A 144,179-nucleotide genomic window follows, 5' to 3' on the forward strand; every position below is an offset into this window, starting at 1 on the left:
CCAGTGGCATCTTCCTTCTCTTGGGTGAATACTTTCCACCTGTTTTCTATAATTAAATCCAGGCCTGCGACTGCTCTCAGGTCTCATGAAAAATGTTCTTGAAATGACGTCTAATTGATTTTGACCAGAAAGGTTGATCTGCTGCCCTGAATTAGCTATGGGTCTCAGCTTTGACTTTGCTGTTTCATGAGTCCCTCCTTCTCCCTTTCTAGAACACCCTGCTCTGATCACCCCCATAGTAATTACCTTCTGTGAAGGCCTATTTACAGGCTACAAAACACAGAGAAAGCACAGCAGTGTAAACACCAGCGATTCAGAATACCTGGATCAATCGTCACTGCCTTGGTTCCTTTCCAGTCCTGCTTGGTGTATGATTAAGTGTTATAGTCGCATGTTAGCACAGCAGCTCCATCCCTCCGGCTAATCTGAGTTGTTTATATCTTGCCCATTTCACAAGAAGAGCTGTTAATGAGATGCTGGCAGATGCTGAAATGTGAAAGAACCTTTGCACTAACAGCAGAGAAAACGGGATCTTGTTTCAGCAGCTGCACACGTCCGCTCAGAGATGTCCACCTTTCAGCCACAATTAGTTGATGCGCAACAAGCTAAGCCAGAGGCATACATACAGTCACTCACATCACTTTGTGGCGGCTAGAAGATGCTTGTTAGCTTTTTGAAGATTTTGCACCTGCAGCTAAAAAATGGGATGGGCCTCCAAGATGAAAAATAGCATGCACAGAAAGGGTGAAATGCTCTGAAGTCTGCTACCGGTTCGTTTTGCTGCCGGTTCACTTCACATGCACATGTGCGTTGTGTACCAAATGCGCGCTTTGCACGCAGGCACTATCATGCAGCACTGAAAAAGGAGGATTAAGAAACCTTTTCTGAGTCTGCAAAGATAAGCAGAATAGCGAGGGGGGGGGAAGACAGCTGTGCCGCGCGATTTAGATTTGCTAGAATCGTGCGGCACAGCTGATCGTCGGAAATACAAGTTTGCTCGAACTGGTAGCATTTTTTTTACTACTGGTTTGGGCGAACCGGTCTTCTCGTTTGGATTATTGCAATGCTCTCTACATGGGGCTGCCCTTGAAGTGCACCCGGAGGCTGCAGCTAGTCCAGAATGCAGCTGCGTGGGTAATAGTGTAACACCACTCCTGCGCAGTCTGCACTGGCTTCCTGTGGTCTTCCAGGTGCGCTTTAAGATTTTGGTTACTACCTTTAAAGCGCTCCATGGCTTAGGGCCCAGGTACTTACGGGACCGCCTGCTGTTACCTGATATCTCCCACCGACCCGTACGCTCACACAGAGAGGGCCTTCTCAGGGTGCCGTCTGCCAAACAATGTCGGCTGGCGGCCCCCAGGGGTAGGGGCCTTCTCTGTTGGAGCTCCCACGCTTTGGAACGAACTTCCCCCTGGTTTACGTCAAGTGCCTGATCTTCGGACTTTTCACCGTGAGCTGAAAACGCACTTATTTATTTATTTATTTATTTATTTATTTATTTATTTATTTATTTATTTAATCAAATTTATATACCGCCCTATCTCCCGAGGGACTCAGGGCGGTTAACAGCCACGTAAAAATATACATAAATACAAATTAAAACCCCAATTAAAAAACTTATTACATACAGCCGAATATTAAAACCCCAATAGAATAATAAAAACCCCATTAAAACCAAATTTAAAATTTAAAATCCTAATCCAGTCCTGCGCAGATGAAAAGATGTGTCTTAAGCTCGCGGCGAAAGGTTCGAAGGAAGTTGGCGTAGTCCTGGGGGAAGTTCGTTCCAGAGGGCGGGAGCCCCCACAGAAAAGGCCCTTCCCCTGGGCGTCGCCAGCCGGCACTGCCTGGCTGATGGCACCCTGAGGAGTCCCTCCCTGTGAGAGCGAACGGGTCGGTGGGAGGCAATCGGTGGCAGTAGACGGTCCCATAAATATCCCGGCCCAATGCCATGGAGCGCTTTAAAGATAATTACCAAAACCTTGAAGCACACCCGAAAGGCCACAGGTAGCCAGTGCAGTCTGCGCAGGAGAGGTGTCACATGGGAGCCACGAGGGGCTCCCTCTATCACCCGCGCAGCCGCATTCTGGACCAACTGGAGCCTCCGGGTGCTCTTCAAGGGGAGCCCCATGTAGAGAGCATTGCAGTAATCCAGACAAGATGTCACAAGGGCATGAGTGACCGTGCATAAGGCATCCCGGTCTAGAAAGGGGCGCAACTGGCGGACCAGGCGAACCTGGTAAAAAGCTCTCCTGGAGACGGCTGTCAAGTGGTCTTCAAAAGACAGCCAACCATCCAGGAGAATGCCCAAGTTGCGCACCCTCTCCATTGGGGCCAATGACTCGCCCCCAACAGGCATTTATTCAAGCGGGACTGGCTTGAAAGTCTTAAATGTCTTATTAATTTTAATTGGGGCTATTTATAATTTTATAATTTTAAATTTTCGGCCATTTGTAATATGCTTGTTTTAGTTTTGTTTTTAATGTGTATATTGTGGGCTTTTTAATATTTGGCTGTCCACCGCCCTGAGTCCTTCGGGAGAAGGGCGGTATAAAAATCTAATAAAATAAATAAATAAAATAAACTGGTAGCATTTCACCCCTGGCGCACAGCAACAATAGATATAGCTGATCTTCCCAAAGTGGAGGAGTTTCCCAGGACTGTTGAGTTTAATACTATGAAGTGATTCTGAAGGTCTTTTGCCCTTGAAACAATATGTGCTTGACTCACATCTATTTGCATGAAACATAAACTTCCCTTAGGAAAAAAAAAATTGATGTAGCAATTAAAGCAGCAGGTCCATCAGGCATGCTGAGAACATGCATTCGCTGGGTCCTCCTTCAAGTTAATGTGACACTTTGTCTAGGGCAGGGGTTTGCAAACTTGGCTCTTTTAAGACTTGTGGACTTCAACTCCCAGAGTTCCTCAGCCAGCTTTGCTGGAACTCTGGGAGTTGAAGTCCACAAGTCTTAAAAGAGCCAAGTTTGCAGATCTCTGGTCTAGGGGATGGAAGCTCCCTCTGCTGTCTCATGGAGAAAGTAAATTAGGGAAAAATTGGGGATAGGGAATGATCAGCGTCCACAATGGGTATTTTAAGCCGGTATTTGATGTATAGCAACTTGCCTTGTGTGCTGACTACCAGTCTTTTGGATCATCTTACCTGAGCAGATGAAAGAAGTGAGACCTTTTTAGGATGGTTCCTTACCCTAAAGAATCAAAGTTTTGTTCAAACAAAAATAGAATGTGCCCTGCCAAATGGATAAAACTAATGTGTGGCGCCAACCATCTCAGGCTAAAAGATACATAGCAGTATTTGTAGTGAAAGAAAATTGATATTATAGTGGCAGAAGACCTTCAGGCTAAAGGCTCTGGGGTAAATTCAAGCTAGTTCTCATTTCACTATTTTCTATTATGCACCATAGATCAGTGCTTAGTTCTTCATCATATGATTGAAAAATACATATCAAATAGACCTGTATCATTACGCGTTGGTTTTATATCTCTCAAGGCAGCCTTCCCAGGACTAAGCTATGGGAGAAGCTGGAAGCTGCCCCTATTGACCAGAGGCTTCTTCATCTATTACGTGCCCTACATACTAAAACATCCGTCAAGGTGAGGTGTAATATGCAAGGGTCCCTCTCGAAGTCAGTTGAAACTCAAAAGGGGTGCCTTTTGGACCCTCTGCTTTTCAACTTTTACATAAACAACATGGCGAAATGGCTAAACAAACCAAGTCACCCCCCCCCAAAATAGGTGACCGAAGCATCGCCCTCCTGCTCTATGCAGATGACGCTGTGATCCTCTCCAGGACTGCCAGTGGGCCTTAAAAGAGCCTTGCGAACCCTTCTCCAGTATTGCAATTACAACAAACTGAACATAAATTATGAGAAAACAAAGATCACGTCCTTTGCAAAAAGGCCAAAACTTTATTCATGGTATCTAAATGGCCACAAAATAGAGCAGGTAACCACTTTCAAATACCTGGGTTGGTCATTCAGACCAATGGTTCAAGAAAAGCACCTGGAGAATATGCAGCTGCCTTGGGCCAAAGATCAGTGAGCACCATTCTTAAATTTTTCTGCACAAAGGGAGGATGTTACGTCCCTGCTGCAATTAAGCTTTTTCTGGCCAAGTTGCTAGCACAGCTCCTTTATGGGACCTTGCGCGGACCGTCAGCTTCATGTCTTACGTCATTAGAAATAGTTCAATCCAAATTCATTGGATCCATTCTCCAGATGCCACGTTGTGTTTCAAATGCACTTCTGCACCTGGAGATGGGATTGACAAAAGTCGAAGCAAGAATCTGTATAGCGTCCTTAAATCTCTGGCTAAAGCTCAACTCCTTTCCGCAAGGTCTTGCTCCGTTACTCCTCCGAGACAAATTCTCTTCATCATGGATCAAGGCTGTCGAGTCCAACTTTGCCAAACTAGGCTTCTCCCCAGCTTTAATAGTCAAGATGGACTATGATCTAGCAAGACAAACCTTGCAACAAAGGATGAAGGACATTAAGAGGCAGGCAGACTTAGGAAAAACTCTGCTGTTTCTGGCTCTAGATGCCATTAGATGTGTTGTTGCTCCTGCCAGCTATTTTAGTCAGTTGGAATCAGCAAATCAGTGGAAAGCATTTACACTTGCATGATGCCATGCGCTTCCATCATCAGTCTTGTATGGCAAGTATAAAAGGATATCATTCGATGAAAAATTCTGTCCCCATTACAGCAGCCAGGATTGTGTTTGCTAAAAATTGGAAAAATGAGAAATTACCTTTGCAAGATGAAATAATTAGGAAGATGATGGAATGTGCAGAGAGGAGTAAATTGACATTCGAAATTAGAGAACAAGAAAATAAGCAATATTATAAAATATGGGATTTATTTTATTATTGGCTAGAAGGAAAGATATGTTAGAAAAGATAACATAAGATATATGTATGAAAGAGATGTTTATTTTGAGATTGCACAAGAAGATATGTAAACACCCCTTCAGCACATTTGTTTGATGAGTTTTTTTTTGTTGTGAAAAAAAAAATAAAAACTTAAAAAAAAGAAAGAAAGAAAGACTCTGTCCCTGCAGCTCAGGAGAGGTGGAGACTGTGGGTCACATGCTCCTTAGATGTTTCTTTTATATGGAGATTAAGAAAAAACATATTCTCCCAATAGCTGCTAGGTATGCTGGCCTTTCCGACACTACCTATCTTCAGTGGCTGCTTAAGGATGAACAGTCCATAAGTACAGCGCAGGTAGCCAGTTTCCGCGCAGCAGCACTGGGGATTCGTTGCAAACATGTGTCTTCTCCACCATAACGATGTTATATAACAATTATTTATACATGGGCCGTGGTGGCTCAGGCTGTAAGATAGCCTGTTATTAAAACACAGCAGCCTGCAATTACTGCAGGCTCGAATCCCACCAGGCCCAAGGTTGACTCAGCCTTCCATCCTTTATAAGGTAGGTAAAATGAGGACCCAGATTGTTGGGGGAGCAATAAGTTGACTTTGTAAATATACAAATAGAATGAGACTATTGCCTTACACACTGTAAGCCGCCCTGAGTCTTCGGAGAAGGGTGGGATATAAATGTAAATAAAAAAAACAAACAATTGTGGCAAAGCCTTTGCACTGCTTAGTCATTTTCCTTTTAGCATTGAATCTACACTGGGCCACACAGTTTAGGGATTGCAACTATAGTATAGTCAGACCATGTATAACTGACACTGGATTTTATTATAGATTTTAGTTGTTATTTATTATTTTATGCTAGAATTTTTAAGAGTATATATATACTGAGTGCTTTTATTTGTTCTGGTCTAAGGTCTAAGACTGTAATAATAAATGGAATTGAATATTATGTAGTGCTGTTATGAGGAATATATTAAAAGTCATATTGAGCTTTGAGATATACATATAAACACGAAGAGATACAATATACAGATACACCATTATAGCGTTGAGAGCAGAACCAGATAATGATTGCATGCAGTCTTTGACTTGCAGCAGTTCATTTAGTGATTGTTCGAAGTTACGATGACACTGAAAAAAGGGACTTATGACAGCTTTTCGTATTTATGATCCTCATGGTGACCTGATCAAAAGTCAGAAACTTGGCAATTAACTCATATTTATGACAGTGGCAGTGTCCAAGGGTCACGTGATCATCTTTTGCAAACTTCCGACATGCCAAGTCAACGGAGAAGCCAGATTCACTTAAATTTGGGGTTTGGGTAACCTAGTAATCTAGTAACCATGTTACTAACTTAACAACTGCAGGGATTCAGTTAATAATTGTGGCACAAGGAAGAATGTAAAACAGGCCAAAATTCACTTAACAACTGCCTGGCTTAGCAATAGAAATTTTGGGCTCGCTTATGGTCATAAGTCAAGGACTAACTGTAACAAAGAAGTCACTTGAGATTTACTTACATCATGGAATGGTTATGCAAGTGGGACATTGGACAGGTCTCTCGTGTTCTCTGTAGCTATTCAATGTGAAAGGGAAGTTACTCAACATCCCCACCCATCTGCCTTGAACTGATTTCACTGACAACGTATTTCCATGTTCACATTATGCCATTCCCTCTCCTCCAGCTTCAACAAAGACAATCGGTATAATCTTCCTCTAAGGAATTTGGCTTCCACGGCTCCAAGAGGTCACAGGTCACAGAGGAACCAATAGAAACAGGAAACAGAGTTTCCTCGGTCTACTTTCCAATACTCAAAAACCTGTTTCCTTTGTCTCCCGCAAACACAAACCTGGCAATCTGGTGTTTGGTTCAGATCCGTCGTGAAAGCAACAGCACAAAGCAAAAGAGTTTAGGCGGCCTCTGCTGAGGACGATATGAAAGGCACGCCGAGGTCCTTGCAAGCCAAGAGAATGTGGGAGATATTTTCAGTATTGCTTTTATTAACCTTGGGACGAAGTGGCGCAGAAGACAATTCAACAGACCCGGCCTTGGTCACAACTTCGGATTCCAGCACAGTGGAAATAAGTCATCCTGGCTTTGCTGTTCCTGAAATCCAGAGCCTGGGACGTGTGGAGCCAACATCATCGATACCAGATTCTTCTCAGAACCCCACTTTTGTGCAGACTATAAAACAGGATGGGCAAGACATAAAACGTAGCATTTTTACAACCCAGGAGGAAATTCAAAGCTCACCAACTCCAGCTACAACCCGGCAAGGAGAAAATATCGCTCTTAAAACTCCTAGCAGAGAAAAGGACCAGGATGCTAGTGTTACAAATGCCAAGGCACCGATCCTACCTAAGGATGGAGGAAATCCAGCACAGATCCTGCCCCGAAAGGGTCCTCTTGAAAAGGAAACACTGAAAAAACCAGTTGTGGGCAGAGCTTCCAGACAATCGGGCTATGGCAGCAACAGCGGCCAGCAGGCTAAAGATAACAGGAGCCCCAGCTTTGATACTACCAGGGGAAAGTAAGCAGAAACATATTACCTCTATTTTTTCTTTCTTTCTTTCCATAGGAAGATTGGCACATTCTTTATAGGATCCTAGGTAAAATTTCCTTCTGTTCTTCAATAAGAGCAGAAGTCATGAGAAAGATGGGTGATTGACTGAAACCACCCAACGGCGTCACAGGTAGAAAAGGTATAATTGTGTTGAATAAGACACTGCAGTGAGGATTGGGAAAGCAATTGTGGATAGGTTGGTCACAGATAGAATTAGAATAGAGCTGGAAGGGACCTTGGAGGTCTTCTAGTCCAACCCCCTGCTCAAGTAAGAAACCCAATACCAATTCAGATAAGTGACTGTCTAGTGCAGGGGTCTCCAACCTTGGCAACTTTAAGCCTGGAGGACTTCAACTCCCAGAATTCCCCAGCCAGCTTTGTCCACCAGGCTTAAAGTTGCCAAGGTTGGAGACCCATGGTCTAGTGACTAGACACTAAAAACCTCCAGCGATGGAGCACCCACGATTTCTGAAGGCAAGCTAGTACACTGGTTAATTGTCCTCACTGTTAGGAAGTTTCTCCTTAATTCCAGGTTGCTTCTCACCTTGATTAATTTCCAACCATTATTTCTTGTCTTGCTTGCTTTGGAGAATAATTTGACCCTCCCTCTTCTTTGCGACAACTCCTGAAACACTGGAATACTGCTATCATGTCAGATAGTTTGAGTTATTTAAATTACACTGATTCTTGAGAAAAGTAAAGCAATCTGCATGTAGGATTTCTAGCGTCGTCTGCAACGCAAAATGTCCTGGTCTTTTATTAAAGTAAAAAAATAAAATAAACATAAAATATTTATTTTTAGCCATTTTAATAGCCATTTAGGAAACCATGGCTGCAGATAGCATATTACTGCTTTGAAATTAAAGGTGAGCAACTTCAGTAAGGCATGTCCATGAAGCTATTGCTGGGAAAAAGTGGCTCATGGCATTTTTGGTGTCAACGAGCTGTTGCTTCCATTAAATGTTGGAAGTCTTCCTGATCGGCTTCTTTGCTTCTCGCTAGTTAATCCCTAGGCTCCTTTGGCCGAGACTTTGGAGGATAAATCGAAGGAATGTTGGCTGCTATTTTGGCTCAGGAGGTTATCAGTTTGTCTTTTTGCTGTTAAATGACTGTGTGGCCCCACACTGTAGTTTTTATATTGATTTTATTGCAAGGAAATTTGATTGATGCAATATTGTTCTGAGCCATCCAGAGTCAAGAAATAAAAAAAAAAAAGTAAATTACTAAAAATGAACCAGTGAGGCAAAGCAACATTATGGCTGTATTTTGCTTCATTTTAATGGGCTACATCAAGAAAGCAATATGCGCCTTTGAAGATCCATACAGCACTACTAATGACATTGGCAAAGAGAGAGAGACAGAGAGAGAGAGGGAAAGGGAGGGAGGGAAGGAGGGAGAAAGAGAGAGAAAATCAATCCATTGTTTGGGGCAAGCCATCATTTAAAATGCTGCAATTAAATTCCAGTATCACAGCTATGTAGGGACGCGGTGGCTCAGGGGCTAGGTCGATGAAAGGTCGGCAGCTCAACGGTTTGAATCCCTAGGGCTGCTGTGTAACGGGGTGAGCTCCTGTTACTTGTCCCAGCTTCTGCCAACCTAGCAGTTTTGAAAGCACATAAAAATGCAAGTAGAAAAAATAGGGACCACCTTTGGTGGGAAGGTAACAGCGTTCCGTGCGCCTTTGGCGTTGAGTCATGCCGGCCACATGACCACAGAGACGTCTTCGGACAGCGCTGGCTCTTCAGCTTTGAAACGGAGATGAGCACCGCCCCCTAGAGTTGTCAACGACTAGCACGTATGTGTGAGGGGAACCTTTACCTTTACCTATCAAAGCTATGCAACCAGTTGTTGTCAGGAGTAAACTATGATCATTTCTATCTATTCCCTTTGGGAAACCTTCTGCATTTACCTGACGAATATAAGAACAGGCTGAATTGACTCCACAATTGTCCATCAACTGTTACCAACTTTTTTTCAAGTGTATTGGTCTAGTTCTTGATGGATGGATCCAGACGGGGAAAGGCTACCCTCCAAAATGTCCTTGACTTATTTAAACTAGGCAAGCTTTAATATTTCCTAATGCCATGGAGAGAAAGAGAGCTTATTTCCTCAGTCTGGTCCCTTCTCCTTTGGCGCATCCTGCTTCCTTTGGTGATCAGCTTTTCAGAAGTGTCTCATCAGAAAAGAGAGATCAAAAGCCTATGGAGGGAACAGAAAAGAAGAGTTGATGATGACATCTCTCACCGTTTCATAAGGTTAACAAGTCTGTTTGACACCCCAGATAATTGGAAACTTTTCTTCAGATGCATTGCAGGGAGTAGAATGTATTCTGTACTGATTGCATTGAGTCAGTCCTGGCATTGTTTCCTCTGATTAAAATGAAACCAGGGGTGAAATCCAGCAGGTTCTGACAGGTTCTGGAGAATCGATAGCGGAAATTTTGAGTAGTTCAGAGAATCAGCAAATACCACCTCTGGCTGGTCCCAGAGTGGGAAGGGAATGGGGATTTTGCAGTTTCCTTCCCCTGCCACGCCCACCAAGCCACACCCACCAAGCCACACCATGCCCACCAAGCCACGCCCACAGAACAGGTAGTAAAAAAATTTGAATTTCACCACTGAATGAAACTCAGAGGCTGTGATGCTCTAGGTCAGTGACGGCTAACCTTTTCCGGACCGAGTGCCCAAACCCCCAAAATTCAATGCATGCGCCCCCTGCACATGCGCCCAGTGGTGGGATTCAGCCAGTTCGCACCTATTCGGGAGAACCAGTTATTTCTAAGCAGTTTGGAGAACCGGTTTGTTGGAAGAAATCTTATTTTGTTTTTTTCCACTTTACAGGGCTAATCCTGTAAGGAAGGCAGGAAGGAAACATTCTGGTGGTGTTTCTAGCCTAATCTTTATTGCCCTGCTTACAGAAACTGCCTCTCTGGTTAACCCTTAGTACATTGTAACAGCTAAGGCGAAGCGCCCATCGACGTGAGTGACGTTGAGTTGGCCACGCCCACACAGTCACAAGACCACCAAGCCACGCCTACCCAGCTGCTCATTAGGGCAGAGAACCAGTTGTTAAATGGTTTGAATCCCACCACTGCATGCGCCCTGTGCATGCGCTCACAGAACCTGTATGTGTCCCGCCCTCCCTGTGCATGCGTGTCTTTCCCCACACATACCCTGCACACCGCCATGCGTGGCAGGCCCGAAGACCAGCTGGTTGGAGGGAGGCGCATGCACAACACACACACATGCACAGTATATGCAGCACGCGCGCATGCACAGTGGGGCTGAATTGGAGTGATGACTCATGTGCCATCAGAAAGGGTGCTGTATGCCACCTCTGGCACACATGCCATAGATTCACCATCACTGCCATAGTTTTTTTTTTTTTTAGAAAGACTGATATAAGATAGATAAAAACAGAAGCTGCCAATATCTTTCTACCCAACCTTCTTAATTTAGCAGCCACCAGATGGCTTGCCTGATACAGGTACTCCTCGACCTACGACCACAATTGAGCCAGAAATTTCTGTGGTAAAGTGAGGCACTTCTTAAGTGGGTTTTGCCGCAGTTGTTAAGCGAATCACTGCGGTTCATAAGTTAGTAACCCGGTTGTCTGGCTTCCCCATGGACTTTGCTTGTCAGTAGGTCGCCAAAGGGGATCACACGACCTCGGGACACAGCAACGGCCCTAAATATCAGGCATCTGAATTTTGATCACAAGATCATGAGGAAACAAAACAAAAGGTTAAAAAGTTGATATTTTTGTAGTTGCTTACCAAGCACACCTAAATCATATTAAAGCAACCAAAATATCTTTACAATCCCCAAGGCATGTCACAACTTTTGAGTACCCCTAATCTTTGGAAATTGAAAGTTGAAAAATTTGAGACGCCCTAAACTGTGCAAGGGTCATAACTGACAAATAGTCATAAATCACATTTTTCAGTGCCATTATAACTTTGAATGGTCACTAAATGAACTGTTGTAAGTCCAGGACTACGTGTACTTCCCAGTGATGGGCTGCTGTCGATTCGGACCGGTTCGGGCGAACTGGTAGTTACAAACTGCAAGTGGGCCTGCTTCCACCCACCCTCTCAGGTGCAATCCCATCCTATATCACTGTGTTTTTGACGCTGCACGCAGCTTGGTGGGCGTGGCAGGGGAAGGACACTGTAAAACCTCCATTCCCTCCCCACTCCAGAGGAAGGTTACTGCAAAATCCCCATTTCCTACCGATAAACTGGAGAACAGGAGGCAGAGAATAGATTGGGGCGGGGCCAGTCAGAATTTTTACTACCAGTTCTCTGAACTATTCAAAATTTCCGCTACCGGTTCTCCAGAACTGGTCAGAACCTGTTGAAACCCACCTCTGCACTGGCTGCTAATTCGTTTCACTGCAGGGGTGAAATGCTCCTGGTTCGGACCGGATCACCTGATCTGGTAGCAATGGCGGTGGGTAGTTCGGAGAACCAGTAGCAAAAATCCCTGCCACCCCCACCCCAGCTGAGCCACGCGATCATCAGAGTTTTTGTTTTTTACTTTTAAAAGCATTTTTTCTTCCGCTGAAAAAATGCTTTTAAAAGTAAAAAAAAAAGCCTCTGATGATCGCGCGGCTCAGCTGGGATTGTCAGAACTCTTTAAAAGCTTTTTTTCCTCTGGCAATCCCAGCAGAGTTGCCTGATAATCAGAACCCTTTAAAAGCATGTTTTCTACAGGCTCTTTGGCCAAAGAGGTTGTAGAAAAAATGTTTTTAAAAGGTTCTGGCGATCAGGCAACTCAGCTGGGATCGTCAGAACTCTTTAAAAACATTTTTTCCTCTGGTGATCCCAGCTGAGTTGCCAGATTATTAGAACCCTTTAAAAACATGTTTTCTACAAGCTTTTCAGTTGAAGAGGTTGTAGAAAAAAATGTTTTTAAATGTTAAAAAAAAAAGTTGGCCATGCCCACCCAGTCACATTACCCACCACCAAGCCACACGCACAGAACCGGTAGTAACAAATTTTATATTTCACCCGTTTCACTGCCATATATAATCTGATGTATTAGATTTTTATCCCACCTTTATAACTTTATGAGTAACTCAAGGTGGTGAACATACACAATACTCCTTCCTGTTCCTATTTTGTCCATAACAACAACCCTGGAAGGTGGGTTTGGCTAAGAAAGAGTGATTGACCCAAAGTGATCTAGCTGGCTTTCATGCCCAAGTTGGGCCACAACATCAATGGCCTACTTCCAAACCTGTCAGAGTTTGTTGCAGAAATCAAATCCAGAAAGCACACACAAGTAACTGATTCAGCAGGATTCATTAACTTCTCTTTATATATAATAACACATAAAATAAATATACAATACCAATGGCAGATTCTCCAACATAATAGTAGTTACAAGCAAAACACAAGCCGAGGAGAGAAGAGATTTTTGTTCCAGCAGCAGACTATTTTCAGTTTTTATTCAGCAGACTAGTTTGGAACTTTTTTACATGCTCAGAGATGAGCCATGCCCAGCCTCCAAAACTGTTTCAGTTTCCAAACAGGCCCCATTGGCTGACCTCTTATCATGTCTATCCAAACAGTCCACATTGGCTGATTTAATTGCTATGCCTATTCATTAGCTAATCTTGTTACCATGTCTTTCCAGTCATGAACTCTCATACATACTGACAAGACCCTCCCTCCTGCCTCAGGTCTTCCGAGGAGGTTCATCCTTAGCTGCTACAACTTATCTAGTAAGGACTTGGGGTGGGGCCTTTTCTGTTGCTGTCCCAACTGGTTGGAATACCTTCTTGTTGAAAAGCCCTTGAAACACTTTTGATGTCAGGTGCAAGGAACAAGAAACAACACAATAAGCTGCTGATCCGAGTGATATGTTTCTTCTTCCTTACCTAGACACAGGAATCTTGCCAGGCTAAAGTACACATTGCATGACTACAAGGTAAATATTTCAGCCTCTTCCTCCCCAAAAGTAGACTCAAGGCTACTCAGTTGTCCCACTCCTCCCCTTAACTCAGTGCCAGATTCCACCACGTTTGCACATTTTTGTTTGAATTGTTAATGTTTATATAATTTTATGTGCAGTACTTGTTTTCATTGATATTAATTGCTGGTTTTTTTTAAACATCTTTATTTTACATTTATTTTTATTATTATAACTGTCAAGAGACTTTATTAGCTGGCAGCATACGAAGCATGGAAGCCAAAAAAACAAACCATTGAATAAGTAATATTAAACACAAAGTAATTTTCATGATGAATATTCATAGGTTTGGGGAGTTTAAAGTATATGCTGCTACTTGCTATTTGTAAAAGATATAAATAGTTCTCCTTTAACCTTCTGGATTTTTAATTTTTGGAATGCAATTGCTTGAATAGTATAGATAACGATTCTGGGCAGAATTAAGCTATTTGTTCAGATGGTATTCACAGAGACAATCTGTACAAATTGTAAGAGCGTTAAAACTCTTAGTTCTCTCATCCCCTGCTCCTTGCTTTATCATTCCCATTCAGTCTGAAATAATAGCAATTGGCTACTGGCTAGCTTTATATTACAGCCATAAATTGAATAATAGGAACCAGAAAACACTTGACTTTAGTTTACAACAGGGTCTTAAAAATGGTTATGAGCTAGGGACCAAAGAATATAATACTGGAGCTTGGAAACCTCAAAACAATACTGTGCCATTAGTTGAGGGTTTCCTTCCTTCCTTCCTTCCTTCCTTCCTTCCTTCCTTCCTTCCTTCCTTCCTCCCTCCCTCCCTCCCTCCCTCCCTCCCTCCTCCTGCTTCCTCCCTCCCTCCCTCCTGCTTCCTCCCTCCCTCCCTCCTGCTTCCTTCCTTCCTTCCTTCCTTCCTTCCTTCCTTCCTTCCTTCCTTCCTTCCTTCCTTCCTTCCTCCCTCCTCCCTCCTCCTCCTCCCTCCTGCTTCCTCCTCCTTCCTCCTCCTTCCTTCCTCCCTCCCTCCCTCCCTCCCTCCCCCCTTCCTTCTTTCTTAAAGGAATATTCTTCTTTGCATCTATCACCTTAGAAAGGAGGCAGTTATATAACCTGCAACTGTTATTCGTGAGCTATAAATAAACATGTTAATTGCTGACAACATACACAGGAGTTTATTAAAAAATCCAAAGAACTAGATTTCAGTACAGGTTTTCCCAACCTCCTTCATGCTGTGAAGATTACGGGGTATCAGTGTACAGCAATATAGTGTACAGGGATTGTTGGAAGAGGGTGGGTAACGGCATCTAAGAATGTAATGCTTTCCTCTCACACAGAATTTCTTTTCCTGTCAAGATGAATTTATTACATGATTCTTCCCACTGTGATATACAAATATTTGTCCTCCCAGTTGGCAGCTCTGACCAAAAATCTCCCTGTTCTGAAAAAAAATGCTCTTCTATCTAGAAATGTGGCCTTAATTTTTCCTTTCTCTTCTGCTTCCTTATTCCTGCATTCAGTTTTGGTCACCACAATGTAAAAAAGATGTTGGGACTCTAGAAAGAGTGCAGAGAAGAGCAACAAAGATGATTAGGGGACTGAAGGCTAAAACATATGAAGAACAGTTGCAGGAACTGGGTATGTCTAGTTTAATGAAAAGAAGGACTAGAGGAGACATGATAGCAGCCCCTGAGATAGTTCCAATATCTCAGGGGCTGCCACAAAGAAGAGGCAGTCAAGCTATTCTCCAAAGCACCTGAGGGCAGGACAAGAAGCAATGGGTGGAAACTAATCAAGAAGAGAAGCAACTTAGAAGTAAGGAGAAATTTCCTGACATTTAGAACAATTAATCAGTGGAACAACTCGCCTCCAGAAGTTGCAAATGCTCTAACACTGGAAATTTTTAAGAAAATGTTGGATAACCGTTTGTCTGACGAGGGGTAAGGTTTCTTGCCTAAGCAGGGGGTTAGACTAGAAGACCTCCAAGGTCCCTTCCAACTCTGTAATTCTATTCTATTAGCAAAGCTTCCTGAATTCTTACAATTTTTTACTTATTGTATTAGCCGCAAGTCTTGAGAAACACTCCTGTGTGAAGTATATATTTTTTCTATACACAAGTTAGTTGTAAGGCAAGGCAGATGATTTTCAGGGTATGCCTGAATCCAGTTGTCTAAATAATACCTCGGAGGGAGACAATGAATGCACAGAAGGACATTTTTAAAAAAACCAAAAAAACCAGACAGCCAAGAAAGACATTTAAAAAAACTACTTTCTGTATTTCCTGTAAAGCAGCCTTTGACCAATGAAAGCTTTATAAATAGCAATTTTCAGATCAAGGATCTGAAGTTCTGCTAACTTGTTTCGCTATGAGTTGAATGTTACAGACTTGAAGATGGGAAAGGAGCTTCTTAGATTGCTATGAACCTCTGTGGAGATTGGGAGACGGGACGTCCATGTATCTTCAGTCATCACCTCCATTCTTACCCGTCTTTTCTGCCACTGCTTGATGCAAATTCTTAAAAGGGGATCCTCTAGTTAAATGCAGGGGTGGGCTTCAGATCTTTTAGCAACTGGTTCACTGCCCTGTTGCTGGGTGGGCGTGGCCAAGGTGGGTGTGGCCTAGTCAGCCGCCTGCACCACAGCGAGTGGGGGGGCATTTTTTGCCCTCCCCAGACTCCAGAGGCTTTCTTTGAGCCTCTGGGGGGGGGCAAGAACTGTTTCCCTCGGAATCTGGAGGCCCTCCGAAGGCCAGAAAAAGGCCCGTTTCCAGACTTATGGAACCTCCAGTACGGTGGTGGGATTCAGCCAGTTCGTACCACTTCAGGAGAACCGGTTGTTAACTTTCTGAGCAGTTTGGTGAACTGGTTGTTGGAAGAAATCATTAGGGCAGAGAACTGGTTGTTAAATTATTTGAATCCCATCACTGCTTAGGACTAATTAACATGTGCAGCCACTTGAGGATGAGAACTTCTGAGGCCATCAAGCTTCATTGGGGATTCAGTCTTGGGATATTTTGTGTTCTGCACTCCTTTATATGATGAATGGGACACGTGGAGACTCCTGGGAGGGGCAGGGTGGGCGGGGCCAGCCAGGGGTGCCATTTGGGGGTTCACTGAACCCCGGCAATCCTTGGCTAGAGGATCATCTGAACCCTGCTGAACCCCCAGGAGCCCACCCCTGGTTAATTGCTACTTCCAAGAGTCCAGAAGGCATGTGGCACACAGACAATATAGGTAGTCTTCGACTTACGCCCACATTTGAGCCCTACATTTCTGTGGCTAAGTGAGACAGATGTTAAGTGATTTTGACCCCCTTTGGTGACTTTTCTTGCTACAGCTGTTAAGTGAATCACTGCAGTTGGTAAGTTAATGATACGGTTGCTTCCCTATTGACTTTGCTTGTCAGAAGGTCACAAAACGGAATCCCATGATCCTGGAACACTGCAAACGTCATAAATATGAGTCAGTTGCCAAGTATCTAAACTTTGTTCAGGTGACCATAAGGATGCTGCAATGGTCATATGTTTGAAAAACGATCATAAATCCCTATTCTCAGGGCTGTGGTAACTTTGAACACTCACTAAATGAACTGTGATAAATCGAGGACACACACACACACAAAAGGTGGTACTTCCACTGCATGGAAACCCTTCCATACTTCCACCTCTCACAATACTAGACAACACAGTATCAACAGTAGAAACCTTTAAATTTCTAGGTTCTATCATATCGCAAGATCTAAAATGGACAGCTAACATCAAAAACATCATCAAAAAAGGACAACAAAGAATGTTCTTTCTGCGCCAACTCAGTAAGCTCAAACTGCCCAAGGAGCTGCTGATTCAGTTCTACAGAGGAATTATTGAGTCTGTCATTTGCACCTCTATAACTGTCTGGTTCGGTTCTGCAACCCAACAAGAAAAACACAGACTTCAGAGGATAATTAGAACTGCAGAAAAAATAATTGCTACCAACCTGCCTTCCATTGAGGACCTGTATACTGCACGAATCAAGAAGAGGGCCGTGAAAATATTTACAGATCCCTCACATCCAGGACATAAACTGTTTCAACTCCTACCCTCAAAACGACGCTATAGAGCACTGCACACCAGAACAACTAGACACAAGAACAGTTTTTTCCCAAAGGCCATCACTCTGCTAAACAAATAATTCCCTCAACACTGTCAAACTATTTACTAAATCTGCACCACTATTAATCTTCTCATCGTTCCCATCACCAACCTCTTTTCACTTATGACTGTATGACTGTAACTTTGTTGCTGGCAATCCTTATGATTTATATTGATATATTGACCATCGTTTGTGTTGTAAATGTTGTACCTTGATGAACATATCTTTTCTTTTATGTACACTGAGAGCATAGGCACCAAGAAAAATTCCTTGTATGTCCAATCACACTTGGCCAATAAAAAAAAAAATCTATTCTAATTCTATTCTATTCTATTATGATGGCTGCCATCTTGATTTTTTTAAAACCATACCTTGTGGATACTCCTGCTTGGTTAAAAGTTGTGTAAGAGAATTAGGAAATACTATTCCATAGGCTAGATTGGGAGAAAACCATGACAAACCACTTGTGTATTATTGGCACAATAATTATTGTGTATTATTGGCAATATATGTAGGCCAGCAGTTAAATTAAATTTGAATTGGAGGCAAATTTACTGGCTGTTAGAAAGCCAGATTAATCTTTCTTTGAGCGCAATGGTTAGAATGTAGTACTGCAGGCTACTTCTGCTGACTATCGTCTACTGACTACTGTCAGCAGTTTGGCAGTTCGATTCTCACTGGCTCATGGTTGACTCAGCCTTCCCTCCTTCCGAGGTCATAAAATGAGGACCCAGATTGTTGGGGGGGGGGCAATAGGCTGACACTGTAAACTGCTTAGAGAGGGCTGTAAAGCATTGTGAAGCAGTATATAAGTCTAAGTGCTATTAGTATTTTTTTTTCCCCAGCAGGCCTTAGGAACAGAGGTACTCTGTCTGTTTGTACTGAAATTTGTTTATTGTCCTTGGTGTCGGACTGTGTGCTGCATGTAACTTATTTGAATTTTGGGACCATTTGAAATCGTATTTTATAGACTAGAACAGGGGTCTCCAACCTTGGCAACTTTAAGCCCGGTGGACTTCAACTCCCAGAATTCCTCAGCCAGCAAAGCTGGCTGTGGAACTCTGGGAATTGAAGTCCGCCGGGCTTAAAGTTGCCAAGGTTGGAGACCTCTGGACTAGAACATGCAGACTACTCAGAGTTAGTTACAATTGGAGCAACAATACTAAATGAAATAATAAATAAATATTTCCTAAGGTCAAACAAGCAAGCAGGTGGAAAAGTACAGCTTGGACAGAAGCGTCGGATCCTTCCCTATCCAAAGATTACAGAAGCTTCATGTGACAAAGGAAAGAAGTGATGATAGACAAGTACCTGCCTGAAATGGGTAGTACATAATGTCAGGGCCTCCATTCCGGAAGACAACAGATATTATTTTCCCTGATTAGTCATGCCTCACGGCATTTGAGGACTATTTTTGAGAAGAAAAGCATGGCCTTGAATTGTGCAAAACAGGCCAATCATGAAAATCCATATTTTTAAGCCTCTAATCCAGGGGTAAAATTCAATTTTTTTTTACTACTGGTTCTGTGGGCATGGCTTGGTGGGCATGGTGTGGCTTGGTGGGCATGGCAGGGGAAGGATACTGCAAAATCCCCATTCCTACCCCACTCCTGGGGAAAGGATATTGCAAAATCCCCATTCCCTTCCCACTCCAGGGGAAAGATACTGCAAAATCCCCATTCCTTTTCCACTCCAGGGGAAGGATACTGCAAAATCCCCATTCCTACCCCACTCCTGGGGAAAGGATATTGCAAAATCCCCATTCCCTTCCCACTCCAGGGGAAAGATACTGCAAAATCCCCATTCCTTTTCCACTCCAGGGGAAGGATACTGCAAAATCCCCATTCCTACCCCACTCCTGGGGAAAGGATATTGCAAAATCCCCATTCCCACCCCACTCCAGGGGAAGGATACTGCAAAATCTCCATTCCCACCCCACTCCAGGGGAAGGATACTGCAAAATCCCCATTTTGCAGTAATGGAGAAAGTAATGGGGAAGGATACTGCAAAATCTCCATTCCCACCCCACTCTGGGGCCAGCCAGCAGTGGTATTTGCCGGTTCTCCAAAATACTTAAAATTTCCGCTATCGGTTCTCCAGAACCAGACAGAACCTGCTGGATTTCACCCCTGCTCTAATCTGCTTTATACATGATCATTCATCCATAGGAGGCATTAGTTATCTTTCGATAAAATCTACAAATGGATGAGGATTCCAAGGGTCAGGCAGTCCTCGACTTGCAACAGTTCATTTAATGACCGTTCAAAGTTAGAACGGCCCTGAAAAAAAAATGATTTATGATCATTTTTCTCACTTACAACCTTTGTAGCATCCCTATGATCGTGGGATCAAAATTCAGTCAGCTTGGCAACTGACTCATACTTACGACCGTTGCTGTGTCCTGTGGTCATGTGATCGCCTTTTGCAACCATTTGACAAGCAAAATCTAGGAGGAAGCCAGATTCACTTAATAACTGTGTTACTGATGTATCAACTGCGGTGATTCACTTAATAACTGTGGTAAAAAAGGTCATAAAATGGGGCAAACAAATCTCTCACTTAATAACATAAATGTTAGGCTCAATTGTGATTGTAAGTTGAGGACTACCTATACTCTGTAGCTAAGACCTTTGTTGGGCGAAGTCTTAATTAATATTAATTTTGCTTTGGAAAGGCCCTGTGTTTGATAAATATCTTTGCGTTGTCAAACAACATCCTTTCAATCTAGAATTGATCTTGAGACCGTAAGTTGTGCTTGTATGTGCACGAAGGTCAACAGAATGTATGATATTTCTGGGCTGAAATAAACTTATCTTTTATATAGTAACACGTTATTCGTAGGAAGCAGAAAGCCTTTGGATGAACAGAAATAATCTGATGAATAAAGAATCTGAGAATCTTAACTTGATTTAGAAGTGAGAACAGGCTCTGGAGAATCAATATGACATAAAGCAATTCTTAAGTGAAATTTTCAGACTGTATAGGACCATGATGGCGAACCTGTGCGGGCACATGAGCCATTGCCCCAGCTCGGCTCCACCGCCCATGTCCATGCGCCTCCCACCAGCCAGCTGGTTTTCAGGTCTCTGCCGTGCATGTGTGGTGGTAGGACACACACGCATGCGCAGGTGGTTGTGCACACATGTGTGGGGGCGGGGCGCATGCGGGGAGCGTGGGCATGCATGGGGATGGGGTGCATGTACCTGCACGGGGGGTGGGGCACGGGGTGTGTGTGTCGTGTGTGCATTGCATTATGGGTGAAGTTTGGCACGCAACAACAAAAAGGTTAGCCATCATTGGTATAGGACGGGGGTAGTCAACCTTTTTATATCTACCACCCACTTTTGTATCTCTATTACTATAAAATTTTCTAACCGCGCACTGGTTCCACAGTAATGTGCCGTGTATTGTCGTCTGCGCGTGCCTCTCGCGCATCGTGGATTGGGTTTGGGGGGGAGGCGTCGGCTACCAGCTCTGCTTGTCTGTTACAGCTGGGTGGTGTGGGGGGAGATGCGCGAGCTATTCTGGGATGAGCTCTTTTGTTTGCGGTCGCACTATAGCGCCATTTAGTTTCACTTACGTAATGTGAACTAAACTTATGTGCGGGCGATACAAATAGTATATTTTCAGAAATTTAAATTGTCACGTGGAATTTTATGAAAACCTAATGAAAATGTTTTAAAATAATGCTATAAAGTCAATTAAATTAAAAAAAAAGGAAAGTACTTCAGTATCGGACAAAACCCCTACCGCCCACCATGAAAGTTGGAACGCCCACTAGTGGGCGGTAGGGACCAGGTTGACTACCACTGGTATAGGACTTTGTATCTCAGGAAATAAGAACAGAAATACAACATTCTGTATACTACATTTATACCTCCGAAACTAGTTGGGAGATACTGGGTGTAAAATTCACATATTTGGAAGGTGCCTGCTTTGGAGACTTCCTTCCTTCCTTCCTTCCTTCCTTCCTTCCTTCCTTCCTTCCTTCCTTCCTTCCTTCCTTCCTTCCTTCCTTCCTTCCTTCCTTCCTTCTCTTCAAAACCAAATGGGCCTCTGACATTAAATAAATAAATAAATAAATAATGACTCCAACCTCTTGGTGACTGTATTTTGTTTCACAATGATGCTGGAGAAACAGGCTAACTTTCCTACATGCCAACCTTCAGGGTATTTAAAAATGAACAAGTAAAGACAGCATAGTGAGGAATCTGGTCGTTGCCAAAAAAGTGTAGGCAGGAACTTGGGTAATGAAACTTCAACTATGACCTCAAAATTTTCAGTAATGAGGTCAGAAATGGGCCTGATGGAAAGGAACGGAATCCTTCTCCCTGGTATCTTGGTAACCAGGCAACCATTATGCTAAGCACATGCATCATTTGGACATGTGGCCTTAGGGACTAGAAGAATGTATTTCCTGGTGTTCCTATATTAGCTCTGGGGCCTGTTCTATATAGACGTACTGCACATATAGCACAACAGTTACATCCAAGAGGCTCATACATTTTCACCCATTTAAATGGTCTTTTAATTTTTCAGCTGCTGCTTAATGACCTTTATCATACCGCTGAGGCAATGTTTTAGAGTTCCAGTATGCGTGGAATGAATTAGATTTCAACAAAAGTTCCATTTTAAATCTGCTTCTCCAAGTCTTCCAGAACCGACTGTAAAAGCAATGCCTGGATGATATGATACGCTCCTAAAATTACGTTAATCAAAGGGTTGTGATCAAACTGGCATGCGTTATCATTTCCGGGGGCCAGCCCAGTTAATAATTCATGGTGGCCAAACATTTTTAAAAGGAAATTTTGAACCTTACGTAACACCCTTTAAATTATTAATTGCAGTGCGGTCTTATTGTCCATTGCCCCCCAGGATACATAAAAGGTTGAGAATTTAATTTCCTTTTTGTTATTTGCTGCACAGTGGAAAACAATTGATTTATGAATCAATTATATTCAGGGATGTGGGAAATAACACTGACCGAAAGAGTGCTAACATTGGGCAAAAAGTCATGAAGAAACTTCCATTTATCTTTTATTTGCATTTTATTCGCATTTGGCCTTCTGAATAGATTGGAGGTCAATATTCCCTAGAACTTTCTAGATCAACATTTCTCAAACATATTGGTGTCAGGACCCCTTTACATTGTTAAAAATGACTGAGGAGCCTAAAAAGAGTACAGGTGATTTTTATTTATCAGTAGAATTACGTACAGGTATTCCTCGACTTACAACAGTTCATTTAGTGACTGTTCAAAGTTACTGTTGTGGTCCGCCAACAGCCTGCGAAGCTGGCAACAGACTCGGACAGCGATGTGGTTGAGGAAGAGCGTGGGCCAGTCCTGGAGGCTGGGGAAGGCCTGGATGTGGGCTCTGCATCAGAGGCTGAGGTGGGGCCAGGGCCACTGGGGAGTGAGGTGCGGACTCCAGAGCCTCCAGAGACTGACAGTAGTGAGGCAGAGGAACAGGAGGAGCCTGTTCCTAATGCACGCATGAGAAGAGCTGCCAGAAGGCAAGAGCAGCTCAAGCAAAGAGGACGACTCGGGAGTAGGGCCAAGAGATGATTGGCCCCTCCCATACGGCTTAAAAGACAAGCAACGGTGTTTGGGCTCTTTGCCGGAAAACAACATTGATAGCTTTGTCTTGTTGCATTAATTTTGTATTGGTGTCTTCTGAACTTTTGCCAAGAAAGGCCTTTGGCAGTTTGCCTAATTGGACCAAGGTTGGTGATAGGACTGAGGAATTGTATTGGGAGGAATTTGCTTTAATTTAGTTGGACTACGCTGAGAATGAAGTAATTCTCAGCTCTTCAAATAAAGTTTGTATGTTTTTACACTGACTGAGTTTCCTACTACCTAATTGGACCTGGGTTACAACATCACTGAAAAAAGTGACTTATGATCATTTGTCAAACCGAGGACCATTGCAGCATCCCCATGGTCACATGATCAAAATTTCAGGTAGTTGGCCACCAATTCACACGTATGACAGTTGTGGACACCCAGGATCACGTGACCTTCTGGCAAGCAAAGTCAATGGGGATACTAGATTTACTTAACAACCGTGTTCCTAATTTAACAACTGCAGGCAAGAGAGGTCGTAAAATGGGGCAAACCTCACTTAACAAAATGTCTTGTTTAGCAACATAAATCTTGGGCTCAAGTATGGTTGTAAGTTGAGGACTACCTGTATTAGAAATTAAAACTGAGAAATGTTTATACAGTAGACTTGGTAGATCATTGAGAAGGTCTTTTTCAATCTGAGATCCTCTGCCAGAGGCCTGGAAATTTGAGGATTCTGCACAATATCTTCTATTTTTTTTTCTTGCTTGCTTTGCTTTCTTGCTTGCCTATAACTGGCCTTTATTATTTTTACAAATAGGACTTAGAAACTGGGCAACTCAAGAAAAACTTTACAGAATGACTGTACATTATCTTAAGTCTATCTCTTTGCTGGCCTGTGAAAAGTCTTGGAAATGTGCCTTGGGAAAGGTTGCCATCTGCTGATTGATACTGAGAATTTATGAAAGATAAACTGAATCATATTTGCAGCCTTAGACATTAATTTCAGTAGAGGGATTAAGCTGTCTAACTTTTACTTATCACATACCTGGTCCACTTCATTCAAGGAAGCTGCTGAAGTTCTAAACTGGATTTTGATGTCACTCATGGGCTGGAGGAAAGGAATGATTTAAAATTAATCCAGACAAAACTGAATGCTTGTATTTTAAATGGTACTTTACTTTCTTGGAGACTCCAATAATTCTTAGGATGTACTCCTCAGTTAGGTGGCTGAATGTCCATGTTTTAAGGGGGGATAGTGCACAGTTGCAGAGTAAAATCAGAGCTAGTTGCAGGCTAAATCAAGAAGGCATACAAGAAATCTTTTTCCTATGGGGAAACAACACACACATACAGACTTTCCCCAGCTTTCCCTCCTTATAGATAAAAATAATTTAGTAAAAAGTCAGGAGGAAGGTCATGAAGAAGGAACAGTCGTTTTCCTGTGGCTTTTACCCGCCATGAAGCTGACGCAGTGTTGTATAGCAGGGGTCACCAACTGGTGGTCCCTGGACCACTGGTGGTCCATGAAAAAAATTTGGTGGTCCGCAGAAAAATTATTTGCATTTTTTAAAATATTGCACTAAATCAGGGGTCCTCAAATTAAACCCCCTGGGCTGGATATGTGCAATGGACGTTTGTGTTGCTGCAGAGAGTCTTCCCCTTCGGGGTCTTTTTGTGTGGGTCGGAGGGGGGGCAGAAATTCCGACTTGGGGTCTGTTTTAGCCTCCTGGTGTGGGGTTTTGGGCAAAGGCTGGAGGGAAGTGCTGCTGGTGGAGAAGAGCCAGAGGGCCTTGTTCCAGTGGGACTGCATCATAGCCTGGAACTGGTTGACCATCTCAGCCCACTGAACCTCCTGGCCTTGCATTCCCGCAAGTCTTTCTCTGCTTGGAAAACCTATGCTTGTAGTCCTGAATGAGCTATTTCTCCTGAGCCTCCTTCTCAGTTAGATCCAATTTGAACTGAGCCAGCTGTTTTGCCAACTCTTTCTCATGGTGGCTGCTTAGCTCCAGCAACTGCTTCCTGTTGGGGCCTTAAGGAGCCTGGGTGGGGAGGCGAAGAGTGGCTGGCAGTAGAGGGGTCAATAGAAGCTGGCGAGGCACCCCTCAATATGAGTGACATCGAGTTGGCTGTCAAGTTGGCCATGTCCACCCAGTCAAATGACCACCTAGTCACGCCCACCCAGCCATTCATTAGGCAGATCATATTAGTGGTCCGTGGGATTTAAAATTATGCATTTAGTGGTCCCTGAGGTCTGAAAGGTTGGGGACCCCTGTTGTATAGTAAGGGAATGATAATTTTGTCCTTTGACCAGCGCAGATGAAAACTATAATGGAAGACAGATAGATATAGAAGCTTAAGTGGGTAGGATGGTCATAGTCTGAGCCAGGACAGAAGATTTCCCAGCTCAATGTTTATGTTTATATTATGAACTAATAAAGGAGAATATTTGTAGCTCAGGATTGACATGAGGGGTCCTTGGTGCTCTCTGAGCTTGCTTGTTTTCCTGCAGATGTGTCATTATCCAAACTAGGTAACATTGTCAGTGTTAGACTAGCATTGATGATGTTACCTAGTTTGAAACATGTTTCATGTTTCATGTTACATGTTACCTAGTTTGAAACATCTGCAAGAAAACATGCAAAGTCAGAGAGCACCAAGGACCCCCCGCAGTATCAACCTGGAAGTTTTTCACTGTTGTTATTGTCAATATGCTATGCTGCTGTTTTCAGGTAATTGTACTTTTATACTTGATAACTTAGCCATTGGAGAGCAAGTGTTGTCTAGTGGTAAAGGCACCAGGCTAGAAACAAGGAAACCATGAATTCTAGTCATGCCTTAGGGGGAAGGGGAAGGGCCTTCTCTGTGGGGGCTCCCACCCTCTGGAACGAGCTTCCCCCAGGACTTCGCCAACTTCCCGACCTCCGAACCTTTCGCCGCGAGCTTAAGACACATCTATTTATTTGCGCAGGACTGGACTAGATTTTAAATTCAAATTGGTTTTAATTGGGATTTTATTATTTTTATTATTATTTTTATTTTAATTATTTTAATTATTCGACCAATTATAATAAGTTTTTTAATGGATGTTTTATTTGTATTTATATGTATGTTTTTATCTGGTTGTGAACCGCCCTGAGTCCCTAGGGAGATAGGGCGGTATAAAAATATGAAAAATAAATAAAATAAAATAAATAAATGAAAGTCAATTGTGTGACTTTAGGCCAGTCACTGTCTCTGAGCCCAACTCACCTTACAGAGTTGTTGTTGTAGGGAAAATAAGAGGAGGAAGTTTAACAAAGTGACCGTCAAGTGCCAGGGAAGTCAGGAGTTCCAGGCAGTTCAAATGGGTATAAAGATTTATTGCAAGTTTAAACTCTCTACAAGAATCTGAACTACTAACGGTCAAAGCAATTTGGCAGTAGATAAGGAATTCAAGGTGGGCTGGACTTAGATGTCTTGTGGACATGAATGGATTCAGGACTGATGATGCCATTGACCCCTCTCTCAGACTCAGTCTGGTCACCTCTTACGATGACTTTGCAACTCAAATAATGGTGCAGCAGTGACTGGATTAGGATTAATGAAAGCCAGTTTTTGAAGTTATCTTCGCCCAAGAAAGGTTGTTGGGTCTCCCTTAATTCGGCCTACCTCACATGGCTGCCATTGTGGGAAAATATTGGACAAGGGAGTACTATGCATCAAGTCCTGTGGCTTGGGTTCCAAAAGATTAATTTGGATTAATTCTGAACTGAAGAAGCTTTTTGGATGAGAAGTGAAACATCTTCAAGCAAAAGCAAAGTCCAATTGCCTTTTGAAAAACCCTTTTGGGACAACCAGGACCTGGTCTATCTCCATATAGATATATACAGTGGTGGGATTCAGCCAGTTCGCACCACTTCAGGAGAACCAGTTGTTAACTTTCTGAGCAGTTTGGTGAACTGGTTGTTGGAAGAAATCATTAGGGCAAAGAACCAGTTGTTTAAATTATTTGAATCCTACCACTGGATATATATTCTATGGATAGTAATCTAATACAGTGGATCCAAATTCTGCCATGTGCATTATCCTACTTCTTAACATAGTGGGGGTTTTTTTCCAGATGCCCATCTGAATTTTCACTTATGTTATCAGTTGTATAATAATCTTATTTCTCCTTCTATTTGCTTAGGAACTGGTGTGCCTACGTTCACACAAGGCTTCAGCCGACAATTGTGGTTGACAACGTACAAAGCTACAGCTCCGGGAGAGCCAACCCATGCACTTGGATTACGGGATCCTGTGGAACAAGGTGTGTAAGAAGATTTATATCACTGAGGTGCTTTTTAAATGATGATTAGCTACATTAATGAAGACTATGAAAACTGCTTAGAAATATTCAGGCCAATCTATAGGAAGAGAGAACTTGAAATACACAAAATATTCTATCCAAGGATAGGGTAGAGGAAAATAATATTAAATAATGTTTCTGCTAAGGAAAACTTAAAGTTTTCTTAATGGTGGAACACAGAATACAGTTACATAGCAACCTTCCACCTACTTCAGCCTAGTCATTGGGAAAAACTATCCAAAATTCCAGATAAGAAGGTATTTTTTAATGCTAGCTGGAGATGTTGAGGGTTGAACTTTGGACTTTCTGCATGGAAGGTACATGATTTTTCCTGTTCTTATACAAAACAACAGCAGCAACAACAACCCAGTACAATACCTTTAAATTATTAGTTTATAACTTGTTTTGACTAACTCCTTCTAAGCTAACTTTTATTTTTCTAAGATATGTGCCACTGGATTCTAATAATTAATTTAATTAATTCACAAGAAACACATAATAGTTATGCTACAGTCATTTTCATAAACATTTGCTCTGTTAAATAATGGATTATTTGTTCAACTCATACATATCTCCCTTAAAATAACTGCAGAACCAAGTAAAAGGTTCATTACTCCTTTTAAATGTTCTGGCTGGATAATATGCACTATACTTTCAGTTTTCCTCTCTTAATTTCCTGTGTTTTTGTATGGATTTGTGTGTGTTTGTTTGTTGGACTCATAGAAGAAAAGCAAGGAGCTAGTGGAATGAACCCCTTTTCCTATAGGTGTGCTTCTTCATTTTATATGTTCAGGGCTACAAACCAGTAGTTGATGGACTATTCTTACTTCTCTTGCTTTTAGTTTTTGGAATGTGATGCCTGCACATCTTGATATAAGTGCTTCTAAAAATAGAATAGAGTAGAGTAGAGTAGAGTAGAGTAGAATATTCTTTATTGGCCAAGTGAGATTGGAAAACCAAGGAATTGGTGCATAAACTCTCAATATACATACAAACAACAAACTAAATATAATCATAAGATAACAGTAGGAGAAGGTAGTAGAAAAGATTAGAAGGATAATAGTAATACATCCCTATTAGATGGGTAAATATCCATAGGCATGAGACAGTACTGTAGGAATTAAGTATTCAGTAGAGTGATGGCACAAGGTGAAAAACTTGTCTCTGTATCTAGTTGTTCTGGCTTTTCTGGATTATAGTTAATGGTGCCAATATAGCACAATCCTAAATCTTTAATCACAAAGTTAGCCAACTACAAGAAGTTAAACTGTCATGGTCAGGCAGATTTTCCTTATCCAGGTGTACCTGTTGTGGTCCTGCGGAGCTGGCAATGGAGTCAGACAGCGATGAGGCTGAGGTAAGGCCAGGGCCACTGGGGAGTGAGGTGTGGACTCCAGAGCCTCCAGAGACTGATAGAAGTGAGGCAGAGGAACAGGAGGAGCCTGTTCTTAATGCACTCATGAGAAGAGCTGCCAGAAGGCAAGAGCAGCTCAAGCAAAGAGGATCACTCGGGAGTAGGGCCAAGAGATGATTGGCCCCTCCCATAAGGCTTAAAACAGACCAGCAATGGCCTTTGGGCTTTGCTGGAAAACAACGTTGTTAGCCTCGTCTTCTTCTTCGTCTTCGTCTTGCATTTATTTTTGTATCTGTGACTTTGAACATTTGCCAAGAAAAGCCTTTGGCAGTTTGCCTAATTGGACCAAGGTTTGCGATAGGACTGAGGAATTTGTGTTGGGAGGAATTTGCTTTAATTTAGTTGAACTATGCTGGGAATGAAGTAATTCTCAGCTGTCTGAATAAAGTTTGTTGGTTTTTACACTGACTGAGTTTCGTACTACCTACTTGGGCCTGGGTCACAACAGCACCCTTTATTTGTAGAATGTCTGTGACCATTGTCTGGGAAGATATCTGATTAATTAAGAAGAATCTGATATCTGATTGATTAAGAATTTATTAAAGATATACATTCCTATCAATCACTCCAAGAAACAAACCTCAGTTTACCTATGAAAGGTGGTAAACACTAGCCAGAATAATATGAGGGATATCTATGGCTGCCTTTAAAGAAAAGAGACTGAACTAAACCAAACGAACTATTGAAGGATTTAGATTTTTGACCCATATTCACCATTTTCTGCTGAATATTATATGTGCTGTTTTCCTGCCTTGCCAATGGACATTTCCTGTTTAAACTGTGCTTCGCAGCTGAAGTAATTCTCTCGCTATGCTTTGCTTAATAAACCCTTCCAGCTTTTATTGTATGTGTTTATTGCTTTTGACTCCTGCAAATGGCTGCCCCTATTTCAGTGTGCCAAACTAGCATGTCTGTGAAAACGCGTGTGTTAGAAAATACAATTCAAGCATGAAATTGTGTAACACTATTACGTTATGTAACATCTATAGGTGAAGTCTGTTTTCCGATGAGTCTGAATTCTCTTCTGATTCAGCGATTGGACTAAGGCAAGATCGTGTGTGCCTTGGTTTTGGAATGGCTGGTTGACAAATACAATGAGATTTTGCAGGCATCCATAGTCAATGAGCTTGTAGCTCCTCAGAATTTCATCTATTTTTCATCCAGCTCTTGTACAGTAATCTAAACTGACAAGCTTTTCTGAACTAAGAAAGCTTGTAAATATCATCAGATCTAAACAGAACAGAGGGGCGTTCACCTCCTCTATGTTCAGAAGCGATATAATTTTTGCTGTCTAGGTTATTTGTGGTACCTAGGCTGCATATTGGCAACTCACGATTAAGGATGCTTTTTAGCTGATCTTTGTGAATACGGATATGAATTGTCAACTTTGTTATTCAGAAGCTATCATTATTCACAGAGAAAGCTTATTTAGGAGCGTTTGCACTTCCTAAATTTTCCCCAGCAACCGTCAAACCAAGTTTTTTTTTTAAAGTCTATTTTGAAAGAAAGGGTATTTTGAAAGTAGATATATGGCTAACACATGAACAGATTAAAAGATAAATCTAAAGCATAAATGAGTTAGAAGAGATTTAAGAAAAAAAATGAAGTCTAGAAACAAAACTGATTTGCCTATCTCTACCTATGTGTTGGATGCTCTGTTTTTAAGATTTCAACATCTTAAAAATAAAAATTTTCTGTTTGGCGAATTTCTTGAAGTTGAAATGGATGGTCATTTGCCTTTCCTTACCCAAGCGTTTGGTAATTCTCAAACCTATTAAAAGGAGCAACGTTTTCATTCAGTTTTCCTCAATCTAATACTAGGAGACTAGTTTAGGAAAGATTTGTTTTAATTCTCCAAATATGTATATCAGATTTCCCAGGAGCTTCAAACCTGTTTGTTTCATTTTCCACTAGGTGGCAGGCTGGCATATCTATAAAATTACGATTAAATTCTAGGAGCAATTTTTTTTTAAAAAAAAGGTAATCCATCTCCTTTTATAAAACTCAAAACCATTTCAGTGTTCATATCTTTGTTTCTGTGCCTGAAATACCCTTCATCCAAGATCAACAGCAAATTTAATTACATAGTCATTCAGCATTTGAAATATGCATGGACTTGTTTTCCTCAAACGGTTTTTGTTTTGAATCAGGTCAGACTGCAGTCTTAGTTTTAGCTCAGATATTCATGTAAGGCGCTGAAGACAATTGATTAACAATCCATGGCAATCCAAACACATTTCTTATTCTTAAATAACTGAATATATGTGAAAGGGATTTAAGTGATGATCAGGGAAAAACCTTCTGAAATGCTGAAGTGTATTGAGGACATAAGTATTAGCATCAAAATGTGCCTGGAATTCATAACGTTCTTCCTTTAGCCAATATTAGCATTTTCTCCACTCACCATGCAATAATTTGTTTCACAATGGTTGCTTATATTCTTACAAGATACAAATTCAATGGGAGACAAAGAAAAGCAACCTATTAAATAGACAGATTCTATAACCTCAAAAAAAAAAAATCATGAACATAGTGACTTCTAGAACTCACCTTTCTCTCCACCAAAGGTCTAGGCAGGGCGGAATACAATAAGCAATTTAAGAATTTTGAGAATATGTCATGGGTATTTTCACAATTTACTTTGTGCACAAAAGCATTTATCCATGACCAGAAGGCAAATGGTGAGTTTTACTCTCTCTACCACTCTACTCTATCACATTTTCTTCATTGGTATTTTGTTGGGGGAGTAGAAGTAGACATCTGTCCCAGGAATGGCTATGGCGCCTTCCTATAAAGATATATAATGCTGAGAGTGTTTCTTTGCTATGTAGCATAAAAGCTTTTGTGAGGAACGAAGAATCAGGACCGCACATTAAGTTCCATTTAAGCTGATTTATTGCTCACGCCTAGACACAACTAATAGTCAGTGCTAAATTGGCACTAGATAGGAGTTAATGGCATTTGAGAAGGTGCTTCTGGGCACCTATTGATTCCAGGCTAGTTCCTCTTTTGACTCTGTCCCCAGGCTCTGCCTGTCATTATCCTACAGCAGGAATGTCAAATTCAAGGCCCGCGGGCTGGATCTGGCCTGTTGGGTACTTAGACCTGGACCACGGGCCCTCTCTGGAAATAGCAAAGGACCAGCTCGTGGTGCCTCTGCCAGTGAAAAGGGAGCCCAGGTGAGCCGCATGCAGTCTCCACGAGCTCTGGTTTTGCTGGCAGAGAGCTGCAGAAGGCCATCATGGCCAAAAATGGAGCCTTAATGAGTGATATCGAGCTGGCCATGCCCACCCTGGCTACACCCCCTCTCACCCCCCGAGATCAAACCCTGATGTAGCCCTCAATGAAATCAAGTTTGATATCCCTGTCCTACAACTTCAGTTCTTAAAAGTAAATAGAATAGAATAGAATAGAATAGAATAGAATAGAATAGAATAGAATAGAATAGAATTTTTTTATTGGCCAAGTGTGATTGGACACACAAGGAATTTGTCTTGGTGCATATGCTCTCGGTGTACATAAAACAAAAGATACCTTCATCAAGAATCCTAAGGTACAACACTTAATAATAGTCATAGGGTACGAATAAGCAATCAGGAAACTTATCAATATAAATATAAATCGTAAGGATACAAGCAACAAAGTTACAGTCATACAGTCATAAGTGGGAGGAGATGGGTGATGGGAACGATGAGAAGATTAATAGTAGTGCAGACTTAGTGAATAGTTTGACAGTGTTGAGGGAATTATTTGTTTAGCAGAGTGATGGCATTTGGGAAGAAGTTGTTCTTGTGTGTAGTTGTTCTGGTGTGCAGTGCCCTATAGTGTTGTTTTGAGGGTAAGAGTTGAAACAGTTTATATCCAGGATGTGAGGGGTCTGTAAATATTTTCACAGCCCTCTTTTTAACTCGTGCAGTATACAGTCCTCAATGGAAGGCAGGTTGGTAGCCATTGTTTTTTCTGCAGCTCTAATTATCCTCTGAAATCTGTGTCTGTCTTGTTGGGTTGCAGAACCAAACCAGACAATTACAGAGGTGCAGATGAAGACTCAATGAATAAATGAATGAACAAATGAATAAATGGAATAAAAAATCTTTAAAAAACCTTAAGGGAGGGAGCAAGTCAGATATTTGCAACTCATATTCAGCCTTGTCCTACACAAAAGGCCTTAAAAACAGGAGATGGCATCTCTATTCCTGAAAATCTCTCCTCCACATTAGCAAAAGGTCTACTCACTGTTTCTTAATGGATACAATTCTGACTATTCCTTTTCCAGCACTTTACTTTCCAAGACATCCTTTGTGCCTTACTGTAATAATCTGTTCTTTAGTTGGGGGAATACAAGTGTGCTATCTTCGTACATGGCTCTTCCACACATAGCCAGACAATGTGGACAAAAAAGTAAGGGTCATACATCCTTGATCATAAAAACTCCTTGATTTTTTCCGTATGAAGTATTATGAGCCATGGTGGTGCAGTGGTTAGAGTGCAGTACTGCAGGCTACTTCTACTGATTGCCTGCTGCCTGCAATTTGGCAGTTCAAATCTCACCAGACTCAAAGTTGACTCAACCTTCCATCCTTCCAAGGTCGATAAAATGAGGACCCAGATCAGGGGTCTGCAACCTTAAACACTCAAAGAGCCATGTTTTCTGTTTCCCACAGAAAAGAAAACACCGGGAGCCACAAAACCCTTCCCATGCCTATTTCTTGAGCGGCCACAAAACTAGCATATGTAGAATTAAACATTCTGTTTTCTTCTGAAACTTTTCTTTCCTTGGATTTATCCATGGTTGGCCTATTAGGGGTTGAAAAGCTCAATAAATTGCGTGCCGGCGGGTGACGCACATTGGTGGTTGTGACATATATTTTGAGCGACAGGGAGCTGTAGCAGAGGGGTGAAAGAGCCACATGCGCTCCAGAACCCTGAACCCTGACCCAGATTGTTGGGGGAAATATGCTGACTCTGTAAACCACTTAGAGAGGGCTGTAAAGCACTGTGAAGCGGTATCTAAGTCTAAGTGCTATTGCTATTAATTTAAACTGAGTACTTTGTTCATTGCACAGAGTATATTTAGAATCATCCATACTATCTGGAACCTTGTGATGATGGAATCTTTATTTTCAGAGTAGATCCCAAATGCCTGGCCAACTATGCATAGGTTGTTGCTTGACTGCAAAATCTAAAATCATCCTGAGTAGATCGCAATGATAAGAAAGATGATGTAAATGTGAGCAAATCCCAGAAGGCAATTTGGTTGCGAAAATCTCCCCACTAATTAGATGTTACTCTAGCAACCCGAAAAGGTTTCTAGGGATTCTAGGGAGCAGAAACTTTGAGTGGACATGAGTATTTCGGAACCGGATTTCATGCTCTTAATTACACACATTTGCATTGCATCTTATTCATAGTCATGCTGAAACCGAAGGCATAATTTTAACTTCTGGAAAAAATGGATATTTATTCAGTTTTGCTCTTAGCCTACTGCACTCCTTGCCTTCAGTGTAAGTAATGAAAATTCAAATAGGAATCTCAAGTGTAAGGGCTATAAATAAGATTACATTTGATATAATTTGCTTTTTAATGTATCATCCTCTCCTTATGGCACGCTATTTTTGTAATATGCTATAATTATCACCCTTTCCTATAAAACTGATTCCCTTCTTCTGGAAGTGCCTATTTTGATCTTGTATATTTCATAAAAGGTAACATAGGTACTAGTCCTACCCATTCATTGTGGCTTCCAGAAAAAAAATCCCTGATCTCAAAATTGCCCATATATCTGGAGGTACCAAGATTGATGATGGAACAAGATAGGAAATTAAAATGGCAAATTTTGACTGCCGAAGGTTACTTTCAACTTCTAAATGAAAAAGGAGTACAGTATGTTAAAAGACAAAGGTTACTGAAGTTCTGGAGCTTCAGCAGCCTGCCAATAGGTACTTGGTGGGGAATCTAGACTGGACTGGACTGGACTGGACTGGACTGGGATGGGATGGGATGGGATGGGATGGGATGGGATGAGATGGAATGGAATGGAATGGAATAGAACAGAATAGAACAGAACAGAATAGAATTACAGAGTTGAAAGGGACCTTGGAGGTCTTCTAGTCCAACCCCCTGCACAAGCAGGAAACCCTATACCATTTCAGACAAATGGTTATCCAACGTCTTCGTAAAAACTTCCAGTGTTGGAGCATTCACAACTTCTGGAGGCAAGTTGTTCCACTGATGAATTGTTCTAACTGTCAGGAAATTTCTCCTTAGTTCTAGGTTGCTTCTCTCCTGGATTAGTTTCCACCCATTGCTTCTTGTTCTACCCTCAGGTGCTTTGGAGAATAGTTTGACTCCCTCTTCTTTGTGGCAACCCCTGAGATATCGGAACACTGCTATCATGTCACCCCTAGTCCTTCTTTTCATTAAAATAGACATATCCAATTCCAGCAATCTTTCTTTATGTTTGTTTTAGCCTCCAGTCCCCTAATCATCTATGTTGCTCTTCTCTTGCACTCTTTTTAGGTCTCAGCATCTTTTTTACGTAGTGGTGGCCAAAACTGGATGCAGTATTCCAACTCAAAATATTTTACTTGTTCTTACCAACATCTGTAATATTTTGTGTTCAGGGCTTCACCTCAATTTAAGGAAAAACAACACCACGATTATATTAACTGTAGTAACTACTGTATTCAGTGAAGCTAATTTTGAGGGTGTCGTAAAATAATGACGCAGGCTGGGTTCACACAATACAAAACAGTGAGAGGGTCCTTGGTGCTCTCTGAGCTTGGTTATTTTCTTGCAGATGTTTCATTACCCAAACTAGACAACATCATCAGTGCTAGAAGACAACCAAGCTCAGAAAGCACCGAGAACCCCTCATTTCAACCCCGAGTCAGAAATAGTCTCCTATATCGATAATTTTACTGTAATTCTTGTGATGACTAGATCTCTGTGCTTTAAGAAACAGGGCCTTTTTCATCAGAAGTGATCAGAAAGTGACCAGAAGTGACAGGGCCTTTTTGATTTGGCCCTCTGTCCCTACAATTCTTGTTTCAGATGTTATTTTTTTTACTTCTGAGCATTGAGAGGAAATGCATTAGCTTTTTTTCAGTGTAATACCAATTCCATGGTTCATAAACATATCATTTTATTGCGCTACAATTTCTTACTTTTTCTTGGGAATTATTTCTGTTTCTCAGACATCGCTGAAAATTTTTCCTCACAGAGCAGATGATCATATCTACTTAAATAAATGCCTCCTCTCATTCATTGAAATGTTTATTATTATTAGCTTTGACATGCCTTGATTCTGTCAGAAAGCATTTGCTTGTAGTCTTCCACAAGATGCAATCAATACACTTCAAAACTAATCCCCCTGAGGCCTATTACTGATCTATCATCCTATATCATGTCCCTTCACCCTGACCTTCTGCTAATATCTGCTTTTCCAATCCCCTTGCAGTTCCCAGTCAAGGACCCACCAAGTTTACAGGATCAAACATATGATAGTTACCTCACTGGAGTGGAAATGCTGCCCAGGATACAGTGGAGGAACATGCCAGCCAACAGGTATGGAAGATATTAAAATAATAATAACGACAACAATCTTTTCTGATAATTGAAGTCAACTGGCTATCAAACTGGTACAGAATATAAAAGCTTCATTGTTAGTTGTGAAATCGTGTCCACCCATCGCAACCCCATGGACCACATTCCTCCAGGCCTTCCTGTCCTCTACCATCCTCTGGAGTCCATTTAAGCTCACGCCGACTGCTTCAGTGACTCCATCCAGCCACCTCGTTCTCTGTCGTCCCCTTCTTCTTTTGCCCTCAATCTTTCCCAGCATTAGGCTCTTCTCCAGTGAGTCCTTCCTTCTCATTAGGTGGCCAAAGTATTTGAGTTTCATCTTCAGGATCTGGCCTTCTAAAGAGCAGTCAGGGTTGATCTCCTCTAGGACTGACTGGTTTGCAGTCCAAGGGACTCACAGGAGTCTTCTCCAGCACCAGAGTTCAAAGGCTTCAATCCTTTGGTGCTCAGCCTTCCTTATGGTCCAACTTTCACAGCCATACATTGCAACTGGGAAAACCATAGCCTTGACTATACACACTTTTGTTGGCAGGGTGATGTCTCTGCTTTTTAGTAAGCTGTCTAGATTTGCCATAGCTTTCCTCCCCAGCAGCAAATGTCTTTTAATTTCTTGGCTATAGCTCCCATGTGCGGTGATCTTGGAGGACAGGAAAATAAAATCTATCACTACCTCCATTTCTTCCCCATCTATTTGCCATGAATTGAGAAGGCCGGGTGCCACGATCTTAGTTTTCTTAATGTTGAGAAAAGCTATTTCTGTTAATTAGCAAGAGGAAAAAGGAATGATTTTTTATTATTGGTATTAAATAATACCAATAGTTCTGCCTTAAGTACAACGTCCTTGAGCCAGGCACTGTATGTCTTTCTTTCTAGAAAGAAAAGTGGCAAATGGCTTTTGAAATATTGCCAAGAAAACTGCAGAAACTTGTCTAGGCAGAAGGTGGGAGTGATTTGAGGCACACACACACACACACACACACACACACACACACACACTCACTCATGCACACATAAATACAAGTAGTCTTCGACTTACAACAGTAAGTTTAATGACTGTTCAAAGCTACAGCGTCACTGAGGAAAGGGACTTATGACTGATTTTCACACTTACAACCATTATAGCGTCCCCATGATCACGTGATCAAAATTTGGAAGCTTGGCAACTGGTTCATATTTATGACGGTTGCATTGTCCTGGGGGGGGGGGTCACGTGATCCCATTTTGCGACCTTCGGACAAGCCAAATCCATGGGAGAGCCGGATTCACTTAACAAGAATGTTACTAACTGATCAACTCACTTAACAAATGTGGCAAGAAAGGTCGTAAAATGGGGCAAAACCCACTTAACGAACGTCTCGCTTAACAACATAAATTTTGGGCTGAATTGTGGTCGTAAGAGGAGGACTACCTGTATGGGAAGTCAGAAACCTTTGCCGGCCTATTATAACTCATTTGGAGGTTTATCTTCTCCCTGCCTGTTATACAGTTAAGTAAACTTGCAACAATTAAGAGTGAGCTGTGACCTGAAGTAGACATACCTTATACATTACAGAACACAGCTCCAAAAAGGTATCCCCATTAGAGTATGATATTTAGCCTGGAAAATTTCTAGATTCAGATTCTACTTCAGCAGTGGTAGCCCCAGTGGTGAAATGTAAAATCTGTGGGCGTGGCATGGCTTGGTGGTGGTGGGTAATGTGACTGGGTGGGTGTGGCCAACTTTTTTTTTTTTTTTTACTTTTAAAAGCATTTTTTCTACAACCTCTTCGGCCGAAGAAGTTGTAGAAAAAATGCTTTTAAAAGGCTGCAACGATCCCAGCTGAGCCGCGCGATCATCGGAGGCTTTTTTTTTTTAACTTTTAAAAGCATTTTTTTTTACTTTGAGAGGATCGCTGCAAAAATGCTGGTGTGTAAAGCAGGAGACTTCTGGGTTGAATCCTGTCTATTAATTTTTTTTCTGAAGGAATTTCATTTGGAAGGAAGGGAGGGAGAAAGGAAGGAAGGAAGGAATGGAGAAAGAGCAAAAGGGAGAAAGGAAGGGTGGGAAGGAGGGAGGGAGGAAAAAGGAAAGAAAGAATGAAATCTAGAACAGAACAGAACAGAATAGTTTAGTTGGTCAAGTGTGATTGGACACACAAGGAATTTGTCTCTGATGCAGAAGGTCTCGATGTACATACAAATAACAAAATAATATAATCGTAATAATGATATCATTAAGGGAAGGTATTGAAAAGCAGTAGTGAAAAGCAGTAGTGAAATCCTGCCAGTTCTGTCCGGCTCATGAGAACCGGTAGCAGTGGTGGTGTGTGATTTGGTGAACCAGTAGCGGCGGCAGCATGAGGCTCTGTCCATTCACCCGGATGTTGTTACTTCCTGGTTTTAACCAGGAAATAACCTGTTTTTGATGCTCTGCGCATGCACAGAAGGTATTGCGTATGCACAGAGGGTCAAAAATCAGACATGACGAGGGCACACGCACTTCCGAACCAGTAGGGAAGGTAAGTAAATTTCACCCCGTAGTAGAGGATAATAGGATGGAGAGAGGGAGGGAGGGAGGGAGGGAGGGAGGAAAGAAAGAAAGAAAGAAAGAAAGAAAGAAAGAAAGAAAGAAAGAAAGAAAGAAAAAAAGATAGATGGATAGATAGTGCCTGTGTCTCCATCTCCATCATAGTTACCATATATTACTATCTGTTTAATTCCTGGCAACAAAAGCTGGAATCATTTCATGGAATCATTTGATAAAGTAATTACTTGGAGATATTAAATCACGGCCGTCAAGATGCCTCTTGTTTAAAAATTCATTCACCTCTAGTAGTTTGACCTGTTGACTTTTTAAGGCATGTCAGCTTTTGAATGTATTCCAGCCCGAGGGCGTGCATTTAGATACTCAACCCCATTCCCATTGAAGTCAAAGGAAATTTACATCCTGGGTTTCCTTTGGCTTTCCGTTTGAGGCAGGTGGCAAAATGCCATCCGGATGATTATACCCACCTTGTCTCTTTCGCCTGTATGTTCTGATTAGCCCGGTGATCAAACATGGAACAAATTTGCCCTAGTTTGAAAGGCATTCAGCTCGCCTTATGCAAGAGCTTCCTTTGAAAAAAATAAGAAATGGCATCCATATACATATTTTACATGGATGAATATTACAAGACATGCCATTAGCTGCGGTAGGGAACTCAATCAGTGGTGGAAAGGAGGAGGCTATGATTAAAAATTTATGGGCAGAAATAGAGAGACCTCACTGCTGTTTCCATCCAAGAGGGAGAAACCTTAATACTTGCAAACATTAACCTCTCGAAAGCAAGAAGCTCTTGCATGCCACAATGGAGATGGTTAAACCCACACAAATCTAACATGCTTGCAACGGGCTACTCTTATTATTACTCTTACTCTATTCCGTTATAATAAATATAAAAGATTAAACAAGCCAGTGAAAATGAAACTGCGTTACAGCGTTTTCAGGCACCAGCAAAGCTCCCCCGACTCCTCCCTGGGTACCCATTAGGCACCCTATCCCATCTGATTATTTTTTAATGATTCTTTTAAATGAAAAAATAAATAGGGAGCTGTCATGTTCGAAAGCATTAGCCTCTAGCAGCCTATCTATTTGCAGTACTGCCTTTAGGCCTCGCAAAAAAAATAAAAATAAAAAAAAATAATCCCTCACCAGGATAGTAGAAAGTATCCAGGGAAAAGGGCTGCTATCCCTTCTGGTAAGTGGATTATTTGTGTCTCTCATGACAGCCATTTTGTGAGTGGAGTCACCTATGCTCTCAACATACATTTTAAATATGCCCTTAAGCTCCAAAGGTTTATTTGATCTTGATTTATAGAACAGGGAAAAAAAAAACCCTAGAATTCTGTGTTTTCAGTCCAAAACTGGATACCTTGGGGGTCTGTTTTTCTTTTTTCCTTTATTGCCCAGATTCCATTTCTTTTGAAGTGTTAGATAAGCACCCTGAAGGGTGGTATGGAGACTCTATGGAGGGAAATATTTAGCTTAATTTGTAGAAACTTGGTTGTATTCATTCATTCATTCATTCATTCATTCCATAGGAGTGTCTGCAGTCCATAGCAGTCTTAATATGGGCCTCTGTGGCTCAGACTGCTAATGCAGTCTGTTATTAAAAGCAGCTGCTTGCAATTACTGCAGGTTCTAGTCCCACCAGGCCCGAAGTTGACTCAGCCTTCCATCCTTTATAAGGTAGGAATGAGGACCCAGATTGTTGGGGGCAATAAGTTGACTTTGTATATAAATATACATATAGAATGAAGACTATTGCTAACATAGTGTAAGCCGCCCTGAGTCTTCGGAGAAGGGCGGGATATAAATGCAATTTTTTTAAAAAAAAAATTATTATTTTTTTTTAAAGACTGGATAAAGTCAATCCAGGTTATCTAAGGCCACACTCAATCACATTGGAGAGAGAGGGAAAGAAGAAAGGGAAGAGGAGAGGAAGAAAGGGAGGGGAAATAAGAGTAGGAGAGAAGGTTAGAGAGGGAGGAAGAATGGAGGAGGGGGAGGAAGGAAGGGGAAGTAGAGAAGGAGTAGGAGAGGAGAGAAGAAAGTAGGAAGGATAAAAGAAGGGAGGGAGAGGAACGAGAAAGAGAAGAAAGATTGCTGTAAAACGAAAAAGATGAAATGGAAGAAAGACAACCCCGAACATGTTTGAATATATCAGGATAAAAATTGAATTAGCTAAAAAATAATAAAAGAGAATATATATTGGTAAAAATGGAGAAATTAGAACTTGAGGGTGAAAGAAGATGTGTTATATAAATGTGCATAGAAATATTAAGATATGATTAAAATTTGGAAAAGAATATTTTGGCAGAAATTGTAAGTAAAATGTATTTGGATATGTTAAGTTGTATTAGATATGATATGGCCAATACTCTATTCATAAACTCGTGTGTGTGTGTGTGTGTGTGTGTGTGTGTGTGTGTAAATCAATAAAAAATTGATTAATTAAAAAAAGCACATTTGCTAAAAATAATAAAAGTGATAGTTTGGAAAATCATTTAGTTGGGATTTTGTCTAACAGAATTTTGGAAACAGTTATGGTTGATTGTTTACTACAGTTTCGTTACATTCATTACTTCCATCCTGACAAAGATGAAAGCGATTGCGTATAGCTGAAGCTACCAAAGATGGACATAACTCATTTGCCAGCCCAATACAATTTATTGGTCTAGATTACTACTTTTTATTTCAGGATGCTGAAATCCCACGCAAATCAGGAAGGGTGTGTGCATTTCGCAGAATTGGAGTAGTTCTAAAGGAGGCACAACCATTAGCTGCCATAACTAAAGTACCTGGAGCTGAGCCTTCTCAGATTATCTCAATGAGTAGAGTAAACAACAATCATGTTGATGTCTCTCAGGGTGCTTAAGAAACTGTATAAGACTCTAAAAGTATAGCTGGGAAAGTTGATAAAATCTAGACCTAGAATTTTGCATTAGAAATGCATCAGTTTGACTATCGTTCAAAAAATTGGGTGGAATGGGAAAATTTTATTTTATTTATTTATTTATTTATTTATTTATTTGTCACAACAGTGTATATATAAGCATAAGCATGAAATAACTATACGAATTGGATACAATCAAAGGGAACATTAGGTCAGGAACGGTAGGCATGCTGGTGCTCTTATGCACGCCCCTTACAGACCTCTTAGGAACGGGGTGAGGTCAATAGCAGATAGTCTTTGGTTAAAGCTTTGGGGTTTTCGGGAAGAGACTACAGAGTCAGGTAGTGCATTCCAGGCATTAACAACTCAGTTACTGAAGTCATATTTTCTGCAATCAAGACTGGAACGGTTCGCATTAAGCTTAAATCTATTGTGTGCTCGTGTATTGTTGCGATTGAAGCTGAAGTAGTATTCAACAGGAAGGACATTGTAACAGATGATTCTATGAGTTAAACTCAGGTCATGTCGAAGGCGGTGTAGTTCTAAATTTTCTAAACCCAGGATTTCAAGTCTGGTGGAATAAGGTATTTTGCTGTATTCAGAGGAGTGGAGAAGTCTTCTTGTAAAATATTTCTGGACACGCTTAATTGTATTTATGTCAGAAATGAGGTGTGGGTTCCAGACAGGCGAGCTGTATTCAAGAATTGGTCTAGCAAATGTTTTATATGCTCTGGTTAGTAGTGTAATCTTTCGGGAGAAGAAGCTACACAAGATTAAGTTTACAACTCTTAAAGCCTTTTTTGCAATGTAGTTGCTGTGGGCTTTGGCACGTAGATCATTTGATATGAAAACACCAAGGTCTTTAACGGGGTGAGGGTCATCAACAAGGTAATGTCCATTGAGCTTGTATTTAGTGTTCTGATTCTTTTTTCCAATGTGTAAGACAGAGCATTTGCTGGTTGAGATTTGGAGTTGCCAAGTTTTTGACCATTCCGACACAAAGTCAAGGTCTTTTTGAAGGGTACACTTATCCTTTTCTCTTTGGAGAAGTTGGACAAAGCTAGCAAGTACAACTTCTTAAAATCTGTTTCCAGAATTATGCAAAGCAAGCATAGCTACACAGGTTGAGAAAAACCTTTATCGTTTTCTTATAATTTCAGTATTAGAACTTTTGCAAACTAATGGCCAAAAATATGAGTAGAACCAGGCCAAAACTGATCTATAAGAGGTATAAATGTCATCTTCTTCTGGGATAATTTCTCCAACGTACAAGAAAAAATATTGGAAATTATGGACACGTTACTGATTTTGTTTAGTTTATATCCAAAACCATACCCCATCACATGCCTTTCAGATAAGATGGTCTACATCGCTTTTGATGATGTTCAGGTCAGTGAGCGGAGCCTGCTGATGGTTTTATTAGCAGTTCTATAGAACCTGTCTGAACCGGGGGCAACCCACCACTGTCTGGATCAATCTGGAGCTCTGTTAGCAGCTGCAGAGGCTTCAGGAAAGCTTTGCTGGCTTTGCCAGATGAAGAAATTCCTGAAGGCCTCTGATAGTGAAAAAGAGGCCGGGGGCGATGTGTGCAAGTGAGGTGAGTCAGTGGACAGCCCTCCCCAAAAATAAGACCTGGTGCCTTTTTTAGTGGCAAAAAATTTTATAAGACAGGGTCTTACTTTCAAGGAAACACAGTATTTTTTTTCATTGTTTTTTTTTTCCAGAGAAGGGAGCTAAGTTTCATATAAGATATTCTCAACTTTATTTAGACGAATTCCAAGAAAGAAAAAGGGACAGTACAATTGTAGAATTTTCCCAGTAGATGGCTGTATAATGTTTACAATGAAGGAAGCCATCCAGAGTATAGAGCATCGGGCCAAAGAGAAAGATCAATACTTACACATGTATACAAATATCTGAAGTGTTTGATTGCCCCACTATAAATAGCCATTAAACGGATTCCCAAGAAGAAACTTAGTGTTGCTGTTGCTGCTGCTGTTTTTAGTATCGGAGTTCCCATCACACAAAGAATGCAGCAGCAGCACGAAACAGCTGGTTTTCTCAAAGATTATTTGAATCAGATTTCAGACAAAATTGAGCAACTTTAAAAAAAAAACCCATCCATCTCAGAAGGGAGATTTAACCACATTTATCAATCATTGGGACCTCAAAACCTTTCTGGCTATATTGACCCTGATCATGAAAATCTCCTTTGGACATTCTCAAATCTACACCTAAAGGGCCTCTGTGGCTCAGATTGGTAAAACAGTCTGTTATTAACAGCAGCTGCTTGCAATTACTGCAGGTTCAAGCCCCACTAGGCCCAAGGTTGACTCAGCGTTCCATCTTTATAAGGTAGGTAAAATGAGGACCCAGATTGTTGGGGGCAATAAAAGTTGACTTTGTATATAATATACAAATGGATGAAGACTATTGCTTGACATAGTGTAAGCCGCCCTGAGTCTTTGGAGAAGGGCGGGATATAAATGCAAATAATAATAAAAAAAAGGACATGTATTAAAAGCCAAAGCTTTTCAATCGCCAGAAGCAGAATATTTTATATTGCGCAGGGATAGAATAAAGTAAATGTACCATATTTTTCGGAGTATAAGACATACTTCCCTCCCCTAAAAGAGGGTGAAAATTTGGGTGCGTCTTATACACTGAATGTAGCCTCACCCATCCACCGGCCTCACCCTTCAGCCTCTACACATCACATTTTTATACCTGGTCCAGCCTGCAGGGACTGTCACAGACCATTGCCCCATTGTTGTGTCCCACGCCTCCTCTGACGGCCGGGTCTGGAAAGTCAGTATCAAGTGTGGCCACGAAGCCTCTGCAGCTTTGCCAAAGTCCTGTCAGAGTTCTCAGGGCAGGCAGGAGTCCAAGGTGTGACTTCAGCAATCCAGATTAGACTTTGCCTGACTCAAAGAATGCCAGAAAGCAGATCCTTTATATAGGCCATGGGGTGTGGCTCCATGACTCAGCCACTTATCCAGGCCTGCCCCTCCCTTCCTTTTGCTGATGTCGCCTCTCCATTCTCCGGAAGCGGGGATTTGTCCACCCTTCGTCTGCCTGCCCAGCTGCCGGTAATTCTAGCTCGTGACTGGCTTCTTGCTCATCATGCTCACACACTGTGGGGGGGAGGTTTATTTGCTCAGTCTGTCCGGGCATGGTGCCAGGACTTGTCTGCACTATCAGTCTCTGGCTGAGATAGCAGGAGATGGGAGGGGCCCGACTGCAGAGAGGGGAATGGACGAGGCACAACACCCATCCTCCGGCCTCTGCACAGCCTTTGAAAGCTCCGTTTGAGAGACTGCATTTTCAGCCTCTGAAAGCCCCGTTCAAGGGTGTGGGGACTACCAAAGCACATTGCCACTGATCACCACCCGAAAACATGACGTGCAGCCTCTCAAACGGAGCTTTCGGAGGATGAAAAAGCAAGGCGCAGAGGCCACAATGGCAGCCTGGAACGGCTGCTGCCTTGTAGGACCAGTTCCGTGCTTCACCTGCAGTATGCACTGGAGCGCCCTGCAATGATCAGCTGCATTTTTGAAGCTGCGTATCTGCCCCATCCTAAGCCGTGCACATGTGTGCAAGCTGCGCCCACATTTTTGGTGTGCGGCGAACTGGTGGTAAAATTATGTGAAACCCACCTCTGAATCTCAGTACTACATTCCAGGTCAAGCCTCAGTTGCAATGGGTCCAGATAATAGGTTTCATCCAGTTGCTTTTAACAAGATCTTCAAAGAGGCCTTTTCCAATAAAGGTTGAATGACTTTAAGCAAATGGAAACACATCCTTCATTCAAGGAGACATTAATCACCTCTTCAAACCCCAAGGCCAGCTCAGACCTGGCAGATTAAGAGGCAAGGGGAGAGCAGACAGGAGCTGGCCTTTACTTCTCTCCATTCCCTACTGTATACAAATATTTTGAAATGTGCAAAAAAAATATAAATCCATGTAAACAAGACAAGTGGTTTCCAAGGTTGCTTTCGTAGGAAGGCAATGTTGAGACCAGTCCTCTTGTGATGGTTCATCCATTCTTCTCAAAATGTTCCTCCAATTATTCCAAGTTTCTTCTTCTGGCATCTTAATGGACTGCATGTATTTATATGCCTGATTTCTCCTTCTCCTTCTCCTTCTCCTTCTCCTTCTCTTTCTCCTTCTCCTTCTCCTTCTCCTTCTCCTTCTCCTTCTCCTCCTCTTCTTCTTCCTCCTCCTCCTCCTCCTCCTCCTCCTCCTCCTCCTCCTCCTCCTCTTCTTTTCTCTAGTTTTGTTTCCTACTATGAGATACCTTGAAATATTTGTACTGAAGAGCGTGTTAAATTCCTTAAGTAACGTGTCACAACTATTTAGCATAACTAACTACTGCTCTTGCTGGGCACTGTGCAGCCATAGGAGGCATGCCAGGTTCTTCTAGGAAACTCATCGGTGCAATATGTTTTCTAGAACCCTTTAATATTCCCAAATCTCCCACAATCTATGGGAACTGTCCAACATCCAATAGCTGAATGGAAAGTGAGATATACAAGTTTCTCTAAAATAGGAAGTTGGCAAACCACTGTTTCCTTTGGTTTTTCACATTTTTCTGGGAATAAAGTTGGATGAAATCCGTTTCCATTTCCCTCTATTTTCACCTTTCCAAGATGACTCATCTTGTTTTTGTATAGTCTCAAGATTTATTTTTTTTAAAAAAAGTTTACATTTAACAGAATAACAGACTTGGAAGGGGCCTTTGAAGTCTTCTAGTCAGGGATCTCCAACCTTGGCAACTTTAAGACTTGTGGACTTCAACTCCCAGAATTCCTCAGCCAGCTTTTCTGACTGAGGAATTCTGGGAGTTGAAGTCCACAAGTCTTAAAGTTGCCAAGGTTGAAGACCCCTGTTCTAGTCCAACCCGCTGCACAGGCAGAAAGCCCTAAACTATTTCACAAAAATGGTTGTCCAATCTCTTCTTTAAAATCTTCAATGTTGGAGCACCCACAACTTCTGGGGGCAAGTCATTCCACTGATTAATTGTTCAATCAATCAATGAGAATAGAGCTGGTAGGGACCTTGAAGGTCTTCTAGTCCAGCCCCTTGCTCAAGCAAGAGACCCTATACCTATGATGGTGAACCTATGTTATGTGTGCCTGAGGTGGCACACAGAGCCATCCTTCTGGGCATGTGAACTATCGCCCATCTCACCTGCAGCTACGCATGCGCCTGCATCCCAGCTGGTGTTGGGTTTCCAGGGCACATTCAGACCAGCTGGTCTTTGGAGCTCTCCTGTGCATGTATGCATGTTTGCGCATGCGGGTAAGAGTATGTGTGTGCAGTGCACGCATGCGCAGATGGCGTTCACGCATGTGCATTGCATGCGCAAAAACCACATGTATGCACAGATGGTGCGATTGCGCATGCAGCGCCTGAGGGAGCCATTCAAAACCTGCGCGCATGTGCAGATAGTGTGATTGCACAGGCAGGGCATGGGGGAGACACGTGAAAGCTGTGCGCATGAGCAAATGGCGCAGTTGCATGTGCAGTGCACCGGGGAGGAGCTGCACGTTAGTGCAGATGGCACATATGTGTGCACAGCGTACCTTCCAGCACATGTGTGCACAAAGCGCGTACCTTCCAGCACTCGGTGAGTAAAAGTTTCGCCACCACTGCCCTATACCATTTCAAATGGGTCCAAACTCTTCTTAACAACCTCCAGTGATGAAGCACTTACAATTTCTGAAGGCAAGCAGTTCCACTGGTTAATTGTCCTCACCGTTAGGAAGTTTCTCCTTAATTCCAGGTTGCTTCTCTCCTTGATTAGCTTCCTTCCTAGTTGTTTCTTATCCTGCCTTCAGGTGCTTTGGAGAATAGGCTGACACCCTCCCCCCCCAATTCTTTGTGGCAGCCCCTTACTGAATTTAAATTTTTACTGAATTTAAAATGATACCATTTGACACCTGTGCTTCTTGTACAGCTCCATGTCCACTTTTCCGGTAATTAAATACATTTTTGCAAGCACAGTTTCTAACCAGCACGTTTCTACGTTATTTTCACGAATATGCATGCTTTCTTTTAAAGCGATGCATTTTTGTGTGCATTTTATAAATCAGAGGAGGTTTTGAAGGTGCTGCAGCATGCATATTCGTTCAGGAGTAAGAAAATGCAAACGCATATATTAAAATATGAAGTGAGCAATTTTGTTTCCCTTCGACATCGCTCTGGACTCCAGAGCTCCATCACACTATTTCTCCCGGGAGGCCTTTGAGGCAGGAATGAAGTTGCTTCAGCAGTGCCTCCCGGCTCATAAATCCTGCTTCCTGGGATGCACCCAATCTGGCATTGCAGTTTTCTGCTGGCAAGTTATTATATAGTATATTTTTTCCTCTCCATATTTGGTTTTATCATTGAGGAGACTATCTGACGCTGACTACGAAATAACGGGGAGAGCATAATGCTGACCTCAAGCTGTTGTTTCTATTTTTATCCTTCAAGTTAACAAGAAAATGGATCAATTTCACACGTTTTTGTTAAGATATGCAAATAAGACATTTGAGTGGAAAAAGAAGACGCTGTATGATATCAAGCCAGATGATGGGCAATTTGTGGTTGCTGTTTGGGATTTTTTTGAGTTGGGGAAATTTTGGGGATTTTCTGAGGCTCGTAGGATATACATTGCCGTGATATCACTACAAGTGAGAGGTACTACCAATATCGGATGACCTGATCTGGGGAGAGCTGACTAGATTTAAGAGTTGGTGTCATTATGGAGACTCTGTACTACCATTTCAGCCTTGGTTTTGACCCCAAATTTTGAAAAATAATAATAATAATAATAACAAATCCAAATATTGGCTACTGAATTTTGTTGGTGCAACCTGGAAATGCTGCTAAAATAGGACTCAAGTCCCCGTGACTATTTTGGGGAGCATGGATCCCAGGCAGAAAGCTTTTCTACCTCCTTATTTTTGTCCTTGTAACTTGGAGATCTTCCAAATTGATGGTAAGGACAGCTTACTGAGCAGGTAAGGGCAGGTCAAACTAAACAGCAGAAGCTTCCTGCAATGACGAACCTGCTACTTTTCAATCTTGATTCGCCAGGCTTAGTTCCTTCTTTTTTTTGTTTGTTTTTTGTTTACATTTATACCCCGCCCTTCTCCGAAGACTCAGGGCGGCTTACAATGTATAAGGCAATAGTCTCATTCTATTTGTATATTTTTTTACAAAGTCAACTTATTGCCCCCCCAACAATCTGGGTCCTCATTTTACCTACCTTATAAAGGGTGGAAGGCTGAGTCAACCTTGGGCCGGGCTCGAACCTGCAGTAATTGCAGGCTCTGTGTTCTAATAACAGGCTTCTCTACTGCCTGAGCTATCCCGGCCCCTTCCTTCCTAGGTTGACCTCACCAAGTTTTCTGGGGAGGTCTATCCCATTTCCCTGTCCTCCTTTTAAAGCATACTGTCTGCCCATCCTGCCAGAGGATGATGAATGGAGAGGCACCTTGCCATTCCTGCTTGAAGTCCGTCAAAAGTAGCAATAACAATAGCAATTAGAATTATATACCGCTTCATAGAGTTTTACAGCCCTTTCTAAGCAATTTACAGTGTTAGCATATTGCAGCAACAAACTGGGTCCTCACTTTACCAACCGCAGAAGGACGGAAGGTCTATCCCATTTCCCCTTCATCTCTTTTAAGCATACTGTCTGTCACATCTTGCTTAAAGTCTGTCAAACATAGCATTCATTCACAACTTCTGGAGGTGAGTTGTTCCACTGATTCATTGTTCTAACTGTCAGGAAACTTCTCATTAGTTCTAGGTTGCTTCTCTCCTTGATTAGTTTCCAGCCATTGCTTCTTGTCCTGCCGTCAGGTGCTTTGGAGAATAGCTTGACACCCTCTCCTTTATGGCAGCCCTTGAGATATTGGAACGCTGCTATAATGTCTCCCCTAGTCCTTCTTTTCATTAAACTAGACATACCCAGTTCCTGCAGCCATTTTTCATATGTTTTAACCTCCAGTCCCATAATTACCTTCGTTGCTCTTCTCTGTACTCTTTCTAGAGTCTCCACATCTTTTTTACATCGTGGTGACCAAAACTGAATGCAATATTCCAAGTGTGGCCTTATCAAGGCATTATTGTATTAACACTTCACTCATTATGGTATTAACACTTCACGTACACTTAGACTTATATAGTAGCACTTAGTGCTCCAAAATGCTTCACAGCACTCTCTGAGTTTACAGAGTCAGCATATTGGCCCTAATAATCTGGGTCTTCATTTTACTGACCTTGGAAGGGTGGAAGGCTGAGTCAATCTTGAACCCCATCAGGATCGAACTCATGGCTGTGGGCAGAGTTAGCCTGCAATACTGCATTCTTACCACCGCGCCGCCACGGCTCCTAACATCAGTGATTTCCAAATATTACAGAGAGAGAAAAAAAATTCCTTTTTCAGAACCTGGGCCTCAGCCAATCCATCTAGATACAACCTTTGAGGCCTGTCATTGAACGAGGCAGCACAGAAGCAACCAAGAGGAACTTAGAAAGAGAACTATGGAGTTTTGGTTTGACTTCTTTCCCAATTGTACTTTCAATGCTAGCCTTATATTTGTTGGGATATTGTGTGTTACAGCTTACATTTAAAAGATGATCATAAATGAAAATACCAAGAAGTGTGAATAAATGCCAGGGGTTATGGAAACTGTTGTGTTTTTCAAAGCAAGCCAACTCACTAATTTAAGGCGAAAGAGGCTGCATGTGATTGACTGACTGGGGGGCAGAGGAATGTCATTGCTATGTTAGTGAATATATTTGAGAACAAAGGAATGGTAAGCGAAGGAATAAAGGATCTCCATCAGGTGTTCTTTATCAGCAGAAAGTAACCGATTCCTCCAATCATAGATTGTATCTACTTGCTGCCACCTGATAAATCCTACATAATTAACTGGGATGAATGCTTAAGTCCTGTTGACAGCTATGGCTGTCTGAAGATAACATAGCTGCTGAATGTGTAGTTTTCAGTTTATATTGTACTTGTAAGTATTGCTATAATAATGCTTTAAGGGTGGCTAGACTACATGTACATTTATGGAGTACTTCATTATTGTTTTCATAATTACACATGGAGTATTTTTTTAAAACCACAGCCTTGACTGGTCTGGCCATTCTTAAACAGAAGGAACACATTTTCTAGGTTAACTTGCTTATGATTGGGAGTTGAATTTTGGTCCCTTCCCTTCATCCTTCCATTCCCTTCATCCTTCCCTGGGAGGGAGAGAGAAAGAGAGAGGGAGGGAGGGAGAGCAAGCAAGAGAAAGAGGGAGGGAGGGAGAGAGAGAGGGAGGGAAAGAGAGAGGGAGGGAAAGAGAGAGGGAGGGAGATAAAGAAGGAGGGAGAGAGGGACTGAGAGAGAGAGGGACCGAGAGGGGGAGGGAGAACGAGCAAGAGAGAGAGGGAGGGAGGAGAGAGGGAGACAGAGAGGGAGAGGGAGGGAGGGAGGGATGGAGAGAGAGAGAGCGCAACTCTAAGGCTTACATTCCAATCATGCTAAAGTTACATCCACCTTTGAATGTGGAAAAACAGAAATATTGATTGAACCCGAAGTGCCGATATCCTTTTCAAGACTCTTTGATCTGGCAGGTTATAACTAGTTTTTAGAACCAGATCCTGATATTAAGCAGGCTTTTCTGCACAAAATAGCATTAAGAGTCAGAAACCATGTCAAGCAAGTGACAATCCTCTGCTGCCTCTTTTTTCTTCTTCTTGGCGACCTGGTGACCCCGCAGGCATTTATCTGCCAAGAGCAGCAAGCCCACTGGATCTGCGGAAGCCAAGATAAGAGAGAGCGGGAAATACGGAGTCCCACTCTTTCCCTTAATCCTTTTGTACTTCAAGAAACCTTTTAGACACAAATTCAGTTGAAGACCGCAGCTGAGGTTCATGACGATTATTTTTCCCGCCCCTTTCCTTCCTGCCCTCATTTTCTTATTGTGCTTTGTGCTCCTTCTGAATCTCCAGGATGGATTCTCTAGACTCTTTAACTCTACATTAAGTCATATATCAATGCAGACATTCCAGGCTTCTACAACTAGGACTGTCTCTTGGGACCTACCATAAATGGCGAAGACTCCCCAAAGATTCAAAACATTTCTGGCTTTGCTATTGCTTTTGACAAAAGGGAAAGGGAAATAAAAGAATAAAAGGAAAGAGAGAAAGGTCATGGGGTATTTAGGGAACCGCAGGACACGTTGGTTGGGGTGTGTTTACCCTAGGAGGGATGCCATGTCAAATGGTAACCTTTAAGAGAGAGAGAGGGGGGAGGGAGAGAGAGAGAGAGAGGGAGAGAGGGAGAGAGAGGCACAGTAAATAGAAGTCCCAAAATGTTTCCAGGGGTGGAATTCCAGGTCACAATATTAGACTTCTTCTTCTCAAGATGGATGGCCTTTTGTCATTCATGGGGCTGTTTTCCAACTGTGACCCATGACTGATGAGATTCTTTTCTTCAGAGAAGAATATTGACACGTCCATAGAAGAGAATATATATATATATTCTCGTGTGTGTGTGTGTGTGTGTGTGTGTGTAGGTCTTGGCATTTTTGGGTCTTTTCCTGTGTAAGGTTGAGAGTATCTTGGTGACGTTTCGACGAGGTCTCACTCATCATCTTCAGGCTGGTGTCTTCGGCTTCGTGCTTCTCGAGCAAAGAGTGGTCGGAGTTGCCGTCTCTCTATAAATACTGGTGGGGAGGTGGGGAGTGTTGCTGTGAGCGGGTTGATTGGCTGTGTGGTTGCATCTTGATTGGTAGATGGAGTAGGTGTTTGCATCTACCAATCAGGATGCAACCACAGAGCCAACCAACCCGCTCACAGCAACACTCCCCACCTCGACCAATCTGCAAACACCCACTCCATCTACCAATCAAGATGCAACCCCATTGAATTGAGTCCCCTTGCCTTAAAAAAATTCAACTCGCCATCTAATTCAATACAAACATTTGAGCAAAAAGTGCAGTGTGTTCTGCCTTGGTTGCGATATGTTCTTCAATCCAATAGCCCTATTTGAATGTGTTTGGAGTGGATTATTCCATTGAATCAAATTTGCTTTAATTGAGAGAGTAACAATTTAGTATCATCCTTGAAGAATTAATCTGTTCAGAAATACGATCAGCGTTGAGTCTTTCATTTCTCCAGATATTAATGAGAAGGACCTCTATCATAAAACCTGGAGAGCATTTTGCCAGTTGTTGTAGATATATCCCTGAGCTAGATGGATCTTTAGTAACCCAAGATCACAGCTGGACCCACTGCTCATCCATGCCCTTAGTTTTTTTTCTCTAATACTCCAAGGAAGGTGAGGTTACTTTATTGTTTGACATCTGGGTCTTCTGAGACTGAGAACAACTCTAAGCTGTCTGTCTGACTCTCATTGGAATATTATTGTTGTCCATCACTTGATGTGTTTGTCAGAGTTAGTCTGACTTTCCCTTATGCAGAAGGAAGCACCACAAAAGACATCCTTTTAGAATTAAAATTACATTCCTTTATTAAAAAGAAAAAAATACGGAGATGAGTATTGATCCTCCCGTGAAATCGTTCTGAGCATTCCTAGGATACTAAAAAGGAAGCACTTTGAATACTCAACGAGTCATGTACAAACACAAGGATGCGGCGGCTCAGTGGCTAAGACACTGAGCTTGTCGATTGAAAGGTCGGCAGTTCAGCGGTTTGAATCCCTAGTGCCGCGTAATGGGGTGAGCGCCCGTTACTCATCCCAGCTTCTGCCAACCTAGCAGTTCGAAAGCACGTAAAAAATGCAAGTAGAAAAATAGGGACCACCTTTAGTGGGAAGGTAACAGCGTTCCGTGTGCCTTTGATGTTTAGTCATGCCGGCCACATGAAAAACAGAGACGTCTTCAGACAGTGCTGGCTCTTCGGCTTTGAAACGGAGATGAGCAGCACCCCCTAGAGTCAGGAACGACTAGCACATATGTGCGAGGGGAACCTTTACCTTTACCTTTATGATACTAAAAAGGAAGCACTGTGAATAGTCAATGAGTAATGTACAAACACTGAGTATTGCAACCCTTTGTAATGTAATGTTCTCTCCTGCATTGTAATAGCGAATATACATACATACATACATACATATTCATATACACATACACACACACACACACACACACACACACACACACACACACACAAATAAAACTGAACCAGGCTGTAAGAGGAGGTAATTTTCTATAGAATTACTGCTGCTCACACTTACTGGAAAGTGACTCTCTTAAGAGATCAGTTCAGAGTATTCTCAAGTACCTAGAGTGCAATTTTGTTCCTTCTTTATTAAAAATGATACGGTTCTCTTGTGGGTCCCTTGGGTAACGTCTCAATATAGATTTAATTATTCCTCATTCTTATCAAGACTAGAGTGTGATATTAATAGCAATAGGCAAACTCCCCCCCTGGCCTGATTCAGAATAGACTCAACGAAGTAAAATAATGCCTTTCCAAAATTACTGAGTAAAATGGTAGAAAATAAAATCCTTTCACTTGATTTTATTCCGGAGTTGATCCCACCCTGGAAAGTTGCTACCGTTCATTAATCATCAGCAGGATATTGCTTGGCTACTACTACAATACACCTTTTGTCAGCCTCACTCACATGAGGATTGTGGGTAGCAGAAAGCAGGGCTTGTGTATGTGTGTACACACACACACACACACACACTGTAAGCTGCCTAAAGTCATGACAATAGGCAGCATATACTCACACTCACTCACACACAGAAACAAACATTTCCTGGGATGAGCTGCACTAAAACAATTTAAAGAGTGCCAGACAAGGAAAATCAAATGCATCTATTGACCCATTTCTCATTCAATCAGAGGAAACAAAATTGGCTCTAGAAATTCTTTTCAAAGGAGGATAGAGCGGGTGATGTTTGCACTTGCTTAGCCATAAAGTAGCCATAAGGGGAACAAGGGGGAATGTTCTGTCTCTCACTGTTTTCTCCAAGTTTGCACAGTCTGCTTGATTTCTCACCTTTAATTAAATTCCAAGGAACAGCATCAAAATAGGGGTTCCTCAATTGCATGGTATGCTCACCTTAAACACACACATGTATAATTTCCCCCCCAGTTATCAATGCTTCTTGTCCACAAAAATCTCTTTTAAACCAATGCAAGTTTCTTTCAGTTTTCAACAAAGGAAATACCATATCTGGTCGCTAGGAAGGATGAAAATGGTAGGCTTTCCAGAAGATACAATACATAATACAATACACAATAAAACAATACACGAGCAAACAATAGATACAAACTTAAAGTGAACCGCTCCAAACTCGATTGCAGAAAATATGACTTCAGCAACAGAGTGGTCAATGCCTGGAATGCACTACCTGACTGTGGTTTCATCCCCCAATCCCCCAAATTTTAACCTTAGACTGGCTACCGTTGACCTCACCCCATTCCTAAGGGTGAGCATTCAAAAGAGCACCAGTGTGCCTATTGTCCCTATCCTAATGTTTCCTTTAATTGTATTCATTTTATGTATTCAATTCATGCTTATACTTATATATATTATCTAATACTACTCGAGAAATAAATAAAAATAAAAAATAAAAAAAGACAATTGCCTGTTCACTGTTTATAACTGCAATGGAAACAACTTGGAAACTCTTCAGGACGGTATTGGCAATCTTCTGTCTCAAAAGACTATGGTATTGTGCTCCGGAGAGAGGTCCTAAAAAGGCCTAGTGTGGCTAAAAAGGCCAATTCGAGAGTGGCAATCCCTTCCACACTGAGGGCAGATACATTCTGTCCCCTGCCCAGGCCCCAGATTTCGCTGTTTCCGGGACTGCCTCTTTGCCTCAGCCTGCTGAACAAATGTCTCTTCGAACTGGAGAAGGCCATGCTGCGTCTTTAGCCTCCAAGCTGAACGATCGGAGGTCAAGGTTTCCCAGTTGTTAATGTCCATTCCCAGGGCCTTTAGGTCCCTCTTGCAGATATCCTTATATCGCAGCTGTGGTCTCCCTCTGAGGTGCTTTCCCTGCACTAATTCTCCATACAGGAGATCTTTAGGAATCCGACCATCAGCCATTCTCACGACATGCCCAAGCCAGCGTAGACGTCGCTGTTTCAGTAGTGTATACATGCTAGAAATTCCAGCACGCTCCAGGACTGCGCTATTTGGAACTTTGTCATGCCAGGTAATGCCGAGAATATGGCAATAGTCCCAACATACCAAATTGTCTGGTAATCGAGGTATCTAAATAGCAAAGAATGACCTTGCATTACAGAGGCATTTTCAACTACTTCTGTGCACATTGCAGGTTTTGGAATCTACATATTTGATTCAAATCAGAAAAAGAAAAAAAATGACCCTGTTTATAAAATAATTCCTCCTCCTCCTCCTCCTCCTCCTCCTCCTCCTCCTCCTCCTCCTCCTCCTCCTCCTCCTCCTCCTCCTCCTCCTCCTCCTCCTCTTCTTCTTCTTCTTCTTCTTCTTCTTCTTCTTCTTCTTCTTCTTCTTCTTCTTCTTCTTCTTCTTCTTCTTCTTCTTCTTTCTCCTCCTCCTCCTCCTCCTCCTCCTGGTATTCCTGCATGTGCAGGGTCCACTTCATTTATAAAATAAATAACACGTTTCATTCAAGTATGTCATATGCTCACAAATTGATCTGCACAAAAATGACACCCATTTGGGCCTGGAATTGGATAAGCAGACAAAGACTTAACATTTGCCAGGAGCAGGAGGAACATGCAAAAGACATAGAAATGTGTTGTGGACTAAAGTTCAAATTACTACACCAAAATCAGTGGGCAGAAGCCACCCATGGAATGAGGGAGTGTGAAACTCCCAGATGGCACAATTTTGATTTGTCATCCTATCATATCGCAAGATCTAAAATGGACAGCTAACATCAAAAACATCATCAAAAAAAGACAACAAAGAATGTTCTTTCTGCGCCAATTCAGTAAGCTCAAACTGCCCAAGGAGCTGCTGATTCAGTTCTACAGAGGAATTATTGAGTCTGTCATTTGCACCTCTATAACTGTCTGGTTCGGTTCTGCAACCCAACAAGAAAAACACAGACTTCAGAGGATGATTAGAACTGCAGAAAAAATAATTGCTACCAACCTGCCTTCCATTGAAGGCAGGCTGTATACTGCACAAATCAAGAAGAGGGCCGTGAAAATATTTACAGATCCCTCACATCCAGGACATAAACTGTTTCAACTCCTACCCTCAAAACGACGCTATAGAGCACTGCACAACAGAACAACTAGACACAAGAACAGTTTTTTCCCGAAGGCCATCACTCTGCTAAACAAATAATTCCCTCAACACTGTCAAACTATTTACTGAATCTGCACTACTATTAATCTTCTCATAGTTCCCATCACCAATCTCTTTCCACTTGTGACTGTATGACTGTAACTTTGTTGCTGGCAATCCTTATGATTTATATTGATATATTGACCATCAATTGTGTTGTAAATGTTGTACCTTGATGAACGTATCTTTTCTTTTATGTACACTGAGAGCATATGCACCAAGACAAATTCCTTGTGTGTCCAATCACACTTGGCCAATAAAAATACTATTCTATTCTATTCTATAATTTGGTAGGCTGCTAAAAATGCAGGGCAATGATGCATAAATGGCTAATTGAACAAGAAACAGATTAATGATGCAGACACAGTATCTATGTTGTGTTGGCACAGAAATCTGTTTTCTGTTATGGCAGGGGTCTGCAAACTTGGCTCTTTTAAGACTTGTGGACTTCAACTCCCAGAGTTCCTCAGCCAGCAAAACTGGCTGAGGAACTCTGGGAGTTGAAGTCCACAAGTCCACAAGTCTAGAAGAGCCAAGTTTGCAGACCCCTGTGTTAGGGCATCCATCAACAGAAATCACGTTTCAAAATTTTGAGATACTTCTCTCGGAGCAACTTACAGCCCATAAGGTCAGGCAGACATCTGAAGTGGATCCGTCTGATTACTTTGAAGGGAATATTGTTTTACCTCAGAGGGCCTCAGAATCTTTCCAGAAAAGCTCTAGTTCAGGGCTCTCCAACCTTAGCAACTTGAAGACTTGTGGACCAACTCCCAGAATTCCTTATATATGAGTCAGAAATGATTTATTTCAGAGAAATGTTTGCGGACAAAAACAAAACAAAAAATAAAATAAAATAACACTCAGCTCTTCATAACAATGTCATTTCCTAGATGCAACAATATCCTGCAAAAATTGGTAGTAGAGCCAAAGAGCTTACTGAGCTTTGTACAGTAATGATGTCCTTTGGGATTTCAAATCAATATCAAGTCTCCTGAATGACTAGAATGTTTTTTGATGTACCGTATTTAGGAACATTAAATTTATTATCCCCTGACTTCTAGAGTTATTTTTGCCCCCTTTCTCTCCCTATGTAATCCCTCCGCCTGCCCTGGGCTTATGCCCTGCTAAGAAGTTGCAACTTCTCTACCCAGCATGGCTACCCATGCACAAACACACTTTAGCAACCGGACAAAGAGAATCAACTAGCAGTAGCTGAATGCAAAACCCTAATTTGCAGTTGGGTCAAATTAGGGAACACTAAGATCCTTTCCCTACTGAAATTTCAAGGATTTTCCATTTTCAACTAGCAGTGCAAAAAATTTACTAGAGTTTTAGCTAACAGGCAACACTGAGATCCAGATTGATACCAATCAGAAGTTACACAACTCAACAGAAACCAATTATCTGGATTACTCTTCCTCAGGATCATAGGAGCTCTGCAAAAGATGCCATGTAATTATTATACCAGACTTGTTCAATGCTCTTTTCTAACTCCGCGGTGCTAAGCATGCCAATCTCCCAGTGATTTTAATGATAAAGGAGAGAAAATCTTGCAACTTCTGCAAATCGCAATCAATTGAAAGCTGGAGGAGGTAGTTTTAATCTTCATTGGTAAGAACTATAACCATTTCATATCCTCTAACAATCTGGTAGCATAGCATGTGGCCTAGATGGACAGCTGCCTGAAGAATTAGCCCGGATATTTAAGTCTGAGAAGGGAAGGGACACCAAAGAACATAGATTTACAGATTAACAGAGTTGGAAGGGACCTTGTAGGTCATCTAGTCCAACCCCCCCAAGCAGGAGACCCTTCACCATTTCTGACAAATGGCAGTCCAATCTCTTCTTGAAAGCCTCCAGTGTTGAAGCTCCCACAACTTCTAAAGGAAAGCTGTTCCATTGGTTGATTGTTCTCACTGTCAGAAAAAAAATATCCTTATTTCCAGGTTGAATCTCTCCTTGATCAGTTTCCATCCATTATTCCTTGTCTGGCCTTGGAAAATAGCTTGACCCCTTCCTCTGTGTGGCAGCCCCTCAAATATTGGAACACTGCTATTATGTCTCCCCTGGTCCTTCTCTTCACTAGACTAGCCATACCCAGTTCCTGCAACCATTCTTCATATGTTTTAGTCTCCAGTCCCCTAATCTATCCTGGTTGCTCTTCTCTGCATGCTTTCTAGAGTCTCAACATCTTTTTTATAATGTGGTGACCAAAACCCGATCCAAAATTCTAGATGTGGTCTTACTAAGGCTTTATAGAGTGGTATTAGTACCTCACGTGATCTTGATTGTATCCCTCTGTTAATGCAGTTTAGGATTGCATTGGCTTTTTTGGCTGCCGCTGCACACTGCTGGCTCATATTTAACTGATTGTTCACTAAGACTCCGACAGATCATAACATTGTTGACTATTGAATGGATTAGTCACATTGGAACAGTTTACCCAACTTTCTTCTGCTTGTTCTTCTTTCAGCCCAACAGGATCAAACGCTCATCCACAGCAACCAGGCAGAGAGCAACACAGCTACTACTGGGCAAACCCTGAGAAATGACCAGCAGCAGCAGGAGCCCAATGACCAAGGTCAGTAGTAATTGCAATTATTATAGTTCCTTGCACTATCATTGTGAGCTGCGGTGGGACAGTGGTTAGAGTGCAGTACTGCAGGCTACTTCTGCTGACTGCCAGCTGCCAGCACTTTGGCAGTTCGAGTCTCACCAGCTCAAGGTTGACTCACCCTTCTATCCTTCTGTGGTGGGTAAAATGTGGACCCAGATTGTTGGGGGCAATAGGCTAACTCTCTAAACTGCTTGGAGCACTGGTGAAATATAAAATTTGATACTACCAGTTCTGTGGGCGTGGCTTGGTGTGAGGGTAATGTGACTGGGTGGGTGTGGCCAACTTTTATTTTTATTTTTAAAAGCATTTTTTCTACAACCTCTTCAGCTGAAGAGGTTGTAAAAAAATGCTTTTAAAGGGTTCTGACAATCCCAGCTGAGCTGCGCGATCATCAGAGGCTTTTTTTTTTACTTTTAAAAGCATTTTTTCGGCTGAAGAAAAAATGCTTTTAAAAGTAAAAAAAAAAAACCTCTGATGATCGCGCGGCTCAGTTGGGCATGGGGGGCTGGGGGCAGAGATTTTTGCTACCAGTTCTCCAAACTACCTGCCATCATTGCTACCATATCGAGCAATCCGATCCGAACTGGGAGCATTTCACCCCTGGCTTAGAGATAGCAGTATATAATTCTAAGTGCTATTGCTATTGCCAGTTCCATTTATTAAAACCCAGAACTAAAAATCCCCTCACACCCCAAAGTGTGGCTGAATCATCAGAGCCTTTTCTTTCTTGTACTCAGAAAGGTGAAGGTGCAGAAGAGAATATTTATAGAGAATAGGTTTACAGGAGGGCTACTGACCCGAATGAGCAAAAAAAATAAATAAATCATTTTCAGGCATAATCTGGCGATGACCTCATAAGAAACAACTATAGCAATGCTGAGTCAAGGGCTCCAACAGCACGAATTCAACGGCTATAGAAGTCGGATATTGTTAGCTGTTGCTATATTCTGTGATCCAGAGAAAACTATAGATAGACCACCAGACCTTTGCTATTTTATAAACCAAGACACCAGCTGCAACCCCTGCAGATTCTTCTTGCAAAAACAGATGAATGGGAAATATCTTTTTTTTTTGCCTAACCCTATCCCTTTTTATTCTGGAAATACTTTATTTCAAGGTGTGCCAACCTGATGCCTTTGGACTGAAACGAATTTGCAGACATCTTCCTTATACCTGACTTTTTTTTCCCCAAAAAATTGTTTCAATTTTTATTTATTTATTTATTTATTTATTTATTTATTTATTTATTTATTTATTTATTTATTTATTTGATTTTTATACCGCCCTTCTCCCGAAGGACTCAGGGCGGTGTACAGGCAAAAATAAAACAGATAATACAATATACAATTTAAAATGCAAATTAAAAAACTTATTTTAAAATTAGCCTAAGAAGTTAAAATATAACATAAACTAAAAACCCCATTTAAATTAATTAATAAAAATTTAAAATTAGTAAAATTCAATTCAAGCCAGCCCCGCGCGAATGAAAAGATGTGTCTTCAGTTCACGAGGGAATGTCCGAAGGTCAGGTTTTGGCGTAAACCCGGGGGAAGCTCGTTCCAGAGTGTGGGAGCCCCCACAGAGAAGGCCCTTCCCCTGGGGGCCGCCAGCCGACATTGTTTGGCGGACGGCACCCTGAGAAGTCCCTCTCTGTGAGAGCGTACGGGTCGGTGGGAGGCATGTGGTAACAGCGGGCGGTCCCGTAAGTACCCAGGCCCTAAGCCATGGAGCGCTTTAAAGGTCGTAACCAACACCTTTAAAAACCAAACAGGTAGCTGGCATGCTGCAAAGCAAGTCACCCACCTCTGGCATCTTCCTTAATTTTTTGGCTCCCCTATAGAAGGAGTTATTATGCAATAACAGCAATTGGGTGCCATCATTGTTTCCTTGATAGCAAATGCAATATAAAGGAAGGAAATGATACCATAATCTTTGGAAAAGGACAGAAAATGGCATTAGGGGAGCTAATTTCAGGATGTTCTATCTACTTGAATTTGTTCAGAGGTGGGTTTCAACAGGTTCTGACCAGTTCTGGAGAACCGGTAGCGGAAGTTTGAGAAGTTCAGAGAACCAGTAAATACCACCTCTGACTGGCCCCACCCCCATCTATTCTCTGCCTCCTGAGTCCCAGCCGATCAGGAAGAAATGGGGATTTTGCTGTATCCTTCCCCTGGAGTGGCAAGGGAATGGAGATTTTACAGTATCCTTCCCCTGTCACGCCCACCAAGCCTCGCCCACAGAACCTGTAGTAAAAATTCTTTGAATCCCACCACTGTTTTGGTGGATATTTTAAGGAAGGGGCTGGATGAGGTTTGATCCAAGGTTGTATCCTTTAGATATATTTGGACAGGAAATGTTTATTGTTTCAATGTTTTACATTATGTTTTATTTAATGCCCGTGAACCACTCAGATTTGCCTTGAATGAGATGGGAGGTATACAAGTTTCATAAGCAAATAAAAAATAAAATAAAATAAAATAAAATAAAATAATTCTCAGGGAAAGTGAATTTAGCATCCGTTGCTAAAGGAGCAATAGATTGCTGAAGTGTGATTTAATTTTTACACTGCAAATTCCTCCTAAGACAATGGCTGTTAAATTCTTTCATAGGACCAGTCGCCTAGAGTATAATGCATTTATTTGAAACAGTAAAACCAGAAATTGACCAGGTGGACAAAGACTCCACTTGTGCTCATTAAATTTCTGTTAACTGTTCAATAGACTCTCCTGGAATTATAACTACCCTATAATGAATATGGATCATTCAGCCATTATTGGTGACTGTTGCTTGTAGAAATGTCACCCAAGGTGCATGAGAAAAAAATCAAAATGGAAAACTCACTTGAATGACCGAATTAACTTTTCACCCTTTTTTCTGACAACGGGCTGTGGGTTCTATTTTGGTGGATTCATTTTTTTCCTTGCAGTCAATATCTTCTTCCTTTATTGCATTCCCCCCCCCCATTTCTCCCCCCCCCATTCAGCAGTTGCACAAAAAGTGAATGAACAGATTAGCAGCCAGGAGATGAAACTGACTTTGCTACAGAAGAAGGTTGACAACATTTCAGTCGTCATGAGAGACGTGAGCCGGACGCTTTCCTCTCTGGAAGGCAAAATCAATGAAGATAAGAGCCAAGATTTGGCGGCGTTTCTAAAAGGTAAAAGAAAGAAATTAAGGCAATCACTCACCTGTTTAAAAGTGCCAAGAAAAGAGCAAGAAAAGGGTGTGGGGGGGGGGGAAGTCAGAGGGGAGGAAGAAACAACCAGCTCTTGCTGTTGTAATATTCCATATTCTGCAAACAAGTGTATATTCTTTCTTTCTTTCTTTCTTTCTTTCTTTCTTTCTTTCTTTCTTTCTTTCTTTCTTTCTCTTTCTTTCTTTCTTTCTTTCCTCCTCCCTGGTCCTCCCTCCCTCCCTCTTTCTTTCCTTCCTTTCTCCCTCCCTCCTGCTCCTTCTCCCCTGCTCCTTCTCCTCCTCCCTTCTTTCTCTCTCCTCCTCCTCTCTCTCTCTCTCTCTCTCTTCCTTCCTTCCTCCTCCCTCCCTCCTCCCTCCCTCCCTCTTTCTTTCTTTTTTCTTCCTCCCTTCCTCCCTCCCTCCTCTCTCTCTCTCTCTCTCTCTCCCCCCTTACTCTCTATCTCCTTCCTTCCTTCCTTCTTTCCTTTATCACAGGATATGCTCCCAACCACCAGTAATGATACAATTCAGCCAACAATGCTCATAGTTTGCAACCGCATTTCTACCCCTGCTAACTATATGCAGATTTTTATTGTGTTTTAAAATGCATGAAATACTGATATGACCAGAGCTTATACTGGCGCAAAAGAAATTAGTGTGGACAGGATACACAATGAAGATACTGTCTTCTTCTGATTTTCAGGATTACATGCATATTTTTCAAGCCAGCAGCCCCATTTTCCTGCTGGGCTGCTCTAAAAAACTCTTCTTACAATATGAACAATCCAGCTGATGAGTCAGTGCATTGTATGAATGGAAGGATACCATTGCAAGCTGGCTTCATGTGATGCATGTAATATAATGGATGCTTATTCTACCCATTCAATAGTATAGTTCTTGCTGGTCACAGTGTTATCGCAATCGGTGATAACCCATAAATGAAATTTCTGGAGTCATTGACATAAACCCATTAAAGTGCATAAGATAACGCAAACATAGCATTTAAATTTAAAATTTCTACTATGGTTGATATCGTGATACAAACTGGAGGAGCTTTGGGTTGTTTGGTTACTTGGCTCTTCCACGTGCCTCTTTTATAGTCTTCAAAGATTGAAATGGGCCAGCTTAGAAAGCCTTGGCAAAGCAAAGATTGCCTATATAATGGTATAATGAAGGAATCAATGCTGGGTTGTCTTCTTCATGATTGAGATCTAAAGCTCTAGGTTGCTCATAGAATCACAACCTTAATGCATCAAAACATTTTTAAATGAAATCAGCTGGGATTTTTTTAAAAAAGGCTATAAATATAATAACACTGATGCTAGATAAACATTGTCAAGGAGAAAATTCCATTTTGAGGATGCCATCATAGAGAAGAACCTCCTTCTAGTAGCCACTTAATGCCCTTCATTTGCATTGGGACATCTTGAAATTGTACTTTTAAAGTCTTGGAAATATAACGTGAGAAGGCAAGTTCCAACCAGGGATCTTTAAAATTTAATATAAGAAAAGATTTGGCCAGGAAAAAAAGTATGAGGCATATACAGTCCAGAACATGACTAGTATCATGTTTATTTTTATTGTTCATCCTTTGCAAAATTTGCTGCTAAGTCTCCATTTTTGCTTGAAATTATTGCCATTTCACTAGCAGTAGAGTTGGAATGAATGGCAAACCTTTGAGCTCACAACTATTAGAAGACATCTTAATAAATTATAGTCCCATTTCTGGCTTGCCTCTAGAATTGTTATGCTCTGAATGTTGCTTTAGCCATACTGATATTTACACCTTCTTTCTTATTCATCCCACCCTCTTGCTACCCTCAGGTGTATTTTATTGTTGCATGGCACCCTTGACCCTCAGGTATAGGTTAAATATCTCTTTGAATATTTTCCATTTCCTTTCTGCTTCCTTTTCATCCATTTCTCTAGTCCCTTCGGATTAATATGTGCACATTTGGTTATAACATGCCATTAGAGAAGTCAGGTGCAGTATTTCTCCACAACCTTTCCACATTTTTTGTGTGCACATTAACCCACGATAAAGTTGCAATTGTCACAAGGATCATGCAAAATTCAGTATGTTAGGTCCTAAATAGAGTGTTGTGGTCCACCAGCAGCCTGCAGAGCTAGCAATGGAGTCAGACAATGAGGAGGCTGGGGAGGACCATAGGCCAGTCCTGGACTCTGTGGAAGGCCCGGACGAGGGCTCTGCATTGGAGGCAGAGATGTGGCCAGCGCCATCTGGGAGCAATGCACAGACTCCAGAGCCTCCAGAGGCAGACAGCAGAGAGGCAGAGGAACAAGAGGAGCCTGTTCCTAGTGCATGCATGCAAAAAGTTGCCAGAAGCAGCTAAAGCAAAAAGGACAACTTGGGAGTAAGGCCAGGAGATGATTGGCCCCTCCCATAAGGCTTAAAAGAGCAGCAACAGCTCTTGGACTCTTTGTAGGAAAGCAACATTGCTACAATTGTTTCTAGTGTCCTCTCTTGTTTCTGAACTTTGTGGGGCTTTGCCAAGAAAAGCCTTTGGCTGGGTGCCAAAGAGGACAAAGGTTTGTAATAAGGCTGAAGGACTTTTTCTACTGTTTTGGAATTAATTTGAATAAAGTAATTCTCAGCTATTGAAGTAAAATACATTTGTTTAGGACTGATTGTGTCTGGTACTAACTACTTGGGCCTAGGTCACAACATAGACATCTAGATACACAATGCATTGTGTATCACATTGATACACAATGCCTCAATTTCACAATCTAGGATTCTATTAAATAAATAATTCTTTTTCTGTGTTTTTTGTTTCCCAGTGAAATCCTTATTATGACCAAGCTTATTTTTCTTTTTCTTCCAGTGTTACCAGTATATCTAGAATGTATACCATGTATCTAGACTGCACTCTAATATACAATTACACATAACACACACTCCTTATGAAATTTCTTTTATTCTCCTGACATTGTCCTTTCTACTGGAGATGTCCAGAAACAGTGAAACAGAATATTCAGCATTCCAACATAATTACTGATTCTTACTGAAATATATTAGAGCTACATTTAGCACAGAAAGACATTGCTTTCATTTATCCATGTTTTCCCCTTTATTACAATCCACTTAAACAAAGTTCAAGTTTGCGGGTTCTGACCAAAGGTCACTGCACTAGTACATTGTTGTTGCAAACAAAAACAAGAGTCATTATCCCTGAATTGTCAGAATTATGACAGCTGTTACAGGAAGAATTTTGCTATAAATAGTTAACCTCTAAATGTGGAGGATATTGTGACAGAGATATGGTTAATCGTCCTCATAATACCCATTCTTTAGTAAGGGTAAAGGTTCCCCTTGCATATATGTGCTAGTCGTTCCCAACTCTAGGGGGCAGTGCTCATCTCTGTTTCAAAGCCGAAGAGCCAGCGCTGTCCGAAGATGTCTCTGTGGTCATGTGGCCAGCATGACTCAACACCAAAGGCGCATGGAACGCTGTTACCTTCCCACCAAAGGTGGTCCCTATTTTTCTACTTGTTTTTTTACATGCTTTCAAACTGCTAGGTTGGCAGAAGCTGAGACAAGTAATGGGAGCTCACCCCATTACACGGCAGCACTAGGGATTCAAACTGCTGAACTGCCGACCTTTCGATCGACAAGCTCAGCATCTTAGCCACTGAGCTACTGCATCCCTTTTTTTGATGCCTTAAACTACCTGCATTAGTTCTTAGTTTCTTCATCTCACATGTCTGTTACTCTGGAGTTGTGTGGCATAATCAATCTGAGGAACAATCAAGAGAAAGAGACCCAGGAAATGCAAATCAATAGGTGAGAAAGCATTCATTGTCATTATTGATTACCTGGATGCCGAGAATTTAAATGGAACGATGACCATAAAACTATGCTGCACCTGAGTTCATTGGTTAGCTGCCAACCATAAAGTGCCTTCCAATGTATTTAAGTATAAAATCAGAGTGAGTTGTCCCTTTTCAACTTCACTGATTTCAAAAAGGAAAGACTTACTATAAATACATTGTCAATCTTGTAAGCCGCCCTGAGTCTTCGGAGAAGGGCGGGATATAAATGTAAATAAAAAAAAAATCTTTCCCATCAGAACCAGTGAGACCTTAATGTTGACCTGAGAATTTATTTTTTTATTTTATTTATTTATTTTGTCAAATACATATTAAATAATATATATAAGTATAAGCATGAATTGAATACATAAAATGAATACAACTAAAGGGAACATTAGGACAGGGATGGTAGGTACACTGGTACTCTTATGCACGCCCCTTACAGACCTCTTAGGAATGGGGTGAGGTCAACAGTAGCCAGTCTTAAGTTAAAGTTTTGGGGATTTTGGGATGAGACCACGGAGTCTGGTAGTGCATTCCAGGCATGAACAACTCTGTTACTGAAGTCATATTTTCTGCAATCAAGATTGGAGCGGTTCACATTAAATTTGAATCTATTGTGTGCTCCTGTATTGTTGTGGTTGAAGCTGAAGTAGTTTCAGTAGGCAATTTCTATGGAATCTTTTCAGTTTTGTTAATGCCTTGCTCTTAAAAAAAAAAATCCTACTCACATCTTCATTCTAAGGTATGTGTGTGTGTGTGTGCACACGTGCATGTGCGTCTGCACACACACACAAACACACACACAGGCATCAAAATCATACAATCTTTGGAGTCCACTAATTTGTCAATTCCCATGGCTTCACAAATTTTGATGTCTTACTTTGCTTGGGATGCCAGATTCTGCCTTTGTGCTTTTTTTTTTTTTTGGCCTTTCTGTTTTCTGACCATATTAGATTTATGTCTTCCAGGCTCCCAGTGGATCTGTCATGCCTTCTCCATTTGTTTTGTGCAACCTTCCACCCTATTTTCAAAGCTGACCTTTGCATAGCTTAACACGACCTCGGAATTGTCCTCATCCCTCTTCCCTCCCTGCTCTTTATCAAAAGCCAACTAGAGAATTAACTGGGAGAGAAGGAGGAATAGCTTCAACAACTGTGGTATGGGGCAGGGGATTGAGGTTTAGCTACAAACTCAGGGGTAGGTTCTACTTACCTTTACTACTGGTTCGCATCGTGCCCCCATGCGCTTGCTCGCTCCGCTCATGGTGAGCGTACCCTTCTGCGCATGTGCAGAAGCTACGGTGCATGCACTCTTCTGCACATGCGCAGAAGAGTTTTGATGATGTTTGGGTCAGTAGGTGGACCCTCCTGCCGGTTTTACTACCGGTTCTATAGAACCAGTCTGAACCAGGGGCAAACCACCAGTGTACAAACTCAATGAAGAGACATAGCTGGGAAGAAAGGACAATGAGCATTATTCTCCATGTTCAATCTGAGCATCCTGTATCCAGAGGATGGATAGAGGTTAATGGTTCTTGGGGAAATGGCACTTTTGCCGAACTATTTATTTGTCATTCCAGGTCTGGGGATTATTATTTTTTTCCTGCCATAGTTTTCTCCCCTTTTGAAACTCCTTTAAGCAAGTGAAACATTGGAAATATTTTATTATTGCATTTTTATTACACTCCCCCACCCCCCAAGACTTCAAGCTGGGTCATTGCACTGTGAAAACCAGGCAGGTGGGGCTGACAGAGTGTACGACAGAAAGTTATCCAGAAACTGTCAGATGGAGACTTCAGTCTGGGTCTGTCCCATTCAATTCCCATCTCTTTAAAACACTGATGAATATAAAAGAAGGTTTGACTCAAATTCATATAGGCTCAAAAGTCACCTATTTCTTCCCATTTGGGAAGTCCCATTCCCAAGTTGTTCCCAAGTGGCAGAAGCCTGATGTCAGGGTTCCAAGTAGCACACCCCATTTAATAAGAACTCTGAGGCTCGCAATTCCTCGAAGAACATTTTTATCGGGACATATCAAATTGGCATGATCCTGGTGAAAATCCGGCTCTACGTTTGTCACAAACTTGTCACTCCCCCCCCCCCGAATCTCCAGTCACATGGTCCAATCAGCACACAGTCCAGGCACTTGCACCAACATCCTTGATTCCCAGGGAAAAGAATTTTATTTAGGCTACAATACAGGGGTGGTGTCGTGTCCCACTCCTCCGCTGACGGCCGGGTCAGGGAAATCCGAATCAGGCTTGCCTCTGCAGCTCTGCCCAAAGTCCTAGCAAAGTCCTCAGAGCAGGCAGGAGACCAGAAAGTGACTTCAGCAAGATAAGTTCGACTTTTGCCTGACTCAGAGACTGCCAGAAAGTAGATCCTTTATATAGGCCATGGGGTGTGGCTCCATGACTCAGCACTCATTAAGGCCTGCCCCTCCCTTCCTTCTGTTGCCTCCGCCTATCCAATCTTCTGATGCGAGGGTCACTCCAATCAGCTGTTGTTGGGAGTAAACCCTCCTCAGGCTCACCTGCTGTGGAGGAGGGGGAGGGGTCTAGCTGCTCCGTTTGCCTGGGCATGGAGTCAGGGCTGGGGCCGGGAGATGCTCCTTCTTCTGCAGTTTGTGTGGGCATGGAGCCAGGACTTGGGCCGGGAGGCATACATTCCTCAGTGTTCGGGAGCAGGTAAGAAGGCCCCGGCTGCTCTGAGGGCGGACAAGACACAACAGGTGGTATTCACTTACCTTCGCTACCGGTTTGCAAATGTGAGCACGCACGCATGCGCGGAGCCTTCCATGCATGCCGAGAGCATCATGATGATGTCCGGCTGGGTGGGTGGAGCCTCTTGCAGCTCCCGCTACTGGTTTGTCCAAACCGGATAGAACTGGCTGAATACCACTACTGCTACAATACCTCAGCTATCTCTACACACCCGCACCCTCTCTGGCTCCTTCGCTCCAGGCTGTGTCAACCCTGAAGCAATGAGAAAAGAAACCTCCCTAGGGAATTACAAAAAGGGAAATGGCCCCAGTTCGGCCAACCTCAGGGTTGACACCTGGATCTCTTAGTAGTCATGACCTAACAAGCTGCTGCAAGAATGATCAAGATAATGTACATGAAATGCTTCGGACTCTGTAATTCTTCTGCTTTTATGGTGTTTGTATAATTCCAGGAACATTGCCGACTAAAATGCTTTTGTCCTTGACCTTAGATTAGTCAGGGGTGAAATCCAGTAGGTTCTGACTGGTTCTGGAGAACCGATAGCGGAAATTTTGAGTAGTTTGTGGAGAACCGGCAAATACCACCTCTGGCTGGTCCCAGAGTGGGGAGGGAATGGGGATTTTGCAGTCCCCTTCCCCTGCCACACCCATCAAGCCATGCCCACAGAACCGGTAGTAAAAAAAATGGATTTCATCACTGAGATTAGTGTGTTAAAATAAGAAAAATTAGGCTGTGCTTTATAATAGCAATGAAATCTCAATGCTGCAGCCTGTTTTAGAAGCTACCCAGCTAAGGAAGCCTCAGGTTAGAGGCTACTCATTCCACTTATTTTGAAATGTTGTAGTAGATGCCCTTTGGACATCAACACCTGTGAGATTATTCTTTCTTTTTAGTTGAAAGCGGCCTTCGCTAGGCAATTAGTGTTTGTGTAGTTTCTTTAACTAATTAGCACTTATTAAGGATTTGAGATTGATCCCCATAGGACTTGCCTCGGTTTTGATATCACATGGTCCCAGGTTCTTCCTTATATTCCAGTTAGTTAAATCTTTCTTTCTTCCTTTTTCTTGCTCTGTTAGATTAAAATTATGTTCTTGGCACATAATTAACCATTTCTTCTGCTTATTGAGATTAGCTTTTCAACTTTAATCAAACTCATCCATTTTAGATGCACGCGTATGTAGATTTTATATATATAAAACAAAATAACCAAAGACCTATATATATATATATATATCCATATTTGTCTTTTCCATCTGGTAGAACATTATCAAACCTATTTCTGTATATTCCCTCCTCAAAAGATATCCATCAATATTAAAATATGCCGAATCGATCAAAGTCAGGTGCCTTCTTTAATTAGATCTAATTCATCTAAATTACACCTCTTCAGAGTGTATCTTAATTCCTTATAATGCTGGACTAACAAAAAAGATTTCTCATACAGGTTGGGTAAAAGTGCAAACAAGTAAATAAATATATCGCTATTTTGTGTTTATTTGCCTACAAGCAAGGCAGTTGTCATTCATATCAGAGGTTTCTCTGGGTATGTGTTTCTATTTCAGCCAGGTGGATTTTTACTCAGGACATTTAAGGCAATTACAGCAGGCTCTGTCTTATCTGTAAGCCCATTGCAGGGTTCCAAGTAACATCCCCAACGAAATCAAACTCTGAGGCTTGAGTTTCCTCAAAGCTAATTTTTATTAGAGATGTCATATTGGCACAATTGGGAAAACCCAAATCTGAGAGCTTCCGGGTTTTCCTCACCCAAGAGAAAGTTCAAGTCCTCACCCACATGTCTATCACATGAACCAATCAGGTACCCTCCGGAACAGAAGATACCTCCTCATCATTCTCAGCACAGCTGTAGAGCACAACGGCCTTGACTTTTAAAAGAATTCTATTTTGACTACATATCTTCTTCACTCTATACAATCCCCCCTCCCATTTCCCCACAGTAGAATTTGTGGCAGGCCTGAAGCCTGAAGGCACAAAAGTAGAAAGAGGGCTTCCAGGTCTGACACCCACAACTTTTCTTTGCATTCAATGAATTTTGTCAATTGAGGCAGGGATGGCATATAGTATTGTGGTGCACAGGGTATAAAAAACAGATGGGCAAACTGCAGGATATATTTCCCTTCTTACAAGGCATGGGCAGTGCCCATGAATCTGGCCGCCACCTCATTCACCTCCATTCCATTAATCCTATATCACTAAGAGAAGAATAAGCAGAACTGGGGGGCAGAATTAAGTGTGTCATCAGCTTAGAATCATTATGTTCTCACAAGCAGACCAAGTCCAATCCCGCCTGAATTCCCTTGACCCTTTTCTGGTGCCGATTTAGTGTTGTATAGGCTTAAAAAAAAATTATGCTCAATCTAAGATGGTCCTGATTCTTTGCACCTGACAAGATGACCCTCAAGTTCTAAATTATTTCACAAAGATAGTCATGTGAGCTGAAACCCTGGTCCCCATGTTCAGAATCAGAATCAGAATAGAATAGAACTGGAAGGGACCTTGGAGATCTTCTAGTCCAGCCCCTGCTCAAGCAGGAGAACCTATACTATTTCAGACAAGTGATTGTCCAGTCTCTTCTTAAAAACTTCCAGTGATGGAGCGTTCACGATTTCTGAAGTTAAGCTGTTCCACTGGTTAATTGTCCTCACCGTTAGTAAGTTTCTCCTTAATTCTAGGTTGCTTCTCTCTTTGATTAGTTTAGATAGATAGATAGAATAGAATAGAATTTTTTTATTGGCCAAGTGTGATTGGACACACAAGGAATTTGTCTTGGTGCATATGCTCTCAGTGTACATAAAAGAAAAGATACGTTCATCAAGGTACAACATTTACAACACAAATGATGGTCAATATATCAATATAAATCATAAGGATTGCCAGCAACAAAGTTACAGTCATACAGTCATAAGTGGAAAGAGATTGGTGATGGGAACGATGAGAAGATTAATAGTAGTGCAGATTTAGTAAATAGTTTGACAGTGTTGAGGGAATTATTTGTTTAGCAGAGTGATGGCCTTCGGGGGAAAAACTGTTCTTGTGTCTAGTTGTTCTGGTGTGCAGTTTCCAGCTATTGTTCCTTGTTCTGGCCTCTGGTGCTTTTCCAATCTTTCTCCTGGAAGATAATTTTGCCCCAAACAGAGAACAGAACAGAGTTGAGGTTTTGGTGAATTTTTTAAAATTAGTTGGATAACATCAGAGGAACTTTAGCATCCTCCATTCCTTTGGGCCTTTTAGAATTTTATGACATTTTATGACATTCAATATAGACATTCTATAACCAATTTCATTGTATACATGACGTACAATGACAATAAAGGCTATACTATACTAGAGTCATGTACACTACAGAGAGTCATACGATTATGTTGGGATAAACATCTAAGAAACAAAGAGATAATAAACAAAGAGATCCATGAGAAGGTTTTTTACTGAACAATGCCACAGCCCTTTTCAGGTGTTTTGCTAAGAAACTGATTCAAACCTGCGAATGCTGTTCTTAAGTACTGGCTGAGAATTATGGGTCTTGGAGTGCAATAGCTCAGGAGGGTGTAAGGTTGAGGAACAACCACTCTTAAGAGTGGAAAGGGAACTGTCCAAACTAAGGACAGTGACCTAATAGGTCAGAAAGATAATTCATGTAACCACCCAACTGCTTCTAATGGAACAGAGAGGAACGGCTGAAGAATCAAAAGCTAAATCCTATTAGCATAAAGACAGTTCAAACAGAGAAACCACCAGATGTGAAAATAACTAGAGATAGATTCCTAGAGGCTCTCAGGATTAGGCCGTTGGTTTTTTTCCTGATTATCATTTCAAAGTGCAACAAAGAACTTCATTCTAGGCTATATTACGAAGGGGTTTTTTTTTGGGTGTGTGTGTGGGGTGTGTGTATGTGTGGAAACCCACTGCTTCCCAGTTCTAATCCTAAGGAAAGAAATTCAAGGTCAATGTCCAAGCTTCCTCCCGCTGCATAGCCGTAAATCTCTCTATAAATTCAGCTGGCACTCAGTGGAGCCAGCAGTGGAAGAGTCAAGGATGAGGCTCAGCCGGATAAGTTATTGTTATTGCCCTTACAAGACGTGGCCATAACAAAGAATATCCATTACGGCACTGTACAGACATCCAGCCTCAGCATTTAAATTTCCCATCCCTTGCGCTTGCTCTCTAATGTGGTAACAGATTTTTGCTCTTCAATTGACAGCCTTAAAAGTGGAGGTTCATTTTGAAAATGGTCCTGTCAGGTCTCTCACTGTTTGTTTCCATCCTTGGCGACTTTAGCCCTCCTATGTAGTCCTTATTTTTATTTAAAAACAAAAACAAAACTCCTTCATGTTACTTTGAAGGAGCCCAGCAGACTCATTCCAAATAAATAAATCTTAACCTGTAACATTTCTGTTTGCCGTTTCAACAGCAGTTTAGATAACGGTACATTAAAATAATTTCTGTACTATTGATGGAAGATCTTTCTATCCCAACCCCCCCCCTCCCAAGTGGGTTACTGAATATTTGGATAGTTCCTTTAAACCAGGGGTGAAATGTAAAATTTGTTATTACTGGTTCTGTGGGTGTGGCTTGGTGGTGGTGGGGTTATGTGACTGGGTGGACGTGGCCAACTTTTTCTTTTTTTTTACTTTTAAAAGCATTTTTTCTACAACCTCTTTGGCTGAAGAGGTTGTAAAAAAATGCTTTCAAAAGCCTCTGATGATCCCAGCTGATCCGCGCGATCATCAGAGGCTTTTTCAAAAATGCTTTTAAAAATAATTAAAAAAAACCTCTGATGATTGCTCAGCTCAGCTGGACATGGGGGTGGGGAGGCAGGGATTTTTGCTACCGGTTCTCCGAACCACCCGCCCCATCGCTACTGGATCGGATGATCCAGTCTGAACCGGGAGCATTTCACCCCTGCTTTAAACCTTTAGACTATTCTGCTGGAATCTGTGGTTACATTTTACCCTGTCACCATGGCTTATAATTGGAGGGAACATATACTATGTCTTCTCCCCCAGGACAGCAAAACTGATTAAAAGGATGAGAGTGACTAGCAAAAATGCTATTCAAACAGAACCCCTTTGAGGCTCCGCGAAAGACAATAATCCACCCAGGAACACGTTGTGCAAATGTTATTGCACAAAACATTGTTTCGTTCCCACCACCTACATAGGCAAAACAATGGGTTTTAGGTGGGGGGGGGAAGAGAGAGAGAGAGAGAGAGGGAGGGAGACCCTGAGGTTTGCTTAAATATTGGATTTTTGTTTTTTCTTTCCCCATCATATTAAGGAAAGCTTTTGTGTCTTTTGCTCCCCTGCAGGTTTCAAATCCAAAAGCGTGACCGAACTGATCAGAGAAATCGTAAAAGAGCAGTTTAAAGCCTTCCAAAGTGACATGCAAGAGACAGTGGCTCAGATTTTCAAGATCACATCTGATCTCTCTGAAGATCTTGAGAATACCAAAGGCTTGGTCAAAGGTCTGAATAAATCCTGCCAGAGATTTGCCCTTGATATTGAAAATAGACCTACGAGGGTTGAAATACTAGACATTCGAACCCAGATCTTGCATATTGAAGAAGATATAAGCTCTACGTGTGAAAGGCCAATCAAAGAACTGCAAGAAAAGCAGAGCTCTTTGGAAGCTGACTTAGAGCATCAAAGCTCAAAGAGTGATATTTACTATGGCTCTTTGAACAAAACTCTTACACAAATGAAAGAAGCACACGAACAACTGCTATCAGCAGAGCAACGCTCAGTCCAGAATATACCCATAGCGGCTGAATCAATGAATGATAATCTTACAAATTTCATGACAAATTTACAGGAGAAAATGAAAACACAGAACCTGATGGTTTTGCAGCTATACGATGATCTCAGAATCCAAGATAACAAGATCAATAATCTTACCCTCTCATTAGAAATCCAGAGACACGACCTACAAGGTAGATGTGACAACATATTGTCCGAATGCAAAAGTGAGATCCAAATGCAAATAAGGGGTGTGGAAGGGGATATCCGTTCCTTAAACAAAACGGTGGAGAGTCTTATATTTCCCTTGGATGATAAAATGGAGAAAATGAATGAGCAGATTAATGACCTCTGCTATGACATGGAGATTCTCCAGCCTTTGATTGAACAAGGAGTTCCTTTCAGCCTTTCATCAGAGGATGAGTTGCGGCTCGAAACAGTTGCTATTAGTAGAAAACTGGAGAATTTAACCAGCCTTGTGACAACGCTGAACTTCACCATCGAGGAACTCCACAAAAATCAAAAGGAACTTAAAAATGACGCTCAGGCTCATGATGAAATTTCTAGGAGGCGGATCGATGAATGTTTCGTTTTGATGGAGGATGGGTTAAACAAAACCATGATGGTTATCAACAGTGCTATTGATTCCATCCAAGATAACTACGTCCTCAAAGAAACTCTGACTGCCTGGAAAAATGAGACCGAAGCTTGCTGTGATCGTGGGGAGAAAATGGAAAATATGTTGACGTTAATACCGCAATTTCAAAAGATGAATGAATCCCTTCAGATGCTAGTCAGCCAAAACGAGAAACCAAAGAGAATTTGGCCCACTGTAGAATCTTCCTTTGGCGAACGAGACATCCATCAACTCAGCAGAGGTCACCCTAACCCAAACACCACATTATTAAATGTTCAAGAGCACAAGAGAGACGCTGGTCAACCGGATGAGAAAATATTGCACTCCAGCAACGAATACAACGATCATGAAACACGTCTGCAGGCCGTGGAGGGGAAAATCATCAAATTCTTGGCAAACAATTGTGTCTCAGTAAGAAACGTGAAAGCGGCTGCCACAGAAAATGAGAAAACCGTCTCCGTTCAGCTTCAGACCTTCAATTCCAGAATCAGGGCTCTTGAAGCCAAAAGTATCCGCTTATCGCTGAGTATCCCTCTCTTAAACAAGACAGCCAACGAAGCGAGGGACTTGTGTCAGGATGTCTCTGGAACCATTCGAGAAATGAATGCCAGCCTTCCCAAACTGATGCCAACTGTTCACTCGGATGGCATATTGTTTCAGAAGGGCTTCCAAGAGCTCACTGGCGCCATGATAGAGGCCAAAACAGAAACACTTCTGGCCAACCTAACCTTGTACGTAGACAAATCCCTAGAAAGGGCAGTAGACACCATGACCAAACGGTTAAAGGCAGCTGCTACTCCTCCGAAGAAGCCACTGCCTGGGAAAAAGACACCCGTGAACACGGTTACAAATCAGGCTGGGAGAAGTCAGAGAAACACTGATTCTGCTTTAGAAACAGGTAATATTTCATTTAATATTTCATTTAATATTACCGCTCTTACTGGTGTCACCTGAAATGTTTCTTGATAGATGTGTTTCCTGTAGTCACAATGCGTAAATGCAATGTGATTTAAGTGCTGTTTCTTTTTTTCTTTTTCTTTTTTGTAAAAATCTGCTCATTTTTATGGGAAAACGAGATTCTGTACATGAGCAGATTGTGTATTTATGTCCTTAAAAAAAAAAAAAAGCCCATGGCACTAAGTATGAATTCTGACTGAACATCAAAATATTTAGCAGGGATCACTTTTGCCTTACTGACTAGGTTCAAATGTTGGGTTGAGTGATAATTTGTTTGTATATGTTTTACTCAGTGGTGAAATGTAAAATTTTTTACTACTGGTTCTGTAGCATGGCTTGGTGAGGGGGTAATGTGACTGGGTGGGCGTGACCAACTTTTTTTTTAACTTTTAGAAGCATTTTTTCTTCAGCCAAAGAGGTTGTAGAAAAAATAGTTTTAAAGGGTTCTGATGATCCCAGCTGAGTTGCCTGATTGTCAGAACCTTTTAAAAGCATTTTTTTACAATCACTTTGGCCAAAGAAAAAATGCTTTTAAAAGGTAAAAAAAAAAACCTCTGATAATTGCGTGACTCATCTGGGCATGGGGGCGGGCAGGGATTTTTGCTACCGGTTCTCCGAATCACCCACTGCCATCACTACCAGATTGGGTGATCCGGTCCAAACTGGGAGCATTTCACCCCTGGTTTTACTGAATTGGCTGGGTTTACATCACATCCCTTGCCAAAACTCAAACAAACCACCTTATGGTTATCACGATCTTTGTGGGTTCAGATATATGAAACCAGCCACTGTGTAGAATTGTTTTTTCTCAAACCAAATCTCTTGGAATTACATTTTCTAGAACTCCCAAGCTGTGAGATTATGAATTCTGGTGATTTTATCTCCAAACCTATAGGGTGATAGGTTTTGAAATAAAAACAAATACAGAAATCATAAAAATAAAAATAAAAAGTCAAATGCTGGAGCAAGCAAATGCATTAGCAGCAGGGACATTTGTATACTATATGCTAGCTTTCTCAGATCTGGCCCTCTTCAGGTTTGTTGAGACTGCAACTCTCAAAATCTCTGAACCAATTTGATAAATGGTTATATTAACTGAAGATTCTGAGGGAGGGTTATTGTATGCCATTTTCAGCCTCTTGTGTTAGAAGGTTTTCCACGTGTTTATTAAACATGTTCTGTGTTTGCAGACTTTAATCTTCCTGATCTGAGGAGAATTGTTGGGCTAAGGCAGAGGTGGGGAACTCTGGCCCTTTTATGATTTGTGGACTTCAACTCCCAGAATTCCTGAGCCAACTGGCTCAGGAATTCTGGGATTTGAAGTCCACAAGTCATAAAAGGGCCAGAGTTCCCCACCTCTGGGCTAAGGGCTTGTCCAACAGTCACATGAGCTTCCTGAGCTTCTCAGGAATATTTGCTTGGCTCTAAAACTGACCTAAAATTATATTAGTGTAGTCCTCACTTTACAACCAAAATGGAGCCCGAAATTTATGTTGCTAGATGAAACATTTGTTAAGTGAATTTTTCCCCATTTAACAACCTTTGTTACTGTCTTTAAGTGAATGGCTGCAGTTGTTACGTTAGTAACATGGTTGTTAAATTATTCTGGCTTCCCCATTAATTTTGCTTGTCAGAAGGTCACAAAAAGTGATCACATGGCCGCAGGACACTGCAATCGTCATAAATATGAGTCAGTGGACAAGTGCCTGAATTTTAATTTTGCACATATCTGTCCCAGGGGCTGCAGTTTGAGGACCCCTGATTTAGTGCAATATTAAAAATGCAAATAATTTCTCTGCGGACCACCAGCATTTTCTCATGGACCACCAGTGGTCCATGAACCACCAGTTGGTGACCGCTGATGTAAAATCAACCAAAACAGAAGAATTGAGCATAGAATCAATCCACTATAAAGTGAAGCCAAACACTTTTATCAGAATGAACTCGTGGTGGCCGTATGTTGTCTCCTTAGCAATTCTATGGAAATGATCTGTGATGATCACTCTAACAAAGGGCCACCATAATACAAGTCAATTTAGAACCATGATGGCGAACCTATGGCATGCGTGCCATAGGTGGCACGCGGAGCCATATCCGTGGCCACGCAAACGTTGCCCTAGCTCAGCTCCAGCATGCATGTGTGCACCAGCCAGCTGATTTTCAGGCCTTTTGGGCTCACTGGAAGTTGGGAAACCAGCCATTTCCAGCCTCCGGAGGGTCTCTAGGGGGTGGGGAAGGCCGTTTTTGCCCTCCCAAGACTACTAGAAAGCCTCTGGAGCCTGGGGAGGGCAAAAAATGGATCTACTGGGCCCATTGTCCCATCATGTGCCAAAAGCAGGGAGAGCATGTGTGTGTGTGTGTGTGCACATGCGTGGGAGGCAGAGTGCACTGAATTATGGGTGTGGGCATGCACAAGTGTGACCACTCCCCACACCCCCCCTGCTTTTGGCACCTGACAGCAAAAAGGTTAGCCATCACTGATTTAGAATTTATGAGAAAAAAAGTAGTAACTTCCTAGAGATAAGACTGGAGTTAGTAGCAATAGCAATAGCACTTAGACTTATATACCACTTCACAGTGCTTTACAGTCCTCTCTAAGTGGTTTACAAAGTCAGCATATTGCTCCCAACAATCTGGGTCCTCATTTTACTGACCGCAGAAGGATGGAAGGCTGAGTCAACCTTGAGCCAGTCAGGATTGAACTGTTGAACTGCTGGCAATCAGCAATCAGCAGAATTAACCTGCAGTACTGCACCCTAACCCCTGTGCCACTACAGCTCTTCAAGTAATAGTAGAGTATATAGTAGACCTATAATAATGTCCCAAGTTTTCTGTACAAGGAAGTCAGCATTGTTCCTGAGGAGCCAGCTGAATAAAGACTATAGAAGTGAGATTCCACACAGGTGTGGCAAATGCTTTATAAAGTCCCCTAGCTACAGGATTTCTTCAAAGACAAGACACATATTATTTTAAATTATCTTTTTAAAAAATGGATTTGAGAAACAGAAGTATTTGCACGCACAGTAGGGTGCATTGGTGAACAGCAAAGGCACTTTTGTTCTTTTTTGTGCCTTGTTGTCTACATTTAATAATTTAAATTTTAAATATTAAATTTTAATAAATGTATGGCATGTTAAATAAATCACTCCATTTCCATTCCTTTCATCTCAGAGCACTGTTCAGAGAATACCTAAGTGCTTGCAGTTTCTCTGACAATCGAGCACACAAAAACTTTAAACTGGATTTGGGCTTTAACAATACTCAACTCTGTGTTATATCTTAGGTGCTTAACAAACCTTAATTCCCTGGAATCATTTTTTTCTGCAGCAATAAAAACAGTAAAAGTCAGCAGTTGTATGAATGAAGTACAGCAGCTCATTTTACTTTACTTTATTTTACTTTTTATTTTTATTTTTACTTTAACCCATCTTTCCATGAAGGCAGTTCATGAAGAAACAGCATGTATATGACAAAGATGATTTCCAAGAGATTAGGAAAAGTGGATGGATTCACCCAAAAGTTCTATCAAACCATTCATCTAGCTACCCTAATATTACTTGTGTAATTTTGGAAAACTTATATTCCCTTAAGATTGATTTTAACTAGTGCACTAATTCTACTGTGAACAAACTCTTGACGGTCATTTTTGTTGTGGGATAAAAAGCCTCACAATTTAGGTTAATGAAACTCTACATCAGGGGTGTCAAACTCAAGGCCTGGGGGCCAGATCCAGCCCAAGGGTTGCTTAGATTTAGCCTGCGGGGCTGCCCTGGAAAGAATGAAGGATTGGCCCATGATGCCTCTGCCAGGGGCGCCTGTGGTGGCCCGAGTGCTCTGCCAGTGAAAATGGGCTCCCAATCTCTGTTTTTGGCTGGGATAGCCTCCTGCAACCCCTCTGCCAGCAAAAATGGAGCTCCGGAGGGCTGCATGCAGCCCTCCCAAGCTCAATTTTCACTGGCAGGGGTTGCAGGAAGCCGTCCCAGCCTAAAACAGAGATTTGGAGCTCATTTTCGCTGGCAGAGCACTCAGGCGACCACAGGCGCCCCTGACATGAGTGACATCAAGTTGGCCATGCCCACTCTGGCCACACCCCTGCCCCCAAGGACAAACACAACCCTGATGCGGCCCTCAATAACATTGAGTTTGACACCCCTGCTCTACATTATATGGGTGAGTCTGGATCTTCTCCCATTGATGATTTATGCTTATTGGGAAGGTCACTCTAGAGTTTTTTTTTCATTCATCCACAAGATATGGATCTGAAAGCAAAGAAGCCCAAGAAGTTATTTTCTATAGGGTGCTTCCAAATGGCTTATAGAAAGACACAACCAAGTGATTTATAAGAAGGCCCACAAGATTATGTCTGTTATACTGATGGAAGGAATACAATTCTTATTATAGGTTAGTTCTCAACAGAGATTTAGATTTCCCTCTCACTCCCCACTCCCATCCCAAAAAACCTGAAAGGATCAGAATACAAGCTGCGGTATCTGACATAGCAATTGTACCAAGAGACTTATGCATATTCAGTGCCTTGAACAGAACTATCTTGCAGTTCCATGGGTATTTCTTATCAAGGAAGAAAAAATATAATGGTAAACAAGACCATGTTCTGCTCCGACTGTTATAAACAGACTGAGGATGAAATTTGGAATAAAGATAGTTGAGGACTTTTTTTTTTAAAGAAAAAAAGAACTATTCATAGAATCAGCATGTTGAATTAGCATTGCATGGCTGCTGGCCATGGTGCTGAAAGTAATGCATTGATAACAGCATCTTTGGTCCTTTCAAACTTACTTCTGAATTTCCTAGCAACAGTCCCATCCTATGAGGTTCTCATACAATAAATTTTCCTCCATCTAAACTTCTTTGCTGTTTTTCCTATGCATGTTTTATTCTATAATACTACAAATTTTTGCACACAGAGGAGGACTTAGCATTCTAATATTGTTGCTTAAACATATGCCATACGTGCTAAAACATATGCCATACATGCTTTAGTATATAGAATCCACTAAACAATAGTTTTAATTACTGAAGATAATTTTTTTATCTATCTATCTATCTATCTATCTATCTATCTATCTATCTATCTATCTATCTATCTATCTACCATCAATCATCTATCTATCACCACCATCTATTTATCATTTGTTGAGAGAGCTAGAGAGACAGTTTGATCTAATAATTAAGGAATTAGGCTAGAAAGCAAAAAACAGTGAGTTCAAGTCTCTCCTTAGATGAAATCCAGATGGGTGGTATGGGCTAGTCCAAGGGTCAGCAACCTGTGGCTCCAGTGCCGATTGCAGCTCTTTGGGCCCTCTGCTGTGGCTCCCTGTCAGGTGATCCCACCGCTGGCTGGCCCTACCCCTCACCCTCCCCTCCCAGTCATTCATTGTCTGGCCTGAGAAGGTAAGGGTGATGGCAGGGGATGGAGAAGCGGCCAGGGCAGAGACAGAGAGATACAGAGAGAGCGGGAGACAGTGAGACATAGAGAAATACAGAGAGAGATGGGGGTGAGTGGGTGGGAAAGAGGGAGGGGGGAGAGATATATGTCAAAAGGATTTTTTTGGTTCCCGGTGTTTTTTAACAACTGGTTCTCTGCCCTAATAACCAGCTGGGTAAGAGTGGCTGAGGGGGGGTGTAATGTGACTAGTGGAAGTGAGTGACATTGAGTTGGCCATGCCCACCCAGGTTTTGTGGCTCCCAGTGTTTTCTTTTCTGTGGGAAACGGGTCCAAATGGCTCTTTGAGTATTTAAGGTTACAGACCTCTGGGCTACTCACTCTCTCAGCCCAATCAACCTCTCAGGGTTGTTGATGTGGGGAAAATAGGAGGAGGAAGGTGTGTTGGAGATGCTCACTACTCTGAGTTACTGATAAAAATAATAAAGATAAAGGATATGGACGGAGGGGTTCATGTTGGACTTGGCTGAAAAATTAATATCAGATACCACCTTCCCCTGGCCTATCTTACCCCCTCCCTCCCCATCCTTTAGCCATTGTATTTTGTATTTTTATAGATTTATAGTATTTTATTTATATAGTTTTACTTTTTAATATTATAAGCCTCCCAGAGTTACTCTGCAGTAGAGTGCATATGTATATGAAACTGAAATTTGAACTCTACTGGTGCATTGCTTTGTCCTGGAAATTATTGCTATGATCCACGGAATGCAATGTGTGTGGGAGCAGGAGAGGAAGAATGAGTAAATGATTAGTTAAGGCCCACAAGTGTGTTTCAGGCTGCAAACCTCATCTGTCTAACTTTTGAAGGGGAAGGTGGGCTCACATGAAGCTTTGTATTAGCCTAGGAAGCTCAAATTCATCACTGTTGAAGTGTTATGCTTGGACTGCAAATAAAGATAGCTCAGAGTAGCAATGGAGTGCCCATGAAAAGAGGCAATTCATACATCTGCCAGCAATCAGCACTCATTCTGAAAACCCTTTTCATCTCCTAAGCTCATCTACCTGCCTCTTGAGCATACCTGGACTAGTCATTCAATACCTGGAGGCTGACCTGCCTGAAATATTGTTGGAAGAACATGCATACTCTGTTATTACTGTTTAAAAATCCTAAGTGATAAATATGTAATACCGTCTCATAATTCTGTTCAATTCAATTATGTATCACAGTGCTATAGAACAGTGATTTCTAGAGTCTAGTTCAAGAGGGACCTGGTTGTATCTGAGTATTCAATTTAAACTGTATAGGTAATAGAATCAAGAAAGTACTTTATATCCAGATGTATCAATACAAACTGCATGGAAGAATAATTAAGATTTGTTTTATAAAATGCCTACATTTTAGAAGTTGTAGGATGGTTTTAAAAATGATCCAAGTTGTACCTATGAGGAGAAAGTAGAAAAACAACACAGAAAGAGGAAAACAAATAAATTCAGATTGCCTAAATTCCTAGCAATATAGGTGGGAAATTGATGCAAAAAAGGCAATTTTTAAAAGGATAGTCAAACAGTTGTTGGTCTCAACCAAGCTGAGAGATTGGACCAAGTACAGAAATCTTTCTCATTGTGTTGACCAGATGGAATGGCTACTAACTAGAGATAACATATTATAGTGTTGTATAGTGAAAAGACATTAGGGATGTGGTGGCTCAGTGGCTAAGACGCAGAGCTTGTCGATTGAAAGGTCGGCAGTTCAGTGGTTCGAATCCCTAGTGCCGTGTAACAGGGTGAGCTCCCGTTACTTGTCCCAGCTTCTGCCAACCTAGCAGTTCGAAAGCACGTAAAAAAATGCAAGTAGAAAAGTAGGGACCATCTTTGGTGGGAAGGTAACAGCTTTCTGTGCGCCTTTGGCATTTAATCAGGCCAGCCACATGACCACGGAGACGTCTTCAGACAGCACTGGCTCTTCGGCTTTGAAACAAAGATGAGCATTGCCCCCTTGAGTCGGGAACGAGTAGCACATACATGCGAGGGGAACCTTTACCGTTACCCTTTTAATGGAAAGCATCAAGATAGTATAGGTTGTAAAATGACAGGGTGAATTTTGTAGAGATAGCTTTCAGTATGAAAGATATTTTAATTTCACTGTCATCCTCTACCTGCAACCTATAATGGTTCTGAGAACAGCTACATCTCCTGATTTTGTTGTACTTACAGGCTGAATTTATTCTTTGGCATATTCCTATATATGAAAAGCTTTGCGGCATCTCGTAGAATATTCAAAATGCCTTCAGGTGCTTGTTCTATTTCACTGGTATTAACATTGTTAATGTATACCTGCCTACCCGGTATTTCAGATATGAAAAGAGGGACATGTTTATGTGATCAACTTATGTAAGCCTCTTACCAGATACTGTTTGTTATGTTGCTAAAGGCTATATTGGTCTGCTATATTGAATGTCTTTGCAATAACCTGTTCTGCTTTAAAAGCCAAGAAGGCATTAGGTACTGGTGTAGTTATTACAGCAATGTTTCTCAGCTTTGGCTGCTTTAAATGGGTGGACTGCCTCCCAGAATCCTCCAACCGGCATGCTGGCAGAATTCTGAGAATTGAAGTCCATCTATCTTGAAATTTGCCAAGATTGAGAGATATTGGATTACAGTATCAGGCTAGAGTTACAGAGGCCTGGATTCCAATCCATTATCAACTCTTCTGCTCAATAATAACTTAATTTACCTGCTTTCTCAGCAGGTTGTGGGGAAATGAGATGAGATGGGAAGCCATGTTCTGTATACTGTGGTGGCACAGTGGTTAGAATGCAGGATTGCAGGCTAACTCACTCTTCACTGCCAGGAGTTTGATTCTGATCGGTTCAAGGTTGAGTCAGCCTTCCATCCTTCCAAGATCAGTAAAATGAGGACTCGGACTGTAAATCGCTTAGAGAGGGCTTTAAAGCACTGTGAAGCAGTATATAAATCTAAGTGCTATTGCTATTGCCCTGAATATTTTTGGAAGAAGATGGTTCATAAATTTTGTTGATGTTAGTTGCGAAGTCATGTCTGATCCATTGTGACCCCATGGACAATGTTCCTCCAGGCCTTCCTGTCCTCTACCATCCTCTGGAGTCCATTTAAGCTCATGCCTACTGCTTCATGACTCCATCCAGCCACCTCGTTCTCTGTTGTCCCCTTTTTGTTTTGCCTTCAATTGTTCCCAGCATTAGGCTCTTCTCCAGTGAGTCCTTCCTTCTCATTAGGTGGTCAAAGAATTTGAGTTTCATCTTCAAGTCCTGGCCTTCTAAAGAGTAGTCAGGGCTGATCTCCTCTAGGACTGACTGGTTTGATTGCCTTGCAGTCCAAGGGACTCACAGGAGTCTTCTCCAGTACCATAGTTCAAAGATCTCAATTCTTTGGCGCTCAGCCTTTCTTATGGTCCAATGGTTCGTAAATATAATGATTAATATTCCCCAGTATGACAGTGCTCATATATTGCATGCCTTCTGCTATAGCCATGATAGCAACCTATGGTCCCACTGGAAGTTGGCAAATGGGCCATTTCTGGCATCCGGAGGACCTTCAGGAGGATGGGGAAGGTAGTTTTCACTTCCCCAAACTCCTAGAGAGGCCCTGGAGGCTGGGGACAGCAAAAAAACAGGCCTTCCAGTCCCTCTGGAAGTTGGGCCACTTTTGGCCTCCAGGGGACCTCCGGGGTGGCGGGTGGGGAAGGCTGTTTTCCCCCCCCGACTCCTAGAAAGGCTCTGGAGCCAAGTGAGAGAGAAAAACAGGCCTACTGGGCCATCACATACCAGGAACAGGGGGAGCGAGGGGTCGCACAGACATGCAAGGGGGGAGTATAGAATTATAGGTATGGGCATATGCATACTGGACCCTCCCTCCCCCCCTCCTGGCACACGATGGAAAAAAGTTAGCCATCACTGTGCTATAGGATGGTCTAACATTTTAAGAAGATTTAAATATGAAATTAATTCCCAAGAAGCCAAAATCTCGGCCAAGAGCAAACATTATTCTGTAGGAATCGTTTCTCAAACTTGGCTGCTTAAAGATATGTGATCTTCTACTCCCAGGATTCCTCAGCCGGACCATGCATCTTCAAATGATCAAGGCTGAGAAACACTGTAAGGTTCACCCAAAATTTCTATTGCGGTGATAAAAGCACACAGGCTTCCATTATGCTAATACTATCAGTTAATCTTCAGAAGATCCAATTTGGTTCCAGTCCAAAATCCTCGGGAAATCACAGCTTAGGTTCTCAACTATAAAATATGAGACCTGAATGATAAAGCATTAGAAGGTCTTGTATTGATGAATGAAATGTTACTTGACAGTATACCCAGGCATGCAGAGTTGGGTTGAGTGCATCTCATTCACTTTAGATTGGCAAAAATGATGACTGATTAGTCAGTTGAATCCCAATGTCATCTACGCCAGTAAAAATGTCTGATGAAATTCCCCGATGGCAAATAACATTAGAGAGAACAAATACACTGCTCCTGAAAACAGCATAATTTATATGCAAATAAATAATGGTGGCTGCCTTTCTTCTGTTATCATTCTAGGAATGGTAAGGAAAAATTCTGTTCATTTCTCTAGTTTAGATGAACTGACCTAATTTGCACTTACCGGACAAATATTTTATAAATTAGGGTTTTTTTTCCCCATCAGTCCTAACAATCCAGTATTTTAGCTTTAAAATGTAAGGGTCATTTTAGCTTTTTTGAAGATAGAACAATTGGAAGATTGTTTTCTTTCCCTGTATGTGTTTGAGGGTGAAGAGGTTTGTCTCAAATCCAGGGGGTTTCTTCCTGTCAAATGACTATGGATATATAACTGGAAATTGTTAACTTTTACAGTAGATTTGTAGATTTTGGGATAGATGCTCTAACCTCAAGTTCTAGGGGAAAGGATGAATAGACTAAGACACGGATGTCAAACTCACGGCGTCACGTTGCCATCACATCACGTTTCGTGATGTTTTTCCTCTTCGTGGAGCTAGGGTGGGTGTGACCTGTACATGACACATCCGGCCCATGGGCCACCACTTTGACACCCCTGGACTAAGACAAGGCCCCTGTTGTAGCCCACCAGTGGTCAGCTGAGCTGGCAACAGACTCAGACAGTGATGAGGTTGGGGAGGAACATGGGCCAGTCCGGGAGTCTGGGGAAGGCTCTGATGAGGGCTCTGTGTTGGAGGCAGAGATGGGGCCAGGCCAATAGCCAATTCTCAGCTACCTTCGGAGTCGGAGATAAGTTGGGCTGAAGAACAGCTGGAGCCTGTTCCCGATGTGCACATGGCAGAGCTGCCAGGAGAAGGGAACAGTTAAGGAACAAGGGCCAACTCAGGAATAAAGGCACAAGGGGACACTGAATGGCTCCTCCCATAGGGAATAAAGAGGATCAAGAGGGGAGTGGAGTTTGCAGGAGACAATTAGTTTATTTCATTAGTGAGAAGATCTGTTTGTGACTCTCAGAGACTCCTTGCCAAGTATTTTCTTCTACAGAGAAAATTGCGATTAGAAGATATAGGCCTGGCATCTCTCCAAGCCTGATAAGGTCTGTGGTTGTAAATTCACCCTTGAAACACTGTTTGCTGGATGTGAATGAGAGGAATTCACATTAGCTTAATAAAATGGGGTTTTGTTGGGACAAGAAGTCTGCTTCGTGCTTTTGTGAAGCCTAAGTCAGAACAGCCCCATCTACTTCTCCTCTTTTTAAAAGTTTTAAATAGACTTTAGTGTTAATACGAATTTAGTATTTCATCTTGTTGCTTTTATTGATTGTAAGCCACCATTTCTAGGTGGGATGAATGGCATATGTTTAATAAATAAATAAAAATGAAAAAAAATGCATTTTATGTACATTGGGTCTACAGATAGTGGTATATCCTGGCAAAGCAAGACATAAACTCAGCAAAACTTTGGACTCAACATACAGAAAACCGATGTAGATTTCAAATGAAACGTTCATGGAGTCATGTTCATCCCTATCAAGTTGGCGTAGAGACGACAGAAAGCAGATTTATTAACTTTAATTTTGGGTGCTACTTTTTGCTACGGGGACTAACTCTGGCTATTCGTGCTTTCTCATTTTCAATCCAGGGGATTACCTGAGCTGTAGTAGCTCCCCGTGTCAAAATGGAGGGACCTGCGTCAATGAAAAGAGGGGCTTTGTCTGTGCTTGCCGCTATCCTTTCGGAGGAGCCAACTGCAGCGCCAAGTTGACGGAGGAAAATGCTGCAGCCATAGGTGAGCAAATGCAAAATACACCACGCCTGTTTCAGAATAACAGGATGACCGAGTTGGACCTTGGAGGTCTTCTAGTCCAGGGGTCCCCAACCTTGGCAACATTAAGCCTGGTGGACTTCAACTCCCAGAATTCCCCAGCCAGCAACTGGAAGTTGAAGTCCTCCAGGCTTAAAGTTGCCAAGGTTGGAGACCCCTATTCTAGTCCAACCCTCTGCTCAAGCAGAAGACCCTAAAGCCGTGATGGCAAACCTATGGCATGCGTGCCCAAAGCGGCATGCGAAGCCATGTCTCCCGGCACATGTGGCTTTACCTGATTGTCTTTCAAGTTTCCCTCCCTCCCTCCCTTCCTTTGTCAGCATGCGCACTTGATGATCAGCTGCCCTTTGTGCAGGTGGCAGTGCCAAAACCCGGTGTGCGCATGCATGTCTGCCAGCTGATTGTCAGGTGTGTACAGTATGTGCGCCAAAACCCAGAAGTTTGGCTTTTCTGGAGCACCATCCCTTCGTGCCATAAACTAGCCCGCACATGCACGCTGTCCAGTTGATTGTCAGGTGCGCATGTGCACTAGAACCCAGAAGTTCGGCTTTTCCAGAGTGCAGCCCAGACAAGCGCGCATGCGCAATGTTTCTGCATGACCTTTTCAGCACACAGTGCCGAAAAAGTTCGCCATCACTGCCCTAAAGCATTGCGGACAAATGGCTGTCCAGTCTCTTTTTAAAAGTCTCCAGGGATGTTCCCAGCTTCTCCAGCTGTAGACCAGAGTGTGAAAGGAAGAGAAGAAGAAGCTCCACTTAATGGTGAAGATATTTATTGTTCCGTGAGAGTCTACAGTCCTCTGTTTGCACCAACCTCATATCCAAGCATATTGTTGTGACCCAGGCCCAAGTAGGTAGCAGCAAACTTAGTCCGTAGAAAAATAAACTTTATTCGAACAGCTGGGTATGACTTCATTCCCAGCATCGTTCAACTCAAAGTAAAACAAATGCCTCCCAAACACAGACTCTTCAGTTATCTCACAAACCTTAGTCCAATTAGGCAAACTGCCAAAGGCCCTTCTTAGTAAATGTCCAGAAGTCACAAAAACAAAGATATTCACAAATCAGAGGACACAGCTACAGTGTTGTTTTCCGGCAAGCTGAAACACCGGTGCTGGTCTGTTTTAAGCCTTATGGGAGGGGCCAATCATCTCTTGGCCCTACTCCCGAGTTGTCCTCTCTGCTTGAGCTGCTCTTGCCTTCTGGCAGCTCTTCTCATGCATGCATTAGGAACAGGCTCCTCCTGTTCCTCTGCCTCACTACTATCAGTCTCTGGAGGCTCTGGAGTCCGCACCTCACTTCCCGATGGCCTTGGGCCTCACCTCAGCCTCATCGCTCTCTGACTCTGTTGCCAGCTCTGTAGGCTGCTGACAGACCACAACACATATGACATCTAATACATAACTAGCAGGTCTATCTAATACATAACTAGCAGGTCTATAACTAGCAGACAATGACGAATCCGCATATAGACGAGAGGTCGAACGACTAGCCTTGTGGTGCAACCAAAACAATCTGGAACTGAACACACTCAAAACCGTAGAAATGGTGGTAGATTTTAGGAAAAACCCTTCCATACTTCCACCTCTCACAATACTTGACAACACAGTATCAACAGTAGAAACCTTCAAATTTCTGGGTTCTATCATATCGCAAGATCTCAAATGGACAGCTAACATCAAAAACATCATTAAAAAAGGACAACAAAGAATGTTCTTTCTGCGCCAACTCAGTAAGCTCAAACTGCCCAAGGAGCTGCTGATCCAGTTCTACAGAGGAATTATTGAGTCTGTCATTTGCACCTCTATAACTGTCTGGTTCGGTTCTGCAACCCAACAAGAAAAACACAGACTCTTCAGTTATCTCACAAACCTTAGTCCAATTAGGCAAACTGCCAAAGGCCTTTCTTAGTAAATGTCCAGAAGTCACAAAAACAAAGATATTCATGAAGCAGAGGACACAGCTACAATGTTGTTTTCCGGCAAGCTGAAACACCGATGCTGGTCTGTTTTAAGCCTTATGGGAGGGGCCAATCATCTCTTGGCCCTACTCCTGAGTTGTCCTCTCTGCTTGAGCTGCTCTTGCCTTCTGGCAGCTCTTCTCATGCATGCATTAGGAACAGGCTCCTCCTGTTCCTCTGCCTCACTACTATCAGTCTCTGGAAGTTCTGGAGTCCGCACCTCACTTCCCGATGGCCCTGGGCCTCACCTCAGCCTCATCGCTCTCTGACTCTGTTGCCAGCTCTGTAGGCTGCTGACGGACCACAACACATATGACATCTAATACATACATACATATCGTAGCAGGTCTACAATAGATTGAACAAGGGTGGCATTTAGCCAAGTAGTTGAGTCAGAAATAGGTAAATGAGAACAGGATAGCACTTTTCTAAAGTTGTGAAATTGCATGATTAGGAAATCGGATGCACAGCTCAGGTTGTACACAGATGGGGTGTATTTCAAACCTCTACTTTAGGAAAATGGGTCTGGCTCTATTGGGACAATGTGGGATAATAGTTAAGGCAGGGTTTCCAAACTCTCAGGATTTCCTATAAACTAATTGTGTTTTCTGACGGCCAGTTCCAAAGATTGCTTCTGTATTTTCTTCCTGGCTCTGGGGAGGTGCTTCTGCCCAGGCTGGGTTCTGGACCTCTCATCTTGATCAGACATAGGATCCCTCCCTCCCTCCCTCCCTTTGTCAGCCACCCAGAACAAGACAAACTGATTTTGCATTCACACAATATCCCAAGACCTTCTGCTGGTAATTTGCTTTGGGTTGCAGTGAGTCCTTTCTGTTCCACCCACCCACCCATTCATTTCCCATCTAGAATAATATTTCCAGGGTGAATGGGAAACAGGCTGGGCTATGCTATACCTTTTCTTCAGTGGTGAAATCCAATTTTTTTTACTACCGGTTCTGTGGGCGTGGCTTGGTGAGCATGGTGTGGCGTGGTGGGCGTGGCTTGGTCGGCGTGGCAGGTGAAGAATATTGGAAAATCTCCATTCCCACCCCATTCCGGGGGAAGGATGCTGCAATATCCCCATTCCCTCCCCACTCCTGGGAAAGGATATTGCAAAATCTCCATTCCCACCCCACTCCAGGGGAAGGATACTGCAAAATCTCCATTCCCACCCCATTCCAGGGGAAGGATACTGCAAAATCTCCATTCCCTCCCCACTCCAGGGAAAGGATACTGCAAAATCTCCATTCCCACCCCATTCCAGGGGAAGGATACTGCAAAATCCCCATTCCCTCCCCACTCCAGGGGAAGGATACTACAAAATCCCTATTCCCCCCCCCCCACTCTGGGGCCAGCCTGAAGTGGTATTTGCCAGTTCTCCGAACAACTCAAAATTTCTGCTACCGGTTCTCCGAACTGCTCAAAATTTCCACTAGCGGTTCTCCAGAACCACTCAGAACCTGCTGGATTTCACCCCTGCTTTCCTTCCCATTGGCCATATGAAGTTCAGGCCCTTGCTTTCCTGGGAGTCAGAGTCTTGCAAAGCCCTTCATTTCCTGACTTCCAAACATCATAATTGGTCAGAAATGGCTGTTTACAACTTCCCTAAGGGTGGGGCATGAACCACAGATTAAGGTTCTAGACTAGGACTGAAGAGACCCAAGGTGAAGTCAACCTTCAGCCATGAAAACTCACTAGGTGACTTTGCTGAGGGTTTCATAATGGAAAAACAACAATAGGCTCTTCTGGGTTTGTGCAGGAACGTTGGAACCAAAACAAAACAAAACTGGCTGGTAAAAAAAGAACCAGGACAAAAATAAATGTTATTTTAGTTTGCATTTAGATTTCATTAGAAACACTATATGAATATTATCTATGCCTTCCATGTTTAACTTCCCATTTAGTGGGGCTTCCCAAGATTTGAAAGTCCTGTATTTAACCTACAGTTTCCTCCTCCTCCTCCTCCTCCTCCTCCTCCTCTATTATCTTATACATAGCTGGTATTTTGTGGGGCTGGACAACAAATGCAAACTTGTTGCTTTTGAAAAGTGTGCAACATCGAAACATCGATGAACACAAAACATCGATGAAACATGAAACATCGGAGGAACAGAAATCGTGATAACCCCCCCCCCTTAATATAGTAGCACAGGACTGCTAACACAACAGATTCACACACACTTTTCCCAGTGCATTTTGACAGTGGTTCTGAAGAGAATTGCTTTCTGCACAATTTAAAAATTCATTCCCCTCCCTCCTCTTTTCTTCTTTATTTCTCGGGAATTTGACAGAAGGCCTGGGGGAAAGTTTATAACTCTACCTGTGTCTGCTATATGAAGCTGATCCCACTTAAATCAGCAATTCCGCATGAGAAGACAACAAAAGGCAGGCTGGGATGTTATGGCAGGCTTAGAGGGCGAATGCTGAAAATAGCATCTCGGAGCCCGGATTCCCTTGCACTGCTTTCTCATTAAACTTATTCTGTGACATGACAGCATTATGCAGATTTCCCCTCCCTTGTTTCTCCCCATTGGCTACTACATCCTGTGGGTGTAGAAAATTGCAGCAAAATGACAATATGGAAGAAGGAAGGAAGGGTGGTAGAGAATATTACTGGGCAGAGATATTCTCCTGCATTTTCCTCTTATCGCCTTTGTTTAATTTGAGGGGGAAAAAATGTTTTTGAAACTCTTCCAAGAAAAAGCTGTCCATTTCAGAGAAACTGTCATGAAAAGAATGTACTGTTCTTGCCCTTATTTAATTATAAGGCAAAAGGTTTGTGTGTATGCTTGAAAACCGTGCCTTTTACTCAGAGGTGGGTTTCAGCAGGTTCTGACAAGTTCTGGAGAACCGGTAGTGGAAATTTTGAGTAGTTTGGAGAACCGGTAGTAAACATTCTGACTGACCCCTCCCCCTATCTATTTTCTGCCTCCCAAGTCCCAGCTGATCAGGAGGAAATGGGGATTTTGCAGTATCCTTCCCCTGGAGTGGGGAGGGAATGGATATTTTACAGTATCCTTCTCCTGGAGTGGGGTGGGCATGGACATTTTACCAGTATCCTTCCCTTGCATGCCCACCAAGCCATGCCCATTAAGCCATGCCACGCCCACCAAGCCACACCCACAGAACCGATAGTAAAAAAAAATTTTTGACAGCTTCCACTGCCTTAAGAAAGTTCAAAACAATCTTAATGATCCATCTCATCCTGGGCACCTTTTCTTTTTTCTTTTGGAACTATTACCATCTGTTAGATGGTACAGGACAATAAAAACAAGGACAGATAGATTGGAAAACAACTTCTATCCCAGAGCAGTAACTATATTGAATTCTACTGCATAGTGCAATATTAAGGCCGCATCAGCGGTTTTCAATTCAATTGTATATAATGTGAAGGATGTGTGGTTTTGATTTATTTTTTAAAGTTTTTTTAATGTATAATGTACACTGAAGATGGTGTTTAATTTTGTTGTATGAGGTGCAATGACAGCAAAGTATATTACGTTATTATTACTGCTCAAAAGCTCTACCCAGGTTTTTTTTTTCCCCACATTCTGATCCCATTATTTTATTGCCTGTTTGTTTTGCAGATTTCTCCAAGGGGTCTTACAGATATGCACCAATGATAGCCTTTTTTGCTTCGCACACCTATGGGATGAACACACCTGGTCCGATTCGGTTTAACAATCTGGATGTCAACTATGGGACCTCCTACGTCCCTGCAAATGGACGGTTCCGCGTACCATACTTGGGAGTATATGTCTTTGAGTATAACATTGAGTCAAGCAGCCCATCCATCTCAGGCTACCTTGTGGTTGACGGAACAGACAAGCTAGCTTTCCGATCCGAAAATGGAAGCGGAGACAAGTATGTCACTAGAGTAGTTACTGGAGATGCTATATTGGAACTGAACTACGGACAAGAAGTCTGGCTCAGACTGGCAAAGGGCTCTATCCCAGCAAAATACCCACCCGTAACTACATTTAGTGGCTACTTATTGTACCGCACATAAAAGCTGCCATCCAATATTTCTTCCCTGTTACTTCTCACTTCTTTCTACCCAAATAAAGGAAATCTCATTTAGAGTTCCCAGCTCTTCTTTGGTAGATGTCCTGTGCCTCTAATTTTTGCACAACAGACAGAAATTAGATAGGAAATACTTTCCCCATGCTTGGATTTTAGCGCTGGCTAAAAAACAACAACAAACCAACAACACCCAGATAACTTGGCTAATGACAAAAGGATGGCACTCGGTATTTCCCAGTCTTGGCACCTTTCAGACTTCTAGGTATCAGCTCTCTGAATTCTTATCCGTGGCCAGTGCTGGCTGTGGAATTCTGAAGTTTGAAGTCCACAAATATGAAAAAATGGCAAGATTAGGGAAAAGACTGTTGTGCATGGTGTCATGATTATTCTAATTATGTAAAAGAATTTTTGGAGAAAAGTTAATTATAATTTTGATAGCTCTTGATATTGACATGATGTTAGCGAAGGGCAAGTTGACTTCAGGCCTGCCCCATCCACTTTGTTTTCTTTTTATTAGGAAAGCTGAAGTTATTCAGCGCTAACGTGTTCCGCCTTCTGCTGAATTAAATATCATAGCATTTTGGGGAAAGCTCTGAAAGTTGTACCTGAAGCTTTGGAGGAATTACTTGCCGTCCTAGTAATATGCTAATAGATTCTGGTCTGCCTTTGACAATTTCTGAAGCCATTGTTTTGTTCGTCTACAACAGTGGGAGTCAACCTGGTCCCTACCACCCACTAGTGGGCGTTCCAGCTTTCATGGTGGGCGGTAGGGGTTTTGTCTGATACTGAAGCACTTTCCTTTTTTAAAATTTAATTGACTTTAAAAAAAATTCATAGCGTTATTTAAAAACATTTTCATTAGGTTTTCATAAAATTCCCCGTGACAATTTAAATTTCTGAAAATATACTATTTGTATCGGCCATACATAAGTTTAGTTCATGTTACTTAAGTGAAACTAAATGACGCTATAGTGCGACCGCAAACAAAAGAACCTCGTCCCAGAATAGCTCGCGCATCTCCCCCCACACCACCCAGCTGTAACAGACAAGCAGAGCTGGTAGCCGGTGCCCTTCCCAACCCAATCCACAATGCGCGAGGGGCATGCGCAGACGACGACACACGGCACATTACTGTGGAACCGGTTGGCGATTAGAAAATTTTACTACTAACAGAGATAAAACAGTGGGCAGTAGGTATAAAAAGGTTGACTACAACTTGTATCTGAATGGTTCTGTTCTCATGTCAGTGGGGTGAAAAGATCCAGGTGATATATGGTCCTTTTATATTTAGTCCTTTTATATATTCTCTGAAGTAGTACTATGAAAAAACTGTCAAGGAATTAGGACCAGAGTGACAAAAATATTTTACACCCAAGAATTTTGGGATCTCTTGGGGTGCGTTTGAGGGGTGTTGTTTTAAGTTAATTTAACTTGGCTTCAGAGAGAGCAGTAGTAATATATTCATATCACTGAAAGAAGTAGTTGCAGGAACTGTGGCTTGTCTTTTCTATATTTTGGGGTCTAGGAGAGTGAAAATGGCCAAATAGACATTAACCATATAATATATGGTTAATGTCTTTTGCTTTTATTTTTTGCCCTTATTTTTTGAGAGCATTTTTGTGGTTTATGGATTTTTGCCCTTATTTTTGAAATGGGGAAATTCAGTGCTACTGAAAAAATCAGTGATTTATTTCCACATTTTAACTGCATGATCTTGGGGAATTCTAGAAGCTGCAGAATGGGAGTGACACATGCCTACTCTTGAATTAGGAGGAAGATTCAAAGTGTGGAAATGCAGTTGATTTCATCTGCCAAATTCAGTATGTGGTTGAAACCTATACGCAGAATTTTACTTTATTCTTCCAGCATATATAATCCGGAAGCTTAAGTGTTATAACAAAATTAAATTTTAATGTTCTTATTTACCCATGCTACATTTTGTAGTTATACAAAATTAAAGTATAAATGTACTAGAAAAACTATCAGTTTAAATACTGAATTTCCAAGATGTGTAATGGTTTTTTGAGTTTTTAATAAATTGTGTGTCATGCATGTAAGAGATTAATAAAAGAATCGAAGCATAGGTGAACCTTAAGGATCTTGAATGAAGGTAATTTCACTTGCTTTAAACAATAAGAACATAAATTGTTGCAAAAATTAACTCTAATGCAGTATTTCTCAACCTTAGCAATTCTAAGATGCATGGGCTTCAACTCCCAGAATTCCTCAGCCAGCTCTGCTGGCTGGGGAATTCTGAGAGTTGAAGTCCATGCATCTCACAGTTATGCTGGCTGGGGAATTCTGGGAGTTGAATACACGCATCTTACAATTGCTAAGGTTGAAAAACACTACTGTAATGCACCACTTATTTCAAAAGAAGTCTATGGTTTTCTTGCCACCAACATGGCTCACCATCCATAAAGCAGTGCTTTGCTGAAAATCCAATTAAAAATCCATATATTTAAACTCTTATTTACTCAATTAGTCAATTAACCGCATCAATTAAGGGATTTTCATCATTCCTCCCTCTACTGTTGACCGTTAAGGAATCTGCGATGCCTTAAATGTCAAACAAAATGAGCTGCAGGAGCAGAGTTGTACTGTCAACCATTACTGAGAACAGTTTCAATCCACTCCATGTGGGTTTTTTTATTTTGTTTTTTAAAATTCTGTCTTTTGTTTATAAGATAAATCTTCAACACACCATAAATCCTGGATGTATATATTACTGGCCTTTTCTCCACTGGTACCGTATCGTTTTGTAAATACTTAAAATCCCCAATTTGTCACTAAACTATCCTAGCGTATCATTGAATCTTATCACGCCTCTTGCCCACATGGCTGAATCCCTCCCTATCCCTTGTATGACTTTGTCAGTTTAATAATCTATTTAGCCCCCTTTACTTCTGCTATGGATAAGGCTAAATGGTGTGGAAATTACCCTGCAGATGAAATTCAAATGACCCACCCACTGGAGACCGCATCTTACTCTTAAATAGGACTTTCTTTGCCCTTGCTGCCCTTGTCACTAAACCTTTCAAGCCAGGTTTCTTCCACAGAGATGTTAATTGGGTTTTTTTCCCCCCAAACTGAGATTCCTGATAGGTTTTCTTGTTATCCTTGTCACCCTGATGTAAACAAATCTCATTTCTTCAAAGCACACCTGTGACCAGGGGTGGGCTGCTGGGGGTCCACAGGAGGTTGGGAGAACCTCTAGCTAAGATTCTGTGCAGTTCAGAGAACCCCCAAATCCCACTCCTGGCTGGCCCAGCCCAGCCCACCCTGCTCCTCCCAGAGTCTGCACATGGCCCGTTTTGGATGCAGGTAAATGCAGGGCACGCAAAGAGGCTTGGGAAGGGTACAAAATGGCCCTACTGGAAGTTCGGGAAGGCCGGAAATGGGCCCATTTCTAGCCTCCAGAGGGCCTCGGGAGCCTAGGAAGGTCATTTTCGCCCTCCTGGAGGCTCAAGGAAAGCTTCTGGAGCCTGGGGAGGGCAAAAATCCCCCCTAGTGGTGCAGGAGGCTGACTAGGCCATGCCCACCATGGCCACACCCACCCAGCAACTGGGCAGACAACCCCTTGCTAAAATTTTTGAAGGCCACCCCTGCCTGTGACCTTTAGATGTTAAATATATGGAGATGAAATCTAGTTTATGGGTGCCACAGGAAGGCAGAACCCTCACTTCCTGAGGTTCAGTTCAGTCTTGGATCTTTTATCCTAAAGGTTGATTGAATAACTTGAATTGTGAAATGAATGGATATTTATAGATCTGTTATTCTTATAGGTTAAGGTAGTAAAGCAGTAAAGAACAGAAGAGATAGTCCCAAAGGTGCTTTTTGCAAGAGGCAACTGGACTTTCTGGTTTTTCTTTGAAGACGGTTCGCTTCTCATCCAAGAAGCTTCTTCAGTGAAACGTCTTCAAAGAAAAACCAGAAAGTCCAGCTGCCTCTTGAAAAAAAGCATCTTTGGGACAACCATGACCTGGTTGACTGAGAATCTCCATAGACAACAGAAGAGATAATTGGTGATAGGTTCATCCATTCACTTCCATATACTGTTTGGGTCAGTTTGAACTTGTCAGGGTTCCAATGGATGCTCTAATTAAATCATGAGCTTCGAGCCAAGCTTCAAAAGAAATCCAATTGTTTATTAGGAGCTCCATGTCGGCACGTACCCAAATGAAGCCAACTCTGACCCCACATTTATGGCCTTTATCATGACCCTGTTTCCCCCCTCCCCCCAGGGTATGTCATCAATCACTTTTGCCAACGGAGCAATTTCGCGGGTTGTAGAGACCACTCACCTCCGGCCACTGTCAGTAACCCTGAGAGACAGCCTTGAGAAAGATAAGTCTGAAATGTGGCTGCTATGTTGCTTCATCGGTTTCCCATCCCCCTTGCCTATGGCAACTCAACAGCAGGGCGGGGATGCTTTGCAAGTTGACAGAACCAAAGAGATGACTTCTGACTGCTAATCAAGGCATCAACCACTGATCTGGTTTCCTGCCCAAGAAAACTTCTGTTGTTATATTTGTGCTTTGAGAGTGTTCTGTTTCCCTTCCCCCAATACTCCCAGCAAAGAGTCCGTCAGAGGCCTTCCTTTTTTTCCTTTTATTTACATAGATACATGTCCTGGCCACGTCTACCCACGGGCCTGCCAAGTTTCTGGAGATAACGAGGAAATTATAGATAAGGCCAGAATTACTCACGAATATATTCTTCCCTCCATGAAACAGTTAGCTCGCGCCAAATTCATTGCTTTGTCCAAGACAAAAAACCAGGAAGTCCCGCCTCCTATTTATAGTCTCTGCAGATGTCACTGCATGACAATTATGACTTGGCTTTGTCCCAACTCTTCCGCTGCTGCGCACGCGATCAAGTCTTCGTAATCTTGCGTCACTCCAAAACTGTTCTTGGGCGTTGCCAAATCAGAAGAAGGCCGGGAGAATCAGGCCTTGCCGGCCCCTCCTCCTCCCTTTGAGTGGGTGCCAGGGAGGAGAGGGCTCAAGAGAAGCAGGGCTTGCCAGGTCTTCTCCTCATTTTCTGAATCATCCGAGTCCAGGAGTCTGGGTCCAGGAACCTGGGTCACAACACTATCCTCACCGCAGGGCCCTTCCCCGGGCTGACGATCGGGATGCGGTCGGGCTGGGTTCTGCTCATGGAAGGCCTGCACCAGGTCAGGGCATGAGCGTCGGAGGCATCTACCCAGGAGAAATCAGTCCCGTATCCCTTCCACGCGATCAAATATTGGAAACGACCCTTTAGCCAGCGAGAGTCTCGTGCGCTGTGGACTTCAGATTCCTCCGACCCGTCCTCAGCGACAGTGACGGTGCTGTTGGGCACCGAAGGGGACTCGGTGTGGCCTCAGGAACCAGAAGGGACCGTGAAAACGGGTGGATCCGCATGGATCGTGGCAGGGTCAGTCGGTAGGCTACCGGGTTGATGACTGCCTCGACAGGGAACGGGCCGATGAATCGGTGGTCCAACTTCTTTACCGGCCGGTCGGACGGGAGGTGTTTGGTGGAGAGCCACACCCGGTCTCCAACTGCCAGCGGGGGCGTTGCCCGTCGGGAGCGGTCAGCGGACCGTTTGTAGTCCTCCTTTGCCCGATTCAGCTGCTGACGTACCAACTGTTGGACCGCATGCAATTCCGTCAGGAAGGTCTGCGTTTCGGGAACAGGAGAGTCCGGTGGTGCCAGAGGAAGAGCGCGGATGGTACCCACATTGGCAAAGAACGGGGTCATCTGAGTAGAGGTGTGCTGAGAGTTGTTAAAAGCAAACTCTGCCAGGGACAGGTAGTCGGCCCAGTTGTCCTGTTGCTGGTTGATGAAGCAACGGAGATACTGTTCCAGTATACCGATGACCTTCTCTGTACCCCCGTCGGTCTCCGGATGGTGCGATGACGACAGACATACCTGCACCTCCAACGCGGCCATCAGGCTCTTCCAGAAGCGGGCTGTGAACTGAACTTCCGCGGTCCGAAACCACCCTGTCCGGTAGACCATGGAGGCGGAAGATGTGCTGCAGAAAGAGGCGGGCGTTTTGCGGCTGTGGGCAGTCCGCGGCATGGGATGAAGTGTGCCATCTTGGTGAGCATGTCCACCACCACCAGCACCGTGGTGAACCCAGAGGACGGCGGCAGGTCTGTCAGGAAATCCATAGAGATCGCCCCAGGGTCTGTCGGGTGTCGGCAAGGGCTGGAGGAGCCGGAGGCCCCGTGGCGGTCTTGGCTTGCCGGCACGGCACGCAGGATGTCACGTAGGCATGTATATCATGCCGCACTGGGCCACCAAAAGGTCCGTGTCACCAGGTGGAGGGTCTTGAAGAACCCAAAATGTCCTGCTGCAGGGTTGTCGTGGCACTGGGTCATGACGAGGGCTCGGAGTGGTCCTGTGGGCACATATAATCGCCCAAACTTGAGTAAGTCCTCCTCCAAGGTCCAAGGAGACGTGGGGCCCACCTCCGCTCTCCTTTGCTGCGACCAGGCGTCCTGGCGCTGCGCCTCGCACCTGGGCCCGCAAGTCCACTGGCTCCCGTGCTGCGCCAAGGCTTCTGCCGCAGCACTGTCCGTGGAGGAAGGGGGTCCTTGGCGCAGAGGTACTCTGGCTTGCGGGACAGGGCATCCGCCTCCGGTTGTGACCGCTGGGAATGTAGGTCACGCGAAGTTGAACCGGCAAAACAACGACCACCGGATCTGCCGCTGGTTCAACTTCCGAGCTGTGGTGAGGTGCTCGAGATTCCGATGGTCCGCTCGACCTCCACCTGATGTCGGGCCCTCCAGATGGTGTCGCCAAGCCTCGAATGCAGCCTTGATAGCCAGCAACTCTTTTCCCAGATAGTGTAGTTGCGCCGGAAGGGTTGAGTTTCCGGGAGTAGTAAGCGAGGAAAAGTGTGCCGCCATTCGTCGGAGCCTGTAGCAGCACCGCTCCCAGAGCCACATTGGACGCGTCCGTTTCCACCACAAAAGGCTGGAGTGGGTCGGGATGCCTCAGGACGGGTTCCGTGACGAAGGCTTTCTTGAGGGCTGTGAATGCTTCTTGCTGCGGGGGACCCCACCAGAACGCAACCTTCTTCCTGAGGAGCTGGGTAAGTGGAGCTGTCAGTGTGGCGAAGCCCGGGATGAAGGTCCGGTAGTAGTTGGCGAAGCCCAGTAGGCGCTGAACATCCTTCACCCGACGAGGGGCTTCCCAGCTACACAAAGCTTCTACTTTACATGGGTCCATGGCTATGCCCTCGGGCGAGATGATATGCCCGAGGAATTCTATGGAAGTCCGGAAGAAGACGCATTTCTCCAGCTTCGCATTGAGTTGTTGCTCCATAGCGTTGCAGAACCAGACTGACGTGTCGAAGGTGGCTTTCCTGGACCGGGAGTAAATCAGGATGTCGTCGAGGTAGATAACCACGAACCGATCCAACATGTCTCGGAACACGTCGTTCATGAAGTGCTGAAAACGGCGGAGCATTGGTCAACCCAAATGGCATGACAGTGTATTCGTAGTGTCCGTATCGGGTGCCGAATGCCGTCTTCCATTCGCCTCCTTCTCGTATCCGCACCAGGTTGTAGGCCCCGGAGATCGAGCTTGGTGAAGATCGTGGCCTCCGCAACCTTTCCAGTAGCTCCGGGATGAGCGGCAGGGGTAGCGATTCCGCACCGTAATGGCGTTTAGCCGGCGGTAATCACAGCATAGGCGCAAGTCCCTGTCTTCTTCTTCACAAAGAGGACCGGGGCCGAGAGGGACTTTGAAGGCCGGATGAACCTCGGGCCAGGTTTTTGTCCAGGAAGTCCCTGAGGCGGCCAACTCGGGCTCCGACATGGAATACAGGCGTCCCACAGGCAGTGGTGCGTTGGGCAGAAGGTCCACGGGCAATCGAGGGGCCGATGCGGGGTAGTCGGTCCGCCTCCTTCTCGCTGAACACGCCGGCGAAGTCCGTCAGCTCAGGAGGCAAGGTGATGGCAGCGGTGGGGACGTTCTGGCCGGCACAGGTGTGGCGGATGTGATCGACGCACTGCAGACTCGGGAAAGAGATGGCGTTCGCGACCAGGCCACCTGAGGATCGTGGGTCCGCCAGGCCAACCCAAGGACCAAGGGAAAATGAAGGTCCGCCGTGACATAAAACTGGATCGCCTCCTCATGGTCCCCAATAGCCAGGCGCAAAGGCTGGGTGGCGAATTTAATGGGGCCGGACACCAGTTCTCGCCCATCAATTGTCTCTACCCGCATCGGAGGGTCCACGGAACCACGGGACCGCAAACTGGGTCACAAAGGCCTGGTCCATAAAGTTTGTTGTGGCCCTGAGTCCACCAGCGCATGCGCCTGGAGCCCGTCCGACTGGTTCCCCAACCATATCCGTGTGTCCAGAATCAGATGCCGAGGGGCCCAGAGTCTACTTCCATAGCGTCCAGTGGGGGCTTAGTACGTGCCCGACCTAGGGTTTCCCAGTCGGGCCTGCTCCATTCGATTGGTCACGCTGTGATTCGGGACCGGCGTGCCCCACTTCGCTTTCTGGGGCAAGAAGCGGCGGTGGCGGGCTCCCCACAGTACAGGCACAATCCCCTTGGCGCCTCGGTTCCGCTCCTGGGCTGTTAGGCGAGGTCTGGCCGCTCCCAACTCCATGGGCTCTTCTGCAGCGGTTACAAAGCGTGGGCGACCCTGGGTGCTGGTGGTGCAGGAAGTGGGGTGCAGATGTCGACGGAGGGTCCCGGGGTGCGACGGGACGGTCGCCGTTGCAGACGGGCATCGAGGCGGAGACAAAGGCACCAAGTTGTCGAGGGTCCGCGCGCCCACGCGGGCCAGCTCGTCTTGCAATTCCTCTGAGAGTCCCTCCTGAACGCTGGCCCACCAGCGCTGCATCATTCCAGTCAGAGTCCTGGCACAAAAGACGAAATTCGGCGATGTACTCCTGCAGGGGCGTTTCCTTGACGGAGTTCCTTAAGGCGCCTGGTTGCCGTCAGCATTCGAACGGGTCCTCATACATGGTGCGAGGTGCTGCCAAAACGCTGTTGGTCCGCCAGCAGGGGCTGTCCTGGAGCAAGAGGGCGTGGCCCATCGAGCAGCCGAGCCGGAAAGAAGGTTAATCACGAAGGCCACCTTAGCCCGGTCGTCTGGGAAATCCTCTGGCCTCATAGCCATGTAGAGCTGGCACTGTCCCAAGAAGGTCGGGAACATCTCAGGCTGCCCAGAAAACTTATCCGGCACGGTTATCGGGCACTTGCGACGAGGAGGAGGAGTGGGAGGATGGGGGGGGGGCTGCAGGCACATTCCTGGCAGCAAGTTGGCCTGCCAAGTGAGCCACTTGCTGCTGGAGCTGTTGATTAGCCGCGTGTAGCTGCTCTAACTGCTGCTGTACCTGCTGCTGATCCATCTTTGGTGGAAGATGTTTTAGTCAGGTCTTGGACAAAATGTTCTGTTTCCCTTCCCCCAATACTCCCAGCAAAGAGTCCGTCAGAGGCCTTCCTTTTTTTTCCTTTTATTTACATAGATACATGTCCTGGCCACGTCTACCCACGGGCCTGCCAAGTTTCTGGAGATAACGAGGAAATTATAGATAAGGCCAGAATTACTCACGAATATATTCTTCCCTCCATGAAACAGTTAGCTCGCGCCAAATTCATTGCTTTGTCCAAGACAAAAAACCAGGAAGTCCCGCCTCCTATTTATAGTCTCTGCAGATGTCACTGCATGACCATCATTCCTTGGCTTTGTCCCAACTCTTCCGCTGCTGCGCACGCCGATCAAGTCTTCGTAATCTTGCGTCACTCCAAAACTGTTCTTGGGGCGTTGCCAAATCAGAAGAAGGCCCGGGAGAATCAGGCCTTGCCGGCCCCTCCTCCTCCCTTTGAGTGGGTGCCAGGGAGGGAGAGGGCTCAAGAGAAGCAGGGCTTGCCAGGTCTTCTCCCTCATTTTCTGAATCATCCGAGTCCAGGAGTCTGGGTCCAGGAACCTGGGTCACAACAGAGAGGTTGGCTAGGGGGAGTAGACAAAGTCCCATTTCAGACATAAAACCTGTAGGATGTAGACATATAAATGTATATCTACTGGTCCTTCTCACAGCTACCATCATGGAACAACTGTAGAGCTGTTTCCAGACATGGAATGACTGTCTTACCCAATTCAGTTTGTACCTCAATATAAAGAAGGCTAAGTATTTAGAGACTAGCCTAAGTACTTCCATCATTCAGGTCAATGGCAAAATTCTACTTGAAAACAAACTCCTTCCATTACTTAGGATTCCAACTGTAAAGTGATGGGGGCAATAATGAAGAAGAGTGTGCAAAAATGAATACAACATGAGTATTGTGGAAGGAGACCACTGAAATGTTCTGTGATAGGCTTATGCCAATTCACTAATACTGCAAGGCTGCAAAATGATAGTCCTAGTTTGCAGTTTTCTTGGTGAAATTTTTGGAACTGGTTTTCCATTATTTCCTTCCTAGGACTGAGTGACAATGACTGGCTCAAGGTCACCCAGCTGTCATTGGGTCCAACTCATGATCTCCCAGTTTCTGGCCTGTTGCCTTATCCACTGCACCCAATTGGCTCTCTCATGATAGAACATACAGCTCCATTATCCATATTGGAGAAAGATTCAACTACTTAACATTAGATACTATTTTTCTCAAAGGTTTTGCTTCCTGAAAACCTTTTGGTAAGTATGGTAGACCGCTTCAAACTGAACACAAATATACTTTCCGAATATTTCGGAAAGTATATTTGTGTTCAGTTTGAAGCGGTCTACCATACTTACCAAAAGTATGTAGGAATCTTGACTGTAGGAATCTTGATAAATATAAAATTAATTTTGAATGCTTATAATGTCATATAATGTTTCTAACAAGCTGTATGAGTTCAAGATGGGCAAAAGTGGCTGCTGATTTTCATTTGTACTTGGTGTCTGATGCATCCCGCTGCAATGTCCAACAATAGCCAGCCAGCCAGTATCGATGGATTCCAGTTGTCCTGATACCATTTTTCCATTGTTTCAATGTCCTGGTGAAAACTTTCACCATGCCCATCACTGATTGCACCAAGATTTTTGAGAGCGAAGTTCAAGATTTTTGAGAGCAGAAAATAAATCTTCAGTGACATGTTGCACTTTATGTATGCTGTAAGAAGTTTGTCAACCAACTGAATGTGGTTTGGTGCTCTGTAGTTGCCAAGAAAATTTTCAATGACATCCTTGAATGCTTTTCAGGCAATTTTCTCTGGCCCCATTAACAGATCTTCGAACCGCTTGTCACTGATGTCATATTTGATCTGCGGACCAACAAAAATGCCTCCTTTAATCTTGGCATCCGTTATTCTTGGAAACATCTGTCTCAGATAACAAAACCTTCAGCTATCTTGTTTATCATTTTTACAACATTTTTCATCAGTCCTGGTTTTATGTGAAGCCGACGCAAAATTACCTTTGTCAGGTCAACAAGTGATCGATGTGCAACGTTTTTTCTGTCCTGGAACCAAATTCTTTCAGATTGACCTTTTAAAAAAAAGTTTTTATTTTTTAGGCAAACAAACATGTAACACATAATCAATCATTCAGTGTATCATCTGAGTACATATTTTGTGACCTCTTCTTACTCCTTCGTTATTTATCATATCTTAATATTATCATTGAATCTATTACAACATTTCTCCCACATTTCTTACTTTTGAATTATTTCATTTAGATATCTCCTCTCTCCTTTTTCTTTTTTGTTCATTTTGTTACAACAATTTCCCAAATAATTTCAAATCAAATTTGTTTTTTATGTATATCTCTTCTCTAACCATTGATAAAATTGCCCCCATACCTTAAAATATTCCGATTCTTCCTTTTCTTTCATTGTCAAAGTTAATCTATTCATTTCTGCACATTCCAATATTTTCTTAATTACTTCACTCTCTGTAGGGATTTTCTCTGCTTTCCATATTTGTGCAAATGCTATCCTCGCTGCAGTTATAACATGTATAATCAAATATATATTTTCTTTACTAAATTTCTCTGGTAAGATACCCAATAGGAACAGTTCAAGTTTTAATTCCATATGTTGTTGTATTATTTCTTCTAACCATGTTCTAATTTTAACCCAATAATTTCTCGCTTCTGGGCACGTCCACTGTATCTGATAGTACGATCTTGGTATCTGATGGTACTTTCAACTTTTAGCTGACTTATTTTTTAATATTTTTGCCAGTTTTTCAGGTGGCATGTGCCATCTGTAAAACATTTTATATTGGTTCTCCTTATATATAGGCACATTAGTGAATTTTTGCAAACAAAATATTTTTATTATTCGTATGAATTTGAAAACAGGAGGACCCAACAGTTTTTGCAATCAGTAAATCAGTTTCTTCCCAAATACCATCACTCCGCTAAACAAATAATTCCCTCAACACTATCAAACTATTTACTAAATCTGCACTACTATTAATCTTCTCATCATTCCCATCACCCATCTCCTTCCAACTATGACTGTATGACTGTTGCTTGTATCCTTACGATTTATATTTATATTGATTGTTTCCTGATTGCTTATTTGTACCCTATGACTATCATTAAGTGTTGTACCTTAGAGTTCTTGATGAATGTATCTTTTCTTTTATGTACACTGAGAGCATATGCACCTAGACAAATTCCTTGTGTGTCCAATCACACTTGGCCAATAAAAAATTAAATTCTATTCTATTCTATTCTATTCTAGTCTAGTCTAGTCTAGTCTACTCTAGTCTAGTCTAGTCTAGTCTAGTGTATTCATTGTTAATTTATAGTTTCTTTACCATAACTGCTGCCATTTATCTAACTCAATTGTATATCCAAAACTTTTTAGTTTAGTTTAGTTTAATTTAGTTTATTTGAATTTCTATACCACCCTTCTCCCAAAGGACTCAGGGCGGTTAACAGCCATCATGAAACAGATTCATCAATAAATTAAAAAGTAATTACAAAAATCTAATTCAATTAGGCCGAATTCCATTAAAACAATTAATAAAACAATAATAAAGCCCAAGTTAAAAACTATATTAAAATTAGGCCAGCCCTGCGCGGTGAAACAGAAAAGTCTTGAGCTCTCGCCGGAAGGTCTGGAGGTCGGGGAGTAAACGCAACCCCAGAGGCAGCTCATTCCAGAGGGTAGGTGCCCCCACAGAGAAGGCTCTCCCCCTGGGGGTCGCCAGCTGACATTGTTTGACTGACGGCACCCTGAGGAGACCCACCCTATGGGAGCGCACAGGGCGATGGGAGGCTATTTTGCCCAAGCTATCATTTTCTCTTTGTTTGTTTCTTTTTTTTAATGTAGTGCAATTCTCTTGCATGGTTGTCCCATTCACAATGTAACAATAATGCTTGCTATCCCCAAACTGTCCTCCAGGCATAAGAGCCATTACTTTTAGATTTCCACAGATGTTCTAGGTTTACTTAGTGTACTGAATGTGCTTCAGCAACGGTTCCATGTTTCCATATGTGTGCAGCATAGCCAACAGGTAATGAAGGTGCAAAAAAATAAATAAATTCTACCAAACAGTATGTGATAGGTTAAATTAGATGTTATTTTTGTCATTAGCAGCCAAACAGAATAACAGAGTTGGAAGGTCTTCTAGTCCAACCCCCTGCTCAAGCAGGAAACCCTATAGCATTTCAGACAAATGACTTCCAATCTCTTTTTAGAAACCCCCAATATTGGAGCACCTAGAACTTCTGGCAGCAAGTGGTTGCACTGGTTTATTGTTCTCACTGTCAGGAAATTTCTCCTTAGTTCTAGGTCAATTCTCTCCTTGATTAGTTTCCATCCATTGCTTCTTGTCCTGTGTTCAGATGCTTTGGAGAATAGGATGACCCCCCTCTTATTCATGGCAGCCCCCTTAGATATTAGGATACTGCTATTTTATCACCCCAGTCTTCCTTTTCATTAAACTAGACATACCCAGTTCCTGCAACCGTTCTTCATACGTTTTAGCCTCCAGTCCCCTAATCATCTTTGTTGCTCTTCTCTGCACTCTTTCTAGAGTCTCAGCATCTTTTTTATATTGTGGCGATTAAAACCGGATGCAATATTCCAAGTGTGGCTTTACCAGGGCATTATAAAGTGCCTAAAATCTATATAAAATCTATAAGATACACCAGAAAGAGTTCAGGAAGCAAAATCTTTGTTATTAGATAAGATTCTTTGTTTCAGATAGCAAAATATTTGAGGCTGACAACTGTGAGCACACGAACGATACTTCATTGAGTGTTTACCTACAATCTTCATGTCCCTCTTCATTCTGTTTGCGTTCTGAGCATCCTCTGAATGCTTTTGAACTTCTTATGACCATGCTTGCTACTCCAGACAGGGTTGTCTTCCAAATGTCACAAGTTGTGTCTCTCCACTCCATTCCCCAGCGGCACACAAGTCAACACACTTCATTTGAATTTCACTCAGTCGAGGAAGTAGGCTATCGGCTCCTTAATCTAAGGAAGCATTTGTCTTTGAACGTAACTGCAAATCGATCGAATCAGCACAGCCGACCATTATGCAGAAGAGAGTGGAATCAATCATTCTCCCTTCCCTTGGATCTATCTCCTCCCTTCCCACCGTCTTTAAGAATAGGTTCAAAGAGCATCTCAGGCTGCACTTTCGTGTTATGTTTTCCTTGCTAATCCAAGGATGAGCGTTTATCTCAAGCCAAGCTCACAAAGGTATCCAAGCCCTGTGCCTTGCATATGGCACGCAAGGCAAGCAGCCACTGCCTCGGTATATTTGGATAGTCCAATTACCATGGCAACGTTTTTATCTGCTTTTGGTTTTGACAAGCCCATCCAATTTATTGTGGCACTCGGAGCTATTATTTCCTCACTTGTGCCCAGCAAGCCATCCTTGAAGGCATTTGCCAGCACTCCAACTTTTAGCCTGCTATGTTGCAAGCTGCCCCTTTTACAGCAAGCTTCTTTTGCTAGCTGAGCAGCAAGAACTCCGGGCCACATTTATATATATGTGAGGCGGTTGTCACCACCATCCATCATCATCATCACCATCCCAAATTTTTCAAGGGCTTTATTATTGCAGACTGAGAAATTGTTTCTCTATAAATGCCTTTGTGTTTTTGCTTTTTTTTTTCAAGTGCAGATTTGAAATCGTGTTCAGAAAGTATGCAAGTGAAGAGCTGGCCGTAAATGTTTAGCCTTCTAAATTTTTCCATCAAATTGAGTAGATGACTTCTCCTAGAATGATGTCTCTGTTAGAGACCCCACACACCCACTTTGCGGTCTGCTTCTGTTGCTCCCTCTGGGAGGAGGTTTCAAAGTATTTCTAGCAGGACTGCCAGATTCTGCAACAGCTTTGTCCCCTATGCCATCCGTCTGGTAAACTCACAAGATTTGTTTCTCTTCCTATATACATACATACGAACCAGACTGTGTTGTTTCGCTGTGTCATATAATATACGTGGGTATAGGCATAATTTAGTATTTATTTATTTTGTCATGTTTATGTAGTGTATGTTGGAGGTGAAGACCTTTGAGAGATGTAAGCAAGGAAATTTCTTTTTAATGTATGCCGATTAGTGTACATTCAAAGTGACAATAAAGCTATTCTATTCTATTCTATTCTATTCTATTCTATTCTATTCTATTCTATTCTATTCTATTCTATTCTATTCTATTCTATTCCATTCCATTCCATTCCATCCCATCCCATCCCATCCCATCCCATCCCATCCCACCCCATCCCACCCCATCCCACCTTACCCTACCCTACTCTACTTTACCCTACCCTACCCTACCCTACCGTACCCTACCTACCCTACTCTACCCTACTCTACTCTACTTTACCCTACCCTACCCTACCCTACCCTACCCTACCCTACCCTACCCTACCCTAATTCTTCAAGAATTTCTTAAGGGGAGGATTTTCCTTTAGCAATAGCAGTTACACTGCAATTGAAAAAGCCTGCTTGGAGAAGTTATCTCTGTATAAATGGAACATCAAACATTAGAGCAGTTGCAGACCACTGGAGAGGAGATATAAAATACTATGCTTACAGATGTGTGTCTATGTGTGTGTGCATGTGCACAGATACTCACATATTTCGTGGCCTCGCAGGTAACTTCAAGACCACCTCTTTCAATTTATAAGAATTTTATTCCCCTTTGAGCAAACTCCTAAAGCAAATTCTTCTTCATCAAACTGAATTAAAATTTTTGGTCTACCACTTTATGGAGGTACATAGTAATATTGTTGGTTGTATAGTTTAAGGTGGAAAGTTGGTAAAGATAATTAACTCTAGGGATCCACAATTAGCCAACTGCAATTAAGTGTTAATAGGACCCTGGGGAAGACTTTGTACTTCAAAGATGTCCAAATATGAAATGCCACCTTTTAAGAAATGTACCTTACGTCAGTCTTGCTGACATTTTAGGCCTGGTCCAAGTTAGAGCTATTTTGTTGAGCCTTTAAGAATTAATAGAGCATATTGCTGTTCATGCGGTGAAGAGATTTTTGCTCAGTCCCTAAAATTCTAGGCTTTTATTGATGTTTTACTGATACATTATATTGCTTGTTTGCTTAACAGTGCTATTATTTGTCCTTCTAGAATTAATGGTAGGAATCAAACCAATTTACATGCACAAGAATCACTCATTTTTCCCCTTTCTCATCTGGCAAATCGGGTCCTTGATTTTTTTTGTTTTAGCCTTTCCACTGAAGTTTGGTCTAAGAGTCATTATACAAATCATTACATCTATTACTTTTGACTGTGATTATGGGAAGCAGAAAGTTGCATTTTAAAGATTGGAACCAGTACTGAAACTAGTGCGAAAAAGCATTTCTATAGACATCTATTTATTTATAAAGGATTTTTTTTTTAAAGAAAGCACGCGGCAGACTCCTGAATAGTAAATAGTAAATATCTCATTTCCCCCCCCTAACATTAGCAACATTATTTGGGAGCTTCTTTTCAATTCCGTTGATTATGATAACCAGTGGCTTGATAAAAACCTTCTTTCCACTCGCAGTAAGGACTCCAAAAATCGTTTGGATCATCATATGTTTGACAAAGCAGATATTGTGACATGGCTGGAACTCCTTGGCTCGGCAAATCACAATTTTTGTTCATGCCTCTTCTGTCTATTAAATGCACTATGGACAGTTTTTTTGCCCTCCTCCCTGAAAAAGGCAATTACTGAGATTCATGCAATGTGAACAGGCTAGACCGTGGATTGGAAAATGTTTGGCGTTCAGAGATTATATGCAGATCAACCCTCTGTCATTATGTGGGATAATCTTATATATTTATATATTTCACTGGCATGTTTAAGTTGCTCTGCAAAGCTAAAAATGCAGTCATGAAATAAGGCAGGAAGTGCGGAAGATGTGAGCAAAACTTGACCTCAGCACTTTTAGGGAAGGTATGCTCTAGTTTAACACAGGGGTCTCCAACCTTGGCAACTTTAAGCCTGGCGGACTTCAACTCCCAGAATTTAGGTCTGGGAGTTGAAGTCCGCCAGGCTTAAAGTTGCCAAGGTTGGAGACCCCTGGTTTAACATACAGTAGTGGCCAGGAGTGGGTTCTACTTACCTTTACTACCGGTTCGCATTGTGCCCGTGCACGCACGCATGCTTTTCTGCGCATATGCAGAAGCTTCTGCGCATGCACAGAAGAGTTTTGATGACATTTAGGTCAGTGGGTGGAGCCTCTCGCCGGTTTTACTACTTCTATAGAATCGGTCCAAACCGGGGGCAAACCACCACTGGTAGTGGCCAAAATTGTGGAAATCTTTTGGGAAAAGTGTATTTTTGAGGTTTGATGGCTAATAGCCATCATTGCAATAGCATTGGAGTTTCAAGATAATCATAGTCCACTGCTGGAATGGCCTGGAAATAGCCCAGATCTTAACCCAATTGAAAATCTATGGAGCCGACTAAAGAAATGTATTAGTCAGAAGCGACCCAGCAATAACACCCAGTTAATGGAAGCAATCATTCAATCTTGGTTTCACATTATAACAGCTGCAGAACTGAAAGACTTGGTTGTCTCCATGGGAAGATGTTGTGAGGCAGTAATTCATTCTAAAGGTTATCCAACTAAGTATTAACTGACATGGTGATAATTTTTGTATGTCTTGTTTTTTCTACGTATTTCAATTTTCTTCTTTATACTGTCATTGCTATTCTAATAGCAAATCCTTCATAAAAGTTATTGCATTACATTCTTGATTAAATTATCTTTCCATTGATATATAATTTTATGATACTACTGCAAAAATAGTGGTGTTATTAACTAGTTTTAGAAAATACACTTTTCCCAAAAGGTTTCCACAATTTTGGCCACTTCTGTAAGTAAGGTGTTTCGGAGTCATATCAGGAGGTTTCTAAATTTTGTGAGACATGTTTATACTGCTCAGGGCAACCTTTACTTTGGCAAGCAACTGTGGATTTTTCTAGCTTCCAGCAGCAGAATTGCAACAACTGGTCAATTTCCTTATTGATCTGAATGAGATTTGTCCTTGCTTGGAGGTTTTCACCATCTCTCAGCATCTCACTATACATTGTCAATAGTTTACTTGTTTATCCATAAAGAGCAGTCATCAAATGCTTACATTCAAAACACCAAGTGCTTGATTCACAGCAGGTGGACAATTTATTTATTTCCAAAGAAATTTGACATTGCTCTTTAATTTTAAACAATTCGGGATAAGTTGCAATGTAAAAGTACGAATAGTAATTTTTCATTAGCAGACAATAACAGAATAGAATACAGAATAATAGCCTTGGAAGAGACCTTGGAAATCTTCTAGGCCAGGGGTGTCAAACTCAAGGCCTGGGGACCAGATTCGGTCCACGGGGTAATTAGATCTGGCCCGTGGGGCCACCTTAGAAACAGCAAAGTACCGGCCCGGGGTGCCTCTGCCAGTGAAAACGAAGCTCAGGAGGGCCATGGGTTTTCTTTGGCAGAGGGTTGCAGGAAGCCGTTGCGGCCAAAAATGGAGATCAGGATCCCGTTTTTGCTGGCAGAGCATTCGGGCCACTACAGGCGTAACCTGACACAAGTGGCATCAAGCTGGCCATGCCCACCCAGGCCACACCTACCCCAAGGTCAAACACAACCCTGATGTGGCCCTCAATGAAATCGAGTTTGACACCCCTGTTCTAGTCCAATTCCCTGCTCAAGCAGGAGGCCTTATACAATTTCAGAGAAGTGGCTGTCCAATCTCTTCTTAAAAGCCTCCAGTGATGGAGCACCCACAACTTCTGGAGGCAAGCTGTTCCACTGGTTAATTTTTTCTCACTGTTAGGAAGTTTTTCCTTGGTTCTAGTTTGCTTCGCTCCTTGGTTAGTTTCCATCCATTTTTTTCTTGCCTTGCCTTTGAGGAACAAAACATGCATTCTGCTCCACTCCTCAGATCTTTCAGAAATTAAGTGTCCATCTGGAGTTATATGCAGAATGGTTACCTGTCCAGTTATCTGTCTGCTTCTAAATGCTGAGAAAGTCACAGCCACAGATGGCTACCTCGAAGAAAATCAATAAAGAGTGACCCTATTTTAAGACAAGCTAATTAAAATAATTTTTCTAGTAAAATTTACCAAAACATTGCTTTTCAGGTAAAATTTCTCCTTTCCTTTTTCTCACCCCTCCATAAAAACGAGGGATTTTTTCCCAGTATTTTCTCAGACTATGCTCCATCCATCATTTTTAACTGTGGCTTCAGCTACTCCTTTCTTAAAAATGAACCCAAGAGTTGTAAAGAACATAAAGTGGTCGCTATCTCACGAATGAAGTTGCTGCTATTATGGTTCTGAAACTCTCGCAAAGGAAAAATTAAGTAACTGGTTCAGCTGTGCTGTTCACAGCGATTCTCACCACAAGGAAACAACTGAATTCATTCCTTCTCTTTGAAAAATTCAAAGAAATGCCACCACCTCCCATTTCCCTGCCCATTCTGTAAACAGGGTGGAAAATGTTCAGAGCATAACTGTAACAGACGGAGAATTTATTTTTTGTTCACAAATAAGCCATTGCCACCTATATTTGGCCAGATATGCAATGATGTCAAGATGCAACCAGTGCAGGTAGTCCTCAACTTACAACACTTCATTTAGTGACCGTTCGAAGTTACAAAGGCATTGAAAAAAGTGACTTAGGATCGTTTTTCACACTTACGACCATTGCAGCATCCTCATGGGCATGTGATCAAAGTTCGGATGCTTGGCAAGTGACTTATATTTATGACGGTTGCAATGTCCCAGAGTCATGCAGTGAACCCTTTTGCGACCTTCTGACAAGCAAAGTCAATGGGGAAGCCAGATTCACTTAACTAACTTAACAACTGCAGTGATTCACTTAACAAGAAAGTGGCAAGAAAGGTCATAAAAACGGGGCAAAACTCACTTAACAAATGCTTTGCTTAGCAACAGAAATTTTGGACTTAAGTGTCATTGTAAGTCAAGGTAAAGGTAAAGGTTCTCTTCGCACATACGTGCTAGTCGTTGCCGACTCTAGGGGGCGGTGCTCATCTCCGTTTCAAAGCCGAAGAGCCAGCGCTGTCCAAGGACGTCTCCATGGTCATGTAACCAGCATTACTCAATGCCAAAGGTGCACGGAACGCTGTTACCTTCTCACCAAAGGTGGTTCCTATTTTTCTACTTGTATTTTTTACGTGCTTTCAGACTGCTAGGTTGGTAGAAGCTGGGACAAGTGATGGGAGCTCACCCTGTTACGCGGCACTAAGGATTCGAACCACTGAACTTCTGATCTTTTGATCGACAAGCTCAGCGTTTTAGTGACCGAGCCACCCATAAATCAAGAACTACCTGTAATTAATAACCCACAAATTTAACTTTTATATACAAATTCCAGCAATTTCCAACTGAGGATCACTTTTTAATTCATATCCTACTGACTCACCGATTCCTGACCTAGACGTAATGTCCAGGACAGCATAGAGGAAAGAGTGCCCTGTACATAGATTCCTTTGATATCTATATGCCTATCAGAGACTTGGCTTTAAAAATGTTCAAAAAGGAAATACAATCTGAATAGAAAGCTAAATCTTGGGGAAGTGCATTTTCTTTAATGCTTTGCTTTTCTTTATTCAGAAACCGTGCTTCGACAGGGAAATAAAGAGTGGCAACTATTATATTAGCATTGTTAATTACGTGGTGATAGGTTGCTTTGCATTTTACAAGACAAAGACAAAAATGCAGTTCCTAGTCTGATGAGCTTGTAATGTAAAAATCAAACTTCCATCGACTGATCAGACTATGAATGTATCACCCAGTTACCTAGCAACTTCTGAGATCCGATTAACCCTTTTTTAAAAGGATGTACAGCGCTTGGGAGACTGAATTCCCAAATGATTTCCCATACAGTCAGCTTCCTGCTTTTCATATCGTTGCCCAACTGTTAGCAAAAATATTCCTAATGGTTAAATGGATGTATGAAATTAACAGTTCTCCTATTGATAAAATTATTGGACTAATAAAAAAGCCTTGGCAAATTTTTTGTAGGTTTTATTAAGGGATAGGGAATTGCTTTTGGACTTATAATCTTCAGAAACAATGCATAAAAACTAAGTTGAAAGTTAACTTGGGACATATGTTTCAGTGTTGCCTGAGGTAAAAAGAACTGGATATTTTTCAGATAAAATAGTTTTCCTTCAAAACAAAACAAAACAAAACGATTTTGATCTCTCTGAGCTGTCAAAAAGGTTTCTTTTACAAATACTTGCAGAATCAGAAAAAGGAAAATATCTCATAAAAAGGAAAGTAAGGAAAGCAAGGAGGGAAGGAAGGGAGGAAGGGGGGAAGGGAGGAAGGGAGGGAAAGAAAGAAAGGAAGGAAGGAAGAAAAGAGGGAAAGAAAGGAAAAGGGAGGCAGAGAGGGAGGGGGAAGGGAAGGAGGGCAAGAGTGAAAGAAAGAAAGGAAGAAAAGGAGGGAGGGAGGGAAAGGAAGGAAGGAAGGAAGGAAGGAAGAAAGAAAAAAGAAAGAAATTAGGGAGTGAGGGAAAGAAAGGAAAAGAAAGGAAGGGAAGGAGGGCAGGAGAGAGTGAAAGGGAGGGAGGGAGGGAGGGAGGGAGGGAGGGAGGGAGGAAGGAAGGAAGGAAGGAAGGAAGGAAGGAAGGAAGGAAGGAAGGAAGGAAAATAGTAATTGCTAATAGTAGGTTTGACTTTGAGAAATTGTTGAAAGAATTTTACCTATATAGCAGAAATATGATGAAAATATCTTTCCAGTTTTCTGCTCACAAATAGGTTAGAAATTATTGAAAAACTGTCAGTACACAGTCTTCCCCCAGAATTTCCAAATCATAATCATTTTTCGCTTCTATAACCATATACTGTATGAAAATCAAACACTGTTCCTATTCAAAGGTTGCTTTCTTTGAATTTTGTGATGTGGCTCATGAATTAAAACCACATTAGAGGAATGTTTGTTGGAAAATGCATGCATTTATAAACCTGATGTGCAAAATTGAATCTTCTAGCTTCATTAGGCCAAATGATGCCTATTTTGAGACATGCATGCACAAATATATAAGCTTTACAAACAAACCCTAATGGGAAAAGGGTGAACTGAATCTACTAATGGAGACATGAGAAACTGGGGGAAAAAAATCCTAAACTTGGTAGACTCATTCATCCCTAGTAAGAAGTCCAGCAATAAGCAGGAATATTGTTGAAGGCAATAATATGAAATAATAATAAAGAATAAAATGAAAGTTTTTGATTTACAGCAATAGCTATAACAATATCAATAGCACTTAGACTTATATACCGCTTCATAGTGTTTTTACAGCCCTCTCTAAGTGGTTTACAGAGTCAGCATCTTGCCCCCAACAATCTGGGTCCTCATTTTACCCACCTCAAAAGGATGGAAGGCTTAGTCAACCTTGGCCCTGGTGAAATTCAATCTGCCAAATTGCAGGCAGCCGGCAGTCAGCAGGATTAGCCTGCAGTACTGCATTCTCACCAGTGGGCCAGGGGTGAAATGCTCCCGGATCGGAGGGGATCGCGCAATCTGGTAGCGATGGCGGCTGCTGGTTCGGAGGACCGGTAGCAAAAATCCCTGGCCCCGCCCCCCTGCCTCTGCTGAGCCGTACCATCTGCAGAGGTTTTGTTTTTTTATTTTTAAAAGCCGGTTTTGCTTCAGCAGAAACAGTCCTTTAAAAGTAAAAAAACCCAACAGAACCTTACTTGTACTCTTGTACAATCTCTACAAAAGTAGAGATTCTAAGGCACTTACCTGATTACTGATCAACGCATGGCCACAGCCCGAAAGCAGTGACAGTTTCAGCCCAGACAGAATCAATCGCTCACCTAATCTATTTCCTCGGTGATCAACTGGCTGGATTTGCTGGCTAAGGAACTCTGGGATTTGAAGTCCACAATAAAATAAAATATTTATTTATTTATTATTTAAATTTTTATACCGCCCTTCTCCCGAAGGACTCAGGGCGGTTCACAGCCAGATAAAAAATACACAATAATACAATATAAATACGATTAAAATAGAATTAAAAAACTTATTAAATTGGCCAAAATTAAAATTTTAGGATAAAAACCCATTAAAAACCCATAAATTTAAAACTAACCCAGTCCAGCGCAGATGAATAAGTGAGTTTTAAGCTCGCGACGAAAGGTTCGGAGGTCCGGAAGTTGACGGAGTCCTGGGGGGAGTTCGTTCCAGAGGGCGGGAGCCCCCACAGAGAAGGCCCTTCCCCTGGGCGTCGCCAGACGACACTGTCACGCCGATGGCACCCTGAGGAGTCCCTCTCTGTGAGAGCACACGGGTCGGTGAGAGGTATTCGGTAGCAGCAGGCGGTCCCGTAAATAGCCCGGCCCTATGCCATGGAGCGCTTTGAAGACGTTCACCAACACCTTGAAGTGCACCCGGAAGGCCACAGGTAGCCAGTGCAGCCTGCGCAGGATAGGTGTCACGCAGGAGCCACGAGGAGCTCCCTCTATCACCCGCGCAGCTGCATTCTGGACTAACTGAAGCCTCCGGATGCCCCTCAAGGGGAGCCCCATGTAGAGAGCATTGCAGTAATCCAAAATAAAATAAAATAAAATATTTGTGCAGCTTTCTGAAATTTGGTGTGTTTCTGTAGTGTTTCACTCTAACTACACAAACACACAAAATCTCAGAAAGCTGTATGTGGCATATTGTTTGTGTGTGTGTGTGTGTGTGTGTGTGTTAGTTGTGTGTGTGTAAAGTGTGAAAGTTGATTTTTGAGCTTTTTGTGGCTATGTGAAGTGTGAAGTGCAGCTGCTTTTACATTGTGAGTCAGTTGTGTTGTGTTGTGTTGTGTTGTGTTGTGTTGTGTTGTGTGTGTGTAAAGTGTGAAAGTTGGTTTTTGGTACCTCTTATTGTTTTTTTATACTTTGTTTATTATTTTTATTATTTATTGTTATTGGCCACGCCCACCAAGCCATCTGACCACCAAGCCACGCCCACCAATTAAGCCACGCCCACAGAACCGGTAGGGAAAATTTTTAGATTTCACCCCTGCACTGGGCCACCGCGGTTCTTATGGGCCAATAGTGGCCCATAGCAAAGGATGTAAGATGGATGGCTGCATTCTTCTTGCTTGTCCTTAGGACAATGATCGATCAGCATTCTTCTAATTTTACTGCTGGGTAACTGAAACAGAGATTTATTTTTCCCGACAAAATTGGTCAGGGTTGTGATTAATATGAGGTACTTGTACCTCAGGATCAGCAATTCTTTCAGAGGCCGGCCACTGTTATGAAAACTCCCGTAATAGCTTGGTGGACTAAAATGTTAAAACATTCAACAATATTAAAACTGGACGATCTCGGTCGATTTCGACCATCCCAACACATGATTTTGAACAGTTTTGGCAAGACTATTGAAAGCTTCTTGAGATTTTCAGCCATTTTTCATTTGTAAAATGTTAGGGTGCTGTAGAATCACATTTGTTCTGGGATTTTAAGTTGTCCTTCAGTCTATCCCTAGTCGACCTGATTAAAACTGTATAGATCAGTGATGGCTAACCTTTTTGTAGTTGCATGGCGAAAGTGCACGTGTGTGTGCCGGAACCCTTAATGCAATGTGTTTGCGATGCCCCTACACACCCCACATCCCCTGTACATGTGCGTGTGCCCCCCCCCGCTCCCCACATCCCCAGCAATGCTCCCATGTCCCGTTTTGGGCCTAGCAGGTGTCCCTACAGCCTCCTGGGACCAATAATGGGCCTCGGGGGCCCCCACCACCACCCCATGCTCCCCACCTCCTCCTGTGCATGCAAGTGACCCCTCTACCCCCGCACGCATGCACCCATGTCTCCCGCATGCTTTCGCTCCCTGCCCATGTGCAGCAGAGATCTGAAAATCAGCTGGCCACTGGAAAATGTGCGCATGCGCGGTGGAGCTGAACTGGGGCGATGGCTCACATGCCCACAGAGAGGGTTCGGCATTTCCCATCACAGGTATAGGTTTGCCATAATGGGTATAGATGAAGTTTTAAAAAATAATAGAACCTAATCTTCAAAATTAATCAAAAAACTGTGAAAGTTGGACCATAAGGAAGGCTGAGCACCAAAGAATTGAGTCTTCTTCAGCACCTTTGAACTATGGTGCTGAAGAAGACTCCTGAGAGTCCCTTGGACTGCAGGGTGAACAAACAAGTCAGTCCTAGAGGAGATCAACCCTGAGTGCTCTTTCGAAGGCCAGATCCTGAAGATAAAATTCAAATACTTTGGCCACCTAATGAGAAGGAAGGACTCACCGGAGAAGAACCTAATGCTGGGAAAGATTGAGGCAAAAGAAGAAAGGGATGACAGAGAATGAAGTGGCTGGACGGAGTCACTGAAGCAGTCGGTGTGAGCTTTAAATGGACTCCAGAGGATGGTAGAGGACAGGAAGGCCTGGAGGAATGTTGTCCATGGGGTCGCGATGGGTGGGACATGATTTTGCAACTTCGCAACAACAATCTTCAAAAGATTGAGGGCTCCAACGTCATTGTTTTTCTCCTCCTCCTCCTCCTTTAAATCCCTCTAAATAAAAAGGTTGCTGTGCGCAGTTCAGGACATCCATATTCCCTAAGAAAGAACTTAAAACATTAAAGAACCGCAGGAATGTGAGACATCTCACATGTGAAAGCAGAAGGGCAGCCATCATGGCATACACAGGCTATTTGTTTTCAAAAAGGTTAGTGGCAACAAAGACTCAATTTGTTCCTAGAAGAAATCGCAACCAAACTAAAAAGAAATCTTCCTTGGCTCCAGCTTTGCTGCCTCCCAGCTTGTTATCTGGAGGCCAGGCCAGGAGAGAGAACAATTAAAACCTCCCAGGACAAAAATTGACAGATGGCAAGAGAAACAGGAGGCGAGAGAGAATCGCTTTCTGCTTTAGCGAAACAATCTGACCTCTGCAAATTGCCTTCAAGGAAAGGTTGGTGGTCAGATGGGGGAGAAGTTTTGTGAGCCATTACCCAGGTTCTTAGCTGTTTCTTTTTTATTGTGGAGAGAGAGTTTATTATGACTGAAACAGTAAGAATTATTAATAATAAAAATAAATATCAATAAATTATATTAGTATGGTTTGTTGCACAGTCTGCCAGGTATTGAGACTGGATTGGGTATTTTTGTCTATGTGTTGAGTCCCTTCCAAGGACTTGAATAGGCAGATGTGGATGTTTGAGTGTTAAAGAGATCATCGCAGGATTATCATCATCATCATTTACTTTATTCCTTAAACATGAAACTCAAGTCAACTGAACATTCAAAAATGCCTCACAAATACCATTGACTGGTGCTAATGGTTGATACGGATTGCTGCCAGCGTCCTAGGTATCAACCAAGTACCTTCTTAAGATCTACAATGTTCCAAGTAGCACAGTTTTTTTGCAGTTCCGCTGGTGTTATTGCAGGAAGCTGCAATTTGTTGATGTATCTTATAAAATTCTTGGACATGGTACCAAGTGCCCCGATGACAATGGGTATCACTCTTACATATTTAATCCATAATCATGTAGTTTTGATAGCCAGGTCGTGATATTTCATGATTTTTTCCCAGTTCTTTTGCTAATAATAATAACAACAACAACAATTAATTTAATCTTCACTTCTATTTGTAGACTGGGACTGGTAAAAACTTAACAGTTGAAGTCCTAACCAAGGACCTAAGACCTATTAAAGTAGCATCTGAGTACATAAGCAGTTCCGAGTAGCGTGGTTTTTTGCAAAGTCAGGATATTCAGATCTAATAAGTTCAACCCACACCACATTTCTGACATCAATACAATTGAACGTGTCCAGAAATATTTTACAAGAAGAGTTCTCCACTCCTCTGAAAACAACAAAATACCTTATACCACCAGACTTGAAATCTAGGCTTAGAAAACTTAGAACTCCGTGCCTTCGACAAGACCTAAGTTTAATCATAGAATCATCTATTGTAATGTCCTTCCTGTTAAAGACTATTTCAGCTTCAATTGCAATAATACAAGAGTAACCAATAGATTCAAACTTAATGTTAACCGCTTTAATCTAGATTGCAGAAAATATGACTTCTGTAACAGAATCATCAGTGCTTGGAACACATTACCTGACTCTGTGGTCTCTTCCCATAATCCCAAAAGCTTTAACTAAAAACTATCTACTATTGACTTCACCCCATTCCTAAGAGGACTATAAGGGGCGTGCATAAGAGCACAAACGTGCCTACCGTTCCTGTCCTATTGTTTGTTTGTTTTTTCTTCTTATATACATATGCCTATACTTCCTTATATTACCTCATATATATGTCTATATACTATATAATCTTTTTGTGTGATGCTTATATATATTGTTGTGACAAAATAAATAAATAAAAAAAAAATTTACATGTATCTAGGCAGCCCTTTGGGTATTGCTCCAAGGGCTCCTATTACTATTGGTACAACCACTGATTTCCGATGATGATGATGATAATGATGATGATGATGATGATGATGATGATAATGATGATGATGATATTTGTGCCTTGAATGAGAACTCCAAGTTGATTTGTTTGATGATTCATTAGTTTCTTTATTTGGCTGTCCATGGTACACTCAGGAGTCTTCTCCAACACAAAAGTTTAAAGGCAGCAATACTCTTACTCTCCTCCTTCTTTAAAGTCCATCTTTCACTTCCATTTAATATCATAAGGTGTTAGTGATTCTGTTTATATATAGCACCACAGAGCAAACAAAGTGTACAGTCACCACGTGCTTTACTGCTCAACTGTTTTACTGTAACAGGAAGCAGGGAACTCTTCTTAGAACAAAAGAGCATAGAGTATATACCATAGATCCAAACTTGTAAACACTGCCATCTACTGGCTGAATACTACTGCAGTTGTTGCATAGAAGTACATTCCAACGATGAATTCCAACATAAGGAATGCCCTGGCTTGCAGAATACAAATCTACATTGGTATAGACACATCATAGGCTTTGGATATCTGTTTCAAAAGTCTTTATGCTGACTGCTAGTCCGTGGAGTATTTCTTGACTGCTTGTTCCTTTACTGTCAATGTTTGAGCCTAAAAGTCAGAAACTATGTATCTTCAATATCTTCATTGTCAGTATTAAGGCTGGTTGCTCTACCTGTTGACATTAGTTTTGTCTTATTTATATTATGAAACAGTAGAGTGTAATATCCCATGTAAGTGGAATATTCCACATATACAATTTTTCCTGTGCTAAAAAAAAATCTAAGTAGAAAATTACTACATCCCTTTTGCACTCTAGCCTAATTTTCTGGCAGTAGATTTTTTTTTTTAAATGTAGAGGTAAACCACTTTAAAACATTTCATGCCTGCTGTCTGCATTCTATTTCATCACATGCATACAAAGGAATTAATCAAGGCACAGAAAAAAATGTAAATGCAGCACGCAATTATGGGTAGATATCTCAATGAAAATTAAAGGAACTTTGCTACATTTTTTATCTCTAATTGGTGTATTCAGTTGCTAAAACTGAAATTAAAGATTATTTATAAAATAACCACTGAATATGGGCCTTGGGCATTTCAGGATAATTGCCATAATGTTTCGAATTGTGGCAACTTTCTTTAAAACATCACTAATGTTTGAATATTGTTCAAACATTACTATTAGAGTGGCCTTCGCTTCCTTTTTTGAAAAAAAGAAAAAGAAAATGTTTTCCCTTTCCATCTGTATTCAATATTAATTTTTAATTTCAAATATGGATGTTTAAAATTGCCCGTTTGCAATAAAATTCTTACATATATTCTGGCATATCCAGCCAGTAATGAAATAAGCAAATGTCAAACAATTACATTCATATTCACTTTATTCATTTCAATTAAGGACCGCCTGCTGCTACCGAATACCTCTCACCGACCCGTGCGCTCTCACAGAGAGGGACTCCTCAGGGTGCCGTCTGCTAGACAGTGTCGTTTGGTGATACCCAGGGGAAGGGCCTTCTCTGTGGGGGCTCCCACCCTCTGGAACGAACTCCCCCCAGGACTTCGTCAACTTCCGGACCTCCGAACCTTCCGCCGCGAGCTTAAAACATATCTATTCATCTGCGCAGGACTGGACTAGATTTTAAATTTATATTGGTTTTAATGGGTTTTATTATTTATATTGTTCTTTTTTAATTATTTGGCTGTGTAGAATAAGTTTTTTAATTGATATTTTATTCTGTATTTATAAGTACCTTTTTATTTGCCTGTGAACCACCCTGAGTCCCTAGGGAGATAGGGCGGTATACAAATACGATAAATAAATTAAGATTGCACAAATCCCAAACTTTTGGGGAGTAAGTTTACTCTTATAGAAATATTTTGTAATACCGTATTACCTTTTTAAGATTAGAAGCCGTTTTATTCTCTACTTAATACTGCCAATACATAATAGAATGGCATTCATACAGCACCTGCATTAGGATGTCAACAGAGATTTTAAGAGAAAGAAAAGAATGGATTAAGGAGTGTAAAAAACACTGAATAAAGAAAATGGTAGAGTAGTCAAGAGAAATGACATGCAAGACATCATCTGCATATTTCCTTTAAAATCAAGATTCCATCTCCCCCTTTTCAACAAGAATGGAAGTTTGGGAAGCTAAGCATGCTTTTATCAAGAAAATAGGGGAAGACATAAAGGGAGAAAATGTTAACTTCTACAATGGAGAGGAAAAAAGTAATTTTTTTTTCCAGCTTACAGTAGTGGCCAAAATTGTGGAAACCTTTTGGGAAAAGTGTATTTTCTAAAACTAGCTAATAACACCACTTTTTTGGGGGGGGGAGTAGTACCATAAAATTATATATCAATGGAAAGATAATTTAATCAAGAATGTAATGCAATAACTTGTATGAAGGATTTGCTATTAGAATAGCAGTGACAGTATAAAGAAGAAAAGTGAAACAGGTAGAAAAAAACGAGATATACAAAAATTATCACCATAGAAAAAAACGAGACATACAAAAATTATCACCATGTCAGTTAATACTTAGTTGGGTAACCTTTAGCATGAATTACGGCCTTACAACTTCTTCCCATGGAGAGAACTTTTAGTTCTGCAGCTGTTATAATGTGAAACCAAGATTGAAGGATTGCTTCTATTAACTGGGTTTTATTGCTGGGTTGCTTCTGAGTCTGACTAACAAGTTTCTTTCGTTGGCTCCATAGATTTTCAATTGGGTTAAGGTCTGGCTATTCCCAGGCCATTCCAGCAGTGGATTATGATTATCTTGAAACTCAAAAAAAAAAAAAAAAGTGGTGTTATCAAACCTCAAACCTCAAACCTCAAACCTCAAAAATACACTTTTCCCAAAAAGTTTCCACAATTTTGGCCACTACTGTCTGCTTCACTCCAAGCAATAAAAATATCTTTCTTTGTTGGTATATATAAATTTATTGGAAGTAAAACCCATTGTGTTATGAGAGGAACACAACTCTGTGCTTCAGCTTATTGAAAAGCTAATTGGCAATAATTAATGAGTGAATCAATCTGTAGATTTGGAGTTCTGTCCTAACTATCTTAAAATTAAGGATACTTTTCAAACCCCTCATGAATAGTACTTTTTAAGTGCATTCTCAGAGGGTTCCAAAAAAGTCAGAATGATGACCACAACCATGTATCCAAAGACCCATGCCTTTAAAAAAAAATGTGTTGCATGTAAAAGTTATTTTTTTTAATAATAAAAACTTTAGTTATGTTTCTGCTTTTTAGCAATATGTTAATGGTATAGGAATGCTGCCCCCCCAAAAGGGAACAATAAACCATATGTTGCATTGGACAAGGTTTTGGGTAGGAACAAAAAAAAACTGAAGTGTACTCAGAACTGAAGAAGCTTTTTGGATGAGAAGTGAAACATTTTCAAAGAAAAAAACCAATCTCCATAGACATCTGTACACAAAACAGCTTGTCAACCCACCTTTATTTTGATCTTCTCAAACTTGTTCTCCAGATGTGTAGAATGGTGTTTCCCAGAGGATGAGAATTATAGGCAGAAAACCACAGCTGGCAACTGGCAATTCACAGGAACAATTAATAAATAAAACTGATAATAAAACAGACCAGTTCTTTACATGTTGCCAAGAGATTTATCTTTGTAAGCCACCTGGAATCACTGAGAGTGAATTGGGCAGCCATATAAATTTTCTTAAAATAAATAAATAAAAAGCTTCCTACTTCTAGTCCCCAAAGAAGCTTCTGCAATTATGAGTGAGTTACAAAGGAACCCGCAAGGCATTGATAACTTAAATTGTATACTTTGAATTTGACTCAGGAAAAAAAAAAGAGATGCCAAAACTGTGTAATGTATTCATAACACATAGACTGTGTAAAGTATTCATAACACAGCAATGTACCCATCCAATGTCTTTTTATGAGCCCAGAACTGAATTTTATGGAATCTTACTTGATGCTTCCTTGTAGCTTGATCAGAAATTATTGATTATACACTTTGACTATAATTTTCAAGCCAAGCATTTATCTGCTTAATTGTCACCCTTGTGAGCACACACATACAGTAACTAGCTTCTAATCAGAATGTTATGCAATACCTTACCAACTGATTCACTGAAATCAAGATATATTACATCTACAGCACTGCCATAGTCTATTAAAGAAGGCTACAATTGTCCTAATTCTTTAAAAAAAGATTAGTATTGCAAAACTGATAATTCTTAGCAAATCTATGCTGATGTTTGGTAATTATCACATTGTTTTAAATATGATTTACAGACTGGTATGTTTATGATATTAATAGCAGTGATCCTTAGTTCCTCAGATTTCATTTGGTTCCTTTTTTAAACATAAGATCATCTGATCTCCTTTGGTTGTCTGCAGGGGTGGGTTCTACTTACCTGTACTACCGGTTCACAATGGGACCACCTGCAGAAGCTTCTGCATATGCGCAGATCACCCATGATGACGTGGTGGCGGGTGGGCAGAGTCTCCCACCAGTATTACTACTGGTTCTATAGAACCGGACCGAACCGGGGGCAACCCACCACTGGTTGTCTGACATTTCATTTGTTCTCTGGGATTTCCCAGTACATAAAACATTGGCAAGACCATCAGCTGTTCCTTCAGTCTTTTAAAATATATTTTATCTGTTCTTGAAGATTAAGCATTTTCAAAGTAAAGAGCTTCATTCTGCCTCTTTCACTATGTTCATAATAATTGATTGCAACAATATGCATAAGCTTATTAAAGAAGACAGCCGAAGTAGATGAGTAGCTGTCTATTTTTGTTACTTAGCATGTTGCCAACATCATGGGACACATGACAAACGAATTCTTTTATTTTTGAATGATACGAAACTCTTTTTGTTGTTATTGTTAACATTGTTTTATCTCTCTGCTTCTTTAATTTTCTCATCACATTTTTTCTAGGCCTGAATCATTTTCTTTATGATCTTTCCACCTTTGTTTTCTGATTGGGTTGTTGTTTTTTAATAAAGCAAGCATATTTTTTTTTAATAAAGCAAGCATATTTTGCTGTGCTCTAGATTTTGCCTTTAATACAATGGTTAGCAATTGCATTGGAATAGCAATAAGTAACCTCTGAGCAACTTCATCAATTTTTTTTTAACTTTGAATTTATATCCGGCCCTTCTCCGAAGACTCAGGGCGGCTTACATTGTGTTAAGCAATAGTCTTCATCCATCTGTATATTATATACAAAGTCAACTTTTATTGCCCCCAACAATCTGGGCCCTCATTTTACCTACCTTATAAAGGATGGAAGGCTGAGTCAACCTGAGTCAATAATTTCATGTATTACGTTCTTCACCAACCATACAATTGGGCTCGTGCAACCCAACAGGTTACAGTGTGATGAGCCACTTGATGGTTCATTATATTGTACTGAATCTCCCCATGATGATCACAACTTGAAGCTACATTTGAAATTTCTTTAAATAGTAATTTCATTAGAGATTGTAATTTAAAACCATAAAAATAAAGTTGAACTAAAGAATCATAGAAAGTGTAGTAAAAAGAGAAAAATAGGTAGAAAATATAAAAAATAAAAAATATGGTAAAGAAAAGAAATGTATAAAAAGTATCACAACAACTATAAACAATTTTAGTAATTTATCACCTTCTCTTAAAATGTAAGTGATGTCTTCTTCCCATATTCCATCTCTTATCTATAAAGACAGATAATATTTCCAGTAATCAAAAGTTCATTAAGCTTACCAGGGATAATAATTTATCTATTTTAATCTTGATCAAATAAGCTATCTTTATATTCCTTCCTTTTACTTCTAACAATCTTGACCTTTTATCTCTTCAAATAATTTCTTAGAACTTGATTTCTTTTCATATTTTCTTTTCACATTTAACAAGTTCTGGGTCCATTGCTCAAAAATATCCTTCCAATATTAGTTTTATTTCATTCTGTATAGTAAATTAAATTTAAGTGTTCTTCTCCTTTCATTGTAATAGTTACAATTCTAATGTTTCTTCTAATGCTCAACTTTCAAAATGTATGTATGTATGTATGTATGTATGTATGTATGTATGTATGTATGTATGTGAATTAAAAAGAAAAGCATTTTCCCATGGGAAGGATTCCTATAATTAATTCCAATTAATTAATTATCTATTGGTAACTTTCCTAAATCAATATTTTCATTTCCTTTTTTGCTGTTTATTCCAAAAGGAAAAAAAAAACTCCTTCAATTTTTTTACTTACAACTTCTTTCACTAAAGATTGAAGGGCTCTTACCCAGTGCTCTAAAACCTGATAATCCAAAAGTTCCTAATATCTGAAAAACTATTAACAAGCCATTTCCAAAAGTGATTAAAAAGGATGTATGCTAATTCAGTATCCACAAAGGCATCAAACATAGTTTCAGCAAGATTTTATGTTTATTCATCAAATTTAGATATCACCCATCTCACTCACAGAGTAATACTATGCAGTGTACAATTAAGACATAAAAACCATACAAAAAGGTTTATATAGAAAGATAGTTATTCCCTCATCTCCCAGAGTTCTAAACTGAACAGAAACTGTTGTCTTGCAGTCTCTTCACAAGGGACAACTGTGTGGAGCACTTGTGGGTGATCTCATGTTTGGAGAATCAATCAATCAGAATAGAGCTGAAAAGGACCTTGGAGGTCTTCTAATCCAGTCCCCTGCTCAAGCAAGAGACCCTATACCATTTCAGATGGATGCCTGTCCAGTCTTTTCTTAAAAACTTCCAGTGATGAAACAGCCACAACTTCTGAAGGCAACCTATTCCACTGGTTGATTGTCCTCACTGTTAGGAAGTTTCTCCTTAATTCCAGGTTGCTTCTCTCTTTGATTTGTTTCCATCCATTTTTTCTTGTCTTGCCTTCTGGTGCTTTGGAAAATAAGTCGACCCTCTCTTCTTTGTGGCAGCCCCTCAAATACTACAATACTGCTATCATCTCATCCCTAGTCCTGTTCTCTAGACTGGCCAGATCCAACTCCTGCAACCATTCTTCGTATATTTTTTGTCTCCAGGCCCTTAATCGTTTTAGCTGATCTTCTTTGCATTTCCCCCCAAAGTCTCAACATCTTGTTTTTGTAACGCGATGAGCAAAACTGTATGCAGTATTCCAAGGGTGGTCTTACTAAGGCTTTATAAAGCAGTATTAATACTAATTCTATGCCGAAGAAATGGTTTAACTCATTGGCTTCTTATTCTTCGGCAGTCATTGGCCTCACTTTTATCAGAGTTGTCTTCTGCTCCCTGTTTCTTCCCCAGAAGTCTGAAGCCACATACAACATTTCCTGGCATATGACAAGAGTTTATATTCATACTCAGACAGCTGATGCTATTTCAGTTGGCTCAGCAGAAAAGCCAAGGAAGGGGCTATCTGAAAAGGAAAGCATCTTGAGCACACTAGTAAGCCAAAGCAAGAAGATCGTAGATAATAAATACATGCAAATGACACGATATCAGTGTTAAAAAACATTCCCATTTATGCAAATTGATTTCTTTCATAATGCAGATGTTGCCTGACCCATTTAGAAATATGTGAAATTGTATTGCCTTATTAGCTACGCTGAAAGCGGTAATACGGAAGCCTGCGTGCATGCGCCGAGCAAATACAAAGCTACCAGGATAAGAGATTGATGACTTGGAGAATTTATTCCCAGCATAAGAAGAGACGGAAAAAGAAAGGCATCTAATTTGCTGCTGTTCTAGTTAAGATCATGGCAAGAGGGGGTGGGAGGGGAGGAAGTGCTGACAATGACAGGCCAGATATAAAGCTGCTTTCTCAACTAACAACCTTAATGAGAAATTTTCTGGCTTGGTTTTTGATCTCCCCCCCTCAGCAGGACGGCTGCCCTTTTGCAGACTTGCATTCCGATCATGTGCTCATGTATGCTGATAACAGCATGGAACCAACCTCCGCATTGTTAGGAGGCCCATTGATAGTGGCGGTATCGATTGTAAGAACAGAGTCATCCTATTCTTGCAAAACCTCGGGAGAAAAACAGAAGGAGACTCCCTCTCTCCTTCTGGCCACGGAGAATAGGTGGTGGTCTTGAAGAAGGCTTCTGCTGCTGGTTTTTCATGCCTGGGAAGCTCGTACTGAGCAATTAGCTCCACGGATGAGAGCCTCCCTGTGCCAAAATATTCAGCTATCGGTAGCAGGTGGTTGTCCCAAACAGTTCCTCTCTGTGCATTGTTCGGAAAGGTTTCTTGGTGCAATGGACCAGAAGAGACTGGCAAAGTCTGTCTGCATGCTCAGCTCCCACAGCTTCCTAATGGTATGTCATTCTGAGGCTCCCTTCCAGCAATAAAGAATGGATGGTTGGATAGCTGTCCAACCAGAAGGTGGATACTGCTCTTGATGTTGCCCCGAAGAAGGGATAAGGAAAGGAAAGCACATTTGCCTGTTGCACTGGATCTTCTTAGGTTGATTCTGAACCTCTTTTGCTCAGAACCTATTCCTTCTCTCTCTGTCTCTCTCTGTCTCTCTCTGTCCCTCTCTCTCTCTCTCTCTCTCTCTCTCTCTCTCTCTCTCTGTCCTTCTGTCTCTCTCTCTCTGTCTCTCTCTGTCCCTCTGTCTCTCTGTCTCTTTCTCTCTCTCTCTCTCTCTCTGTCTCTCTGTCTCTCTGTCTCTGTCTCTCTGTCTGTCTCTCTCTCTCTCTGTCTCTCTGTCTCTCTCTCTCTGTGTCTCTCTGTCTCTCTGTCTCTCTCTCTCTCTCTCTCTCTGTCTCTCTGTGTCTCTCTGTCTCTCTGCCTCTCTCTCTCTCTCTGTATCTCTTTATCTCTCTCTGTCTCTCTGTCTCTGTCTCTCTGTCTCTCTGTCTCTCTCTGTCTCTCTGCCTCTCTCTCTCTCTCTATCTCTGTGTGTCTCTCTGTGTCTCTGTGTCTCTCTGCCTCTCTCTCTCTCTGTATCTCTTTATCTCTCTCTGTCTCTCTGTCTCTGTCTCTCTCTGTCTCTCTCTCTCTCTCCTTGTCTCCCTTTATCTCTCTCTGTCTCTCTCTCTCTCTTTTGCCCTGTATCTCTCTGTGTCTCTGTGTCTCTCCCTCTCCCTCTCCCTCCCTCTCCCTCTCTGTTTTCAAAGCAGGATTTTGAGCTGTAATGCAGTTAGCTCAATTCTGAATAAGCATATTGCATGTGGCTTATAAACCATTGATTTCAAGGCTTAGTGCAGGGATGTCAAACTCAAGGCCCTTTTAGATCTGGCCCGTGGGGCCACCCTGAGCAAAGGACCAGCCCACAGTGCCTCTGCCAGCAAAAACGGACCTCAGGAGGGCCGCGCTGGGTGCTTGTCCTCTGCTGCCTAGGGCACGGGACAGCTTACGCCACCATCTGGGGGTCCTCCACATGGCCTGAGAGGGATGACTCTGGAGGACAAAGGTTTGGTGCTCTCCCTGGTCTCGCCTTCCTCCGTTGGGGACAATGGTTCCCCCAGCTCTTCCCGGGCCACCACAGGTGCTCCCGACATGAGTGATGTTGAGCTGACCACGCCCACCCCAGCCACACCCACTTACCTCCCCCCCCAATGTCAAACATAGCCCTGATATGGCCCTCAATGAAACCAAGTTTGACACCCTGGCTTAGTGTAAAGTTGGCCATGGCTTGTTTTTGACTGATGACTTAGTATGTAATGTGAACAAAGTCATAATATTTTCCGATCGTGATCCTTCCAGTCCCGGCAGATTGCAACCCATGTAGCGGTTACGTATAATTTCATTGAAAAAAAGTAATGCCTCGTGGTTTTAACATAACATAACATAACATAACATAACATAACATAACATAACATAACATAACATAACATAACATAACATAACATAACATAACATAACATAACATAACATAACATAACATAACATAACATAACATAACATAACATAACATAACATAACATAACAACAGAGTTGGAAGGGACCTTGGAGGCCTTCTAGTCCAACCCCCTGCCTAGGCAGGAACCCTACACCATCTCAGTCAGATGGTTATCCAACATTTTCTTAAAATTTCCAGTGTTGGAGCATTCACAACTTCTGCAGGCAAGTCGTTCCACTTATTAATTGTTCTAACTGTCAGGAAATTTCTCCTTAGTTCTAAGTTGCTTCTTTCTTTGATCAGTTTCCACCCATTGCTTCTTGTTCTACCCTCAGGTGCTTTGGAGAACAGCCCGACTCCCTCTTCTTTGTGGCAACCCCTGAGATATTGGAACACAGCTATCATGTCTCCCCTAGTCCTTCTTTTTATTAAACTAGACATACCCAGTTCCTGCAACCATTCTTCATATGTTTTAGCCTCCAGTCCTCTAATCATCTTTGTTGCTCTTCTCTGCACTCTTTCTAGAGTCTCAACATCTTTTTTACATCGTGGAGACCAAAACTGGATGCAATATTTGTTTATTAAATTTTTAACCCATCAAATAACAAGCCTGATTGTGCACTTCAACAGAATAATGTTCATGTCTGAATAACAGCATTTACTGTAGTAAGAGGAAGAAAAATAGAGAGAGGGTTATACCCCCAGAATCAGGTGAGTTCAACTCTGCATCCCAAAATCACAGCAATCATTATTTCCATAAATCCATAGGCTTGAGTAATAAAATACCTTATGGCAAATAGAAGCAACCTGAGATGCATCAAGGAGTAAATTCTCCAAAGGCTATATTTATTTATGGACAAGTCTAACTCATGAGTTTCTTTCTTTCACCTATATGTAATGGACTTCTCGTAGTCCATTTTTTTTCAAGCTCTAGCTAAACCAGGTCAGTATTTACAAAACTGTCCCATGTGGTCCCAAGCTTCTACTTACCTATCTTGACAGTCAGCTTTCTCACACTGGTATCAAACTAACCTCAAGTTTCCAACGGATAGAAGGTAGGAAATTTTTTTAAGTTTAACTCATAGACTCATTTATTGTAATGTCCTTCCCGTTAAAGACGACTTCAGCTTTAATTGCAATAATACAAGAGCAACCAATAGATTTAAACTTAATGTTAACCAATAGATTTAAACTTAATGTTAACCGCTTTAATCTAGATTGCAAAAAATATGACTTCTGTAACAGAATCATCAGTGCTTGGAATACTTTACCTGACTCTGTGGTCTCTTCCCATAATCCCAAAAGCTTTAACCAAAAACTTTCTAATATTGACCTCACCCCATTCCTAAGAGGACCATAAGGGGCGTGCATAAGAGCACAAACGTGCCTACCGTTCCTGTCCTATTGTTTTTCTTTTTCTCCTTCTTATATATATATATGCTTATTCCTCCTAATATTTACTCATATATATGTTTATACACTATATAATCTTTTTTGTATGATACTTATATATACTGTTGTGACAAAATAAATAAATAAATAAGTAAATAAATAAATAAATAAATAAATTCAAGTAATGGACGGAGAAGCAGAAAAACCAGTAGTTTGGGGTGAGAAGCAGTCTCACTTGTCTAGTCTCCTGGTCTACTAATACACACTATCAGACTATTTACTGAATCTGCACTACTATTAATCGTTTCATAGTTCCCATCACCAATCTCTTTCCACTTATGACTGTATGACTATAACTTGTTGCTGGCAATCCTTATGATTTATATTGATATATTGACCATCAATTGTGTTGTAAATGTTGTACCTTGATGAACGTATCTTTTCTTTTATGTACTCTGAGAGCATATGCACCAAGACAAATTCCTTGTGTGTCCAATCAAACTTGGCCAATAAAAAAAAATTCTATTCTATTCTATATGTATAATCTGTACTCCCTGAGCTTGCCAATACTTAAAAGCAGAATATTCTCCCATCCCCACCCCCAAACTAACAATTTGGCTAGATGTAGGTTTAGATCAACATTTCAATGTTTATAAAGCATTTTAGAATGCTGACAATTTTATATGCTACAACATCTGATAGGTGAGTCAGTGTTACTACCAGTGTTACTACCAATGTATACTATACATATTCTTATTGCAATTAGAACAGATTCTATGGTCTTTACTGATTTACTTTTCTCATCTTGAACTTTTCTAATTTTCTATTCCTCCAAAGAACATTGTGTGTGTGTGTGCATGTGTGTGTTACATACATTCATATTGTCTCCAGCTAAGGTGGTCAAACAATCCATTGTATACTTGTTTGTTTTTTCTTTGGCCCTCCTGTATTTTTCCCCCCTTATGTGTTATAGTTCTTAAATTGTAAAATGGGTGTGGATGTGTGGAGACAGAGAGAAAGAGAGAGAGTCTAAGTTGGTAGTCAATCTTACACCATACAATTCAAATTCCATTACTTTTATGGTGTACCATCATGCCATAAATATTGTGAATGGATATATTGGAGGATTTACGTAAAAAGGCATTTTTACTCATTTACTAATATAGCTCCTTCTTTCCTTCCTTCCTTCCTTCCTTCCTTCCTTCCTTCCTTCCTGCCTGCCTGCCTGCCTGCCTGCCTGCCTGCCTGCTTTCCTCCCTCCTTCCCTCCCTCCCTCCGTCAGGTTTCCAAGTGATGAAACCCATTCAAAAAAGAAATGTGCAAAGTCCATCTTCAAAAACAAATATCTTTTATTTAGGTAGACATCAAATTGGCAAAGTCTGTTGTAATTCTGGATCTGACACCAACCGGAATTACACCACATCATATTGGAATTTAGAAACCTCCCACAAAAGTCATATTCTCCAATAATTCCTCAATCCACATTGTGCCTGGTTGTCTTCACTCCACCTTCCTTTCTCATCAGGAGCAGCCTCTGTTCCCACGGGAAAGAAGGTCACCTAGCCAAAACAATCCTCATGATCTATTCACTCCTCCCTACCCCCACCGTAAGAATGTGGTAAGTCTGAAAAAAAACCCTTACATAATAAAGAGAAAGTAAAGGAATAAATGAGTAAAATAGAGAGCTAAATAAAATGGCTACATATATGTCAATTTCGGGCTTGACACCTCCTCCCCTCCCCTCCCCTCCCCTCTCCCCTCCCCTCCCTTCCTCCCTTCCACCCAACCAGGTACGAGGCTGAATTGCTTTGGGGTTTTTTTGCAGCACACTTTTGAAATCAGGCAGAAAATCAGATGGGTCCCTTGCAGCCACTGTTGGCCAGTGGTGAGTTGCTACCGGTTTTCCCAAGTTTGGGTGAACCAGTAGCAGCAACAGTGAAAGGCTCCGCCCACCCACCTGGACGTCATCAAATACAATCTGCGCATGCGCAGAAGCTTCTGCGCATGTGTAGATGGGGCAGGGCGCAAGCGAACCGGTAGCAAAGATAAGTGAAAACCACCCCTGCTGTTGGCCATATATGTTTTAAACACTGTCTATGACACCTTTCACTTAGGCATATTTTTGTAAGGTCACAGTAAAAGTCAAATCTGAATCCAAGCTCCTAGCTACTACAATATATATATATATATATTTGTTTTCTGAGGTTTTCACAGGTGTTTGTATGTAGGTCTTTGCTTGTTCGGGTTTTCTCCCGTGTAAAATTGGAAATGTCTTGGCAACATTTCGATGAAGTCTCATTCGTCATCTTCAGGCTTCAGCTTCGTGCTTCTGGGAGCAATGTGTGATCGCAGCTGTTTCTTCCTTAAGAATATATATATGTAGATCTTTGGTTATTCGGGTTTTCTCCCGCGTAAAATTGGAAGTGTCTTGGCGACGTTTCGACGAAGTCTCATTCGTCATCTTCAGGCTTCAGCTTCATGCTTCTGGGAGCAATGTGTGACTGCAGCTGTTTCTTCCTTTTTAACTGCTAGTGGGGGTTTGAACTGATTGGGTGGGAGCTTGGCTGTGCTCTGATTGGATGGGGGTTTTTTGGTGCTCTGATTGGATGCGGGTGTGTCCTCTTTGGGTGGGGGCTTGGTTGTGCTCAGATTAGTCTGAGCTGCAGGGGGATTTGAGCTGGTGAGCTTCACAGCTGTTGTCCGGCTTCGTGTTCGCGGTCGTGCCACATCTTCACAGTGGGTGTCAGTCTGCTGCATGTATGGATTGGAGGGGTTTGAAATGGCCAATGTTGCAGCTGCGGTCTGGCTTCTGGTCCTTAATCATGCTTCATGATCAGTGTGGGTTTGGGTCTGCTTTCTGGGTGGATGTGTGGTGGTGACATCCTGTGTGGACCTCGTGAGTGTGGGTCTGGTGTCATTCCTCGTGTTAGGGACACATTTGTCAATAAGGGCAGGTTTCCAAATGGCTGGTAGGCGGGAGGTATCATCTCATTTGTTCATGCTGTGTGGGCGTTTTTCTATCTCGATGGCTTCTCTGATTATTCTGTTGTTAAAGTGTTCAGTTTTGGCGATAGTTCTGGTCTTTTTAAAGTCAATATCGTGTCCTGTGGCTTTAAGGTGTTGGACCAGGGAAGAAGTTGGTTCCTCTTTTTTGATTGAGTTCTTGTGTTCTTCAGTGCGTGCACTTATTCTTCTGTTGGTTTGTCCAATGTATGTGGTGGTGCAGGCGGTGCATGGGATTTCATATACTCCTTGATTTTCTAACTCAATTTTGTCTGTGGGGTTTCTTAAGATGGTGGATATTTTTTGGTTTGTGCAGAATGTTGTCTTGATGTTGTGTTTGTGGAGGATCTTGCTGATTCTGTCTGTGGTGCCTTTTATATATGGGAGGAGGAAACCTGCCCTTATTGACAAACGTGTCCCTAACATGAGGAATGACACCAGACCCACACTCACGAGGTCCACACAGGATGTCACCACCACACATCCACCCAGAAAGCAGACCCAAACCCACACTGATCATGAAGCACGATTAAGGACCAGAAGCCAGACCGCAGCTGCAACATTGGCCATTTCAAACCCCTCCAATCCATACATGCAGCAGACTGACACCCACTGTGAAGATGTGGCACGACCGCGAACATGAAGCCGGACAACAGCTGTGAAGCTCACCAGCTCAAATCCCCCTGCAGCTCAGACTAATCTGAGCACAACCAAGCCCCCACCCAAAGAGGACACACCCCCATCCAATCAGAGCACCAAAAAAACCCCATCCAATCAGAGCACAGCCAAGCTCCCACCCAATCAGTTCAAACCCCCACTAGCAGTTAAAAAGGAAGAAACAGCTGCAGTCACACATTGCTCCCAGAAGCACGAAGCTGAAGCCTGAAGATGACGAATGAGACTTCGTCGAAACATCGCCAAGACACTTCCAATTTTACACAGGAGAAAACCCGAATAACCAAAGATCTACATACAAACACCCGCGAAAACCTCAGAAAACAAATATATATATATATATATATATATATATATATATATATATATATATATATGTATGTATGTATGTATGTATGTATGTATGTATGTATGTATGTATGTATATATATTATGCTATGCCAGCTCTCTTCTTTCAGTTTGCAGCCTGATCAGTTGCGTATCACCTTCCAACAAGTATATGTGATAACCAAGTAGATAAATTTGACAGATACTTCCCTGGGGATTCATGAACCGTGTTTTATAAGAGGAGAATGTGTACCACCATCAAAGCCGAATAATATAAACTTTATAAAAAAGCCAGCAGGGAGGAGGTAATGAGTGTCTGTTTAGATGAGGGACATACTACAATAAGGCTTAGACCAGTGGTGGGTTTCAAAAATTTTCACTACCGGTTCTGTGGGTGTAGTTTGGTGGGCGTGGCATGACTTGGTGGGCATGGCTTGGTGGGTGTGGCAGGGAAAGGTTATAGCAAAATCCCCATTTCCTCCCAATCAGCTGGGACTTGGGAGGCAGAGAATAGATGGGGGCGGGGCCAGTCAGAATTTTTACTACCGGTTCTCCGAACTACTCAAAATTTCCACTACCAGTTCTCCAGAACTGGTCAGAACCTGCTGAAACCCACCCCGACTTAGACTTTTAAGAAGATAATCCTGTTGGGCAAAATAACTTTTTCAAGTTTTTGGAAGGAAAGTAGACCTTCGTCTGTTCTATACTTGTTTTGACCTTGGGTTGTTCTGCTACCTTCTATGGCTTCTTATAATCCAACAAGAATGCTTCAAGCTTCATTGAAATGCATAGGAGGTATTCTCCCATTGTAGTTCAGGTACAGCACTAACAAATGAAAAATAATTATACATGGTTAGAATCTTCCATGGATGAAGCAATATATGAGCTTCATGAGTAAGCAAGCAAGCAAGTAAGCAAGCAAGCAAGCAAGCAAGCAAGCAGACGAATAAATTGTACTGTTTTTATTAGATGTATCATATTACCAATGATCAACTCTAGGCCGTTGACCATGCATTCAAATGTCCCAGGACAAAGATAATATATCCAAGACAGGGTTCTTATGTTTGTGATACAAAATTCCTATAGAACAGAATCAGGAAATGATTACATATAAAGATCTTTTGTATACTGAAAGAGGTAATTTGCAATTAAAATCTCTGCACGTACTAAAAGAAGAAGGGAAAAATTATACTTGGTTTCAATATGAGCAACTACGTGCTAGATGGAAGGAAGATCAGAAAATTGGTATAGAGCAGAATGAGGGAAATTTGGTAAAGCAAATTAGAAATCAGTCTCAGGAGCATATAAAGAGATTGTATAATGTGTTACTTGAAATAGATTCTGAAAGGGACTTGGTAAAGGACTGTATGATAAAGTGGGCACAAAATTTTCAGGAGCCAATATTATTGGAAACTTGGGAAAAATTTGGGTTAGAAATGTTAAATTCACGCAGGCACAGAATCTGAGGAAAATTTTATAAAATGTTTTATAGATGGCATTTAGATCCTAAAAATTATCGTATGTATCCAGATATGCAAGCAAAATGTTGGAGATGTAATTGTGATGACGCTACATATTTTCACATTTGGTGGACTTGTAAGGATATAAAGGCCTTTTGGATAAAAATTTGGTGGATTTTACAAAATGTTTTGAAAAAGAAGATAAAGTTCCTGCCGCAATTTTTTCTGTTGGGAATTATTACGGACTGTACAGTAATTGAGACTAAATTGATTTTAAATCTAATAACAGCAGCAAGATTACTAATAGGACAATACTGGAAGGAAAAAGAAGTACTTACAATAGAAAAATGGATATTGAAAGTTGCCAATTTGGCTGAGATGGCGAAGATATCAGCCTTTTTGAAAGACAATACGCAAGAAAGATACTTAAAGGAATGGAAAAAATGGATTGACTATATTCAAAGTAGATATCAGACTAAGAGTTATCAGACTGTTTTTGAATGATTATGATATATTATTTTTGATTGTTTTCAGGGGAAGTTAGGAATTGATGATTGTAGGGGTATAATTAAGTTGGGACGAAAATTTTTTAGCATATGTTTGTTTTATTTTTAACTATACCTTGTGCTCGTTCCGGGAAGTCGGGGAGGGTTGTGAAGGGAGGGGGGAGGGGGGAGGGGGGAAAGGGGGGGAAATTTTCTGTAAAACTTTTTGAATAAAAAAAAATTCCTCTAAAAACAATAAAAGAATTTGTGTGATCCTCTCAATGAATAACCTCAATGATTTTATTGGGATTAGGCTTGGGCAAGAAAGGATTATTAATACTTACTAAAGAATACATAATTTAGGCGTTCTTGATTTAGGATTCCTTTTCTCAGTGCTATTAATAAGTTGACCTTTTTGACCTTATTTCCCATCCAACAATAGCTTTCTCACTTTAAAAGGGTTGAAGTATGATATAATGGTTAAAAATGCTGAAATTCATTAACAACAGTCTCTATGGATAAGGCTACTATATACCACAGCAGAAGTAATCTGTTGGCAAGCAACCATCCACCAAGCACAGTGCTAATACGCTGCTGTCTAAGCATCACTGAAACTGCTCAGAAAATGGATTTTAATAACTAGGTAGCCCCCCAGAAGCATCAACTTTGATTAAGATCAATTAATATTTATGACCAGAAAGGACTCTAAAGTCATCAATTGATTTTATGAAATCTGGCTTAGAAAATTCAAGTTTATTAATTCGTATGAACATATTGATGACTTTTCTATATAGAGAGAAAATTGGAAACTCTGGATCTCACCATTCTACCCATCAGGCCAGCTGATTAATAAACAATAGACATTTGCAGAATACAATATTTGCTCTGGCTAGTTTCAATGCACTCTCTTCAGCAGTCATTGATGGTAAATAGCCAGAAAATTCCTTTCTGGGAATTTTTTTTTTTTTTTTTGCATTTATATGACTTTGTTCCTTGACTCTTGTGCCATAGAGCAGAGGTGGGGAACCATGGCCCCTTTATGACTTGTAGACTTCAACTCCCAGAATTCCTGAGCCAACATGGAATTCTGGGAGTTGAAGTCCACAAGCCATTAAAGGGTCATTGTTCTCCACCCCTGCCATAGAGGATGTGCAGCATATCCAGTTGCGTTGTAATTTCTATCTGAACCTGTGTGATGCAATAATTCTGCCCCTTATAAAAGAATTATCAGGAAGAGATTATCACTGACACATCTATCTTCTAGCAGATCATAAAACCGCAATTGCCTACAATGTTGTCAATTTTTACTCACTGCCATTAGAACGATGCACCAAACACTGCCCCATAAAATTAAGTTTCTTTGATATCTTTAAAATTTCTTGCCTCCCCTTCTTTTTCCTTTCCTTAAAAAAAAAACCCTTTTAACTGTTTATATTTATTTGCTTTTATTATTTTTATGATGTGCATAGAATTTGATGTAAGTCTGCAATAAAGTTTATCTACCGACTTGTCTGTTCTGCCTATCACATATGCTAAAAGTTCTAAGCATAAATCAAATAATAAAACAAAAATGCCTCAGCCCAAGAAATCAGGGAGTTTATTACCCTCTTGGAGAAATTTAATACAGTGGTTCTTCTCATTTGTTTGCCCCCCCCCAAAAAAAAATTGTATGCAATTCTTTTCGAGAAATGATAGCTATTAAAAATTCATAAAGAAGATGTCCAATCAGTTAGTTTTTGAAGCCTCTGAAACAGTTTGCTAGATATTTAACAATAATGTAAAGTTATATCATGATGTTGGAATCCCGAATAACCTTTTCAACCTTCTAAAGTTTTACTTAAAGAGGCTAGCAAGTGTTAATGCATGGGATACTGTGCCTTTAAAAAAAAAAAGATTCTAAATCATTAAGTACTTTCTTAATGGCAGGAAAGACAGGAAATTATGAGGAGTGAAATGTGATGCCTCAGGAGAGTACCAAGTTGAAGAAGGATACGATACACAACCAATTCAGCACTGAACAAGAAAGATCGGAAAACAGATGTGAGCAGAGTCAGCCAACACTTGTCAAGGGGGAACAAGTTTACAATGCTGAATAGTGCAAAGTCAACAGAATCACACATGCAAAACAGGAAGTGAGTGAAGCACAAGGCTATTTGGCAGCTCTTCTCAGTCTAGATGGGGAATGGAAGAAGAATTTGGAACAGAGCAGACAAAATAAGAAAAACAGGAAACCTAAATTGGTTGCTTAACTGGCAAGGACTTAACCCCAACTAAAAAGGTGTTTTGGATCTATTCTGCTGAGACACTACCTAGTGGACAACCATTTAAATATGAGCCAGCAGTGTGCAGCAGCTGTCAAAAAAGCAGCTGTCAAAAAAGCCAAAGCAGTTCTAGGCTGTATAAACAGAGGGATAGAATCAAGATCAAGTGAAATGTTAATACTACTTTATAATGCCTTGGCAAAGCCAAGCTTGGCAAAGCTTGGAATACTGCAGTTTTGGTCACCACAATGTCAAAAAGATGTGGAGACTTTAGAAAGATGATGAGGTGATGGAGGCTAAAACCTATGAAGAACGGTTACAGGAACTGGGTATGTCTAGTTTAATGAAAAGAAGGACTAGGGGAGACATGATAGCAGTGTTCCAATATCTCAAGGGCTGCCACAAAGAAGAGGGAGCCAAGCACCTGAGTGTAGGACAAGAAGCAATTGGTGGAAACTAATCAAGGTGAGAAGCAACTTAGAACTAAGGAGAAATTTCCTGACAGTTAGAACAATGAATCCGTGGGACAACTTGCCTCTAGAAGTTGTAAATGCTCCAACTCTGGAAGTTTTAAAGAAGATGTTGGATAACCGTTTGTCTGAAGTGGTGTAGGGTTTCCTGCCTAGGCAGGGGGTTGGACTAGAAGACCTCCAAGGTCCCTTCCAACTGTGTTATTCTATTCTACCTACCTATTTCAATCTCAATTGTCCTCTACTAGAAATAATTTTAACACAAATTCATATGGTTTTCAGCTAAGGTGGTGTCAACCCTGAAGTGAGGCCATCTTGGAGGCTTCGGGGTCGCCACACAACACAGGGAAGGGGAAAATAGCCAAAACAATAAATTTTTTCTTGTGGGAACCAAGGACATTCTCACAGGTGGCTGGCCAGAGGAGGAGTGAAGTAACCAAGCAACCAGCCAGCAACTGGATTGGATAGCATGACCAGTGACTTGGGGGAAAGGGGAAACTTTTACTTTTTAATTAGGTGAGAACTTTCAGTCAGCTTTTGCCAGTTGTGCTAATATGATGTATCTAATAAATTGTTCTTTGAGGAACTTGCTGCCTCAGAGTTCTGCTTTCTATGGGTGCATTATTTGGAATGCTGACAGGAGGTCCCTGTGAAAAAGCAAATGTAAACAATCCATTGTATATTTGAATGTTTTTTTTCCCTTTGTCCCGCCTGTATATATTTTTTTCCTTATGTGTCATATTTCTTAAATTGTAAAGTTCTCTCTCTGAGAACTTTACAATTTAAGAAATTTAAGAGAGATAGAGAGAGAACCTAAGTTGGTAGTCAATCTTACCCCATACAATTCAAATTCCATTAATTTTATTGTGCACCTGAAGGGTGTTGTTATTTCATCCCCAACTACAGTAACCTTAACATTCCTGCACAGCTCTTTAGAAAAATGATTTTCAGATATTGTTTTTTTTAAAATTTACATTTATATCCCGCCCTTCTCCGAAGACTCAGGGCAGCTTACAGTGTGTAAGGCAATAGTCTCATTCTATTTGTATATTTACAAAGTCAACTTGTCAGTTAAAACTAAGATAGTATTGTGAGGCTATGTTAATATTTATTTAGTATGCATATAAATTGCATCGTAGAAATTATTATAACATAATACAGTAGTGGCCAAAATTGTGAAAACATTTTGGGAAAAATGTATTTTCTAAAACTAGCTAATAACACCACTTTTTTTTTTGAGTAGTACCATAAAATTATATATTAATGGAAAGATAATTTAATCAAGAATGTAATGCAATAACTTGTATGAAAGATTTGCTATTAGAATAGCAGTTACAGTATAAAGAAGAAAAGTGAAACACGTAGAAAAAATGAGACATACAAAAATTATCACCATGTCAGTTAATACTTAGTTGGGTAACCTTTAGCATGAATTATGGCCTTACAATGTCTTCCCATGGAGTGAACCAAGACTTTTAGTGCTGCAGCTGTTATAATGTGAAACCAAGGTTGAATGATTGCTTCTATTAACTGGGTTTTATTGCTGGGCCGCTTCTGACTAACAAGTTTCTTTAGTTGGCTCCATAGATTTTCAATTGGGTTAAGGTCTGGGCTATTCCCAGGCCATTCCAGCAGTGGAATAGGATTATCCTGAAACTCCCCCCCCAAAAAATGGTGCTATTAGACATCAAACCTCAAAAATACACTTTTCCCAAAAGGTTTCCACAACTTTGGCCACTACTGTAAATTGGCTGCACCATGATTCTCCTATTTAACATCAACTTGCTCCTTTTCCACTATGTATTCAAGATGGATAGTGATTAATATTTATATGTTAGGATGTAGGTATATACATATGTATGTATATAGCATATCTATATGTGTACATTTTATG

The 144,179-nt window shown here is 41.8% G+C and overlaps 1 protein-coding gene across 2 annotated transcripts; it reads left to right on the forward strand.

Annotated features, from left to right (window-relative positions):
- The first annotated feature begins 6,599 nt into the window (after positions 1–6,599).
- Positions 6,600–94,579, forward strand: MMRN1 (multimerin 1). 2 transcript variants are annotated; one of them, XM_058192744.1, is made up of 8 exons: positions 6,600–7,430; positions 27,255–27,374; positions 36,287–36,393; positions 59,615–59,722; positions 62,742–62,915; positions 74,815–76,776; positions 88,356–88,502; positions 94,085–94,579. In XM_058192744.1, exons 1-8 carry the CDS (start codon positions 6,835–6,837, stop codon positions 94,504–94,506), a joined length of 3,636 nt encoding a protein of 1,211 aa, XP_058048727.1. In that variant the 5' UTR covers positions 6,600–6,834; the 3' UTR covers positions 94,507–94,579. The 2 variants fall into 2 exon arrangements, with proteins under 2 accessions (XP_058048727.1, XP_058048728.1); XM_058192745.1 differs by having other exon boundaries at positions 62,745–62,915.
- Positions 94,580–144,179: the final 49,600 nt, after the last annotated feature.

This window comes from Ahaetulla prasina, chromosome 8 (genome assembly GCF_028640845.1).
Source record: "Ahaetulla prasina isolate Xishuangbanna chromosome 8, ASM2864084v1, whole genome shotgun sequence".
Lineage (NCBI taxonomy): Eukaryota > Metazoa > Chordata > Lepidosauria > Squamata > Colubridae > Ahaetulla > Ahaetulla prasina.

Excerpts from the sequence above, each read along its gene's own strand:
- MMRN1 (XM_058192744.1), top strand. The coding sequence starts at position 6,835 with ATGAAAGGCACGCCGAGGTCCTTGCAAGCCAAGAGAATGTGGGAGATA. Across the intron at positions 62,916-74,814 it reads TTTGGCGGCGTTTCTAAAAG|GTTTCAAATCCAAAAGCGTG; the intron begins GTAAAAGAAAGA and ends GCTCCCCTGCAG. Across the intron at positions 88,503-94,084 it reads GGAAAATGCTGCAGCCATAG|ATTTCTCCAAGGGGTCTTAC; the intron begins GTGAGCAAATGC and ends TTTGTTTTGCAG.